Raw genomic sequence first — 112,545 nt, 5'->3', positions numbered from 1 at the left:
TACTCAGTCACAACACCATCACTGGTACTCAGTCACAACACCATTCACTGTTACTCAGTCACCCACCCATTCACTGTTACTCACAACAACACCAGCACTTTACTCAGTCACAACACCATTCACTGGTTACTCAGTCACAACACCATTCACTGTGTACTCAGTCACAACACCATTCACGGTACACTAGTCACAACACCATCACTGTTACTCAGCACAGCACCAAAGTCACAAACATCAGGTACTCCAGTCACAACACCATTCACTGTTACTCAGTCACAACACCATTCACTGTTACTCAGTCACAACACCAGTCACAACACCATTCACTGGTACTCAGTCACAACACCATTCACTGTTACTCAGTCACAACACCAGTCACAACACCATTCACTGTTACTCAGTCACAACACCATTCACTGTCACTCAGTCACAACACCATTCACTGTCACTCAGTCACAACACCATTCACTGTCACTCAGTCACAACACCATTCACTGGTACTCAGTCACAACACCATTCACTGGTACTCAGTCACAACACCATTCACTGTCACAACACCATTCAGTCACAACACCAGTCACTGGTACTCAGTCACAACACCATTCACTGTTACTCAGTCACAACACCATTCACAGTCACAACACCATTCACTGGTACACAGTCACAACACCATTCACTGGTACTCAGTCACAACACCATTCACTGGTACTCAGTCACAACACCATTCACTGTTACTCAGTCACAACACCATTCACTGTTACTCAGTCACAACACCATTCACTGGTACTCAGTCACAACACCATTCACTGTCACTCAGTCACAACACCATTCACTGTCACAACACCATTCACTGTCACAACACCATTCACTGGTACTCAGTCACAACACCATTCACTGTCACTCAGTCACAACACCATTCACAGTCACAACACCATTCACTGTTACTCAGTCACAACACCATTCACTGGTACTCAGTCACAACACCATTCACTGGTACTCAGTCACAACACCATTCACTGTTACTCAGTCACAACACCATGGTGTTGAATGGTGTTGTTACACAGTCAAAACACCATTCACTGTTACTCAGTCACAACACCAGTCACTGGTACTCAGTCACAACACCATTCACTGGTACTCAGTCACAACACCATTCACTGTTACTCAGTCACAACACCATTCACTGTTACTCAGTCACAACACCAGTCACAACACCATTCACTGTTACTCAGTCACAACACCATTCACTGTCACAACACCATTCACTGTTACTCAGTCACAACACCATTCACTGGTACACAGTCACAACACCAGTCACAACACCATTCACTGTACTCAGTCACAACACCATTCACTGTTACTCAGTCACAACACCATTCACTGGTACACAGTCACAACACCATTCACTGGTACTCAGTCACAACACCATTCACTGGTACTCAGTCACAACACCATTCACTGGTACTCAGTCATTCATTCCATCACTCTACAAGGCATGTTTAAAACCTAGCTGGAGGGTGTATTGTGTTTAAGACACTAATCATTGCATAAGCAAGACTATATAAGGCTGCTAAACTGTTTGTCTCAATCATATCATACTAATTCCATTATTATATTGTCATGACTGTCCTGTAAGGATATAAATAGATCAGATTAGCTTTGCAATAAATCACTTCATCCTCTGAGAGGGGGGAGGGAAGGTGTCTCACCCTGATCTGTTTCACCATCAAGAACAGAACATTCTGCTATCTCCCTCCAAATTCACTTAAGGAATGTGCCTTTGTTTCAACAGAACTTTTCCAGCTGAAACTCTAACGCGAACACTGGAACAATCTTTCTAACAAAGAACGTGGAGAACGGGCAGAGGCGATCTGGAGAGAACACTGGTGACGTTTCGCTTCTTACTTTGTGACGTCATTAAAAAATGTTATAAAGGACATACTGTAACTTGGAAACCAAACTATATGTGTGAAGTGTCCATCCGATGCGTTGTGCATGAAATATTAAAAAAATGATGAAAGTGTTTTTGTTAAGATGTGATCTTAGAACCTATAAGAGGGAATTGTAAGTCACCGCCCCCTTGAGTGAGGTCAGAGAGCGTGTCAGCCTGACGGAACTGCCCCTTTTGAACCAACGGTATAAAATGATGGGTTAAGAATTAACATATCAGACCAGAAAGACAGTGAGCTGCAGCTCACATTTAAAGTGGTTTAAACGTTGAATCTCAACACGAGGTGGAGATGATAAAGTTACCTCCCAGACAATCACTGGTACAGCTAGTATCTCGAAAAGTGAATTTAAGTGGGATCTTTCTACTTCAAACCATTGGGAACCATCGATGCGGCTGGCTAGCCTATCTTCAAAGGAGCATCTTCTAGAGCGAATGGAAGGAAAATAAACTCTGTAGTTGTGTTCAGGACGACACGACAGGTCACCGGATACCGGACAACAGTAGAGGAGAACAACAATAGGAGACGGGTGGGGATCCCTTTGGGACAATCGGAGCCTTACAAGTGTGCTGCAAAAAGGCCCAACACCCTTTTCCAAGAAGGCCTGGTCCCGATAGAAATACATGAAGAAGCAAGACACTTACACGTAAATACATTCATGATTTCTTACTCCAAATGGGCAAAGTATATGATTACTGTGAGAGTAGTTTCTAAATGTACCAAATTATGTCTCTGTCGCTCCCCCTCATCTCTTTCGTAACAAGCCGCCATATTGTGTCAGTCCGCTAGGGACCTGTTTCTAATGTATTAAGTGTGTATGTTTATCCTGTTTTACCATTTAGTTAGCTAGTAAATAATTAATTAAACCAATGTGTAGTACTGAATCATAAGTAAGGCTGGGGTTTTTGCAGATGCAAGGAGGTTACGACTGGTCAGAATGATATCATACGAGGTTCTGATTAATACGTTGACTGTTAATAGATGTGATAGGTTAAGACCTTTAGAGTTTAATTAGGGAGATGATAACTCTTTAAAGAACCGCTCTCGTGGTGCCCCAAATCCTAATGAGTTAATTGTTACATGATAAATTTAAAATCGGGTCACAATTAAACATAGTTAATTGATTAGATAAATAACAATCATCAGAATAATGAAAGTAAAATCACAGCGCCATTTAGCAGCTTTTATCCAAAACGACTTACATTCATGTGTGTATACATTTTACGTATGGGTGGCCCTAGCGGGAATAGAACCCACAATCCATAGCATTGCAAGCACCATGCTCTACAGACAACCACACGGGCCATGAATATCATACGATCATGTGATCGTTTATTAGGTCATAATCCAGGTGGGGGGTCAATGACAACACTAATGACAACTTATTCACACTAGATAGTATTTTATTGAAAAAAATCTAATTGAGATGGTTACATTCTCCACATGTTCTGTGAACAAACCTAAACCGCTAACTACTCCATTTAAAGCACAACGCACAGAATCCATTATGGTTCTATGAAGGCAGTGATCTGCTAAATCAAGTCATCATAGTTGATGATCATCCCGTTGCTAACCCAATACCAGAACAATACCAGGTCATACAAGCATTGCATCCTATTCTGCCTCCATAGGGGTGCGTTCATCAGGACACAATGTTTGGGAACATTCGGATAGAAATATGCCATGTAGAACAAACATGCCTCTGACAGGTAGAATAAGGTTATTTTGGGTAACAGACATACGCAACAAAATGTACACTGTGGAACCAGAGGATATCACTTGAAAGTATTAATTAAGACGCTTGTTTCTAAAGTGGTTCTCCAAACAATAAACACATATAATGATTAAAAAGGCATAAAAAAAAATTACAAAAACAACCATAAATACATTAATTTATATTGAAATCCTAAAAAGTGTCACTATTCACTGCACTTCTCCCTAACCTTAAAAATCAACCGTATTAATTTCACATTAAAACAATCTATTAATTACACATAATACCGATCCTTCAGATAAATACACCTGACCAGCAGTAGGGGGCACAAGGAGCAGTGGAGTGGTTTCTCCTACTTAGACAACCTTGTCCAAATTAAAACCTTTGCTGGCTTTTTTAAAAAGCTATTTCTACTTTTTCTTTGCTTGATCTCTAAGGGAAGGCTATTCCATAGACAAATGCCTGTTCGGAAAAAAACGTGCTCCTCGCAGTCCTGTTTACTCTTGGGATTTTACAAGACATAAAAGACATAAAATTATCTCTGGTATTGTAACTGACTTGGTTATAGACCATATCAATGTGGTTTTTCATATAACATGGGGAACAATCATTTAAAATGTCAAATATATGATTACATTTAAGTTGACTCCACTCTGGACTCCAAAGGCAACAAGCCCACCTCCCGGACCCACCTCCCGGACAAACCTCCCGGACCCACCTCCCGGACCAACCTCCCGGATCCACCTCCCGGACCCACCTCCCGGACCCACCTCCCGGACCCACCTCCCGGACCAACCTTCCGGACCCACCTCCCGGACCCACCTCCCGGACCCTACGTGGGTCCTAGAGGGATATTCAGCATATTTACATTTACATTTACATTTTAGTCATTTAGCAGACGCTCTTATCCAGAGCAACTTACAGTAGAGTGCATACATTTTATTACATTTTACATACATTTTACATACTGAGACAAGGATATCCCTACCGGCCAAACCCTCCCTAACCCGGACGACGCTATGCCAATTGTGCGTCGCCCCACGGACCTCCCGGTTGCGGCCGGCTGCGACAGAGCCTGGGCGCGAACCCAGCCCAGCCTGGGCGCGAACCCAGAGACTCTGGTGGCGCAGCTAGCACTGCGATGCAGTGCCCTAGACCACTGTGCCACCCGGCAGTACATTTAGAACTGTCCCCCCCCCACCCCAGTACATTTAGAACTGTCCCCCCCCCACCCCAGTACATTTAGAACTGTCCCCCCCCCCACCCCAGTACATTTAGAACTGTCCCCCCCCCACCCCAGTACATTTAGAACTGTCCCCCCACCCCAGTACATTAGAACTGTCCCCCCACCCCAGTACATTTAGAACTGTCCCCCCACCCCAGTACATTTAGAACTGTCCCCCCACCCCAGTACATTTATAACTGTCCCCCCACCCCAGTACATTTATAACTGTCCCCCCACCCCAGTACATTTAGAACTGTCCCCCCACCCCAGTACATTTAGAACTGTCCCCCCACCCCAGTACATTTAGAACTGTCCCCCACCCCAGTACATTTAGAACTGTCCCCCACCCCAGTACATTTAGAACTGTCCCCCCACCCCAGTACATTTAGAACTGTCCCCCCACCCCAGTACATTTAGAACTGTCCCCCACCCCAGTACATTTAGAACTGTCCCCCCACCCCAGTACATTTAGAACTGTCCCCCACCCCAGTACATTTAGAACTGTCCCCCCACCCCAGTACATTTAGAACTGTCCCCCCACCCCAGTACATTTAGAACTGTCCCCCCACCCCAGTACATTTAGAACTGTCCCCCCACCCCAGTACATTTAGAACTGTCCCCCCACCCCAGTACATTTAGAACTGTCCCCCCACCCCAGTACATTTAGAACTGTCCCCCCACCCCAGTACATTTAGAACCGTCCCCCCACCCCAGTACATTTAGAACTGTCCCCCCACCCCAGTACATTTAGAACTGTCCCCCCACCCCAGTACATTTAGAACTGTCCCCCCACCCCAGTACATTTAGAACTGTCCCCCCACCCCAGTACATTTAGAACTGTCCCCCCACCCCAGTACATTTAGAACTGTCCCCCCACCCCAGTACATTTAGAACTGTCCCCCCCACCCCAGTACATTTAGAACTGTCCCCCCCACCCCAGTACATTTAGAACTGTCCCCCCACCAGTAATGTCCCCCCCACCCAATTAACTGTCCCCCACCCCAGTACATTTAGAACTGTCCCCCCACCCCAGTACATTTAGAACTGTCCCCCCACCCCAGTACATTTAGAACTGTCCCCCCGACCCAGTACATTTAGAACCGTCCCCCCACCCCAGTACATTTAGAACTGTCCCCCCCACCCCAGTACATTTAGAACTGTCCCCCCACCCCAGTACATTTAGAACTGTCCCCCCACCCCAGTACATTTAGAACTGTCCCCCCACCCCAGTACATTTAGAACTGTCCCCCCACCCCAATACATTTAGAACTGTCCCCCCACCCCAGTACATTTAGAACTGTCCCCCCACCCCAGTACATTTAGAACTGTCCCCCCACCCCAGTACATTTAGAACTGTCCCCCACCCCAGTACATTTAGAACTGTCCCCCCACCCCAGTACATTTAGAACTGTCCCCCCACCCCAGTACATTTAGAACTGTCCCCCCACCCCAGTACATTTAGAACCGTCCCCCACCCCAGTACATTTAGAACTGTCCCCCCCACCCCAATACATTTAGAACTGTCCCCCCCACCCCAGTACATTTAGAACTGTCCCCCCACCCCAGTACATTTAGAACTGTCCCCCCACCCCAGTACATTTAGAACTGTCCCCCACCCCAGTACATTTAGAACTGTCCCCCCACCCCAGTACATTTAGAACTGTCCCCCCACCCCAGTACATTTAGAACTGTCCCCCCACCCCAGTACATTTAGAACTGTCCCCCCCACCCCAGTACATTTAGAACTGTCCCCCCACCCCAATACATTTAGAACTGTCCCCCCACCCCAGTACATTTAGAACTGTCCCCCACCCCAGTACATTTAGAACTGTCCCCCCACCCCAGTACATTTAGAACTGTCCCCCACCCCAGTACATTTAGAACTGTCCCCCCACCCCAGTACATTTAGAACTGTCCCCCCACCCCAGTACATTTAGAACTGTCCCCCCACCCCAGTACATTTAGAACTGTCCCCCCACCCCAATACATTTAGAACTGTCCCCCCCACCCCAGTACATTTAGAACTGTCCCCCCACCCCAGTACATTTAGAACTGTCCCCCCACCCCAGTACATTTAGAACTGTCCCCCCACCCCAGTACATTTAGAACTGTCCCCCCACCCCAGTACATTTAGAACTGTCCCCCACCCCAGTACATTTAGAACTGTCCCCCCACCCCAGTACATTTAGAACTGTCCCCCACCCCAGTACATTTAGAACTGTCCCCCACCCCAGTACATTTAGAACTGTCCCCCACCCCAGTACATTTATAACTGTCCCCCCACCCCAGTACATTTAGAACTGTCCCCCCACCCCAGTACATTTAGAACTGTCCCCCCACCCCAGTACATTTAGAACTGCCCCCCCCACCCCAGTACATTTAGAACTGTCCCCTCACCCCAATACATTTAGAACTGCCCCCCCACCCCAGTACATTTAGAACTGCCCCCCCACCCCAGTACATTTAGAACTGTCCCCCCACCCCAATACATTTAGAACTGTCCCCCACCCCAGTACATTTAGAACTGTCCCCCCACCCCAGTACATTTAGAACTGTCCCCCCACCCCAATACATTTAGAACTGTCCCCCACCCCAATACATTTAGAACTGTCCCCCCACCCCAGTACATTTAGAACTGTCCCCCCCACCCCAATACATTTAGAACTGTCCCCCCACCCCAGTACATTTAGAACTGTCCCCCCACCCCAGTACATTTAGAACTGTCCCCCCACCCCAGTACATTTAGAACTGTCCCCCAACCCAATACATTTAGAACTGTCCCCCAACCCAGTACATTTAGAACTGTCCCCCCACCCCAATACATTTAGAACTGTCCCCCCACCCCAGTACATTTAGAACTGTCCCCCCCACCCCAATACATTTAGAACTGTCCCCCACCCCAATACATTTAGAACTGTCCCCCCACCCCAGTACATTTAGAACTGTCCCCCCACCCCAGTACATTTAGAACTGTCCCCCACCCCAGTACATTTAGAACTGTCCCCCCACCCCAGTACATTTAGAACTGTCCCCCCACCCCAGTACATTTAGAACTGTCCCCCCACCCCAGTACATTTAGAACTGTCCCCCCACCCCAGTACATTTAGAACTGTCCCCCCACCCCAGTACATTTAGAACTGTCCCCCCACCCCAGTACATTTAGAACTGTCCCCCCACCCCAGTACATTTAGAACTGTCCCCCCACCCCAGTACATTTAGAACTGTCCCCCCACCCCAGTACATTTAGAACTGTCCCCCCACCCCAGTACATTTAGAACTGTCCCCCCACCCCAGTACATTTAGAACTGTCCCCCACCCCAGTACATTTAGAACTGTCCCCCACCCCAGTACATTTAGAACTGTCCCCCACCCCAGTACATTTAGAACTGTCCCCCCACCCCAGTACATTTAGAACTGTCCCCCCACCCAGTACATTTAGAACCGTCCCCCCACCCCAGTACATTTAGAACTGTCCCCCCACCTCAGTACATTTAGAACTGTCCCCCCACCCCAGTACATTTAGAACTGTCCCCCCACCTCAGTACATTTAGAACTGTCCCCCCACCTCAGTACATTTAGAACTGTCCCCCCACCCCAGTACATTTAGAACTGTCCCCCCCACCCCAGTACATTTAGAACTGTCCCCCACCCCAGTACATTTAGAACTGTCCCCCCACCCCAGTACATTTAGAACTGTCCCCCACCCCAGTACATTTAGAACTGTCCCCCACCCCAATACATTTAGAACTGTCCCCCCACCCCAGTACATTTAGAACTGTCCCCCCACCCCAGTACATTTAGAACTGTCCCCCCACCCCAGTACATTTAGAACTGTCCCCCACCCCAATACATTTAGAACTGTCCCCCCACCCCAGTACATTTAGAACTGTCCCCCCACCCCAGTACATTTAGAACTGTCCCCCCACCCCAATACATTTAGAACTGTCCCCCCACCTCAGTACATTTAGAACTGTCCCCCACCCCAGTACATTTAGAACTGTCCCCCACCCCAGTACATTTAGAACTGTCCCCCCACCCCAGTACATTTAGAACTGTCCCCCCACCCCAGTACATTTAGAACTGTCCCCCCACCTCAGTACATTTAGAACTGTCCCCCACCCCAGTACATTTAGAACTGTCCCCCCACCCCAGTACATTTAGAACTGTCCCCCCACCCCAGTACATTTAGAACTGTCCCCCCACCCCAGTACATTTAGAACTGTCCCCCACCCCAGTACATTTAGAACTGTCCCCCCACCCCAGTACATTTAGAACTGTCCCCCCACCCCAGTACATTTAGAACTGTCCCCCACCCCAGTACATTTAGAACTGTCCCCCACCCCAGTACATTTAGAACTGTCCCCCCACCCCAGTACATTTAGAACTGTCCCCCCACCCCAGTACATTTAGAACTGCCCCCCCACCCCAGTACATTTAGAACTGTCCCCTCACCCCAATACATTTAGAACTGCCCCCCCACCCCAGTACATTTAGAACTGCCCCCCCACCCCAGTACATTTAGAACTGCCCCCCCACCCCAGTACATTTAGAACTGTCCCCCCACCCCAATACATTTAGAACTGTCCCCCACCCCAGTACATTTAGAACTGTCCCCCCACCCCAGTACATTTAGAACTGTCCCCCCACCCCAATACATTTAGAACTGTCCCCCACCCCAATACATTTAGAACTGTCCCCCCACCCCAGTACATTTAGAACTGTCCCCCCCACCCCAATACATTTAGAACTGTCCCCCCACCCCAGTACATTTAGAACTGTCCCCCCACCCCAGTACATTTAGAACTGTCCCCCCACCCCAGTACATTTAGAACTGTCCCCCAACCCAATACATTTAGAACTGTCCCCCAACCCAGTACATTTAGAACTGTCCCCCCACCCCAATACATTTAGAACTGTCCCCCCACCCCAGTACATTTAGAACTGTCCCCCCCACCCCAATACATTTAGAACTGTCCCCCACCCCAATACATTTAGAACTGTCCCCCCACCCCAGTACATTTATAACTGTCCCCCCACCCCAGTACATTTAGAACTGTCCCCCCACCCCAGTACATTTAGAACTGTCCCCCCACCCCAGTACATTTAGAACTGTCCCCCCACCCCAGTACATTTAGAACTGTCCCCCCACCCCAGTACATTTAGAACTGTCCCCCCACCCCAGTACATTTAGAACTGTCCCCCCACCCCAGTACATTTAGAACTGTCCCCCCACCCCAGTACATTTAGAACTGTCCCCCCACCCCAGTACATTTAGAACTGTCCCCCCACCCCAGTACATTTAGAACTGTCCCCCCACCCCAGTACATTTAGAACTGTCCCCCACCCCAGTACATTTAGAACTGTCCCCCCACCCCAGTACATTTAGAACTGTCCCCCACCCCAGTACATTTAGAACTGTCCCCCCACCCCAGTACATTTAGAACTGTCCCCCCACCCCAGTACATTTAGAACCGTCCCCCCACCCCAGTACATTTAGAACTGTCCCCCCACCTCAGTACATTTAGAACTGTCCCCCCACCCCAGTACATTTAGAACTGTCCCCCCACCTCAGTACATTTAGAACTGTCCCCCCACCTCAGTACATTTAGAACTGTCCCCCCACCCCAGTACATTTAGAACTGTCCCCCCCACCCCAGTACATTTAGAACTGTCCCCCACCCCAGTACATTTAGAACTGTCCCCCCACCCCAGTACATTTAGAACTGTCCCCCACCCCAGTACATTTAGAACTGTCCCCCACCCCAATACATTTAGAACTGTCCCCCCACCCCAGTACATTTAGAACTGTCCCCCCACCCCAGTACATTTAGAACTGTCCCCCCACCCCAGTACATTTAGAACTGTCCCCCACCCCAATACATTTAGAACTGTCCCCCCACCCCAGTACATTTAGAACTGTCCCCCCACCCCAGTACATTTAGAACTGTCCCCCCACCCCAATACATTTAGAACTGTCCCCCCACCTCAGTACATTTAGAACTGTCCCCCACCCCAGTACATTTAGAACTGTCCCCCACCCCAGTACATTTAGAACTGTCCCCCCACCCCAGTACATTTAGAACTGTCCCCCCACCCCAGTACATTTAGAACTGTCCCCCCACCTCAGTACATTTAGAACTGTCCCCCACCCCAGTACATTTAGAACTGTCCCCCCACCCCAGTACATTTAGAACTGTCCCCCCACCCCAGTACATTTAGAACTGTCCCCCCACCCCAGTACATTTAGAACTGTCCCCCCACCCCAGTACATTTAGAACTGTCCCCCACCCCAGTACATTTAGAACTGTCCCCCCACCCCAGTACATTTAGAACTGTCCCCCCACCCCAGTACATTTAGAACCGTCCCCCCACCCCAGTACATTTAGAACTGTCCCCCCACCTCAGTACATTTAGAACTGTCCCCCCACCCCAGTACATTTAGAACTGTCCCCCCACCTCAGTACATTTAGAACTGTCCCCCCACCTCAGTACATTTAGAACTGTCCCCCCACCCCAGTACATTTAGAACTGTCCCCCCCACCCCAGTACATTTAGAACTGTCCCCCACCCCAGTACATTTAGAACTGTCCCCCCACCCCAGTACATTTAGAACTGTCCCCCACCCCAGTACATTTAGAACTGTCCCCCACCCCAATACATTTAGAACTGTCCCCCCACCCCAGTACATTTAGAACTGTCCCCCCACCCCAGTACATTTAGAACTGTCCCCCCACCCCAGTACATTTAGAACTGTCCCCCACCCCAATACATTTAGAACTGTCCCCCCACCCCAGTACATTTAGAACTGTCCCCCCACCCCAGTACATTTAGAACTGTCCCCCCCACCCCAATACATTTAGAACTGTCCCCCCACCTCAGTACATTTAGAACTGTCCCCCACCCCAGTACATTTAGAACTGTCCCCCACCCCAGTACATTTAGAACTGTCCCCCCACCCCAGTACATTTAGAACTGTCCCCCCACCCCAGTACATTTAGAACTGTCCCCCCACCTCAGTACATTTAGAACTGTCCCCCACCCCAGTACATTTAGAACTGTCCCCCCACCCCAGTACATTTAGAACTGTCCCCCCACCCCAGTACATTTAGAACTGTCCCCCCACCCCAGTACATTTAGAACTGTCCCCCACCCCAGTACATATACCTGATAACATTATTTTGCATGACCTGCGTTCACCTTTTCAGCGAGCAACGCTATACCAAGCAGATCAGGCATAATCAAAATGACACTGAGTTGAGAAAAGCAGTTTTCTTAATTTTGATGTTAAAATATCAAGTGTTACGATATAAACATTTCAATTTGTTCACCATTTTACAAATAATTTTACCGGCAATTTTGGTTGTCAGTCAACCAATCTCGAACAAAATACAATTGCTTACTCAGGGTCTCCTCTATGTAAACTGTATCCTTCCCTGATACCAGTATGTCTGAGTCATCAGCATAAAGCAGGAGTTTGCACTTTACTGTATCTGGCATATCATTAACGTATATTAGAAATTAGAAAGGCCCTAAAATGGATCCCTGTGGTACTCCACGGGATATTTATTTGGCCTCTGACAGAACATAATCAACATTACATACTTGTGTTCTATTGGTCAGATAAGATCGAAACCAATTCACTGCTACATCATTTAGAAACATGCATTTCAGTTTCATCCGGAGAATATCATTGGTCGACAGTGTCAAAATCTTTCTGGAAGTCTAACATAACCATTCCTGCTTAGTTCCCCCTTCTGACTTTCCTGCTTGATGTGGTCAAAAAAGGGCAGATAAGGCAAGTATTAGTGGAATGAGCTGTTCTAAAGCCACACTGGAGTACATAAAAGAAGATTGTTCTCGAAAAGGTATCCCTCATGTTGATTAAAATAAACAAATCTCTCAACGACTTTGGATAAGGTGCTGAGGATTGACAGGCCTGTAGTTTCCTACATTTGTTTTACTGCTCTTCTTGTAGAGAGGAACCACCACGGGCTGTTTCGAGATCATTGGGAAATGTACAACTACTAAAAGTTACGACATCGGCTCAATCCATGGCATTTCTACCTGCGACTTTCCACAACGTTTGCTGGCTGAATGTGGCCCAGCCGAGCATTAGAAGATACATGAGTTACATATGTCCAAGTGCAGAATATTCAGACACTTCGTAATGGAAGTTAGGTAACTTTTATGATATGCATAGGAGTTGCAGCGTATACAGATGCTAGTGGTTCTGAGTTGCAGCGTATACAGAGGCTAGTGGTTCTGAGTTGCAGTGTATACAGATGCTAGTGGTTCTGAGTTGCAGCATATACAGATGCTAGTGGTTCTGAGTTGCAGCATATACAGAGGCTAGTGGTTCTGAGTTGCAGTGTATACAGATGCTAGTGGTTCTGAGTTGTAGCATATACAGAGGCTAGTGGTTCTGAGTTGTAGTGTATACAGATGCTAGTGGTTCTGAGTTGTACTGTATACAGATGCTAGTGGTTCTGAGTTGTAGTGTATACAGATGCTAGTGGTTCTGAGTTGTACTGTATACAGATGCTAGTGGTTCTGAGTTGTACTGTATACAGATGCTAGTGGTTCTGAGTTGTAGTGTATACAGATGCTAGTGGTTCTGAGTTGTAGTGTATACAGATGCTAGTGGTTCTGAGTTGTACTGTATACAGATGCTAGTGGTTCTGAGTTGCAGCATATACAGATGCTAGTGGTTCTGAGTTGTAGTGTATACAGATGCTAGTGGTTCTGAGTTGCAGCATATACAGATGCTAGTGGTTCTGAGTTGCAGTGTATACAGATGCTAGTGGTTCTGAGTTGTAGCATATACAGATGCTAGTGGTTCTGAGTTGCAGCATATACAGATGCTAGTGGTTCTGAGTTGTACTGTATACAGATGCTAGTGGTTCTGAGTTGCAGTGTATACAGATGCTAGTGGTTCTGAGTTGTAGCGTATACAGAGGCTAGTGGTTCTGAGTTGCAGTGTATACAGATGCTAGTGGTTCTGAGTTGTAGCGTATACAGATGCTAGTGGTTCTGAGTTGTACTGTATACAGATGCTAGTGGTTCTGAGTTGTAGTGTATACAGATGCTAGTGGTTCTGAGTTGCAGTGTATACAGATGCTAGTGGTTCTGAGTTGCAGTGTATACAGATGCTAGTGGTTCTGAGTTGCAGCGTATACAGATGCTAGTGGTTCTGAGTTGTAGCGTATAAAGATGCTAGTGGTTCTGAGTTGTAGCGTATACAGATGCTAGTGGTTCTGAGTTGTAGCGTATACAGAGGCTAGTGGTTCTGAGTTGCAGCATATACAGATGCTAGTGGTTCTGAGTTGCAGCATATACAGATGCTAGTGGTTCTGAGTTGTACTGTATACAGATGCTAGTGGTTCTGAGTTGCAGCATATACAGATGCTAGTGGTTCTGAGTTGTAGCGTATACAGAGGCTAGTGGTTCTGAGTTGTAGCATATACAGATGCTAGTGGTTCTGAGTTGTAGCGTATACAGAGGCTAGTGGTTCTGAGTTGTACTGTATACAGATGCTAGTGGTTCTGAGTTGTAGCGTATACAGATGCTAGTGGTTCTGAGTTGCAGCATATACAGAGGCTAGTGGTTCTGAGTTGCAGCGTATACAGATGCTAGTGGTTCTGAGTTGCAGCATATACAGATGCTAGTGGTTCTGAGTTGCAGCGTATACAGATGCTAGTGGTTCTGAGTTGTAGCATATACAGATGCTAGTGGTTCTGAGTTGTAGCATATACAGATGCTAGTGGTTCTGAGTTGTAGTGTATACAGATGCTAGTGGTTCTGAGTTGTACTGTATACAGAGGCTAGTGGTTCTGAGTTGCAGCATATACAGATGCTAGTGGTTCTGAGTTGCAGCGTATACAGATGCTAGTGGTTCTGAGTTGTAGCATATACAGATGCTAGTGGTTCTGAGTTGTAGCGTATACAGATGCTAGTGGTTCTGAGTTGTAGCATATACAGATGCTAGTGGTTCTGAGTTGTAGCGTATACAGATGCTAGTGGTTCTGAGTTGTAGCATATACAGATGCTAGTGGTTCTGAGTTGTAGCGTATACAGATGCTAGTGGTTCTGAGTTGCAGCATATACAGAGGCTAGTGGTTCTGAGTTGCAGCATATACAGATGCTAGTGGTTCTGAGTTGCAGCATATACAGATGCTAGTGGTTCTGAGTTGTACTGTATACAGATGCTAGTGCATCCCAGATGCAAATTTAACACTAAGAGAACTAACGGGACTTTCCCTGGCAGAGCTCCCGACCGGCATGCACTATGGTGCATTAAGTTTGTTGTAACCTCTCCAGCTTCCTGGTAATAATGATTCATTCAATATTGACTTCAGGTGTCCCTGGTGGTAATATCCACGACACTATGTACAGAGAACAGGTTGTAATTTGAGACATAGCCAATAGCTTCAACTCAAAAGGAGCAGACAACCCTAGTAATAATTTTATTTTATCATAACAACCAACATAGGAAGTCACTGGTCCCGATCACGATTATCAGTCTCAGTTTTAAGGGTTTTCTAATCATCCATTAAGAATTTGAATGTTGAACTTCAGTCTGAGCATCTTTAACACATGTTAAGGAGTACATGAATATATGTTAATATATATTTTTAGTCTACTTTACCTTCTTCATCTGTGACATTCATTTGGCAGTAGTCGATTGTGGAGGACATTCGTACAGAAAACGTAGAGCTAACTTTACGGAGTGGACAAAGACATCACGTAAACCTTTTTAATGTGCAGTTTTTGTTATGTTTTTTACAACTTTGTAAATATATATTTCTTAAATTTACAAACCAAAATCATACAGTATACCTATCTGAACAGAAACATTGGTAGGCACTTAAGGTATGTCTGAAAGTACCGTCTTATATTTCATATTCATAGACACTTATCACCCATGTACGTACATACATACACATATACAGTACCAGTCAGAAGTTTGGACACACCTACTCATTCCAGGGTTTTTCTTTATTTTTAGTATTTTCTACATTGTAGAATAATAGTGAAGACATCAAAACTATGAAATAACACTTATGGAATCATTTAGTAACCAAAAAAGTGTTAAACAAATCAAAATATATTTTATATTTGAGATTCTTCAAAGTAGCCACCCTTTGCCGTGATGACAGCTTTGCACACTCTTGGCATTCTCTCAACCACCTTCATGAGGTAGTCACCTGGAATCCATTTCAATTAACATGTGTGCCTTGTTAATTTGTGGAATTTATTTTCTTCTTAATGTGTTTGAGCCAATCAGTTGGGTTGTTACAAGGTAGGGGTGGTATACAGAAGATAGCCCTATTTGGTAAAAGACCAAGTCCATATTATGGCAAGAACAGCTCAAATAAGCAAAGAGAAATGACAGTCCATCATTACTTTAAGACATGACGGTCAGTCAATCTGGAAAAGAACTTTGAAAGTGTCTTCAAGTGCTATGATGAAACTGGCTCTCATGAGGACCGCCACAGGAAAGGAAGACCCAGAGTTACCTCTGCTGCAGAGGATAAGTTCATCAGAGTTAACTGCACCTCAGATTGCAGCCCAAATAAATCCTTCACAGAGTTAAAGTAACAGACTCATCTCAACATCAACTCTTCAGAGGAGACTGCATGAATCAGGCCTTCATGGTCAAATTGCTGCAAAGAAACCACTACTAAAGGACACCAATAAGAAGAAGAGACTTGCTTGGGCCAAGAAACACGAGCAAAGGACATTAGACCATTGGAAATCTGTCCTTTGGTCTGATGAGTCCAAATGTGAGATTTTTGGTTCCAACCGCCATGTCTTTGTGAGACGCAGAGTAGGTGAACGGATGATCTCCGCATGTGTGGTTCCCACTGTGAAGCATGGAGGAGGAGGTGTGATGGGAGTGCTTTGCTGGTGACACTGTCTCTAATTTATTTAGAAGTCAAGGCACACTTAACCAGCATGGCTACCACAGCATTCTGCAGCGATACGCCATCCCATCTGGTTTGCGCTTAGTGGGAATATAATTTGTTTTTCAACAGGACAATGACTCAACACACCTCCAGGCTGTTTAAGAGCTATTTTACCAAGGAGAGTGATGAGTGCTGCATCAGATGACCTCCACAATTACCCGACCTCAATCCAATCGAGATGGTTTAGGATGAGTTGGACCGCAGAGTCAAGGAAAAGCAGCCAACAAGTGCTCATCATATGTGGGAACTCCTTCAAGACGGTTGGAAAAGCATTCCAGGTGAAGTTGGTTGACAGAACGCCAAGAGTGTGCCAAGCTGTCATCAAGGCAAAGGGTGGCTACTTTGAAGAATCTAAAATGTAACATATATTTTGATTTGTTTAACACTTTTTTTGGTTACCACATGATTCCATATGTGTTATTTCATCGTTTTCATGTCTTTCACTTTCATTCTACAATGTAGAAAAAAGTAAAAATAAAGAGGAACCCTTGAATGAGTAGGTGTTCTAAAACTTTTGACTGGTACTGTACACACTCACACATATAATTGCACTGTATGTTTATAAGCAATAAGGTGCTATTTGGAACGGAACCATAGTCAAGCGATCTGATCAAACCACAGCCTGTTATTACCAGTTTTACCACAGTAACGCCGTGTGGCTGATCACCATTTCTCTGTCTGGAAAACAGAAGATTAAGCACAAACGTCTGGATGGTTTCACCAGATGCATAGAGCAAGTCTCACATTAAAATCTCTACAGCATTGCTGTTGCCAGGAAGCATCAGGCAAGCCTTGCATCAGATCAGACAGTCCAAATGGTACCCTGTTCCCTACATAGTCCACTACCTTTGACCAGGCACCGTAAGGCTCAGGTCAAAAGTAGGGATTAGAGTGCTATTTGGGCCAGAACCAGAGTTTAGGCCTACGGCTAAAATTCAATTAAAATAATACAAAACTTATCTTCAAATTGTCCAAACAGTGATGATGTTCTCCATCACGTTAATATTGTACAGCTAGAAAACAGGAGGCGTACACTTCCCTCTTTGTTCAATGCATCAACTCTCTGTCTGTCTAACAATGCCCTGGCAGAACAGGTTACACACACTGAGTGAATGGGACACTCAGCGCATTGAGTCCTGATCGTCTTCCTTAATATAGCCAACGGAATGGATCCTTCTTTAGTAAATAAAAAAACAAAAATACTATTTCAACCCAACAAACTGCCCGTGAATCAGAGAGGGTGACATGTCCTGCTGTGTGGAAGTTAGTGACATCACTGAGTGACAGTTGGACGAAAGGAGCACAGTAATAACGGTCTATTGTAGTGTCTACGTTCCTCCTGATTGGACGAGGAGCTCTGATTGACAGGCCGTGGCTCCAATCACTGCTTGAGTAAGTCTTTGAGCACCTGCCCTCCGCTCTCGGGAGAGACAGGCACAGGCGTGAAGGTGGGAAGGTTGTCTGAGATAGGTTTCATCAGGAGGTGGTGTCCTCCCGACCCACTGGAGCTACCACTCCCATGATGCATCAGTGGCACGACCGCAGAGCGGGGAGCTAGGAAAGGGTTGGACTCCCCTGCTGCCCTCTGTCCCCTGCCGGCTGCCGCCCCTCCTAGGAGAAAACAGAGGTCAGAGGTTAGAGGTCGGATGAAGCTGGAGGTGACAGGTTGAGGTGGCAGTAGAGCTCTGCTACCTGACCCAAGCCTGACGGGCTGGCCCTAACATCGGGTTAGGGCCAGGTAGGGCCTGTTTTCTCATCAATAACTAGGGTACAGGTAGGGCTCGGGTATCACTAAATTGATCAGTAACATTTTGAAGCTGAGCCATTTGCTCGTGCTCTGCTGTGCAGTACAGTCATATCTGACTAAGATCATAACATGAAGTCAGAAGTACTTCAACCTCGTCCAATAGAAGACAGGAGAGATTATTTCACAGAAAATAATAACGTTCCTTGAGTTGTCGGAGTTTAGAGTGACGAAAAGTAGCCAACAACTAACTGCTCTCTCATGTCTCTTCCTTGAGCAGAGCAGGCCAAACGAAGACGTTGCTATGGATACTCACAGACCGAGCCGCCATGAATAGAGTGCATGCAGAGTGAGCTGCACTCAGGGACCGAGTGACAGACAGAGAGGAACAGCTAATGGATTTACTAATGGTTTCAAGCAGGGTCGGGCCTTACGTTTGGCAGAAGCAATCGGGCCTGGCTAGGGTAGGGCCTGAACGTATGCCGTGTGCAGGGCTGTAGATCGCAAGACCTTATGCTCAATGTTTGCTTGTTTACTTAAGAATTAAACAAAATAAGTCTCTACGGAGGTTCTGGCTGAGGGTGAAACTGAGGGTTGGTATTCCAACAGCAGAAGATAAAGAACGATCCTTCTGGGAGGTGTCTGCCACTGGAAATCACCCCACACACGGGTGATATTGCTCTGTCTCAACCCTAGCCAGAACCACTGCTACACAGCCCTCTAAACTACTGCCCTCAGACTCAGCCAGAACCTAAACTTCACCCCAGAACAATATTACCATGACAGCATTACCTCACCCCAGAACAATATAACCATGACAGCATTACCTCACCCCAGAACAATATAACCATGACAGCATTACCTCACCCCAGAACAATATAACCATGACAGCATTACCTCACCCCAGAACAATATAACCATGACAGCATTACCTCACCCCAGAACAATATAACCATGACAGCATTACCTCACCCCAGAACAATATTACCATGACAGCATTACCTCACCCCAGAACAATATAACCATGACAGCATTACCTCACCCCAGAACAATATTACCATGACAGCATTACCTCACCCCAGAACAATATTACCATGACAGCATTACCTCACCCCAGAACAATATTACCATGACAGCATTACCTCACCCCGGAACAATATTACCATGACAGCAATACTTCACCCCGGAACAATATAACCGTGACAACATTACCTCACCCCGGAACAATATAACCATGACAGCATTACTTCACCCCGGAACAATATAACCGTGACAACATTACTTCACCCCGGAACAATATAACCATGACAACATTACCTCACCCCGGAACAATATAACCATGACAACATTACCTCACCCCGGAACAATATAACCATGACAACATTACTTCACCCCGGAACAATATAACCATGACAACATTACTTCACCCCGGAACAATATTACCATGACAACATTACTTCACCCCGGAACAATATAACCATGACAGCAATACTTCACCCCGGAACAATATTACCATGACAACATTACCTCACCCCGGAACAATATAACCATGACAACATTACCTCACCCCGGAACAATATTACCATGACAACATTACTTCACCCCGGAACAAATTTACCATCACAGCATGATCTCACCCCGGAACAATATTACCATGACAGCATTACCTCACCACGGAACAATATTACCATGACAGCATTACCTCACCACGGAACAATATTACCATGACAGCATTACCTCACCCCGGAACAATATAACCATGACAACATTACCTCACCCCGGAACAATATAACCATGACAACATTACCTCACCCCGGAACAATATAACCATGACAACATTACTTCACCCCGGAACAATATAACCATGACAACATTACTTCACCCCGGAACAATATTACCATGACAACATTACTTCACCCCGGAACAATATAACCATGACAGCAATACTTCACCCCGGAACAATATTACCATGACAACATTACCTCACCACGGAACAATATTACCATGACAGCATTACCTCACCCCGGAACAATATAACCATGACAACATTACCTCACCCCGGAACAATATAACCATGACAACATTACCTCACCCCGGAACAATATAACCATGACAACATTACTTCACCCCGGAACAATATAACCATGACAACATTACTTCACCCCGGAACAATATTACCATGACAACATTACTTCACCCCGGAACAATATAACCATGACAGCAATACTTCACCCCGGAACAATATTACCATGACAACATTACCTCACCCCGGAACAATATTACCATGACAACATTACCTCACCCCGGAACAATATTACCATGACAACATTACTTCACCCCGGAACAATATAACCATGACAGCAATACTTCACCCCGGAACAATATAACCATGACAGCATTACCTCACCCCAGAACAATATTACCATGACAACATTACTTCACCCCGGAACAATATAACCATGACAACATTACCTCACCCCGGAACAATATAACCATGACAACATTACTTCACCCCGGAACAAATTTACCATCACAGCATTATCTCACCCCGGAACAATATTACCATGACAGCATTACCTCACCACGGAACAATATTACCATGACAGCATTACCTCACCACGGAACAATATTACCATGACAGCATTACCTCACCCCGGAACAATATTACCATGACAACATTACTTCACCCCGGAACAATATAACCATGACAGCAATACTTCACCCCGGAACAATATTACCATGACAACATTACCTCACCCCGGAACAATATTACCATGACAACATTACCTCACCCCGGAACAATATTACCATGACAACATTACTTCACCCCGGAACAATATAACCATGACAGCAATACTTCACCCCGGAACAATATAACCATGACAGCATTACCTCACCCCAGAACAATATTACCATGACAACATTACTTCACCCCGGAACAATATAACCATGACAACATTACCTCACCCCGGAACAATATAACCATGACAACATTACTTCACCCCGGAACAAATTTACCATCACAGCATTATCTCACCCCGGAACAATATTACCATGACAGCATTACCTCACCACGGAACAATATTACCATGACAGCATTACCTCACCACGGAACAATATTACCATGACAGCATTACCTCACCCCGGAACAATATTACCATGACAACATTACTTCACCCCAGAACAATTTTACCATGACAGCATTACCTTCTGATTGTTGAGCCCAGGCTGAGCTGGTAGTCCTCCCAGGGGGCGGGGCACTAAGGGGGTTGATGTCATAGACAGGAAGTCTGGGGGCAGGAACCACCGGGCTAGACTCCACCTCCAGGAACTTCACAAACATCTCAGAGAAAGACTGGAGAAGAAATTAAGTCAAATTGTATTTGTCACATGCTTCGTAAACAACAGGTGTAGACTAACATGCTGACTTGAAAGGGAAAGGGGGATATCTAGTCAGTTGTATAGGGGGATACCTAGTCAGTTGGAAAGGGGGATACCTAGTCAGTTGGAAAGGGAAAGGGGGATACCTAGTCAGTTGGAAAGGGAAAGGGGGATATCTAGTCAGTTGTATAGGGAAAGGGGGATATCTAGTCAGTTGTATAGGGAAAGGGGGATACCTAGTCAGTTGGAAAGGGGGATACCTAGTCAGTTGGAAAGGGAGATACCTAGTCAGTTGGAAAGGGGGATACCTAGTCAGTTGGAAAGGGGGATACCTAGTCAGTTGGAAAGGGGGATACCTAGTCAGTTGGAAAGGGGGATACCTAGTCAGTTGGAAAGGGAAAGGGGGATACCTAGTCAGTTGTATAGGGAAAGGGGGATATCTAGTCAGTTGTATAGGGAAAGGGGGATACCTAGTCAGTTGGAAAGGGTGATATCTAGTCAGTTGTATAGGGAAAGGGGGATATCTAGTCAGTTGTATAGGGAAAGGGGGATACCTAGTCAGTTGGAAAGGGGGATACCTAGTCAGTTGGAAAGGGAGATACCTAGTCAGTTGGAAAGGGGGATACCTAGTCAGTTGGAAAGGGGGATACCTAGTCAGTTGGAAAGGGGGATACCTAGTCAGTTGGAAAGGGGGATACCTAGTCAGTTGGAAGGGGAAAGGGGGATACCTAGTCAGTTGGAAGGGGAAAGGGGGATACCTAGTCAGTTGGAAAGGGAAAGGGGGATACCTAGTCAGTTGGAAAGGGGGATACCTAGTCAGTTGGAAAGGGGGATACCTAGTCAGTTGGAAAGGGGGATACCTAGTCAGTTGGAAAGGGAAAGGGGGATACCTAGTCAGTTGGAAAGGGGGATACCTAGTCAGTTGGAAAGGGGGATACCTAGTCAGTTGGAAAGGGGATACCTAGTCAGTTGGAAAGGGGGATACCTAGTCAGTTGGAAAGGGGGATACCTAGTCAGTTGGAAAGGGGGATACCTAGTCAGTTGGAAAGGGGGATACCTAGTCAGTTGGAAAGGGGGATACCTAGTCAGTTGGAAAGGGGGATACCTAGTCAGTTGGAAAGGGAAAGGGGGATACCTAGTCAGTTGTAAAGGGAAAGGGTGATAGCTAGTCAGTTGTAAAGGGAAAGGGTGATAGCTAGTCAGTTGTAAAGGGAAAGGGTGATACCTAGTCAGTTGTAAAGGGAAAGGGTGATAGCTAGTCAGTTGGAAAGGGAAAGGGTGATACCTAGTCAGTTGTAAAGGGAAAGGGGGATACCTAGTCAGTTGGAAAGGGAAAGGGGGATACCTAGTCAGTTGGAAAGGGAAAGGGTGATACCTAGTCAGTTGTAAAGGGAAAGGGTGATAGCTAGTCAGTTGTAAAGGGAAAGGGTGATAGCTAGTCAGTTGGAAAGGGGGATACCTAGTCAGTTGGAAAGGGAAAGGGGTATATCTAGTCAGTTGGAAAGGGAAAGAGGGATACCTAGTCAGTTGGAAAGGGAAAGGGTGATACCTAGTCAGTTGTAAAGGGAAAGGGGGATACCTAGTCAGTTGGAAAGGGAAAGGGGGATACCTAGTCAGTTGGAAAGGGAAAGGGTGATACCTAGTCAGTTGTAAAGGGAAAGGGTGATAGCTAGTCAGTTGTAAAGGGAAAGGGTGATAGCTAGTCAGTTGGAAAGGGGGATACCTAGTCAGTTGGAAAGGGAAAGGGGTATATCTAGTCAGTTGGAAAGGGAAAGGGGGATACCTAGTCAGTTGTAAAGGGAAAGGGGGATAGCTAGTCAGTTGGAAAGGGGGATACCTAGTCAGTTGGAAAAGGGGGATACCTAGTCAGTTGGAAAGGGAAAGGGGGATACCTAGTCAGTTGTAAAGGGAAAGGGGGATACCTAGTCAGTTGGAAAGGGGGATACCTAGTCAGTTGGAAAGGGAAAGGGGGATACCTAGTCAGTTGTAAAGGGAAAGGGTGATAGCTAGTCAGTTGGAAAGGGGGATACCTAGTCAGTTGGAAAGGGAAAGGGGGATACCTAGTCAGTTGGAAAGGGAAAGGGGGATACCTAGTCAGTTGGAAAGGGGGATACCTAGTCAGTTGGAAAGGGGGATACCTAGTCAGTTGGAAAGGGGAAGGGTGATAGCTAGTCAGTTGTTCAACTGAATGCCTTCAATTGAAATGTGTCTTCCACATTTAACCCAACCCCTCTGAATCAGAGAGGTGGGGGGGCTTTAACCCCTCTGAATCAGAGAGGTGGGGGGGCTTTAACCCCTCTGAATCAGAGAGGTGGGGGGGCTTTAACCCCTCTGAATCAGAGAGGTGCGTGGGGCTGCCTTAATCGACATCCACGTCTTCAGACCGGGCGCGCGTGTTGATTTTGTCCATCCACTAGGCGCGATCAGGACACGCAGGTGTAAATATCAAAACGAACTCTGAAACAACTATATTATTTTGGGGACCGGTCGAAACGCATGAAACATTTATGGAAATGTAATTGAATTTGTCTTGAGATATAAACATTGGGTTGTTATTTTACCTGAAATGCACAAGGTCCTCTACTTGACAATTAATCCACAGATAAAAGGTAAACCGAGTTAGTTTCTAGTCATCTCTCCCCCTTCAGGCTTCTTCTTCTGTGGTCTTTATATGGCGGTTGGCAACCAACTTTAAGGTGCGTTACCACCACCAACTGGACTGGAGTGTGGACCTCAGTTCATCTTTCAATCAGCCACGTGGGTATATGCTCTTAAAAACCAATGAGATGGAAGAGGCGGGACTTGCAGCGCATCAAGGGTCACAAATAGAACCAAGTTCTATATTAGCGCCTGGCTACGCAGACGCTCGTTTGACGCTCGTGAGCAGTGTGGATGAAATGGTTGAATAACAAGTATGTGTACATTTATTTTGCAACGCTCGCACACGTAACGCGAGCAGTGTGGTCAGCATGTAACAGTGAAATGCTTACTTTACAGGCCCTTTCCCACAACGCAGAGAGAAAGAAAATGGAGAAATAATAGAAAAGTAAAACACGTCATAACAAAAGTAATAATAAATACACAATGAATAACAATAACTTGGCTCTATACATGTGGTACCAGTACTGAGTCGATGTGCAGGGGTACGAGGTAATTGAGGATATGTACATTGAACTAGGAATAAAATTACAGATAATAAACAGTAGCAGCAGCGTATGTGACGAGTCAAAAACAAGTTAGTGCAAAAAGGTTCAATGCAGAGAGTTAAATAGTATATATACCAAATACTACCTGTACTAACTATGTAGTAGTCTTACGGCTTAGGTGTAGAAGCTGTTCAGGGTCCTGTTGGTTTCAGACTTGGTATATATATATATATAAAATCGGTACTGCTTGCCGTGGGATAGCAGACAGAACACTCTACAACTTGGGGTGGCTGGAGTCTCCGAAAATGTTTAGGGCCTCTGACACTGCCTGGTATAGAGGTCCTGGATGGCAGGGAGCTCGGGTCCCAGTGTTGTACTGAGTTGTACGTACTACCCTCTGACACCGCCTGGTATAGAGGTCCTGGATGGCAGGGAGCTCGGGTCCCAGTGTTGTACTGAGTTGTACGTACTACCCTCTGACACCGCCTGGTATAGAGGTCCTGGATGGCAGGGAGCTCGGGTCCCAGTGTTGTACTGAGTTGTACGTACTACCCTCTGACACCGCCTGGTATAGAGGTCCTGGATGGCAGGGAGCTCGGGTCCCAGTGTTGTACTGAGTTGTACGTACTACCCTCTGACACCGCCTGGTATAGAGGTCCTGGATGGCAGGGAGCTCGGGTCCCAGTGTTGTACTGAGTTGTACGTACTACCCTCTGTTGTTGCCCCGCAGTTGGATGCCAAGAAGTTGTCATACCAGGCTGTGATGCAACCAGTCAAGATGCTCTCAATGGTGCAGCTGTAGAACTTTTTGAGGATCTTAGTGATGCGCTTGTAGGGCGCAATTGTATTGAACGCTGCGTTGTATGAACAGCATTCTCACATAGGTGTTCCTCTTGTCCAGGTGGGAAAGGGGCCGTGTGGAGCGCAAAAGAGATTGCGTCATCTGTAGATATGCGAATTGGAGTGGGTCCAGGGTTTCTGGGATAATAGCGTTTATGAGAACCATGACCAGCATTTCAAAGCATTTTAATAGCTACAGATGTAAGTGCCACAGGGCGATAGTCATTTAGACAGGTTACCTCGCCGTTCTTGGGCACAATGGACTACGGTGGTCTGCTTGAAACATGTTGGTATTACAGACTGGGTCAGGGAGAGGTTGAAAATGCCAGTGTAGACACTTGACAGCTGGTCAGCGAATGCTCCAAGTACGTGTCCTGGTAATCTGTCTGGCCCTGCGGCCTTGTGAATGTTAACCTGTTTAAAGGTCTTACTCACATTGGCTACAGAGAGCGTGATCACACAGTTATCCGGAACATCTGGTGCTCTCATACATGGTTCAGTGTTTCTTGCCTCGAAGTGAGCATAGAGGGCCTTTAACTCGTCTGGTAGGATCGCATCACTGGGCAGCTTGTGGCTGGGTTTCCCTTTGTAATCCGTGATAGTTTGTAAACCCTGCCACATCCGACGAGCGTCAGAGCTGGTGTAGTAAGATCTTAATCCTGTATTGGTGCTTTGGTCTACAGAGGTATTCAAACGCAGGCGAGTAAAACCTTAATACTCGTTGAAGTAGAAATCTTAATCCAAACCGACGTTAGTCATCGCTGTTCTGATGTCCAGAAGCTCTTTTCGGTCGTAGGAAAAGATGGCGGAAACATTATGTACAAAAAACAGATCAGTGCAAAATAGCAGAATTGGTCAGGAGCCCGTAAAACGTCTGTAAAACGTCTGTAAAACGTCCGTAAAACGTCTGTAAAACGTCCGTAAAACGTCTGTAAAACAGCTGCTCTCTACGGCGTGCGTACAGTGCCTTCAGAAAGAATACACAACACTTGACTTTTTCCACAGCCTTTAAATTTAAAATTAATTAAATTTTGATTTTTTTTGGTCACTGGCTACACACAATACCCCATAATGTCAAAGTGGAATTATATTTTACAGAATATTTAAAAAAAATTATAAAAAATTAAAAGCTGAAATGTATGGAATCAATCAAAGTATTCACCCCCTTTGTTATGGCCTAAATAAGGTCAGGAATAAAACATTTTGCTAAAACAAGTCACATAAATTGCATGGACTCTGTGTACAATAATAGTGGTCGACGTGATGGTTGAATGACTACCTCATACAACTATCTGTAAGGTCCCTCAGTCGAGCAGTGAATTTCAAACACAGATTCAACCACAAAGACCAGGGAGGTTTTCCAATGCCTCGCAACGAAGGGCACCTATTGGCAGATGGGTAAAAATAAAAAAGCAGACATTGAATATCCCTTTGAGCATGGTGAAGTTATTAATTACACTTAGGATGGTGTATCAATACACCCAGTCACTACAAAGATACAGGCGTCCTTCCTAACTCAGTTGCCGGAGAGGAAGGAAACCGCTCAGGGATTTCACCATGAGGCCAATGGTGACTTTAAAACAGTTACAGAGTCCCCTGTAACTATTCCCCAGGTCGTTGCTGTAAATGAGAATGTGTTCTCAGTCAATTTACCTGGTAAAATATGGGTTAAAAAACTATATTTAAAAAATATAGAATTTTGAAAAGAATAATGTGCAAATATTGCACAATCCAGGTGTGCAAAGCTCTTAGAAACGTACCCAGAAAGACTCACAGCTATAATCTCTACCAAAAGGTGCTTCTACAAAGTATTGACTCAGGGGTATGAATACTTATGGAAGAAAGTAATACGTCTGTCATTGCGGACAGTCTGTCTGTCTGTCTGTCTGTCTGTATGGGTCTGTCTGTCTGTCTGTCTGTCTGTCTGTCTGTCTGTCTGTCTGTCTGTCTGTCTGTCTGTCTGTCTGTCTGTCTGTCTGTATGGGTCTGTCGGACGGACGGACAGCGCAATGACAGCGCAATACGTCCGTCCGTCCGACCCATGTCTGTGTATGGGTCTGTCCGTCCGTCCGTCCGTCTGTGCGTCTGTGTGTGTGTGTGTGTGTGTAGGTCTGTCTGTCTGTCTGTCTGTCTGTCTGTCTGTCTGTCTGTCTGTGTATGGGTCTGTCTGTCTGTCTCTGTGTGTGTGTGTGTGTATGGGTCTGTCTGTGTGTATGTCTGTGTATGTGTATGGGTGCGTGTGTGTGTGTGTGTATGGGTCTGTCTGCGTGTATGTCTGTGTATGTGTATGGGTGCGTGTGTGTGTGTGTATGGGTCTGTCTGTCTGTCTGTCTGTCTGTCTGTCTGTCTGTCTGTCTGTCTGTCTGTCTGTGTAGGTCTGTTTTTCTGTGTGTGTGTGTGTGTGTGTGTGTGTGTGTGTGTGTGTGTGTGTGTGTGTGTGTGTGTGTGTGTGTGTGTGTGTGTGTGTGTGTGTGTAGGTCTGTCTGTCTGTGTGTAGGTCTGTCTGTCTGTCTGTTTGTGTATGTGTGTGTAGGTCTGTGAGTGTACTCACGTTGTTGAATCCACCCTGTCCTGCTCCAGGTCTCTGTGGTGTGTTGGGGCCACTCTGTACGGTTCTACCCCCCAACCAGCTGGACACCCAGCCTCCACGACCCCCCTCCTCCTCCAACATCTACAGGGACACAGGTTAGAGGTCAGAGGTGACAATTAGTCAGGGCCAGAGAGAGAGATGCCAACCGCTCTACACCGAGTTAGAATTACATATTGACACTTGTAAAGTCTTAGGGGTGCTCACTGTTGATATCTTTGTAAGGGCTCACATTGATATTTTAAATTGTACAATTCAAACCCTCACATCTGCAGGGACAGAGAGAGTTGGAGAAGAGCAGTTCGCACTGGACTCTCAGGGGACAGAAACACATTATCATTAGGCCGTGCCTAAAGGGGTCTATTTGTCTGGGAGGTGGATGGGGGGGGGGGGGGGGGGGGGGGGGCTGGACTCTGACCAGGTCAAAAGGTCACTCATCAATAGGCTCAGTGGTAAATGTAAACCAGGGAAGAATATATTTTTCTTCAGGGAATCTAAAGACACCTACACAGACATGGGTGTTGAGTCACAGACATCCTGTGTAAAACTCAATGAGTGATTGGTCCAAAACACTGTTAACAAACAATGGCAAGAGGCGAGGAAACTAAGAATCCTAGGATTACTCTACACTGACGACCTGAACTACAAAACAAAACAAATGAAGAAATGCTGGGAAGCTGCAATGGAAGGAGGAGAGGGATTGTAGGGGGGAGGGGACTTCCCCACTGAGGCCCATTCTGAAAACAGGGTCGGTTTTGTGGAACATTTAAAGTTGTAAACACAACTCAAGTGGAACATTTCAATCGTATGAAGGAGACATGAGATCCAAGGCCAAAGGAGAGATGAGAGCCAATGGGAAAGGAGAGATGAGAGAGATGAGAGCCAAGGGGAAAAGGAGATGGAGAGATGAGAGCCAATGGGAAAAAGGAGAGATGAGAGCCAATGGGAAAAAGGAGAGATGAGAGCCAATGGGAAAAAGGAGAGATGAGAGCCAATGGGAAAAAGGAGAGATGAGAGCCAATGGGAAAAAGGAGAGATGAGAGCCAATGGGAAAAAGGAGAGATGAGAGCCAATGGGAAAAAGGAGAGTTGAGAGCCAATGGGAAAAAGGAGAGATGAGAGAGATGAGAGCCAAGGGGAAAAAGGAGAGATGAGAGAGATGAGAGCCAAGGGGAAAAAGGAGAGATGAGAGCCAATGGGAAAAAGGAGAGATGAGAGCCAAGGGGAAAAAGGAGAGATGAGAGCCAAGGGGAAAAATGAGAGATGAGAGCCAAGGGGAAAAAGGAGAGATGAGAGCCAATGGGAAAAAGGAGAGATGAGAGCCAAGGGGAAAAAGGAGAGATGAGAGCCAAGGAGAAAAGGAGAGATGAGAGCCAAGGGGAAAAGGAGAGATGAGAGCCAAGGAGAAAAGGAGAGATGAGAGCCAAGGAGAAAAGGAGAGATGAGAGCCAAGGGGAAAAGGAGAGATGAGAGCCAATGGGAAAGGAGAGATGAGAGCCAAGGGGAAAAGGAGAGATGAGAGCCAAGGAGAAAAGGAGAGATGGAGAGATGAGAGCCAATGGGAAAAGGAGAGATGAGAGCCAAGGAGAGAAGGAGAGATGAGAGCCAAGGGGAAAAAGGAGAGATGAGAGCCAAGGGGAAAAGGAGAGATGGAGAGATGAGAGCCAATGGGAAAAGGAGAGATGAGAGCCAATGGGAAAAGGAGAGATGAGAGCCAAGGGGGAAAGGAGAGATGAGAGTCAAGGGGAAAAGGAGAGATGAGAGTCAAGGGGAAAAGGAGAGATGAGAGCCAAGGAGAGATGAGAGTCAAGGGGAAAAGGAGAGATGAGAGCCAAGGGGAAAAGGAGAGATGAGAGTCAAGGGGAAAAGGAGAGATGAGAGCCAAGGAGAAAAGGAGAGATGGAGAGATGAGAGCCAAGGAGAAAGGAGAGATGAGAGCCAAGGAGAAAAGGAGAGATGAGAGCCAAGGAGAGAAGGAGAGATGAGAGCCAAGGGGAAAAAGGAGAGATGAGAGCCAAGGGGAAAGGAGAGATGAGAGCCAAGGAGAAAAGGAGAGATGAGAGCCAAGGGGAAAAGGAGAGATGAGGGCCAAGGGGAAAAGGAGAGATGAGAGCCAAGGGGAAAAGGAGAGATGAGAGCCAAGGGGAAAAGGAGAGATGAAAGCCAAGGGGAAAAGGAGAGATGAGAGCCAAGGGGAAAAGGAGAGATGAGAGCCAAGGGGAAAAGGAGAGATGGAGAGATGAGAGCCAAGGGGAAAAGGAGAGATGAGAGCCAAGGGCAAAAAGGAGAGATGAGAGCCAAGGGCAAAAAGGAGAGATGAGAGCCAAGGGGAAAAGGAGAGATGAGAGCCAAGGGGAAAAGGAGAGATGAGAGCCAATGGGAAAAGGAGAGATGAGAGCCAAGGGGAAAAGGAGAGATGAGAGCCAAGGGGAAAAGGAGAGATGAGAGCCAAGGGGAAAAGGAGAGATGAGAGCCAATGGGAAAAGGAGAGATGAGAGCCAAGGGGAAAAGTGGGATTTTTTTTTTTTAAATAGAGATGAAGGAATCTCAGGAGTTAATACGAGTCTTCAGAGAGGTAGGAATCACATTTACTCCTCATCCTCCTCCTCCTTCAATCTGGTTTCCTTTAAGGCTGCAGCTAGTATTGGGAAATAGACTGTGTCTGTCTGTCTGTCTGTCTGTGTGTGTGTGTGTGTGTGTGTGTGTGTGTGTGTGTGTGTGTGTGTGTGTGTGTGTGTGTGTGTGTGTGTGTGTGTGTGTGTGTGTGTGTGTGTGTGTGTGTGTGTGTGTGTGTGTGTATTGGGTAATACAGTTTAAATAGTTGGCTGTGGTCCCACGGGGTCCAGCCAGCGGCAGCTCTCTGGAGGAAGAAATGCTTTCTAAGCGGTTGGTTGGACTCAGTGTGTGTGTGTGTGTGTGTGTGTGTGTGTGTGTGTGTGTGTGTGTGTGTGTGTGTGTGTGTGTGTGTGTGTGTGTGTGTGTGTGTGGTTGGGATCAGATCAAATCAGATTAGTCGGGGGGGGGGGGGGGGGGGGGATCATCTACTTAGGACAGTATTGTTCATTGACTTGGAAGTTGGAACAACAGAAAATATGTTCTGCTGTACAATCCTGGATAGCATTAAGAGCACAGACGAGCTGTACACCGACGTAACTAGAAAAAGGGGACACACTTGCATCAGTAGGTGATAGTAGAGCTAAAATAGGAGCATCTTCAATTCCTGAGAGAGCATTTCAATAAATTCCTCTAGTTATTGTAGAGCGCTTGATGTCCCAGCAGTAACGTTGGGATAATGTGTCATAAAACACCATCTTTAATCTCATCACCTCGGGGAAACTAGACATTTCTCTGTTGTGAATAAGCCGAGCTATCTCTTATAAAAACAGAAATGTCACTCGCATATCTCCATAACACCACTGCCAGAGAATCTCTTTGTTTTCAATAATAAAGGAATGAATATTCTCTACACAGCATTGGAAGGAGCTAGGTTATAGTAATGAATATGTCTATATCATTAGAGAGAGGACAAGCCAACCAAAACATATGACTTGATAGTTGGCCATCAGAATGTACCATAATAATCAGTCCCAAATGGCACCCTATATAGTGCACTACTATAGACCAGAGCCCTATTCCCTATATAGTGCACTACTTTAGACCAGGGCCCTATTCCCTATATAGTGCACTACTTTTGACTTATTTCAAATTTGGACACAGCCTTCGAGAGGTCAGGGGTTAACTAGTCATTTGGACACAGCCTTCGAGAGGTCAGGGGTTAACTAGTCATTTGGACACAGCCTTCGAGAGGTCAGGGGTTAACTAGTCATTTGGACACAGTCTTCGAGAAGTCAGTGGTTAACTAGTCATTTGGATACAGCCTTCGAGAGGTCAGGGGTTAAATAGTCATTTGGACACAGCCTTCGAGACGTCAGGGGTTAAATAGTCATTTGGACACAGCCTTCGAGAGGTCAGGGGTTAAACAGTTATTTGGACACAGCCTTCGAGAGGTCAGGGGTTAACTAGTCATTTGGACACAGCCTTCGAGAGGTCAGGGGTTAAACAGTTATTTGGACACAGCCTTCGAGAGGTCAGGGGTTAACTAGTCATTTGGTCCCGTGTGGCTCAGTTGGTAGAGCATGGCGCTTGCAACGCCAGGGTTGTGGGTTCAATTCCCACGGGGGGACCAGGATGAATATGTATGAACTTTCCAATTTGTAAGTCGCTCTGGATAAGAGCGTCTGCTAAATGACTTAAATGTAAATGTAATGTAAATGACACAGCCTTCGAGAGGTCAGGGGTTAACTAGTCATTTGGACACAGCCTTCGAGAAGTCAGGGGTTAAATAGTAAATGACAACGACCACAAGAGAAAGCACAGACTGATTTGGGACCAGGCTAGAGATTCACAGCAACAGAGAATGAACAGAGAGGAAGTATAGACGAGGAGGGTAGTAAAGAGGAGAAGAAGAGCAGAGAGAGTAAAGAGGAGAAGAAGAACAGAGAGAGTAAAGAGGAGAAGAAGAATGGAGGGTGTAAAGAGGAGAAGAAGAACAGAGAGAGTAAAGAGGAGAAGAAGAACGGAGGGTGTAAAGAGGAGAAGAAGAACAGAGAGAGTAAAGAGGAGAAGAAGAGCAGAGAGAGTAAAGAGGAGAAGAAGAACGTAGGGTGTAAAGAGGAGAAGAAGAGCAGAGAGAGTAAAGAGGAGAAGAAGAACAGAGAGAGTAAAGAGGAGAAGAAGAACAGAGAGAGTAAAGAGAAGAAGAAGAGCAGAGAGTAAAGAGGAGAAGAAGAGCAGAGAGAGTAAAGAGGAGAAGAAGAACAGAGAGTAAAGAGGAGAAGAAGAGCAGAGAGAGTAAAGAGGAGAAGAAGAGCAGAGGGTGTAAAGAGGAGAAGAACAGAGAGAGTAAAGAGGAGAAGAAGAACAGAGAGAGTAAAGAGGAGAAGAAGAACAGAGAGAGTAAAGAGGAGAAGAAGAACAGAGAGAGTAAAGAGGAGAAGAAGAACAGAGAGAGTAAAGAGAAGAAGAAGAGCAGAGAGAGTAAAGAGAAGAAGAAGAGCAGAGAGAGTAAAGAGGAGAAGAAGAGCAGAGAGAGTAAAGAGAAGGAGAAGAACAGAGAGAGTAAAGAGGAGAAGAAGAACAGAGAGAGTAAAGAGGAGAAGAAGAACAGAGGGAGTAAAGAGGAGCAGAGAGAGTAAAGAGGAGCAGAGAGAGTAAAGAGGAGAAGAAGAGCAGAGAGAGTAAAGAGAAGGAGAAGAACAGAGAGAGTAAAGAGGAGAAGAAGAACAGAGAGAGTAAAGAGGAGAAGAAGAACAGAGGGAGTAAAGAGGAGCAGAGAGAGTAAAGAGGAGCAGAGAGAGTAAAGAGGAGAAGAAGAACAGAGAGAGTAAAGAGGAGAAGAAGAACAGAGGGAGTAAAGAGGAGAAGAAGAACAGAGAGAGTAAAGAGGAGAAGAAGAGTAGAGAGAGTAAAGAGGAGAAGAAGAGCAGAGAGAGTAAAGAGGAGAAGAAGAACAGAGAGAGTAAAGAGGAGAAGAAGAGCAGAGAGAGTAAAGAGGAGAAGAAGAGCAGAGGGTGTAAAGAGGAGAAGAACAGAGAGAGTAAAGAGGAGAAGAAGAGCAGAGAGAGTAAAGAGGAGAAGAAGAACGGAGGGTGTAAAGAGGAGAAGAAGAGCAGAGAGAGTAAAGAGGAGAAGAAGAACAGAGAGAGTAAAGAGGAGAAGAAGAACAGAGAGAGTAAAGAGAAGAAGAAGAGCAGAGAGAGTAAAGAGGAGAAGAAGAGCAGAGAGAGTAAAGAGGAGAAGAAGAGCAGAGAGAGTAAAGAGGAGAAGAAGAACAGAGAGAGTAAAGAGGAGAAGAAGAACAGAGGGTGTAAAGAGGAGAAGAAGAGCAGAGAGAGTAAAGAGGAGAAGAAGAACAGAGAGAGTAAAGAGGAGAAGAAGAGCAGAGAGAGTAAAGAGGAGAAGAAGAGCAGAGGGTGTAAAGAGGAGAAGAACAGAGAGAGTAAAGAGGAGAAGAACAGAGAGAGTAAAGAGGAGAAGAAGAGCAGAGAGAGTAAAGAGGAGAAGAAGAACGGAGGGTGTAAAGAGGAGAAGAAGAGCAGAGAGAGTAAAGAGGAGAAGAAGAACAGAGAGAGTAAAGAGGAGAAGAAGAACAGAGAGAGTAAAGAGGAGAAGAAGAACAGAGAGAGTAAAGAGAAGAAGAGCAGAGAGAGTAAAGAGGAGAAGAAGAGCAGAGAGAGTAAAGAGGAGAAGAAGAGTAGAGAGAGTAAAGAGAAGGAGAAGAACAGAGAGAGTAAAGAGGAGAAGAAGAGCAGAGAGAGTAAAGAGGAGAAGAAGAGCAGAGAGAGTAAAGAGGAGAAGAAGAGCAGAGAGAGTAAAGAGGAGAAGAAGAGCAGAGAGAGTAAAGAGGAGAAGAAGAGCAGAGAGAGTAAAGAGGAGAAGAAGAACAGAGAGAGTAAAGAGGAGAAGAAGAGCAGAGAGAGTAAAGAGGAGAAGAAGAGCAGAGAGTAAAGAAGAGAAGAAGAGCAGAGAGAGTAAAGAGGAGAAGAAGAGCAGAGAGTAAAGAGGAGAAGAAGAGCAGAGAGAGTAAAGAGGAGAAGAAGAATAGAGAGAGTAAAGAGGAGAAGAAGAACAGAGGGTGTAAAGAGGAGAAGAAGAGCAGAGAGAGTAAAGAGGAGAAGAAGAGCAGAGAGAGTAAAGAGGAGAAGAAGAGCAGAGAGAGTAAAGAGGAGAAGAAGAGCAGAGAGAGTAAAGAGGAGAAGAAGAGCAGAGAGAGTAAAGAGGAGATGAAGAGCAGAGAGAGTAAAGAGGAGAAGAAGAGCAGAGAGAGTAAAGAGGAGAAGAAGAGTAGAGAGAGTAAAGAGGAGAAGAAGAACAGAGAGAGTAAAGAGGAGAAGAAGAGCAGAGAGAGTAAAGAGGAGAAGAAGAGCAGAGAGAGTAAAGAGGAGAAGAAGAACAGAGAGAGTAAAGAGGAGAAGAAGAACAGAGAGAGTAAAGAGGAGAAGAAGAACAGAGAGAGTAGAGGAGAAGAAGAGTAGAGAGAGTAAAGAGAAGGAGAAGAACAGAGAGAGTAAAGAGGAGAAGAAGAGCAGAGAGAGTAAAGAGGAGAAGAAGAGCAGAGAGAGTAAAGAGGAGAAGAAGAGCAGAGAGAGTAAAGAGGAGAAGAAGAGTAGAGAGAGTAAAGAGGAGAAGAAGAGCAGAGAGAGTAAAGAGGAGATGAAGAGCAGAGAGAGTAAAGAGGAGAAGAAGAGTAGAGAGAGTAAAGAGGAGAAGAAGAGCAGAGAGAGTAAAGAGGAGAAGAAGAACAGAGAGAGTAAAGAGGAGAAGAAGAACAGAGAGAGTAAAGAGGAGAAGAAGAACAGAGAGAGTAAAGAGGAGAAGAAGAGTAGAGAGAGTAAAGAGGAGAAGAAGAGTAGAGAGAGTAAAGAGAAGGAGAAGAACAGAGAGAGTAAAGAGGAGAAGAAGAGCAGAGAGAGTAAAGAGGAGAAGAAGAGCAGAGAGTAAAGAGGAGAAGAAGAGCAGAGAGAGTAAAGAGGAGAAGAAGAGCAGAGAGAGTAAAGAGGAGAAGAAGAGCAGAGAGAGTAAAGAGGAGAAGAAGAGCAGAGAGAGTAAAGAGGAGAAGAAGAGCAGAGAGAGTAAAGAGGAGAAGAAGAGCAGAGAGAGTAAAGAGGAGAAGAAGAGCAGAGAGAGTAAAGAGGAGAAGAAGAGTAGAGAGAGTAAAGAGGAGAAGAAGAACAGAGAGAGTAAAGAGGAGAAGAAGAGCAGAGAGAGTAAAGAGGAGAAGAAGAGCAGAGAGAGTAAAGAGGAGAAGAAGAACAGAGAGAGTAAAGAGGAGAAGAAGAACAGAGAGAGTAAAGAGGAGAAGAAGAACAGAGAGAGTAGAGGAGAAGAAGAGTAGAGAGAGTAAAGAGAAGGAGAAGAACAGAGAGAGTAAAGAGGAGAAGAAGAGCAGAGAGAGTAAAGAGGAGAAGAAGAGCAGAGAGAGTAAAGAGGAGAAGAAGAGCAGAGAGAGTAAAGAGGAGAAGAAGAGCAGAGAGAGTAAAGAGGAGAAGAAGAGCAGAGAGAGTAAAGAGGAGATGAAGAACAGAGAGAGTAAAGAGGAGAAGAAGAGCAGAGAGAGTAAAGAGGAGAAGAAGAGCAGAGAGAGTAAAGAGGAGATGAAGAGCAGAGAGAGTAAAGAGGAGAAGAAGAGCAGAGAGAGTAAAGAGGAGAAGAAGAGTAGAGAGAGTAAAGAGGAGAAGAAGAACAGAGAGAGTAAAGAGGAGAAGAAGAGCAGAGAGAGTAAAGAGGAGAAGAAGAGCAGAGAGAGTAAAGAGGAGAAGAAGAACAGAGAGAGTAAAGAGGAGAAGAAGAACAGAGAGAGTAAAGAGGAGAAGAAGAACAGAGAGAGTAAAGAGGAGAAGAAGAACAGAGAGAGTAGAGGAGAAGAAGAGTAGAGAGAGTAAAGAGAAGGAGAAGAACAGAGAGAGTAAAGAGGAGAAGAAGAGCAGAGAGAGTAAAGAGGAGAAGAAGAGCAGAGAGAGTAAAGAGGAGAAGAAGAGCAGAGAGAGTAAAGAGGAGAAGAAGAGCAGAGAGAGTAAAGAGGAGAAGAAGAGTAGAGAGAGTAAAGAGGAGAAGAAGAGTAGAGAGAGTAAAGAGGAGAAGAAGAGTAGAGAGAGTAAAGAGGAGATGAAGAGCAGAGAGAGTAAAGAGGAGAAGAAGAGTAGAGAGAGTAAAGAGGAGAAGAAGAGCAGAGAGAGTAAAGAGGAGATGAAGAGCAGAGAGAGTAAAGAGGAGAAGAAGAGCAGAGAGAGTAAAGAGGAGAAGAAGAGTAGAGAGAGTAAAGAGGAGAAGAAGAACAGAGAGAGTAAAGAGGAGAAGAAGAGCAGAGAGAGTAAAGAGGAGAAGAAGAGCAGAGAGAGTAAAGAGGAGAAGAAGAACAGAGAGAGTAAAGAGGAGAAGAAGAACAGAGAGAGTAAAGAGGAGAAGAAGAACAGAGAGAGTAGAGGAGAAGAAGAGTAGAGAGAGTAAAGAGAAGGAAGAACAGAGAGAGTAAAGAGGAGAAGAAGAGCAGAGAGAGTAAAGAGGAGAAGAAGAGCAGAGAGAGTAAAGAGGAGAAGAAGAGCAGAGAGAGTAAAGAGGAGAAGAAGAGTAGAGAGAGTAAAGAGGAGAAGAAGAGCAGAGAGAGTAAAGAGGAGATGAAGAGCAGAGAGAGTAAAGAGGAGAAGAAGAGCAGAGAGAGTAAAGAGGAGAAGAAGAGTAGAGAGAGTAAAGAGGAGAAGAAGAACAGAGAGAGTAAAGAGGAGAAGAAGAGTAGAGAGTAAAGAGGAGAAGAAGAGCAGAGAGAGTAAAGAGGAGAAGAAGAGCAGAGAGAGTAAAGAGGAGAAGAAGAGCAGAGAGAGTAAAGAGGAGAAGAAGAGCAGAGAGAGTAAAGAGGAGAAGAAGAGCAGAGAGAGTAAAGAGGAGAAGAAGAGTAGAGAGAGTAAAGAGGAGAAGAAGAGCAGAGAGAGTAAAGAGGAGATGAAGAGCAGAGAGAGTAAAGAGGAGAAGAAGAGCAGAGAGAGTAAAGAGGAGAAGAAGAGTAGAGAGAGTAAAGAGGAGAAGAAGAACAGAGAGAGTAAAGAGGAGAAGAAGAGCAGAGAGAGTAAAGAGGAGAAGAAGAGCAGAGAGAGTAAAGAGGAGAAGAAGAACAGAGAGAGTAAAGAGGAGAAGAAGAACAGAGAGAGTAAAGAGGAGAAGAAGAACAGAGAGAGTAGAGGAGAAGAAGAGTAGAGAGAGTAAAGAGAAGGAGAAGAACAGAGAGAGTAAAGAGGAGAAGAAGAGCAGAGAGAGTAAAGAGGAGAAGAAGAGCAGAGAGAGTAAAGAGGAGAAGAAGAGCAGAGAGAGTAAAGAGGAGAAGAAGAGTAGAGAGAGTAAAGAGGAGAAGAAGAGTAGAGAGAGTAAAGAGGAGAAGAAGAGCAGAGAGAGTAAAGAGGAGAAGAAGAGCAGAGAGAGTAAAGAGGAGAAGAAGAGCAGAGAGAGTAAAGAGGAGAAGAAGAGTAGAGAGAGTAAAGAGGAGAAGAAGAGTAGAGAGAGTAAAGAGGAGAAGAAGAACAGAGAGAGTAAAGAGGAGAAGAAGAGTAGAGAGTAAAGAGGAGAAGAAGAGCAGAGAGAGTAAAGAGGAGAAGAAGAGCAGAGAGAGTAAAGAGGAGAAGAAGAGCAGAGAGAGTAAAGAGGAGAAGAAGAGCAGAGAGAGTAAAGAGGAGAAGAAGAGCAGAGAGAGTAAAGAGGAGAAGAAGAGCAGAGAGAGTAAAGAGGAGAAGAAGAACAGAGAGAGTAAAGAGGAGAAGAAGAACAGAGAGAGTAAAGAGGAGAAGAAGAACAGAGAGAGTAAAGAGGAGAAGAAGAGCAGAGAGAGTAAAGAGGAGAAGAAGAGCAGAGGGAGTAAAAAGGAGAAGAAGAACAGAGAGAGTAAAGAGGAGAAGAAGAGCAGAGGGTGTAAAGAGGAGAAGAACAGAGAGAGTAAAGAGGAGAAGAACAGAGAGAGTAAAGAGGAGAAGAAGAACAGAGAGAGTAAAGAGGAGAAGAAGAACAGAGAGAGTAAAGAGGAGAAGAAGAGTAGAGAGAGTAAAGAGGAGAAGAAGAGCAGAGAGAGTAAAGAGGAGAAGAAGAGTGTTTCACCTGGTTGACCTCATCCTTGTCCAGTCCCAGGACACTACCCATGAGCCTCAGCACCTCGGAGCGTTTGGGTTTCGGGGTGTGGAAGTACCCCGTGAACAGGTTCCGCATCAGAGCCCTGAGCAGACAGAATAAAAAGTAAGTAAGCCTCGTCCGAGCCAGAAACGCTCATAGGGGCAGGAGGATCTCTGTTTATGTAGCGTGAGGCAGCTTGAAGTTCAACCCCCTGTCTAGGCAGACAAAATAACATGGACCACAAAGAGTCATTACACTGGCAAGATGGGAACATAATACGACCTACCCTCTAGTACATACAGCTCTATTAGTACGACCTACCCTCTAGTACATATAGCTCTATTAATACGACCTACCCTCTAGTACATACAGCTCTATTAATACGACCTACCCTCTAGTACATATAGCTCTATTAATACGACCTACCCTCTAGTACATATAGCTCTATTAATACGACCTACCCTCTAGTACATACAGCTCTATTAATACGACCTACCCTCTAATACATACAGCTCTATTAATACGACCTACCCTCTAGTACATATAGCTCTATTAATACGACCTACCCTCTAGTACATACAGCTCTATTAATACGACCTACCCTCTAGTACATACAGCTCTATTAATACGACCTACCCTCTAGTACATACAGCTCTATTAGTACGACCTACCCTCTAGTACATACAGCTCTATTAATACGACCTACCCTCTAGTACATACAGCTCTATTAATACGACCTACCCTCTAGTACATACAGCTCTATTAGTACGACCTACCCTCTAGTACATACAGCTCTATTAATACGACCTACCCTCTAATACATACAGCTCTATTAATACGACCTACCCTCTAGTACATACAGCTCTATTAGTACGACCTACCCTCTAGTACATACAGCTCTATTAATACGACCTACCCTCTAGTACATACAGCTCTATTAATACGACCTACCCTCTAGTACATATAGCTCTATTAATACGACCTACCCTCTAGTACATACAGCTCTATTAGTACGACCTACCCTCTAGTACATACAGCTCTATTAATACAACCTACACTCTAGTACATACAGCTCTATTAATACGACCTACCCTCTAGTACATACAGCTCTATTAATACGACCTACCCTCTAATACATACAGCTCTATTAATACGACCTACCCTCTAGTACATACAGCTCTATTAATACGACCTACCCTCTAGTACATATAGCTCTATTAATACGACCTACCCTCTAATACATACAGCTCTATTAATACGACCTACCCTCTAGTACATATAGCTCTATTAATACGACCTACCCTCTAATACATACAGCTCTATTAATACGACCTACCCTCTAGTACATACAGCTCTATTAATACGACCTACCCTCTAGTACATACAGCTCTATTAATACGACCTACCCTCTAGTACATATAGCTCTATTAATACGACCTACCCTCTAATACATACAGCTCTATTAATACGACCTACCCTCTAGTACATATAGCTCTATTAATACGACCTACCCTCTAATACATACAGCTCTATTAATACGACCTACCCTCTAGTACATATAGCTCTATTAATACGACCTACCCTCTAATACATACAGCTCTATTAATACGACCTACCCTCTAGTACATACAGCTCTATTAATACGACCTACCCTCTAGTACATACAGCTCTATTAATACGACCTACCCTCTAGTACATACAGCTCTATTAATACGACCTACCCTCTAGTACATATAGCTCTATTAATACGACCTACCCTCTAGTACATACAGCTCTATTAATACGACCTACCTTCTAGTACATACAGCTTTATTAATACGACCTACCCTCTAGTACATACAGCTCTATTAATACGACCTACCCTCTAATACATACAGCTCTATTAATACGACCTACCCTCTAGTACATACAGCTCTATTAATACGACCTACCCTCTAATACATACAGCTCTATTAATACGACCTACCCTCTAGTACATACAGCTCTATTAATACGACCTACCCTCTAGTACATACAGCTCTATTAATACGACCTACCTTCTAGTACATACAGCTCTATTAATACGACCTACCCTCTAGTACATACAGCTCTATTAATACGACCTACCCTCTAGTACATACAGCTCTATTAATACGACCTACCCTCTAGTACATATAGCTCTATTAATACGACCTACCCTCTAATACATACAGCTCTATTAATACGACCTACCCTCTAGTACATATAGCTCTATTAATACGACCTACCCTCTAATACATACAGCTCTATTAATACGACCTACCCTCTAGTACATATAGCTCTATTAATACGACCTACCCTCTAATACATACAGCTCTATTAATACGACCTACCCTCTAGTACATACAGCTCTATTAATACGACCTACCCTCTAGTACATACAGCTCTATTAATACGACCTACCCTCTAGTACATACAGCTCTATTAATACGACCTACCCTCTAGTACATATAGCTCTATTAATACGACCTACCCTCTAGTACATACAGCTCTATTAATACGACCTACCTTCTAGTACATACAGCTTTATTAATACGACCTACCCTCTAGTACATACAGCTCTATTAATACGACCTACCCTCTAATACATACAGCTCTATTAATACGACCTACCCTCTAGTACATACAGCTCTATTAATACGACCTACCCTCTAATACATACAGCTCTATTAATACGACCTACCCTCTAGTACATACAGCTCTATTAATACGACCTACCCTCTAGTACATACAGCTCTATTAATACGACCTACCTTCTAGTACATACAGCTCTATTAATACGACCTACCCTCTAGTACAGGGGTGTCAAACTCATTCCACGGAGGGCCTAGTGTCTGCAGGTTTTTGGTTTTTCCTTTCAATAAAGCCCTAGACAACCAGGTGTGGGGAGTTCCTAACTAATTAGTGATGTTAATTCATCAATCAAGTACAAGGGAGGAGCGAAAACCCGCAGACACTCGGCCCCCCGTGGAATGAGTTTGACACCTGTGCTCTAGTACATACAGCTCTATTAATACGACCTACCCTCTAGTACATACAGCTCTATACGGTGGATGATATCAAATGCCATTTTCTTCAACATGTGGTTCATTTCACTAACATGTAATTGCAATTTAAGATGTCGTCGACACTAATCACCGGTATGAGTGCTTCCTAATCACGACCTCTGATCAACTTACATGAGAGAAGAACGAGATTTCTAAAAAAGGTTAGTAAAACAACATTATCTGTCCGTTTTCCCTTAACAACTAAGAGCATTGAGGCGCCAGGTTAAACTTCGCCACAGTTTTGTTCCCGTAGCCTCCACGTTGTAGCATGCGTGAAGCAACGCTCTCTGTGTGTGTGACGGTGTGAGAAGCCACAGTTTTGTTCCCGTAGCCTCCACGTTGTAGCGTGAAGCAACGCTCTCTGTGTGTGTGACGGTGTGAGAAGCCACAGTTTTGCATCTCGCTCATCTCAAAATCTGCGGTGAACGCTTGTGATAACGCTGAGTCTACCTCTTTCAAATCTTCTCGAGTCAGTGTAGTGTTGGGACTTACTGGTCTACTTTACCCTCGGTGCTATTCAGCACGGTCATCAACTTGTCCTGAGCTTCTTCCAACATCTCCTGCCTCACGTCAACTGTAACACACACACACTTCATTTCAATGCTCTGCAGCTTCCCAGAAGTCTGAAGCATGACTAGCGTGGCTACATTAAACAGTTTAAGTCTGACATATATTTGTGTAACAGACAGAGCCACGCCAAAAGAAAGATTCAAGTCAGAGGTGCAGATCAGAGTATGTTGGCCTTCCGACGTTTCACAAACCAGATGGCCCCTTTTAACCGTTTCACAGCCTTTATCAGTTCAACTAAACGGATAGCGCTCACAGCTCACACGTCTGGATTCCTGTAGTGAATGAAAAACAGACAAGAGGTGGTGTATGTGTGTGAGAATGTATTATGACGCAATAACCATGTCTGCAACTGATAGTGAAATCAGTAGACCATTGCAGCTTACTGTGTAGTGTGTGTGTGTGTGTGTGTGTGTGTGTGTGTGTGTGTGTGTGTGTGTGTGTGTGTGTGTGTGTGTGTGTGTGTCTGAGAATGCAGACTGACGTGGGAAACTCTATTGCTGGGGGACTGATTCCTGTAGTGTTAGCACAGTTACTATAATAACGTGATTTACTCTATTTGTGTTATTTGAGCGGTTGGCTGATAACAACATGTGAAATGGGCCTGTAGAACATTCTGGGATGGAATGCCAGATGTCTACTGGGTAACGTAGTTGGACTCCAGACCAGGGGTTTTCAGACCTCTCCTCAGGGACCCACAGCCATCCCATGTATTTGAATAATTCAACAGACATGATTCTAGTTGTCAACTAATCATCAAGTCCTTTTCTTCGTTTCGTCAGGAATTGATTCCTTTTTCTCCCAATGTCGCGGTATTCGACGTTAAGGCCTTGTGTCATCGCAGCGACTCCCAGCGAGCTTGGGAGTGTTGAAGATCGAGACATGCTTCCTCCGAAACATGCCCCGCTGCTTCCTCCGAAACATGCCCCGCTGCTTCCTCCGAAACCTGCCCCGCTGCTTCCTCCGAAACATGCCCCGCTGCTTCCTCCGAAACATGCCCCGCTGCTTCCTCCGAAACCTGCCCCGCTGCTTCCTCCGAAACCTGCCCCGCTGCTTCCTCCGAAACATGCCCCGTTGCTTCCTCCGAAACATGCCCCGTTGCTTCCTCTGAAACATGCCCCGCTGCTTCCTCTGAAACATGCCCCGCTGCTTCCTCCGAAACATGCCCAGCTGCTTCCTCTGAAACATGCCCCGCTGCTTCCTCCGAAACATGCCCCGCTGCTTCCTCCGAAACATGCCCCGTTGCTTCCTCCGAAACATGCCCCGTTGCTTCCTCTGAAACATGCCCCGTTGCTTCCTCTGAAACATGCCCCGTTGCTTCCTCCGAAACCTGCCCCGCTGCTTCCTCCGAAACATGCCCCGTTGCTTCCTCTGAAACATGCCCCGTTGCTTCCTCTGAAACATGCCCCGCTGCTTCCTCCGAAACATGCCCCGTTGCTTCCTCTGAAACATGCCCCGTTGCTTCCTCTGAAACATGCCCCGTTGCTTCCTCCGAAACATGCCCCGCTGCTTCCTCTGAAACATGCCCCGTTGCTTCCTCCGAAACATGCCCCGTTGCTTCCTCCGAAACCTGCCCCGCTGCTTCCTCCGAAACATGCCCCGCTGCTTCCTCCGAAACATGCCCCGCTGCTTCCTCCGAAACATGCCCCGTTGCTTCCTCCGAAACATGCCCCGTTGCTTCCTCTGAAACATGCCCCGTTGCTTCCTCCGAAACCTGCCCCGCTGCTTCCTCCGAAACATGCCCCGTTGCTTCCTCTGAAACATGCCCCGTTGCTTCCTCTGAAACATGCCCCGCTGCTTCCTCCGAAACATGCCCCGTTGCTTCCTCTGAAACATGCCCCGTTGCTTCCTCTGAAACATGCCCCGTTGCTTCCTCCGAAACATGCCCCGCTGCTTCCTCTGAAACATGCCCCGTTGCTTCCTCCGAAACATGCCCCGTTGCTTCCTCCGAAACCTGCCCCGCTGCTTCCTCCGAAACATGCCCCGCTGCTTCCTCCGAAACCTGCCCCGCTGCTTCCTCCGAAACCTGCCCCGCTGCTTCCTCCGAAACCTGCCCCGCTGCTTCCTCCGAAACATGCCCCGCTGCTTCCTCCGAAACATGCCCCGTTGCTTCCTCCGAAACCTGCCCCGCTGCTTCCTCCGAAACATGCCCCGTTGCTTCCTCCGAAACATGCCCCGCTGCTTCCTCTGAAACATGCCCCGTTGCTTCCTCTGAAACATGCCCCGCTGCTTCCTCCGAAACATGCCCCGTTGCTTCCTCTGAAACATGCCCCGCTGCTTCCTCTGAAACATGCCCCGCTGCTTCCTCTGAAACATGCCCCGCTGCTTCCTCCGAAACATGCCCCGTTGCTTCCTCCGAAACATGCCCCGCTGCTTCCTCCGAAACATGCCCCGCTGCTTCCTCCGAAACATGCCCCGTTGCTTCCTCTGAAACATGCCCCGCTGCTTCCTCTGAAACATGCCCCGTTGCTTCCTCCGAAACATGCCCCGCTGCTTCCTCTGAAACATGCCCCGCTGCTTCCTCTGAAACATGCCCCGCTGCTTCCTCCGAAACATGCCCCGCTGCTTCCTCTGAAACATGCCCCGCTGCTTCCTCCGAAACCTGCCCCGTTGCTTCCTCCGAAACATGCCCCGCTGCTTCCTCTGAAACATGCCCCGCTGCTTCCTCTGAAACATGCCCCGCTGCTTCCTCTGAAACATGCCCCGCTGCTTCCTCCGAAACATGCCCCGTTGCTTCCTCCGAAACATGCCCCGCTGCTTCCTCCGAAACATGCCCCGCTGCTTCCTCCGAAACATGCCCCGTTGCTTCCTCTGAAACATGCCCCGCTGCTTCCTCTGAAACATGCCCCGTTGCTTCCTCCGAAACATGCCCCGCTGCTTCCTCTGAAACATGCCCCGCTGCTTCCTCTGAAACATGCCCCGCTGCTTCCTCCGAAACATGCCCCGCTGCTTCCTCTGAAACATGCCCCGCTGCTTCCTCCGAAACCTGCCCCGTTGCTTCCTCCGAAACATGCCCCGTTGCTTCCTCTGAAACATGCCCCGTTGCTTCCTCTGAAACATGCCCCGTTGCTTCCTCCGAAACATGCCCCGCTGCTTCTTATCGCAGTGCTTGGTTAGCCAGGAAGTCAGTCGAACTGATCGAGTCTTTTGATTGGTGAATCAGGAGAGGAAGTGAGCCGAACCAGGCCAAAACCCGAACAGCGCTGGGCCAATTGTGCACCACCTTATAGGACTCCCGGTCACGGCCGGGTTGTGACACAGCCTGGGCTCAAACCAGGGTCTGTAGTGATGCCTCAAGCACTGAGATGCAGTGCCTTAGGCCGCTGTGCCACTTGGGAGGCCTGCAGGTCCTATTTCACAGACATCTGGAAACACTGGACAGTTACTTTAAGTTCCATCACTGGCTGCATCACAAATGAAATGGCACTCCATTTCCTACACAGGGCACAGTATTTGACTAAACCACACTGGCTAGGCCTTGAGCTTAGACTGGGGAACCTGGCACAAAAGACTTGGGACAGCATGCCAAATGACGCCCTATTCCCTATGGGGACTGGTCAAAAGTAGTGCACTGTATAGGGAATAGGGCCCTGATCTAAAGTAGTGCACTATATAGGGAATAGAGCTCTGGTCTAAAGTAGTGCACTGTATAGGGAATAGAGCTCTGGTCTAAAGTAGTGCACTATATAGGGAATAGGGCCCTGGTCTAAAGTAGTGCACTATATAGGGAATAGGGCTCTGGTCTAAAGTAGTGCACTATATAGGGAATAGGGCCCTGGTCTAAAGTAGTGCACTATATAGGGAATAGGGTGCCATTTGGGACTCAGGAAAGCCTAGTTACTGTAGAGAGAATGGGAAAAAGCAGACCGGTTTTCAAAGAGGAACTTGGCGATTAAAACAGGTCTGAAATGTACAGACAGGAGACAGCAGGGCATAGACCAGGAATGCATATCCCCCAGAACAGCTCTAGCTACAGCAGCAGGTGAGGAGGACAGGTGTTTGATCCAGACAGAAATCAGCTGATTACAGACACATGTAGGGTTGGGAGCCAATGACTGTTTCATTATAACATAGTGGAGTCAATGACTGTTTCATTATAACATAGTGGAGACAATGACTGTTTCATTATAACATAGTGGAGCTAATGACTGTTTCATTATAACATAGTGGAGACAATGACTGTTTCATTATAACATAGTGGAGACAATGACTGTTTCATTATAACATAGTGGAGCTAATGACTGTTTCATTATAACATAGAGGAGTCAATGACTGTTTCAATGACTGTTTCATTATAACATAGTGGAGCCAATGACTGTTTCATTATAACATAGTGGAGCCAATGACTGTTTCATTATAACATAGTGGAGCCAATGACTGTTTCATTATAACATAGTGGAGCCAATGACTGTTTCATTATAACATAGTGGAGTCAATGACTGTTTCATTATAACATAGTGGAGCCAATGACTGTTTCATTATAACATAGTGGAGACAATGACTGTTTCATTATAACATAGTGGAGCCAATGACTGTTTCATTATAACATAGTGGAGCCAATGACTGTTTCATTATAACATAGTGGAGCCAATGACTGTTTCATTATAACATAGTGGAGCCAATGACTGTTTCATTATAACATAGTGGAGTCAATGACTGTTTCATTATAACATAGTGGAGCCAATGACTGTTTCATTATAACATAGTGGAGACAATGACTGTTTCATTATAACATAGTGGAGCCAATGACTGTTTCATTATAACATAGTGGAGTCAATGACTGTTTCATTGTAACATAGTGGAGCCAATGACTGTTTCATTATAACATAGTGGAGCTAATGACTGTTTCATTATAACATAGTGGAGCCAATGACTGTTTCATTATAACATAGTGGAGCCAATGACTGTTTCATTATAACATAGTGGAGCCAATGACTGTTTCATTATAACATAGTGGAGACAATGACTGTTTCATTATAACATAGTGGAGCCAATGACTGTTTCATTATAACATAGTGGAGTCAATGACTGTTTCATTATAACATAGTGGAGTCAATGACTGTTTCATTGTAACATAGTGGAGCCAATGACTGTTTCATTATAACATAGTGGAGCTAATGACTGTTTCATTATAACATAGTGGAGCCAATGACTGTTTCATTATAACATAGTGGAGCCAATGACTGTTTCATTATAACATAGTGGAGTCAATGACTGTTTCATTATAACATAGTGGAGCCAATGACTGTTTCATTGTAACATAGTGGAGCCAATGACTGTTTCAATGACTGTTTCGTTATAACATAGTGGAGCCAATGACTCTTTCATTATAACATAGTGGAGCTAATGACTGTTTCATTGTAACATAGTGGAGCTAATGACTGTTTCATTATAACATAGTGGAGCCAATGACTGTTTCATTATAACATAGTGGAGTCAATGACTGTTTCATTATAACATAGTGGAGTCAATGACTGTTTCATTATAACATAGTGGAGCCAATGACTGTTTCATTATAACATAGTGGAGACAATGACTGTTTCATTATAACATAGTGGAGACAATGACTGTTTCATTATAACATAGTGGAGACAATGACTGTTTCATTATAACATAGTGGAGTCAATGACTGTTTCATTATAACATAGTGGAGCCAATGACTGTTTCATTATAACATAGTGGAGTCAATGACTGTTTCATTATAACATAGTGGAGTCAATGACTGTTTCATTATAACATAGTGGAGTCAATGACTGTTTCATTATAACATAGTGGAGTCAATGACTGTTTCATTGTAACATAGTGGAGACAATGACTGTTTCATTATAACATAGTGGAGCCATTTGCAAGCAATGCAGGTGTAGAAGCACGGTGGCTTGGAACCTAGGAAGACACCCAGAGAGGAACCTAGGAAGAAACCTAGAGAGGATCCTAAGAAGAAACCCAGAGAGGAACCTAGGAAGAAACCTAGAGAGGATCCTAAGAAGAAACCCAGAGAGGAACCTAGGAAGAAACCTAGAGAGGATCCTAAGAAGAAACCCAGAGAGGAACCTAGGAAGAAACCCAGAGAGGAACCTAGGAAGAAACCCAGAGAGGAACCTAGGAAGAAACCTAGGAAGACACCCAGAGAGGATCCTAGGAAGAAACCCAGAGAGGAACCTAGGAAGAAACCCAGAGAGGAACCTAGGAAGAAACCTAGAGAGGAACCTAGGAAGAAACCCAGAGAGGAACCTAGGAAGAAACCCAGAGAGGAACCTAGGAAGAAACCCAGAGAGGAACCTAGGAAGAAACCCAGAGAGGAACCTAGTCAACCTGACTTTTCTATCTAGATAAAGTCAACCTGACTTTTGTACTATTGATATTGAATACTGCATTGTTTGGGAAAGATACATGCCAGAAAGGCATTTCACTGTACTTGTGAACATGACAATAACACTTAAAATCTCTCTCCAGGAGCAGCTGAGTGGATCGGTGAGGCCTTGACCCCCCCCCCCTCACCTTGTTTCTTAAGCTCCTCTAACTGCTCCTCCATCAGGTCCAGCTGGTCAGTGAGTCTGGTGGCGGAGTCCAGAGCAGCGTTAGCCTCATCTAGGTTGATCTGAGAGAGATCGAGAGAGAGAGTGATTAGAGAGCGAGAGATAGAGCTGGATATGGATATGTGCAACAAAAAAAAATGAAGTATGAAAAATGTATGAACTCACTATAGCTGTAAATCTCTCTGGATAAGAGCGTCTGCTAAATGACTAACATGAGAAATGTAATATAAAGGAATGTGTTGCTAGGAAGTGTCCTACCTGAAGAGCAGAGGCTCTGTCCTCCAGGTTAACTGCTTTTCTTCTCCACTCGTCCTTCTCCCTCTTGTACTTATCAAGCTCTGAGGAATACATGGCTTTCTCCTCTACAAGGATGACAGAGGAGAAGATGGATACATTATTCATATTTTGCATGAAGGTCAGAACTAGCCTGGTGCCAGATCTATTTGAGATGTACAGGGATAGCTATCTCCTGACTACAACAGCATAGGGATAGCTATCTCCTGACTACAACAGCATAGGGATAGCTATCTCCTGACTACAACATCATAGGGATAGCTATCTCCTGACTACTACATCATAGGGATAACCATCTCCTGACTACAACATCATAGGGATAGCCATCTCCTGACTACAACATCATAGGGATAGCCATCTCCTGACTACAACATCATAGGGATAGCTATCTCCTGACTACTAAAACATAGGGATAGCTATCTCCTGACTACAACCATACAACAGACCTGAGCGGTGCCCCCGCACATTGACATCATAGGGATAGTCATCTCCTGACTACAACATCATAGGGATAGCTATCTCCTGACTACAACATCATAGGGATAGCTATCTCCTGACTACAACATCATAGGGATAGCCATCTCCTGACTACAACATCATAGGGATAGCTATCTCCTGACTACTACAACATCATAGGGATAGCTATCTCCTGACTACAACATCATATGGATAGCTATCTCCTGACTACTACAACATCATAGGGATAACTATCTCCTGACTACAACATCATAGGGATAGCCATCTCCTGACTACAACATCATAGGGATAGCTATCTCCTGACTACAACATCATAGGGATAGCTATCTCCTGACTACAACATCATAGGGATAGCTATCTCCTGACTACAACATCATAGGGATAGCTATCTCCTGACTACAACAACATAGGGATAGCTATCTCCTGACTACAACATCATAGGGATAGCTATCTCCTGACTACAACAACACAGGGATAGCTATCTCCTGACTACAACATCATAGGGATAGCTATCTCCTGACTACAACATCCTAGGGATAGTCATCTCCTGACTACAACATCATAGGGATAGCTATCTCCTGACTACAACATCATAGGGATAGCTATCTCCTGACTACAACAACACAGGGATAGCTATCTCCTGACTACAACATCATAGGGATAGCTATCTCCTGACTACAACATCATAGGGATAGCTATCTCCTGACTACAACATCATAGGGATAGCTATCTCCTGACTACAACATCATAGGGATAGCTATCTCCTGACTACAACATCATAGGGATAGCCATCTCCTGACTACAACATCATAGGGATAGCCATCTCCTGACTACAACATCATAGGGATAGCTATCTCCTGACTACAACATCATAGGGATAGCTATCTCCTGACTACAACAACACAGGGGTAGCTATCTCCTGACTACAACATCATAGGGATAGCTATCTCCTGACTACTACAACATCATAGGGATAACTATCTCCTGACTACAACATCATAGGGATAGCCATCTCCTGACTACAACAGCATAGGGATAGCTATCTCCTGACTACAACATCATAGGGATAACTATCTCCTGACTACAACAACATCATAGGGATAGCCATCTCCTGACTACAACATCATAGAGATAGCCATCTCCTGACTACAACATCATAGGGATAGCTATCTCCTGACTACAACAACATAGGGATAGCTATCTCCTGACTACAACATCATAGGGATAGCTATCTACTGACTACCACAATATAGGGATAGCCATCTCCTGACTACAACATCATAGGGATAGCTATCTCCTGACTACAACAACATAGGGATAGCTATCTCCTGACTACAACATCATAGGGATAGCTATCTCCTGACTACCACAACATAGGGATAGCTATCTCCTGACTACCACAACATAGGGATAGCTATCTCCTGACTACAACATCATAGGGATAGCTATCTCCTGACTACAACATCATAGGGATAGCTATCTCCTGACTACAACATCATAGGGATAGCTATCTCCTGACTACAACATCATAGGGATAGCCATCTCCTGACTACAACATCATAGGGATAGCTATCTCCTGACTACAACATCATAGGGATAGCTATCTCATGACTACTACAACATAGGGATAGCTATCTCATGACTACAACAACATAGGGATAGCTGTATATATATATATACACTGCTCAAAAAAATAAAGGGAACACTAAAATAACACATCCTAGATCTGAATGAATGAAATATTCTTATTAAATACTTTTTTCTTTACATAGTTGAATGTGCTGACAACAAAATCACACAAAAATTATCAATGGAAATCAAATTTATCAACCCATGGAGGTCTGGATTTGGAGTCACACTCAAAATTAAAGTGGAAAACCACACTACAGGCTGATCCAACTTTGATATAATGTCCTTAAAACAAGTCAAAATGAGGCTCAGTAGTGTGTGTGGCCTCCACGTGCCTGTATGACCTCCCTACAACGCCTGGGCATGCTCCTGATGAGGTGGCGGATGGTCTCCTGAGGGATCTCCTCCCAGACCTGGACTAAAGCATCCGCCAACTCCTGGACAGTCTGTGGTGCAACGTGGCGTTGGTGGATGGAGCGAGACATGATGTCCCAGATGTGCTCAATTGGATTCAGGTCTGGGGAACGGGCGGGCCAGTCCATAGCATCAATGCCTTCCTCTTGCAGGAACTGCTGACACACTCCAGCCACATGAGGTCTAGCATCGTCTTGCATTAGGAGGAACCCAGGGCCAACCGCACCAGCATATGGTCTCACAAGGGGTCTGAGGATCTCATCTCGTTACCTAATGGCAGTCAGGCTACCTCTGGCGAGCACATGGAGGGCTGTGCGGCCCCCCAAAGAAATGCCACCCCACACCATGACTGACCCACCGCCAAACCGGTCATTCTGGAGGATGTTGCAGGCAGCAGAACGTTCTCCACGGCGTCTCCAGACTCTGTCACGTCTGTCACATGTGCTCATGTGCTCAGTGTGAACCTGCTTTCATCTGTGAAGAGCACAGGGCGCCAGTGGCGAATTTGCCAATCTTGGTGTTCTCTGGCAAATGCCAAACGTCCTGCACGGTGTTGGGCTGTAAGCACAACCCCCACCTGTGGACGTCGGGCCCTCATACCACCCTCATGGAGTCTGTTTCTGACCGTTTGAGCAGACACATGCACATTTGTGGCCTGCTGGAGGTCATTTTGCAGGGCTCTGGCAGTGCTCCTCCTGCTCCTCCTTGCACAAAGGCGGAGGTAGCGGTCCTGCTGCTGGGTTGTTGCCCTCCTACGGCCTCCTCCACATCTCCTGATGTACTGGCCTGTCTCATGGTAGCGCCTCCATGCTCTGGACACTACGCTGACAGACACAGCAAACCTTCTTGCCACAGCTCGCATTGATGTGCCATCCTGGATGAGCTGCACTACCTGAGCCACTTGTGTGGGTTGTAGACTCCGTCTCATGCTACCACTAGAGTGAAAGCACCGCCAGCATTCAAAAGTGACCAAAACATCAGCCAGGAAGCATAGGAACTGAGAAGTAGTCTGTGGTCACCACCTGCAGAACCACTCCTTTATTGGGGGTGTCTTGCTAATTGCCTATAATTTCCACCTTTTGTCTATTCCATTTGCACAACAGCATGTGAAATTTATTGTCAATCAGTGTTGCTTCCTAAGTGGACAGTTTGATTTCACAGAAGTGTGATTGACTTGGAGTTACATTGTGTTGTTTAAGTGTTCCCTTTATTTTTTTGAGCAGTGTATATATAGTCAATATATTTAGTTGATTCCCTACTAAGTTCAATATATTTAGTTGATTCTCTACTAAAGGTCAATATATTTAGTTGATTCCCTACTAAAAGTCAATACATTTAGTTGATTCCTTACTAAGTTCAATACATTTAGTTGATTCCCTATGAAGTTCAATAAAAAAATATATATTGTTGAATTCTGTTTTAATTCTGTGATTCCGTCCGGATTCTCCTCAACGCAGATTTCATAGGGCCCTACTTTAGGAATAATCAACGTCCATTACAGCACGAGGTTCATAAGGTGTCCGATGTAAAACGAAAGGAGTCCCCTTGCTGTAACTGCTCTATACAAGAATAATCCACACTCATTCCAGCACATGGAGCTGGAGAGAAGGAGAGGAGGCCAGAAGTCTTGCCTTGCTGGAACTGCTCTATCACCACCTGGAGGTTGGACAGGGACACGGCGTACTGGTTGACCTGGTCCCGTGCTGCTCTGAGCTGGGTCAGGGCCTTGTCTCTCTGCCTCACCGTTCCACTCAGCTGCTCCTGGAGAGACTCCACCTGGAGAGACGCCTGGTGGCTACACGGAGAAGAAAGAAGAAGAGAGGAGGAAGATGAAGAAGAATTACTTTGTTGGCCTAGTGGCTACACACGTCGGAAAGGAGGAACGGTATTAGGTAATAAATATATAATTATTGTAGGAAACCCTTACAGTTGCCCATGACTACCACTCAGAACCCTCTTTCTGACCCTGAGAAATAAGAGACAAACTTTGTGACTTCTTACAGCTAAGGTAGGTTATCAACCCCTGACCTCAGCCAGTCTCTTGTCCTACTGCAGAAGGCTACTAAACACATGTGTGTTAGGAACCAGGTTGCTAGGGAACAGTCAGCTGACCCCATCACTCACTTCTCAGCCTGTCTCCACTTGCACTACCGAATAGCTTACGTTTCGGTGGCGTGAATAGCTTGCTTTTTTTTCAGTGGCGTGACTGCGTAAGACGCTTCAGGAGACCGGTGCTGTGTGTTTGCGAGGCAGAGGTCCTGTGTGTTTGCGAGGCAGAGGTCCTGTGTGTTTGCGAGGCAGAGGTCCTGTGTGTTTGCGAGGCAGAGGTCCTGTGTGTTTGCGAGGCAGAGGTCCTGTGTGTTTGCGAGGCAGAGGTCCTGTGTGTTTGCGAGGCAGAGGTCCTGTGTGTTTGCGAGGCAGAGGTCCTGTGTGTTTGCGAGGCAGAGGCCCTGAGTTCGAGCCTCGTTATAAAGCTGAATCAGGAGGAAGAAGAAAAATCGCTAAGCAAGTAACTCAATGTCCTTTACACCTACCTGGTGCTCTCCACCTGACTGGAGGATGTAGCCAGTCTGTCGTCCAATAGCGTGACCCTCCTACGTAGCTCCGCCTCCCTGTCCTCGGCGGCGAGGGCCTCCCGTGTGTAGGTGTCCTCTATCTCCAGCAGGTGGTTACGTAGCCGGTCCAGCTCCAACTTCAACCGCTGCTCTCTGTCCTTCACATGCTGCAGCTGAGAGAGAAAGAGAGAGAGAGAGCGAGAGAGAGAGAGAGAGAGAGAGAGAGAGAGAGAGCGAGAGAGAGAGAGAGAGAGAGAGAGAGAGAGAGAGAGAGAGAGAGAGGGGGACGAGTCAGACAGGTGTTAGATCTTTACCAATAATCAGTGGTTGATCTGAGTACTGGTTTTACTGCTGGAGCTCTAGCTCCTCTTATAAAATATCATCTCAAAAGTATTGTGGAGCTCCCGACATCAAGGTCTGGCACTTCTGGACAGGAAAATGGTACAATTCACACACTTATCAACAGAACATCCCTACTGACTGACGTGCCCAAAGTAAACTGCCTGTTACTCAGGCCCAGAAGCCAGGATAAGCATATAATTGGTACCATTGGATAGAAAACACTTTGAAGTTTGTAGAAATGTTAAAATAATGTATGAGACTATAACACAATTCATATGGTAGGAGAAAATCCAAAGAAAAACCAACCTGATTTTTTTTTGACAGAGAGCCCATGCTCTTATAATGGAAAGCTATGGGGCATATGCAATTCCAGCTCCCAGATTGCAATTCCTATGGCTTCCACTAGATGTCAACAGTATATGTTCAAGGTTTCAGGCTTGTTTCTTCCCAAACGAGAAAGAATTCTGAGTTTTAGTACTTGGAGTCAGAGTTGGAAATCAGTCTGTGTGCGTACGACGAAGAGGACGCGCACCTGCTAATTTTGCTTTTCTATTGAACATACTTCTTTCCGTATGAAATATTATAGTTTAATTACATTTTAGGGTACCTGATGATTAAAATAGAAACATAGTTTGACTTGTTTTAACACAGTTTAGCAGTAGCTTTTTTGGATTCCTTTGTCTGCATGTTGAATGAGTGGATTACTGAAATCGATGGCGCCAACTAAACTGACTTTTTGGGATATAAAGAAGGACTTTATCTGACAAAACGACCATGCACGTTGTAGCTGGGACCCTTTGGATTGCAAATCAGACAAAGATTATCAAAATGTAAGTGAATATTTCAATCGCTATTTGTGATTTTATGAAGCCTGTGCTGGTTGAAAAATATGTTGATGTGGGGCGCCGTCCTCAAACAATCGCATGGCATGCTTTCGCTGTAATGGCTACTGTAAATCGGACAGTGCAGTTAGATGAACAAGACTTTAAGCTTTTAACCGATATAAGACACTTGTATGTTCCTAAATTTTTAATATCCATCATATTTATGATTATTTATTTGAATTGCGCACCCTCCAATTTCACAGGAAGTTGTCAACAGGTGTCCCGCCGGTGGGACGCCTAACCCTAATTAACAAGCAACGACTCATTTTCACCTAATTCTCTCATTCTGAAAATTAACCACATACTGTAGAGGGAAAACATTAGCTCACAGATAGTAGTTAGTTCGTTAGCTAGTTAACATTTCACACAGATTGCCAGGGTCCAGTGAGCAACTAACGCGTTATAACTTGAGGAACGGCAAGGAGTCGTATACCAGTTAATACTGTAGCGAATTGGTTAGGTTACACTAACGTTAGCTCATCTGATGTTGTAACGTTAGCTAGCTAGCTGTCATGTCTGACTTCATTAGCCAGCTAATTTTCAAACAATAAACTCAATTATTTGATCAGTTAAGTTGGCTAATGTTGCTAAACTTTTTTTTTCTGGCTAGCTAACAGAGAATTCGATCCAGCTAGCACTACTATAGCAAGATACCTAACAATGCTAACAATACTTGTTCCACCACACTTTCTCCCTCACCTCAAACGCCAGTTGTTTTTTCGGTTACAGCTCATGAAGTACGCTTCATCACCCCGGTCTCCGTGGTCAGGCGTCTCACCTAACCTTACCGCTTCGTTATCGTTCAGGGGGACGCGCTGCTGTAACTGACAAACTGCCTTCCCACTCTCCCGCTCTTTCCAGAGAACGTGCTGCTGTAACTGACAAACTGCCTTCCCACTCTCCTGCTCTTTCCAGAGAACATGCTGCTGTAACTGACAAACTGCCTTCCCACTCTCCCGCTCTTTCCAGAGAGCGAGCTGCTGTAACTGACAAACTGCCTTCCCACTCTCCCGCTCTTTCCAGAGAGCGAGCTGCTGTAACTGACAAACTGCCTTCCCACTCTCCCGCTCTTTCCAGAGAACGTGCTGCTGTAACTGACAAACTGCCTTCCCACTCTCCCGCTCTTTCCAGAGAACGTGCTGCTGTAACTGACAAACTGCCTTCCCACTCTCCCGCTCTTTCCAGAGAACGTGCTGCTGTAACTGACAAACTGCCTTCCCACTCTCCTGCTCTTTCCAGAGAACATGCTGCTGTAACTGACAAACTGCCTTCCCACTCTCCCGCTCTTTCCAGAGAGCGAGCTGCTGTAACTGACAAACTGCCTTCCCACTCTCCCGCTCTTTCCAGAGAGCGAGCTGCTGTAACTGACAAACTGCCTTCCCACTCTCCCGCTCTTTCCAGAGAACGTGCTGCTGTAACTGACAAACTGCCTTCCCACTCTCCCGCTCTTTCCAGAGAACGTGCTGCTGTAACTGACAAACTGCCTTCCCACTCTCCCGCTCTTTCCAGAGAACGTGCTGCTGTAACTGACAAACTGCCTTCCCACTCTCCCGCTCTTTCCAGAGAACGTGCTGCTGTAACTGACAAACTGCCTTCCCACTCTCCCGCTCTTTCCAGAGAACGTGCTGCTGTAACTGACAAACTGCCTTCCCACTCTCCCGCTCTTTCCAGAGAACGTGCTGCTGTAACTGACAAACTGCCTTCCCACTCTCCCGCTCTTTCCAGAGCGCGCACTGATGCTGTAACTAGGAAGTTGGTCGTCTCCTCTCTCTTCAGTCGGGTGATGCATTCTGTTGTTATGTGAACGATTGGCTGAGCCTTGGATACAGACAGTATTGCTCCAAACGCGCATCACTTGTTCGCTTACAGCCAGTAGTCATCTCCCCCCCACCCCCCCCACCAAAAAAAACTTTTCTCATCGGATCAACACGAATCACATAGGTCACCTATTTTGGATTCAAAACAGCGAATTTCACCAAAAGGTAACTAGTTTGTATTCATGGTCTGTACGTGTGTGTCCAGCCAATCCTACCTCTGTCTGTGTGTGTGTCCAGCCAATCCTACCTCTGTCTGTGTGGCTGTGTGTCCAGCCAATCCTACCTCTGTCTGTACGTGTGTCCAGCCATCCTACCTCAGTCTGTGTGGCTGTGTGTCCAGCCATCCTACCTCAGTCTGTGTGGCTGTGTGTCCAGCCATCCTACCTCAGTCTGTACGTGTGTCCAGCCATCCTACCTCAGTCTGTACGTGTGTCCAGCCATCCTACCTCAGTCTGTGTGTGTGTCCAGCCATCCTACCTCTGTCTGTACGTGTGTCCAGCCATCCTACCTCTGTCTGTACGTGTGTCCAGCCATCCTACCTCAGTCTGTACGTGTGTCCAGCCATCCTCACTCAGTCTGTACGTGTGTCCAGCCATCCTACCTCAGTCTGTACGGCTGTGGTGTCCATCTGTTTCTGTTTGAGAGCCAGCATGACCTGGTCTCTCTCCTGCTGGAAGGCCACAGCTTTCTCCTGCATGGACCTCAGCTCGTTCAGGAGCTGGTTCAGCTCCCCTGACCTCTGACTGTTGCCCTGGGAAACAGATCAATGGAAGGGGTCAGGGAAAAAAACAAAATCATAATCTGTTAGTGAAACTATTTAACCAATAATGTATTTAAACTATTTAATAGTCTATTTGACTTTGCATTTCTCTGTCATTCTTTACTAGATATGTTATCATTTACTAAAAGCTAAATATGGGGAACAGACGTCATTCATTAAAATGAAAAATTATTTAAAAAAATATATATTGTAGTTATTAGTAGTATACATTAAATGATTTTGTGGTTTTCACCAAAATGATCTCCAAACATCCTAACCTGTTGTCTGTCCTTCAGCATGTCAGTTATGACATTTTAAAAAGTGACATTTTCCCATATTTTTGCAAGTGGATAAATCGATCAAAAATTGATATGTATAAGATCTGTAAATGATGAATAACCTGTTCTCTGTCCTTGAGCATCTTCTCCATGGCGGCAGCTTTCTCCGACACGGCGCTCCTCTCAAACTCCTTCTCCCTCATGAGGAGGGACACCTGCATGTTGGTCTCCTGCAGAGCTCTGAACTCTGACTCCTTCTCCCGGCTCCGCTGGGCCACAGCCTCGTTCTCATCCTTCAATACAACACAACTTTATTGTCCAGGTTTCAGCCGACAAGGGAAATGTGTCTTCTGCTCCTTCTCACCCCCCCCCCCCACCCCAGACAGCACACATCACACACAGTTGATACGAGCAGATGTTAAGGGCCTTGCTCAAGGGCCCAACGGTAGGGGAATGTCTTGAGGAAGTGAACCCAGCCTACCTTCAGCTTCCTAGTATCCATCTCCAGGATAAGAGCTCTCTCCTTCAGGTTGGTCACGGCCTGTTTTAACAGCTCGTTGTCGCTCTCTCGGTTCCTCAGGTTCTCACTCACCTGGAGAAGTGAAGATCAGAGTTACTTGGTTAAATTAGAGACATGATCCTATGGCAACCAAGGGTTTAAATCGGACACTTTATTGAGATTAAATGTTCACACACACCGTGTGTATGTACCGCTAACGCCTTCCTCAGTGTGTGAGTGTGTACATGCGTGTGAGTGTGTGTGCACATGCGTGTGTGTGTGTGTACATGCGTGTGTGTGTGTGTGTGTGTGTGTACATGCCAGTATCATATGCGTGTATGTTGGTGAATGCATGCCTCTCTCTAACCTGATTGAGCTGGTCTCCTTTAGTCTTAATGAGCAGGTCTTTCTCCCTGACAGAGAGCTGCAGGGCGTCCAGTCTCTCTCTGACCTGTCTGGCCTCGTCGACCTGGCCGCGCTGCTCGCTCTCTGACACCTGGGCTGAGTTAGACAAGCGGTGGTTGTTCTCCTGCAAGGTCCTGATTATAGTCTCCCTCTCAGACAGGAGGGCTCTCAGAGACTCCAGCTCCTGTCTCAGTCCTTCCTGGTTCCCCGGTGTTGCAGGTGCTGCCACCTGGTGTCTGGGAGGTTCCACTGCAGCAGGAGGCTGGGCAGAAGACGTCAGAGCAGCAGACAGTGGGGTGATTTGGGGACTCTGCGCCACACTGTCCAGTTTCCCCAGGAGGACATCTTTAGTACTGCTCAGCTGGCTGATGGTCTGTTGGACGTGGGCTAGTTCGTGACTGAGACTGCCTAGCTTCCTCTCCTTCCGCTCATAGCTGTGGATCAGACGGCTGTAGTCCACGGAGAGATCGGAGGTGCAGTCTTTGTCAGCATCCACCTATAGGATCAGAGCCAAAACAGTCCGTTATTCATCCCAATAAGACTGCTGAATGACAACCAGTAGTAGGATCAGCGGGCTGGACGACACTTCATGTGGGGTTGATGTGCTGATGTGTATAGTGTTCAGTCGAATCATTATGGATCAGCCATCATATTGTGTGTGTGTGTGTTGGAGTGTCAGTGTACACTTCCGTTCAAAAGTTTGTGGTCACTTAGAAATGTCCTTGTTTTTGAAAGAAAAGCTAATTTTTTAGTCCATTAAAATAACATGAAATTGATCAGAATTACAGTGTAGATATTGTTAATGTTGTAAATGACTATTGTAGCTGGAAACGGCAGATTTTTGATGGAATATCTACATAGGCGTACAGAGGCCCATTATCAGCAACCATCACTCCTGTGTTCCAATGGCACGTTATGTTAGCTAATCCAAGTTTATCATTTTAAAAGGCTAATTGATCATTAGAAAACCCTTTGCATTTATGTTAGCACAGCTGAAAACTGTTGTTCTGATTAAAGAAGCAATAAAACTGGCCTTCTTTAGACTAGTTGAGTATCTGGAGCATCAGCATTTTCTTCTGAAACTCGTCAGTCTATTCTTGTTCTGAGAAATAAAGGCTATTCCATGCGAGAAATTGCCAAGAAACTGAAGATCTGGTACAACGCTGTGTACTACTCCTTTCACAGAACAGCACACACTGGCTCTAACCAGAATAGAAAGAGGAGTGGGAGGCCCCGGTGCACAACTGAGCAAGAGGACAAGTATATTAGAGTGTCTAGTTTGAGAAACAGACGCCTCACAAGTCCTCAACTGGCAGCTTCATTAAATAGTACCTGCCAAAACACCAGTCTCAACGTCAACAGTGAAGAGGCGACTCCGGGATGCTGGCCTTCTAGGCAGAGTTGCAAAGAAAAAGGCATATCTCAGACTGGCCAATAAAAATAAAAGATTAAGATGGGCAAAAGAACACAGACACTGGACAGAGAAACTCTGCCTAGAAGGCCAGCATCCCAGAGTTGCCTCTTCACTGTTGACGTTGAGACTGGTGTTTTGCGGGCATTATGGCTTGGGGATAGAAGCTGTTCAGGAGCCTTTTGGTCCCAGACTTGGTGCTCCGGTACCGCTTACCGTGCGGTAGCAGAGACAACCGTAATCACCATAGTTACCTGTAGATCCTCTACCAGCTGGCTAGACTCATTATATTACATATTTATTATAATATATTATGACGGTTACCTGTCCCTGTAGCTTGTGGAGCTCCTCTACCAGCTGGCTAGACTCATTATATTACATATTTATTATAATATATTATGATGGTTACCTGTCCCTGTAGCTTGTGGAGCTCCTCTACCAGCTGGCTAGACTCATTATATTACATATTTATTATAATATATTATGACGGTTACCTGTCCCTGTAGCTTGTGGAGCTCCTCTGCCAGCTGGCTAGACTCATTATATTACATATTTATTATAATATATTATGATGGTTACCTGTCCCTGTAGCTTGTGGAGCTCCTCTACCAGCTGGCTAGACTCATTATATTACATATTTATTATAATATATTATGACGGTTACCTGTCCCTGTAGCTTGTGGAGCTCCTCTACCAGCTGGCCAGACTCATTATATTACATATTTATTATAATATATTATGATGGTTACCTGTCCCTGTAGCTTGTGGAGCTCCTCTACCAGCTGGCTAGACTCATTATATTACATATTTATTATAATATATTATGACGGTTACCTGTCCCTGTAGCTTGTGGAGCTCCTCTACCAGCTGGCTAGACTCATTATATTACATATTTATTATAATATATTATGATGGTTACCTGTCCCTGTAGCTTGTGGAGCTCCTCTGCCAGCTGGCCAGACTCATTATATTACATATGATTTATTATGACGGTTACCTGTCCCTGTAGCTTGTGGAGCTCCTCTACCAGCTGGCCAGACTCATTATATTACATATGATTTACTATGACGGTTACCTGTCCCTGTAGCTTGTGGAGCTCCTCTGCCAGCTGGCCAGACTCATTATATTACATATGATTTACTATGACGGTTACCTGTCCCTGTAGCTTGTGGAGCTCCTCTACCAGCTGGCCAGACTCATTATATTACATATGATTTACTATGACGGTTACCTGTCCCTGTAGCTTGTGGAGCTCCTCTGCCAGCTGGCCAGACTCATTATGTTACATATGATTTACTATGACGGTTACCTGTCCCTGTAGCTTGTGGAGCTCCTCTACCAGCTGGCCAGACTCATTATATTACATATGATTTACTATGACGGTTACCTGTCCCTGTAGCTTGTGGAGCTCCTCTGCCAGCTGGCCAGACTCATTATGTTACATATTTATTATAATAATATATTATCATGGTTACCTGTCCCTGTAGCTTGTGGAGCTCCTCTGCCAGCTGGCCAGACTCATTATGTTACATATGATTTATTATAATATATTATGACGGTTACCTGTCCCTGTAGCTTGTGGAGCTCCTCTACCAGCTGGCCAGACTCATTATATTACATATTTATTATAATAATATATTATCATGGTTACCTGTCCCTGTAGCTTGTGGAGCTCCTCTGCCAGCTGGCCAGACTCATTATGTTACATATGATTTATTATAATATATTATGACGGTTACCTGTCCCTGTAGCTTGTGGAGCTCCTCTACCAGCTGGCCAGACTCATTATATTACATATTTATTATAATAATATATTATCATGGTTACCTGTCCCTGTAGCTTGTGGAGCTCCTCTGCCAGCTGGCCAGACTCATTATGTTACATATGATTTATTATAATATATTATGACGGTTACCTGTCCCTGTAGCTTGTGGAGCTCCTCTACCAGCTGGCCAGACTCATTATATTACATATTTATTATAATAATATATTATCATGGTTACCTGTCCCTGTAGCTTGTGGAGCTCCTCTACCAGCTGGCTAGACTCATTATATTACATATTTATTATAATATATTATCATGGTTACCTGTCCCTGTAGCTTGTGGAGCTCCTCTACCAGCTGGCCAGACTCATTATATTACATATGATTTATTATGATGGTTACCTGTCCCTGTAGCTTGTGGAGCTCCTCTACCAGCTGGCCAGATTCATGCTGCATGTTCTTTACTGTGGTGATCACCTGCATCTTCCATTCCTCCATCTTTTTCACCTGGATACATTACAATACACACACAGTCACACCTCGCAATTACAATACCTACACACACACACACACACCTTGGTTCACACACTGTTCACCTGGATACATTACAATACACACACAGTCACACACCTCAAAATTACAATACCTACACACACACACACACACACCTCGGTTCACACACTGTTCACCTGGATGCATTACAATACACACACAGTCACACACCTTGCAATTACAATACCTACACACACACCTCGGTTCACACACTGTTCACCTGGACAATGGCAATACATACAGTACAATACTACACATTCTACACTACACATTCTACACTGCACATTCTACACTACACATTCTACACTGTACATTCTACACTGCACATTCTACACTGCACATTCTACACTACACATTCTACACTGCACATTCTACACTGCACATTCTACACTGCACATTCTACACTACACATTCTACACTACACATTCTACACTACACATTCTACACTGCACATTCTACACTACACATTCTACACTACACATTCTACACTGCACATTCTACACTACACATTCTACACTACACATTCTACACTGCACATTCTACACTGCACATTCTACACTGCACATTCTACACTACACATTCTACACTACACATTACAGTGGTCATCTGTAAAAGAGACCTTGTGTCTTAGCATGACTCGAAAGGTTAAATACAATATACACACATTACAATACACACACTACAATACACACACTACAATACACACACTACAATACACACACTACAATACACACACACTACAATACACACACTACAATACATACTGTGTGATTCCTGATCTGTGATGTGAATAATGTTTTGACTCATGTCATGCTTTTCTGTATTGTCTGTTGTTGTGTTTATGTCCTGTAAGGAGTTTGTCTAGTTTTGTGAAACAAGGCAAATTTCTATAAAAACAGACAATAAAATGCTAAAAATCTTATCTTGCCTGTTGTTTCAGTGTGTCCCTCTCCTGCAGCAGCTCTTCAAACTGGTTGGAGCTGACGCCTCCAGAGTCTCCTGCCTGCAGCACCGACACCAATGTCTGGCACTTCTGGGTCAGCGCGTCGATCTCAATGTCCTTCTCTCTGATAATAATAATAACAACAAAATACAATAATATTTTAATTATATTTGCACCTATCAAGATACCCAAAGACACTGACAGAATAAACAGCAAATAGAACATGACAATTACTAATTGTGTCCAAGTCCGCAATCAAAATGAACAATACCTGGTCGCCACGGCAGCAAAATACACCCTGACAATACCTGGTCACCACGGCAGCAAAATACACCCTGACAATACCTGGTCACCACGGCAGCAAAATACACCCTGACAATACCTGGTCACCACGGCAGCAAAATACACCCTGACAATACCTGGTCGCCACGGCAGCAAAATACACCCTGACAATACCTGGTCACCACGGCAGCAAAATACACCCTGACAATACCTGGTCACCATGGCAGCAAAATACACCCTGACAATACATGATCACCATGGCAGCAGAAGCATACTTATTTGAGCTGTTCTTGCCATAATACGGACTTGGTCTTTCACCAAATAGGGCTATCTTCTCTATTCCAGGTGACTACCTCATGAAGCTGGTTGAGAGAATGTCAAGAGTGTGCAAAGCTCTCATCAAGGCAAAGGGAGGCTACTTAATAGAATCTAAAATATATTGAAATTTTCAGTTACTACATGATTCCATATGTGTTATTTCATAGTTTTGATGTCTTCACTATTATTAAGTAGAAAATAGTCAAAATAAAGAAAAATCCTTGAGTAAGTGTGTCCAAACTGTTGACTGGGTGCTGTATATATTACAAAACAATACCTGATGATCCGAGACAGGTTCTGAATGGTCTCTCTGAACATCTCTCGACTCCCTGAGGGGTCAGACATGGTAGACAGCCTCATGTTCTCCTGCTGGACCTTGAGGAGCACAGCCTCCTTCCCTGCTACGATGTCCATGATGTGCTGGTAGTCCCCCCTCAGCTGGCTGTTCTCCCTCGTCTTCTCATTCAGCACGGCCAGGACCTATAGTAAATAGGTCAAGTACATTCATTTTATTGGGGTTGTAAAATTACAATAACTTTAACAAAATTCCTGGTTGGAAGATTCCTGGAATCAAGAGGGAATAGGCAGGAAATCCTTCAACTTGGATTTCTGGAAAAATCTGGGCATTTTAGGAAAATTACCACGGATTTTGCAACTCTAATAAGTTGAATAAAGTTGATTGTGATTTTGACCTGCTCTCTCTCCACGGCGTAGGCCTGCAGCTGCTGCTGGAGGGACAACACGTCTTGGCTGTGGCCTCCTCCCCCCAGGGAGACGTGGGAGTGCAGCGCCTGGATCTCTACGTCTTTCTGCTGGACCATCTGGCTGAGCTTCCCCATTTCCTCTCTGGAGACCACCAGCTGATCCAGCCGTCTGGTCAGGTTCTGGTTCTTCTCATTCAGCTGGTTGATCTCCGTCTCCTTCTCCTTAATGCCCTTCAAATTGAGAGATCAGATATGCTTTATTATCCTGAATGGCAATTCATCCCAAATCATCAGCTGCTGCTGAGTACAACGTACAGGAAGTGGTATTCAGGAAATACCTTCACGAGACTCTCTACCTCCACCTTGGACAGGTCGTGTTTCTCGTTGCCGTTCTCCCTGTTATTCAGGGACGACTTGGTCTCGTCTTCCCGTTGGAGAATGACCACTTCCTGTTCCTGGGAGTATTGGGTAGGGCCGAGGTGATCTACTTCCTGCTGCAGGCGTCTAATCTCCTCGTCCTTGGCGTGGATCAGCCTATCGTAGTTCTCTCTGCTCTGCTCGTGGCGTTGGTGGGCCTGCTCCAACTCGTTCTGCTGCGCCAGGAGAGACTGCTGGGAGGAGAGGAGATGTCCCTGCTGCTCCTCTACGGTCCTCCTCGAGGCATCTCCTGAGGTCTTCAGCTGGGTGATCTCATTCTCCAGTTCTGTGGTTCATGTTAATGTCCTCAATAAGACTGTCCATTTAGCAGCAAATACAATACATAGATTTGTTTTTTAAAAACAACAAGAGATATGACAGGATGTGTTACCGGTGATGATGTCCGGGGCGCGTGGCTCGGCCAGGCCGGGAGGCTGGGGTCTACTTAGCTGGTCCGTCAGACGCTCCATCTCCTCCTTTTTAGGATAGGATTAATGTTAATGTCCCAAGGGACAAATTGTCTCCCAACACACAGTACCCCACTGTATACAAAATAGACACTGTACATTACACATACAGTACATTGCATATTACCCATGTCATACATGTTGTGGACGTACCTTCAGGTGGCTGTTGTCTTCCTTCATGCATCCCAGCTGCGTGTCCTTCTCCTCCAGAGCTCCTCTCAGGGTCTCAGCCTCCTGGGTGGCTGCCTGGACCACGGCCTCCAGCTCCCTCTGGGTGGCGGCCATGTTGGCTCTCAGGCTCTCCGTGAAGGAGTCCTTCTCCTGGAGATTCACATTCAGAACATTTTTAAAAGTCCTCAATGAGGCAATTCATTTAGCAGCAAACACAATTCATAAAAAAAAAACGAAATCCCAATTTTAAAAAACAACAAAAATAGAAAAAGGATATTTCCAAGCAGAGTGGACAGGATAAAATAAGGATGTTCGAGAAGTCCGTCACATAGAGTTAGATAGAGGACTCTAGATGGATATGACCCCGTTCCAACACACGAGTCCTCCATCTAGCTCTATGGTCTGTGAGCTGACCTGGAGGAGGTCTATCAGCTGTTTTTTCTCCTCGGCCACGGTGACGGATAGCATCTCATCGGTGTCTCTGTGTTCGGAGGCCATCTGTTCCACGTCTCTCCTCAGCTGGGAAATCTTCAGGTCCTTCTCCTGGTTCAGCTTCACCGTCCTCTCATGCGCCGTCTGAAAAAAAATCAAGCTATTGGCACAACACATTCCTTACAAAAAATACAGTTCATTGGTCAAAGTGCTAATGAAATAAGACAAAAGTGAAAAGATAAAACAATACATTCTGAGACATACGAAATGATTGTAGATACATGAAGATATTGAAACAGTAGAGAAACAACAGTGGACCTGCAGTGCCGAGGCGTCCATGGAGCGGGCAGCGGTCAGCTCCTCGATGGTCTGCTGGTACTGCCTGACCTGCTCCTGTAGGCCTCTCTCTGCCTGGACCAGCTCCCCTTCCAGCTGGCTCTTCTCCAGCTTCAGAGCCTCGATGCGGGTGTCCTTCTCCAGGACCGTCCTGTTGAGAGCATCCTGGAACTCCCTGACCTGCCTGGCCAGCTCCTCTATCCTCCCCTGAGCATGCTCAGCCTCTGTCTTCAGCCTCTGCTTCTCCATCTTCATCTCGTAGTCTTCTGACATCACCTTCTCCTGGGAGCTCCTCATCTCAGCCAGTTCTCTCCTAAGATCCTCCAGCTCCTCACTGGACCCCCCGGATTCTCTCCCTCTCTCCCCAGCCTCACACAACTCTGCCCGGGCAGCAGACAGCTGCTCCTCCCTCTCCTGTACGGTTCTCTGGAGCATCTGGGTCTCTTTGCCCATCGTTGTTGCCCATCCAAGTTTCTCCCTCAACTCTTTGACGGTGGCCTCCAGCTGCTGCTTGCCCATGTGGAGATCGTTCAGGATGTAAGCACTCTGGCTCAGTTTCCCCTGCTGGGCTTGTAGTTCTTCCTGTAGCGCCACCCTCTGGTCGGTGGTGGTACTGAGCTCTGACTGCAACCTGGACACCTCTGTCTCAGACTCCTTCAGCTGAACAGAGAGCTTCTCCTTCACTGAGATCACATGCTGCATGGAGACACAAGAACAGAATAATAGCATCTCAATAACCATTTTATAGGTAGTCTTACTTTGCTAAGTCTAAATTCTGTAAAGGGGGTTAAATCATTTTTTTAAAATTAGGTTATCCTTGATGGACTTTCTTTTTCAACATGGTCTAAGACGTGGTGTATATCCCAATATCAACACATTCCATCCTATACACGGCCAATATATTCAAATCCACACATTCCTTCCTATACATGGCCAATATATTAATATCCACACATTCCTTCCTATACACGGCCAATATATTAATATCAACACATTCCTTCCTATACATGGCCAATATATTAATATCAACACATTCCTTCCTATACACGGCCAATATATTAATATCCACACATTCCTTCCTATACACGGCCAATATATTAATATCAACACATTCCTTCCTATACACGGCCAATATATTAATATCCACACATTCCTTCCTATACATGGCCAATATATTAATATCCACACATTCCTTCCTATACATGGCCAATATATTAATATCAACACATTCCTTCCTATACACGGCCAATATATTAATATCCACACATTCCTTCCTATACATGGCCAATATATTAATATCAACACATTCCTTCCTATACACGGCCAATATATGTATATCAACACATTCCTTCCTATACACGGCCAATATATTAATATCAACACATTCCTTCCTATACATGGCCAATATATTAATATCCACACATTCCTTCCTATACACGGCCAATATATTAATATCAACACATTCCTTCCTATACACGGCCAATATATGTATATCAACACATTCCTTCCTATACACGGCCAATATATGTATATCAACACATTCCTTCCTATACACGGCCAATATATTAATATCCACACATTCCTTCCTATACACGGCCAATATATTCATATTAACACATTCCTTCCTATACACGGCCAATATATTAATATCAACACATTCCTTCCTATACACGGCCAATATATTCATATTAACACATTCCTTCCTATACATGGCCAATATATTAATATCAACACATTCCTTCCTATACACGGCCAATATATCAGTGCATGGTGCACTACTTCAGGCATTGGGCGGGACACTGTTCCAGATCCAGGAAGTGTTACATTGCTGTGTGTCTAAATAATATAAATGTTTCATAGACTTTAGTTTGATATCGTCAGACTAAAAGTGAGTGTCACAACCACAACCTGATCAACCTTTAAATATATTCTAGATGAACATCCATTTCCTATCTAGGTGATCATCCATTTCCTCTCTAGGTGATCATCCATTTTCTTTCTAGGTGAACATCCATTTTCTATCTAGGGGATCATCCATTTTCTTTCTAGGGGGATCATCCATTTCCTCTCTAGGTGATCATCCATTTCCTCTAGGTGATCAACCATTTCCTTTCTAGGTGATCAACCATTTCCTATCTAGAGGATCATCCATTTCCTTTCTAGGTGACCATCCATTTCCTTTCTAGGTGATCATCCATTTCCTATCTAGGGGATCATCCATTTCCTTTCTAGGTGATCATCCATTTCCTTTCTAGGTGACCATCCATTTCCTTTCTAGGGGATCATCCATTTCCTCTCTAGGGGATCATCCATTTCCTCTCTAGGGGATCATCCATTTCCTCTCTAGGTGATCATCCATTTCCTCTCTAGGTGATCATCCATTTCCTCTCTAGGTGATCATCCATTTCCTCTCTAGGTGATCATCCATTTCCTCTCTAGGTGATCATCCATTTCCTATCTAGGGGATCATCCATTTCCTTTCTAGGTGACCATCCATTTCCTTTCTAGGTGATCATCCAATTCCTATCTAGGGGATCATCCATTTCTTATCTTGGGGATCATCCATTTCCTCTCTAGGGGATCATCAATTTCCTCTCTAGGGGATCATCCATTTCTTATCTAGGGGATCATCCATTTCCTCTCTAGGGGATCATCCATATCCTATCTATCCATTTCCTATCTAGGGGATCATCCATTTCCTTTCTACTTTGAAATGTTCTGAACCCAGTTCTAAACCCAATAGTGGTTGGGACTACTGCTGCTGTAAAAAAAAAAGGGCTTTAGAAATAGATTTGATTGGTGGATTAAAACACAGTGCGGACCGCACAAGTTCAACCCAGACCTGTGTAGCTTCCGTGTTGTGTCGGTCCAGTTCTTCCAGCGTGATGAGGAGTGTGTCTCGTTCCTCTCGGTTGTCTTTCAGGGCCTGCTCTCTCTTCTCCAGCTCGGCCCTCAGCTCTGCTATCTGCTCTGAGGCGGCTGGGGAGAACTCTCGTCTGTCTAGGACGTCTGACTCCACTCTGTCCTCGGCACACGCAAGTCTCTCCAGTAGATTCATCTGGAAAAAAATCAAAATGTTTTAAAAAATGTAATTTAAAAAATGTAAAAGTCTAAATTTGAACACACAATCATTATCCATGGACTCAGGAAGAGTTGCTGCTGCATGAGCAACAGCTAATGGGATCCTAATCAACTAAACTAACTAAATAATCAACTTTTGAATAAATCAAATGATCCATCTGACACTCATCAACAACAGAACGACATTATAGTTCAAGACATCTAGATTCTCAAAGTTACGATGTTAAGTCAACACAGTGTAATGTACACTGAACTAAAATATAAACGCAACATGAAAAGTGTTGGTCTCATGTTTCATGAGCTGAAATAAAAGATCCCAGAAATGTTCCATACGCACAAAAAAACTTATTTCTCTCAAATTTTGTGCACAACTGGTGGTTTACATCCCTGTTAGTGAGTATTTATCCTTTGCCAAGATAATCCATCCACCTGACAGGTGTGGCATATCAAGATGTCGATTAAACAGCATGATCATTACACAGGTGCACCTTGTGCTGGGGGACAATAAAGGGCCACTAAAATGTGCAGTTTTTTCACACAACACAATGCCACAGATGTCTCAAGTTTTTAGGGAGTGTGCAATTGGCATGCTGACTGAAGGAATGTCCACCAGAGCTGTTGTCAGGGAATCGAATGTTCATTTTTCTATCATAAGCCACCTCCAACGTTGTTTTAGAGAATTTGGCAGTATGTCCAACCGGCGTCAAAACCGCAGACCACGCCGGCCCAGGACTTCCACATCCGGCTTCTTCACCTGCAGGATCGTCTGAGACCAGACACCCGGACAGCTGATGAAACTGAGGAGTATTTCTGTCTGTAATAAAGCCTTTTTGTGGGGAAAAACAAATTCTGACTGGCTGGGCCTGGCTCCACAGTGGGTGGGCCTATGCCCTCCCAGACCCACCCATGGCTGCGCCCCTGCCCATTCATGTGAAATCCATAGATTGGGGCCTAATGAATTTATTTAAATTGACTGATTTCATTATATAAACTGTAACTGTAAAATTGTTGCATATTTCATTTATATTTTTGTTCAGTGTAAGTGGAGTGTACATATTGAGGGAAAATCTTACTGTTAGTTCAATGTGTCAAGAGTTTATATAAAGTCATATATACCGTATGGGAGTTTGTTTAAGAATTAGCATTGTGACGTGCAAAAACACTGACAGTGTTGAGGCCCATTAATAGCAAGCAGAAATCACCTCAGACTAACTCTTAAATGAAGTTTCCATTTGAGAACAGAAACCCACCTTTTCCTGTTCCGTCATAACCTTCTCTTTCCTCAGGGTTCCAATGATGGCGTTGAGTTCTAGAACGTCTGCACGTTCCACCTGGCTCTTCGGTTCCCTCTGGTTCGTGGAGAACAATCATTATCATAAAGGACGATCGTAGAAAGACTACTACCACAACTACTACTACTACACACTGCAACACTATTTCAAGAGATACTATGTGATCAGGATAAATACCTCAAGAGTCTTCATTCTCAACATCTCCCGCTCCGCCCCTTGAAAATATGACAATAGTTTGAGTCGGCATATCAAAATCGGACGAATAACTAACACCCTCAGTATGTCCGAGATGATATCTGAATGTGTATGTTGTGAGTGAGTACCTGCGAGAGCATTCGTCAGCCCCTGTATCTCCTGGTCTAGCTGGGCCTTATTCCAGGCCTTCTCTTCCTGGACGCGTGTCTGGAGCGCTGTGACTGACGACTGCAGCTGTGTGTTGTTCTGCAGCAGCTCAGCGTTCTCAGCCTGCGCCTCCATCTTTTCCCGCTGCAGTGTAGCCTGCCTCCTCCCTGCCTCCTCCAGGCTGGCTGTGAGCTCCTTCAGTCTCTCCTCTGCTGCCTCCTCCAGGCTGGCTGTGAGCTCCTTCAGTCTCTCCTCTGCTGCCTCCTCCAGGCTGGCTGTGAGCTCCTTCAGTCTCTCCTCTGCTGCCTCCTGCAAGGAGGTGCTGTGGAGGGATGAGGCCTTAGAGGAGGAGTCGTGAGTAACGCTGGCTGGACTGTTACCTGGAAGGGTTAGGATACAGTGAGGAACATGTAAGGGGAACGTGAGAGACAGTAACCTGAGGTAAGGATGGATTATGTAAGGGGAATGTGAGAGACAGTAACCTGAGGTAATGATGGATTATGCAAGGGGAATATGAGAGACAGTAACCTGAGGTAAGGATGGATTATGTAAGGGGAATGTGAGAGACAGTAACCTGAGGTAATGATGGATTATGCAAGGGGAATATGAGAGACAGTAACCTGAGGTAAGGATGGATTATGTAAGGGGAATATGAGAGACAGTAACCTGAGGTAAGGACGGATTATGTAAGGGGAATGTGAGAGACAGTAACCTGAGGTAAGGATGGATTATGTAAGGGGAATGTGAGAGACAGTAACCTGAGGTAATGATGGATTATGCAAGGGGAATATGAGAGACAGTAACCTGAGGTAATGATGGATTATGCAAGGGGAATATGAGAGACAGTAACCTGAGGTAAGGATGGATTATGTAAGGGGAATGTGAGAGACAGTAACCTGAGGTAAGCATGGATTATGTAAGGGGAATGTGAGAGAGAGAAACCGTCTTTGAACGGAGTATGGTAGTAGGTGTGTATCAAGAATGGTCAACCACCCCAAGAACACCCAGCCAACTTGACACACAACTGTAGGAAGCATTGGAGTCACCATGGACCAGCATCCCTGTGGAACGCTTTTGATGCCATGTAGAGTCCATTTGCCCTGACGAATTGAGGCTGTTCTGAAGGCAAAATGTGGTGGGGATGCAACTCAATATTAGGAAGGTGTTCTTAATGTTTTGTACACCCAGTGTAATTAGCTATACCATTACATGTAACTGAATACACTCCAATCGCTAAAGACATACAGGCTGTTGTCCCCTACGGTCTAAAGTAAAAAGTAGTGCACTAGTCCCTATGGACCCTGGTCTAAAGTAGTGCACTAGTCCCTATGGACCCTGGTCTAAAGTAGTGCACTAGTCCCTATGGACCCTGGTCTAAAGTAGTGCACTAGTCCCTATGGGCCCTGGTCTAAAGTAGTGCACTAGTCCCTATGGACCCTGGTCTAAAGTAGTGCACTAGTCCCTATGGGCCCTGGTCTAAAGTAGTGCACTAGTCCCTATGGGCCCTGATCTAAAGTAGTGTACTAGTCCCTATGGGCCCTGATCTAAAGTAGTGCACTAGTCCCTATGTCCCCTGGTCTAAAGTAGTGCACTAGTCCCTATGGGCCCTGATCTAAAGTAGTGTACTAGTCCCTATGGGCCCTGATCTAAAGTAGTGCACTAGTCCCTATGGGCCCTGGTCTAAAGTAGTGCACTAGTCCCTATGGACCCTGGTCTAAAGTAGTGCACTAGTCCCTATGGGCCCTGGTCTAAAGTAGTGCACTAGTCCCTATGGGCCCTGATCTAAAGTAGTGTACTAGTCCCTATGGGCCCTGATCTAAAGTAGTGCACTAGTCCCTATGTCCCCTGGTCTAAAGTAGTGCACTAGTCCCTATGAACCCTGGTCTAAAGTAGTGCACTAGTCCCTATGGGCCCTGGTCTAAAGTAGTGCACTAGTCCCTATGTCCCCTGGTCTAAAGTAGTGCACTAGTCCCTATGTCCCCTGGTCTAAAGTAGTGCACTAGTCCCTATGTCCCCTGGTCTAAAGTAGTGCACTAGTCCCTACGGACCCTGGTCTAAAGTAGTGCACTAGTCCCTACGGGCCCTGGTCTAAAGTAGTGCACTAGTCCCTATGTCCCCTGGTCTAAAGTAGTGCACTAGTCCCTATGTCCCCTGGTCTAAAGTAGTGCACTAGTCCCTATGTCCCCTACGGTCTAAAGTAGTGCACTAGTCCCTATGTCCCCTACGGTCTAAAGTAGTGCACTAGTCCCTATGGGCCCTGATCTAAAGTAGTGCACTAGTCCCTATGTCCCCTACGGTCTAAAGTAGTGCACTAGTCCCTATGAACCCTGGTCTAAAGTAGTGCACTAGTCCCTATGTCCCCTGGTCTAATGTAGTGCACTAGTCCCGATGAACCCTGGTCTAAAGTAGTGCACTAGTCCCTATGAACCCTGGTCTAAAGTAGTGCACTAGTCCCTATGAACCCTGGTCTAAAGTAGTGCACTAGTCCCTATGAACCCTGGTCTAAAGTAGTGCACTAGTCCCTATGAACCCTGTTCTAAAGTAGTGCACTAGTCCCTACGGACCCTGGTCTAAAGTAGTGCACTAGTCCCTATGAACCCTGGTCTAAAGTAGTGCACTAGTCCCTATGGACCCTGGTCTAAAGTAGTGCACTAGTCCCTATGGACCCTGGTCTAAAGTAGTGCACTAGTCCCTATGGACCCTGGTCTAAAGTAGTGCACTAGTCCCTATGTCCCCTGGTCTAATGTAGTGCACTAGTCCCTATGAACCCTGGTCTAAAGTAGTGCACTAGTCCCTATGAACCCTGGTCTAAAGTAGTGCACTAGTCCCTATGGACCCTGGTCTAAAGTAGTGCACTAGTCCCTATGGGCCCTGGTCTAAAGTAGTGCACTAGTCCCTATGGACCCTGGTCTAAAGTAGTGCACTAGTCCCTATGGGCCCTGGTCTAAAGTAGTGCACTAGTCCCTATGTCCCCTGGTCTAAAGTAGTGCACTAGTCCCTATGTCCCCTGGTCTAAAGTAGTGCACTAGTCCCTATGTCCCCTGGTCTAAAGTAGTGCACTAGTCCCTATGTCCCCTGGTCTAAAGTAGTGCACTAGTCCCTACGGACCCTGGTCTAAAGTAGTGCACTAGTCCCTACGGGCCCTGGTCTAAAGTAGTGCACTAGTCCCTATGTCCCCTACGGTCTAAAGTAGTGCACTAGTCCCTATGTCCCCTACGGTCTAAAGTAGTGCACTAGTCCCTATGAACCCTGGTCTAAAGTAGTGCACTAGTCCCTATGGACCCCGGTCTAAAGTAGTGCACTAGTCCCTACGGACCCTGGTCTAAAGTAGTGCACTAGTCCCTACGGACCCTGGTCTAAAGTAGTGCACTAGTCCCTACGGACCCTGGTCTAAAGTAGTGCACTAGTCCCTATGAACCCTGGTCTAAAGTAGTGCACTAGTCCCTATGAACTCTGGTCTAAAGTAGTGCACTAGTCCCTATGGACCCCAGTCTAAAGTAGTGCACTAGTCCTTATGGGCCCTGGTCTAAAGTAGTGCACTAGTCCCTATGGGCCCTGGTCTAAAGTAGTGCACTAGTCCCTATGTCCCCTGGTCTAAAGTAGTGCACTAGTCCCTATGGGCCCTGGTCTAAAGTAGTGCACTAGTCCCTATGGGCCCTGGTCTAAAGTAGTGCACTAGTCCCTATGAACTCTGGTCTAAAGTAGTGCACAAGTCCCTACGGACCCTGGTCTAAAGTAGTGCACTAGTCCCTACGGACCCTGGTCTAAAGTAGTGCACTAGTCCCTACGGACCCTGGTCTAAAGTAGTGCACTAGTCCCTACGGACCCTGGTCTAAAGTAGTGCACTAGTCCCTACGGACCCTGGTCTAAAGTAGTGCACTAGTCCCTATGAACCCTGGTCTAAAGTAGTGCACTAGTCCCTATGGGTCCTGGTCTAAAGTAGTGCACTAGTCCCTATGTCCCCTGGTCTAAAGTAGTGCACTAGTCCCTACGGGTCCTGGTCTACAGTAGTGCCCTATTCCTTATGGGCCCTGGTCAAAAGTAGTGCCCTATTCCCTATGGACCCTGGTCAAAAGTAGTGCCCTATTCCCTATGGACCCTGGTCTAAAGTAGTGCCCTATTCCCTATGGGCCCTGGTCTAAAGTAGTGCCCTATTCCCTATGGACCCTGGTCTAAAGTAGTGCCCTATTCCCTATGGACCCTGGTCTAAAGTAGTGCACTAGAGCCCTGAGGAATAGGGAACCATTTCGGGTGCAAGCCAATACGATAGTAAACTTGTTCTCCTCTCCTTCTCACCTCCAGTCTGTTTCTGTCCCTCCAGCTCCTCCTCCCCCCCAGTCTGTTTCTGTCCCTCCAGCTCCTCCTCACCTCCAGTCTGTTTCTGTTCCTCCAGCTCCTCTATCCTCTCCTCGTACTCTGCCAGCTCGTCCCGGTGGCGCCGGATGACGTCGGCCATCTTCTGTCTCTGTGCGTCCTGCAGCGCTGCCAACTCATGCTGGTGTTCATCTACCTCACGACCCATCTCCTCACGCAACTCCTGTTCCGCAGACAGAGGAATAGAGAGTCACTGTCTGAGTCTCTCTTACACCAAGCTGGGTTTCTGTTAAATCAATCAAATTTAAAAGCCCTTTTTACAGAAACAGTCATCACAAGGTGCTTTACAGTAGCTGGACTAGACACCCAGATAGCGGGCACCAAGAGAGCGGGCACCCAGATAGCGGGCACCAAGAGAGCGGCACCCAGAGAGCGGGCACCCAGAGAGCGGGCACCCAGAGAGCGGGCACCCAGAGAGCGGGCACCCAGAGAGCGGGCACCCAGAGAGCGGGCACCCAGAGAGCGGCACCCAGAGAGCGGACACCCAGAGAGCGGGCACCCAGAGAGCGGCACCCAGAGAGCGGACACCCAGAGAGCGGACACCCAGAGAGCGGGCACCAGAGAGCGGGCACCAGAGAGCGGACACCAGAGAGCGGGCACCAGAGAGCGGGCACCAGAGAGCGGGCACCAGAGAGCGGACACCCAGAGAGCGGGCACCCAGAGAGCGGGCACCAGAGAGCGGGCCGTAACATTTCTGACCTTAATGATCCTCTGCAGCTTCAGAACCTCTCCCTGGTCACCGTTTCCTGCTCCTGGGGCTTCGGATGCCTGAAACAAATAAACATTTAGAGACCTTTCCAACCTTCACATGACCCTTTATCGACCTTACAGTAATAAAATGGTCTAGTAATTGATGTCGTGAAGGGACCGACCTGAGACACGCGTCTCCAGTGGGAGACCTCGGCCTCCAGCCTCATCACCTCCGTAGACAGACGGTTAATCTCCTGCTGGGACCAGATCACGTCACTGAAGTCCATCTCGTCGCTGCCATGGAAACCTTGATGGACGGCGCTCCCCCGGGGACGGGTAGTGGTGGTGGAGTCGGAGGTGACAGGAAGTACAGCTGAGCCGGAGGAAACTGATTGGGCAGAGTGTTGTAACTTCTGGACCTCTTCCTGTAGTCCAGTTTGACGGGCCTTCAGGTGGCTGATCTCTACCTGGACAGGTCAGAGCACGGCATCGTGTTATTGTTTTATATAAAAAAGGAGAGCTGTGATACGGAGGAAGACAGGTGAGAAGAGATTAAAATGGCTGACGGGCCTTCAGTTGACTGATCTCTACCTGGACAGGTAACAAAAAGAATGACATCAAATACGTTTTTTTTAGATGTGTTATTGTTTTATATAGAGATGGAGACAGGTGAGAAGGAACAGACCTGAGCAGGTTAGATGTGTTATTGTTTTATATAGAGATGGAGACAGGTGAGAAGGAAGAGACCTGAGCAGGTTAGATGTTATTGTTTTATATAGAGATGGAGACAGGTGAGAAGGAACAGACCTGAGCAGGTTAGATGTGTTATTGTTTTATATAGAGATGGACACAGGTGAGAAGGAAGAGACCTGAGCAGGTTAGATGTTATTGTTTTATATAGAGATGGAGACAGGTGAGAAGGAACAGACCTGAGCAGGTTAGATGTGTTATTGTTTTATATAGAGATGGACACAGGTGAGAAGGAAGAGACCTGAGCAGGTTAGATGTTATTGTTTTATATAGAGATGGAGACAGGTGAGAAGGAAGAGACCTGAGCAGGTTAGATGTTATTGTTTTATATAGAGATGGAGACAGGTGAGAAGGAACAGACCTGAGCAGGTTAGATGTGTTATTGTTTTATATAGAGATGGAGACAGGTGAGAAGGAACAGACCTGAGCAGGTTAGATGTGTTATTGTTTTATATAGAGATGGAGACAGGTGAGAAGGAACAGACCTGAGCAGGTTAGATGTGTTATTGTTTTATATAGAGATGGAGACAGGTGAGAAGGAACAGACCTGAGCAGGTTAGATGTTATTGTTTTATATAGAGATGGAGACAGGTGAGAAGGAACAGACCTGAGCAGGTTAGATGTTATTGTTTTATATAGAGATGGAGACAGGTGAGAAGGAACAGACCTGAGCAGGTTAGATGTGTTATTGTTTTATATAGAGATGGAGACAGGTGAGAAGGAACAGACCTGAGCAGGTTAGATGTGTTATTGTTTTATATAGAGATGGAGACAGGTGAGAAGGAACAGACCTGAGCAGGTTAGATGTGTTATTGTTTTATATAGAGATGGAGACAGGTGAGAAGGAACAGACCTGAGCAGGTGAGATGTTACTGTTTTATATAGAGATGGAGACAGGTGAGAAGGAACAGACCTGAGCAGGTTAGATGTTATTGTTTTATATAGAGATGGAGACAGGTGAGAAGGAACAGACCTGAGCAGGTTAGATGTGTTATTGTTTTATATAGAGATGGAGACAGGTGAGAAGGAACAGACCTGAGCAGGTTAGATGTGTTATTGTTTTATATAGAGATGGAGACAGGTGAGAAGGAACAGACCTGAGCAGGTTAGATGTTATTGTTTTATATAGAGATGGAGACAGGTGAGAAGGAACAGACCTGAGAAGGTTAGATGTGTTATTGTTTTATATAGAGATGGAGACAGGTGAGAAGGAACAGACCTGAGCAGGTTAGATGTGTTATTGTTTTATATAGAGATGGAGACAGGTGAGAAGGAACAGACCTGAGAAGGTTAGATGTGTTATTGTTTTATATAGAGATGGAGACAGGTGAGAAGGAACAGACCTGAGCAGGTTAGATGTTATTGTTTTATATAGAGATGGAGACAGGTGAGAAGGAACAGACCTGAGAAGGTTAGATGTGTTATTGTTTTATATATAGGTGGACAGATGGGGTATAGAGAGGGAGGGAGACAGATGAGAGGGGATAGAAGTGGTTCGGAGTCATGGAACGGAGTCAACTGGGGGAATCAAACCCTGGTCTCCAGAGGCTTTATGATAGAAGTGGTTATGAGTCATAGAACAATACCCTGGTCTTCAGAGGCTTTATGATAGAAGTGTTTAAGAGTCATAGAACAAAACCCTGGTCTCCAGAGGCTTTATGATAGAAGTGGTTAGGAGTCATAGAACAAAACCCTGGTCTCCAGAGGCTTTATGATAGAAGTGGTTAGGAGTCATAGAACGATACCCTGGTCTCCAGAGGCTTTATGATAGAAGTGGTTAGGAGTCATAGAACAAAACCCTGGTCTCCAGAGGCTTTATGATAGAAGTGGTTAGGAGTCATAGAACAAAACCCTGGTCTCCAGAGGCTTTATGATAGAAGTGGTTAGGAGTCATAGAACAAAACCCTGGTCTCCAGAGGCTTTATGATAGAAGTGGTTAGGAGTCATAGAACAATACCCTGGTCTCCAGAGGCTTTATGATAGAAGTGGTTAGGAGTCATAGAACGATACCCTGGTCTCCAGAGGCTTTATGATAGAAGTGGTTAGGAGTCATAGAACAAAACCCTGGTCTCCAGAGGCTTTATGATAGAAGTGGTTAGGAGTCATAGAACAAAACCCTGGTCTCCAGAGGCTTTATGATAGAAGTGGTTAGGAGTCATAGAACAAAACCCTGGTCTCCAGAGGCTTTATGATAGAAGTGGTTAGGAGTCATAGAACAAAACCCTGGTCTCCAGAGGCTTTATGATAGAAGTGGTTAGGAGTCATAGAACAAAACCCTGGTCTCCAGAGGCTTTATGATAGAAGTGGTTAGGAGTCATAGAATGATACCCTGGTCTCCAGAGGCTTTATGATAGAAGTGGTTAGGAGTCATAGAACAATACCCTGGTCTCCAGAGGCTTTATGATAGAAGTGGTTAGGAGTCATAGAACGATACCCTGGTCTCCAGAGGCTTTATGATAGAAGTGGTTAGGAGTCATAGAACAAAACCCTGGTCTCCAGAGGCTTTATGATAGAAGTGGTTAGGAGTCATAGAACAAAACCCTGGTCTCCAGAGGCTTTATGATAGAAGTGGTTAGGAGTCATAGAACGATACCCTGGTCTCCAGAGGCTTTATGATAGAAGTGGTTAGGAGTCATAGAATGATACCCTGGTCTCCAGAGGCTTTATGATAGAAGTGGTTAGGAGTCATAGAACGATACCCTGGTCTCCAGAGGCTTTATGATAGAAGTGGTTAGGAGTCATAGAACGAAACCCTGGTCTCCAGAGGCTTTATGATAGAAGTGGTTAGGAGTCATAGAACAAAACCCTGGTCTCCAGAGGCTTTATGATAGAAGTGGTTAGGAGTCATAGAACGATACCCTGGTCTCCAGAGGCTTTATGATAGAAGTGGTTAGGAGTCATAGAATGATACCCTGGTCTCCAGAGGCTTTATGATAGAAGTGGTTAGGAGTCATAGAACGATACCCTGGTCTCCAGAGGCTTTATGATAGAAGTGGTTAGGAGTCATAGAACGAAACCCTGGTCTCCAGAGGCTTTATGATAGAAGTGGTTAGGAGTCATAGAACGAAACCCTGGTCTCCAGAGGCTTTATGATAGAAGTGGTTAGGAGTCATAGAACGATACCCTGGTCTCCAGAGGCTTTATGATAGAAGTGGTTAGGAGTCATAGAACAAAACCCTGGTCTCCAGAGGCTTTATGATAGAAGTGGTTAGGAGTCATAGAACGATACCCTGGTCTCCAGAGGCTTTATGATAGAAGTGGTTAGGAGTCATAGAACGATACCCTGGTCTCCAGAGGCTTTATGATAGAAGTGGTTAGGAGTCATAGAACAAAACCCTGGTCTCCAGAGGCTTTATGATAGAAGTGGTTAGGAGTCATAGAACAAAACCCTGGTCTCCAGAGGCTTTATGATAGAAGTGGTTAGGAGTCATAGAACGATACCCTGGTCTCCAGAGGCTTTATGATAGAAGTGGTTAGGAGTCATAGAACGAAACCCTGGTCTCCAGAGGCTTTATGATAGAAGTGGTTAGGAGTCATAGAACGAAACCCTGGTCTCCAGAGGCTTTATGATAGAAGTGGTTAGGAGTCATAGAACGATACCCTGGTCTTCAGAGGCTTTATGATAGAAGTGTTTAAGAGTCATAGAACGATACCCTGGTCTCCAGAGGCTTTATGATAGAAGTGGTTAGGAGTCATAGAACAAAACCCTGGTCTCCAGAGGCTTTATGATAGAAGTGGTTAGGAGTCATAGAACGATACCCTGGTCTCCAGAGGCTTTATGATAGAAGTGGTTAGGAGTCATAGAACAAAACCCTGGTCTCCAGAGGCTTTATGATAGAAGTGGTTAGGAGTCATAGAACAAAACCCTGGTCTCCAGAGGCTTTATGATAGAAGTGGTTAGGAGTCATAGAACGATACCCTGGTCTCCAGAGGCTTTATGATAGAAGTGGTTAGGAGTCATAGAACAAAACCCTGGTCTCCAGAGGCTTTATGATAGAAGTGGTTAAGAGTCATAGAACAAAACCCTGGTCTCCAGAGGCTTTATGATAGAAGTGGTTAGGAGTCATAGAACGAAACCCTGGTCTCCAGAGGCTTTATGATAGAAGTGGTTAGGAGTCATAGAACAAAACCCTGGTCTCCAGAGGCTTTATGATAGAAGTGGTTAGGAGTCATAGAACAAAACCCTGGTCTCCAGAGGCTTTATGATAGAAGTGGTTAGGAGTCATAGAACGATACCCTGGTCTCCAGAGGCTTTATGATAGAAGTGGTTAGGAGTCATAGAACAATACCCTGGTCTCCAGAGGCTTTATGATAGAAGTGGTTAGGAGTCATAGAACGATACCCTGGTCTCCAGAGGCTTTATGATAGAAGTGGTTAGGAGTCATAGAATGATACCCTGGTCTCCAGAGGCTTTATGATAGAAGTGGTTAGGAGTCATAGAACAATACCCTGGTCTCCAGAGGCTTTATGATAGAAGTGGTTAGGAGTCATAGAACGATACCCTGGTCTCCAGAGGCTTTATGATAGAAGTGGTTAGGAGTCATAGAACGAAACCCTGGTCTTCAGAGGCTTTATGATAGAAGTGGTTAGGAGTCATAGAACGAAACCCTGGTCTTCAGAGGCTTTATGATAGAAGTGGTTAGGAGTCATAGAACGATACCCTGGTCTCCAGAGGCTTTATGATAGAAGTGGTTAGGAGTCATAGAACAAAACCCTGGTCTCCAGAGGCTTTATGATAGAAGTGGTTAGGAGTCATAGAACGATACCCTGGTCTCCAGAGGCTTTATGATAGAAGTGGTTAGGAGTCATAGAACAAAACCCTGGTCTCCAGAGGCTTTATGATAGAAGTGGTTAGGAGTCATAGAACAAAACCCTGGTCTCCAGAGGCTTTATGATAGAAGTGGTTAGGAGTCATAGAACAAAACCCTGGTCTCCAGAGGCTTTATGATAGAAGTGGTTAAGAGTCATAGAATGATACCCTGGTCTCCAGAGGCGGTATGTGGTCCAGAGGAAGGCTGTACTACCATTAGACTAGACCCCTCATATACATCTAGCTAGGCCTATAATATTCTAGATGACATATTATTTCAATTCAAATCTGGACCTGGAAGCCAGATCCACTGATTTTTACCCCATTCTTCCCCTGTAATCCGAGACTGATTTACACCTGGGACACCAAGTGGGTCAGTTCTGTCATTTTACATTCTTCCCCTGTAATCAGGGTCTGATTTACACCTGGGACACCAAGTGGGTCAGTTCTGTCATTTTACATTCTTCCCCTTTAATCCGGGACTGATTTACACCTGGGACACCAAGTGGGTACAATAAATGATCAGGTAGGAAAGAATAGCAGCAGTACTCTAGACCTCCAGGGTAGGATTTGAATACCCCTGGACTAGGCCAACCTCTGTCGCTGATATGATGATTTATAAGACTGCCTTCTTCATTGTCATATAGTTCCAGTATCAGACCGTACATCTCTCTGTTGCATCAGGATCCTGTACTCAGCAGACTGCTGTTTATTCTGGATCTCTGAGGCCTCCAGCTTCTCCTCCAGCTCTGCATGGATCCTCTTTAAACGCTCATTCTGAAACAAGAGGAAATATAGAGAGAAACGCTCGTACTGCAACATAGACAGAAGAAGAAACAGTGAATCTCCATTAAAAACAGCCTTTAAGTCCAGGACGAGGCTTAATGTGTGTCTGGGAAACCAGCTCCGTTACCGTGAGAACCAGCTCCGTTACCGTGAGAACCAGCTCCGTTACCGTGAGAACCAGCTCCGTTACCGTGAGAACCAGCTCCGTTACCGTGAGAACCAGCTCCGTTACCGTGAGAACCAGCTCCGTTACCGTGAGAACCCCTCTGTCTGTTACGGTTCTATTACGGTGAGAACCCCTCTGTTACGGTGAGAACCCCTCTGTTACGGTGAGAACCCCTCTGTTACGGTGAGAACCCCTCTGTTACGGTGAGAACCCCTCTGTTACGGTTCTATTACGGTGAGAACCCCTCTGTTACGGTGAGAACCCCTCTGTTACGGTGAGAACCCCTCTGTTACGGTGAGAACCCCTCTGTTACGGTGAGAACCCCTCTGTTACGGTGAGAACCCCTCTGTTACGGTGAGAACCCCTCTGTTACGGTTCTATTACCGTGAGAACCCTCTGTTACCGTGAGAACCCTCTGTTACCGTGAGAACCCTCTGTTACCGTGAGAACCCTCTGTTACCGTGAGAACCCTCTGTTACCGTGAGAACCCTCTGTTACCGTGAGAACCCTCTGTTACCGTGAGAACCCCTCTGTTACCGTGAGAACCCCTCTGTCTGTTACGGTTCTATTACGGTGAGAACCCCTCTGTTACGGTGAGAACCCCTCTGTTACGGTGAGAACCCCTCTGTTACGGTGAGAACCCCTCTGTTACGGTGAGAACCCCTCTGTTACGGTGAGAACCCCTCTGTTACGGTTCTATTACGGTGAGAACCCCTCTGTTACGGTGAGAACCCCTCTGTTACGGTGAGAACCCCTCTGTTACGGTGAGAACCCCTCTGTTACGGTGAGAACCCCTCTGTTACGGTTCTATTACGGTGAGAACCCTCTGTTACCGTGAAAACCCTCTGTTACCGTGAGAACCCTCTGTTACCGTGAGAACCCTCTGTTACCGTGAGAACCCTCTGTTACCGTGAGAACCCTCTGTTACCGTGAGAACCCTCTGTTACCGTGAGAACCCCTCTGTTACCGTGAGAACCCCTCTGTCTGTTACGGTTCTATTACGGTGAGAACCCCTCTGTTACGGTGAGAACCCCTCTGTTACGGTGAGAACCCCTCTGTTACGGTGAGAACCCCTCTGTTACGGTGAGAACCCCTCTGTTACGGTTCTATTACGGTGAGAACCCTCTGTTACCGTGAGAACCCTCTGTTACCGTGAGAACCCTCTGTTACCGTGAGAACCAGCTCCGTTACCGTGAGAACCAGCTCCGTTACCGTGAGAACCAGCTCCGTTACCGTGAGAACCCCTCTGTTACCGTGAGAACCCCTCTGTTACCGTGAGAACCCTCTGTTACCGTGAGAACCCTCTGTTACCGTGAGAACCCTCTGTTACCGTGAGAACCCTCTGTTACCGTGAGAACCCTCTGTTACCGTGAGAACCCTCTGTTACCGTGAGAACCCCTCTGTTACCGTGAGAACCCCTCTGTCTGTTACGGTTCTATTACGGTGAGAACCCCTCTGTTACGGTGAGAACCCCTCTGTTACGGTGAGAACCCCTCTGTTACGGTGAGAACCCCTCTGTTACGGTGAGAACCCCTCTGTTACGGTTCTATTACGGTGAGAACCCTCTGTTACCGTGAGAACCCTCTGTTACCGTGAGAACCCTCTGTTACCGTGAGAACCCTCTGTTACCGTGAGAACCAGCTCCGTTACCGTGAGAACCAGCTCCGTTACCGTGAGAACCAGCTCCGTTACCGTGAGAACCAGCTCCGTTACCGTGAGAACCAGCTCCGTTACCGTGAGAACCAGCTCCGTTACCGTGAGAACCCCTCTGTTACCGTGAGAACCCCTCTGTTACCGTGAGAACCCCTCTGTCTGTTACGGTTCTATTACGGTGAGAACCCCTCTGTTACGGTGAGAACCCCTCTGTTACGGTGAGAACCCCTCTGTTACGGTGAGAACCCCTCTGTTACGGTGAGAACCCCTCTGTTACGGTGAGAACCCCTCTGTTACGGTTCTATTACGGTGAGAACCCTCTGTTACCGTGAGAACCCTCTGTTACCGTGAGAACCCTCTGTTACCGTGAGAACCCTCTGTTACCGTGAGAACCCTCTGTTACCGTGAGAACCCTCTGTTACCGTGAGAACCCTCTGTTACCGTGAGAACCCTCGTACCTCAGCCTCCACTTGCTCCATCTTAGAACTGGACACCTGCAGCTCAGTGGAAACACCTGAAAGAAAAGTATGAAAAACTGTGTGATAACAAGTAGACTACCATTCACAGCCATGCTACCTCCACATAATCACGTCTCATATTGGAGTAGACTACCATTCACAGCCATGCTACCTCCACATAATCACGTCTCATATTGGAGTAGACTACCATTCACAGCCATGCTACCTCCACATAATCACGTCTCATATTGGAGTAGACTACCATTCACAGCCATGCTACCTCCACATAATCACGTCTCATATTGGAGTAGACTACCATTCACAGCCATGCTACCTCCACATAATCACGTCTCATATTGGAATAGACTACATATAAAAGGTTTGCTATAACCAATCAGGTTTTAGTTTACCATGTTATGTCTAATGGGTGTGTACTGTAGCTACACTACGGATGACCCCATTTAGTCCCCTGTTCCACTGTTTGGTCAATAGGATGTTGGTCGACACAGAATTTTTTTGGTCGAGCCCGTGGAAATTATATACAAATAAATTATGGCACACGAGACACCTGTCTGATTAACACCTGTCTCAGTGGACTAATCCATTGTAGAGGCCTGTCTCAGCGGACTAATCCATTGCGGAGGCCTGTCTCAGTGGACTAATCCATTGCGGAGGTCTGTCTCAGTGGACTAATCCATTGCGGAGGTCTGTCTCAGTGGACTAATCCATTGCGGAGGCCTGTCTCAGTGGACTAATCCATGGTGGAGGTCTGTCTCAGTGGACTAATCCATTGTAGAGGTCTGTCTCAGTGGACTAATCCATTGTGGAGGCCTGTCTCAGTGGACTAATCCATTGCGGAGGTCTGTCTCAGTGGACTAATCCATTGCGGAAGCCTGTCTCAGTGGACTAATCCATTGCGGAGGCCTGTCTCAGTGGACTAATCCATTGCGGAGGCCTGTCTCAGTGGACTAATCCATTGCGGAGGCCTGTCTCAGTGGACTAATCCATTGCGGAGGCCTGTCTCAGTGGACTAATCCATTGCGGAGGCCTGTCTCAGTGGACTAATCCATTGCGGAGGCCTGTCTCAGTGGACTAATCCATTGCGGAGGCCTGTCTCAGTGGACTAATCCATTGCGGAGGCCTGTCTCAGTGGACTAATCCATTGCGGAGGCCTGTCTCAGTGGACTAATCCATTGCGGAGGCCTGTCTCAGTGGACTAATCCATTGCGGAGGCCTGTCTCAGTGGACTAATCCATTGCGGAGGCCTGTCTCAGTGGACTAATCCATTGCGGAGGCCTGTCTCAGTGGACTAATCCATTGCGGAGGCCTGTCTCAGTGGACTAATCCATTGCGGAGGCCTGTCTCAGTGGACTAATCCATTGCGGAGGCCTGTCTCAGTGGACTGATCCATTGCGGAGGCCTGTCTCAGGGGACTGATCCATTGCGGAGGCCTATCTCAGGGGACTAATCCATTGGGGAGGTCTGTCTCAGTGGACTAATCCATTGTGGAGGTCTGTCTCAGCGGACTAATCCATTGTGGAGGCCTGTCTCAGCGGACTAACCCATTGTGGAGGCCTGTCTCAGCGGACTAATCCATTGCGGAGGTCTGTCTCAGTGGACTAATCCATTGCGGAGGCCTGTCTCAGTGGACTAATCCATTGCGGAGGCCTGTCTCAGTGGACTAATCCATTGCGGAGGCCTGTCTCAGTGGACTAATCCATTGCGGAGGCCTGTCTCAGTGGACTAATCCATTGCAGAGGCCTGTCTCAGTGGACTAATCCATTGCGGAGGTCTGTCTCAGTGGACTAATCCATTGTGGAGGTCTGTCTCAGTGGACTAATCCATTGTGGAGGCCTGTCTCAGTGGACTAATCCATGGTGGAGGCCTGTCTCAGTGGACTAATCCACGGTGGAGGCCTGTCTCAGCGGACTAATCCATGGTGGAGGCCTGTCTCAGTGGACTAATCCATTATAGTGGCCTGTCTCAGTGGACTAATCCATTGTGGAGGTCTGTCTCAGTGGACTAATCCATTGTGGAGGTCTGTCTCAGCGGACTAATCCATTGCAGAGGCCGTGGTGATGACACAACAGTATCACCAGTAGTACATTTACTGTTAATTACAGTTGAATAATACCAGCGTATTATTCAACTGTATGCACGATAGGTGAAGTCCTTTGTCTCTTCTCCCGCTCTTTCTTACATGCCCCTCCCTTTTCATTTTGTAACGAGCCATCATATCGGGTTAGTCCACTAGGGACTTTTCATTGCATTATGTAGTAATCAACCTGTAATCTATCCTGTTTGTGTGTTTATGTAATTCTGTGTGATTATTTAGTTAGTTCCTAAGTAAAGAATTAAACCAATTTGTATATTGCCGATTCATCATTTATGCTAGGGTTCGTGCAGATATCCAAGAATTTTGCGACATTCAGAATGAGACTGATAAGGTAAATAAGAATGAATGAATTGACTGATGTAAGAGATATTTATATCTTTAGAGAGTTTAGTCGGGAGATAGTAACTCGTTAACTTTTCCCGTGGTGCCCCCAGATTACTACTTAATGAATTGTTATATGATTCATTTAATTGCGTAATAATTGAACGTGGTATGTAATTATCTTATAAAATAACAGTCAAACACATTAATGATAGTCAAGACACGAAAACACACACCTGATTACGTATATAGAAGTAGGACTAGTCTACCTGGCCTGTGTGCAAACGGAGACCTATAAATGTTCCCATTTGGGGATCTGATAGTCTTTCTGATTGAGAACTTCCACAGTGATGAGTTAAGACAAAGTAATCTTTTCATCGCCTCAAACAGCAAGTAAACAAAGTGTGTTTTTTTTTTTTACATCCATTGAGAATGACAATAGTTCTTCCAACGTAGCCGATTTGAAAGATATTTCCATCTCTCTCCCTTTCCATAACCACTCAGCATGAAAGGGGAAACAAAGTCATGCTCTCATCCGGTGGAAACGTCATGAAATAGGCCTTCATGATTACTTCTTATTCTGTGGGCAAATAGCCTACCCAGAATGCACTGGTCCAAATAGCCTACAGCCTACAGCCGTGTCTGTCTGTCCAGAACTCACTGGCCCAAATAGCCTACAGCCACGTCTGTCTGCCCAGAACTCACTGGTCCAAATAGCCTACAGCCTTGTCTGTCTGTCCAGAACTCACTGGTCCAAATAGCCTACAGCCGTGTCTGTCTGCCCAGAACTCACTGGTCCAAATAGCCTACAGCCTTGTCTGTCTGTCCAGAACTCACTGGTCCAAATAGCCTACAGCTGTGTCTGTCTGTCCAGAACTCACTGGCCCAAATAGCCTACAGCCGTGTCTGTCTGCCCAGAACTCACTGGTCCAAATAGCCTACAGCCTTGTCTGTCTGTCCAGAACTCACTGGTCCAAATAGCCTACAGCCGTGTCTGTCTGCCCAGAACTCACTGGTCCAAATAGCCTACAGCGGTGTCTGTCTGCCCAGAACTCACTGGTCCAAATAGCCTACAGCTGTGTCTGTCTGCCCAGAACTCACTGGCCCAAATAGCCTACAGCCGTGTCTGTCTGTCCAGAACTCACTGGTCCAAATAGGCTACAGCCTACAGCCGTGTCTGTCTGCCCAGAACTCACTCGGCCAAATAGCCTACAGCCGTGTCTGTCTGCCCAGAACTCACTGGCCCAGGAAACTCTGAGGGCCCAGAACATTTGATACAATGTTTCCAGTTTGCTAGCATGAGCTTTGGCTGGACTAAGTGGATACAATGTTTCAAGTTTGCTAGCATGAGCTTTGGCTGGACTAAGTTGATAGTGGATACAATGTTTCCAGTTCCTTGCAGACAGGCCATGCATAGCCAATGTGATTTATAAGATAATTATTTTCAGCAGGAGATTTTCTACCTGCAGGCTGCAATGGTTTTATTTGTTGGCTTTTATGTCGACTATTTTTACATAGTTGTTAACGGAAGTTACTTTTAGATTTGTATAATTTTGATTTAATATTGACTAACCACATGACATTGATTTTGAGATATGAAGAATAGAGATATGAAGACTTGAGATATGAAGACTAGAGATATGAAGACTGGAGATATGAAGACTGGAGATATGAAGACTGGAGATATGAAGACTGGAGATATGAAGACTTTATTGTAAATGAAATTAAACTGTTCCATGAAAATGTGCAGATGAAAATCCTAACTGACAGGCAGATCAGTAGAAATGGTAGGATGACTTGGCGCTCCAAATGGAAAAGGTTGCTGACTGCTGGTGGAGCCTCTTACTGGCAACTTCAGGAACAAAATGGCAGAATCTGCAAAGGCCAGCAGCAGCAGGAGGAGGAGGAGGGAACAGGTTTTTTTCTTCTGGTCAGGCTATATTGATCTCTGGCTCCCTCTTTTATATATGTGCTTAAAGCATCAGACAAGCTCAGTAGCCCTACATATAGTTGATTTTATTCAAACATATGGTGTGTCTATACATGTTAAGAATAGACAACTCTCGGTCGACCGGGGACAGCCATAAGATACATATATTAGTTTGGTTGTCTTTACATCTGATAGTTAGTCATTTAGCAGACGCTCTTATCCAGAGAGACTTACATGTTAGTCATTTAGCAGACGCGCTTATCCAGAGAGACTTACATGTTAGTCATTTAGCAGACGCTCTGATCCAGAGCCACTTAAATGAAATGCATTCATCAGCTAGGTGAGCTGACAGCTAGGTGAGACTGAGGAGCTAGGTGAGACAACCACATCTCAGTCGTAGTAAGTACGGGGGGAGGTCGGTATTTTATCTCTTCCGGCTATGAAGCACTTCCTGAGTTGGCCACTAGTGACACATACTGTATACAGTGAGACATCTGCTTAAACGTGTTTCACATGACAAACCAACATGCCAAGGCAAACAGACCTTCACCAGCTCTCTCTACATATAATAGCAAACCTCACAGGGCTAACAATCGCAGAAATAAAATATAGGGTCGTTTCAGAACTCTTGCTAAATTCAATAAATATTTCTGACCCAATTACTGTAACTGCATCCAGAATATCATGCCTGGCCCCTCTACTAGCCTATAATGTTCTGAAACAATGTCAGAATGTTAATAAAGTTATGAATGGGCATGTCATGTTATGAAATTAGCTGATTTAATTGAAAAATAATGATGCGCTCATTTCAGCATTGAACCAGCAGCCATCGCTGAATAAGTGATATAAATCGCTTATTAAAAATAAAAACACGACATGTAAAGTGTTGGTCCCATGTTTCATGAGCTGAAAAAAGATCTTGCTGGTCAGCAACACACACTAGAAGCGGCTCAGTGTTATGTCATTTACAACTGCTGTGCCAACTCTATCTATGATAATTATTATTTTGGTTAGTCCTAGCTTCACCAAACAAAATAAAGTACAACTCTCATGGAACGTATTTTATTCAGCACTAGACACACAAATACATCCTAGAAATGTAATGCTATTCGCGTCGGGAATATGTAAGACGAATGGGTTGCATTTGTTCCATTGCTAGTTGTTTTGGTTGGTGCTGATGACCCATCTGATCAAATCTCTCTTAAAAAGAAAACTATTTTGATCGGGAATACTCTAGTCCAGTTATAGAGTCACCAGCTAGCAACCGGTGATGTAGAGAATTGGTTTAACAGCTCAGTTACATAGCTTGTAGCGATGACTTTCTTACAGACTTAAACCCTGCTGAGTGCTGGTTGTTGTTGTGGTAGCTGGCTAATGTCTTTTCTGACATATGTTCACTCACCTTCAACTTCTTCAACTCCTTCCAGCAGCATATCTTTTGTGAAGGTGGATATTTGTCCGGTGAATGAGGACAGGCTTCCCCCGACCTGGCCTAGCGACTGGCCCAAGCCGGAGCCCAGTCCACCCAGCCACGATGACATCTTGGAGACTAGATAGCTAGCTAGTTAGTCCTCAGCGGTTTATCTAGCTACGTTAGATAAACATAAACAACAACAAACAGGCCGAACACTGGCTAGCTGGAGCTAGGCGAGCGACACTACCTACAATTCAGCTTTCTGTCAAAATCATAGAAACGTTCTACGTGAATCGTTTCAGTTTGTTCAAACGTTGAATTTTTCACATTTGTTAAGTTATCAATTTGTAACTGACTAGCTACAGCTAGTTTGTCAGCTACTATAGCTAGCTAATATGCTAACGTTAAGTCATTCACTGCAGTCAGACTGGTCCCTTGGCTGTGGTTTACGAACCTGAGACAAGCTCGATAACGGATGATCCGCATAACATTAACGAAACGATTGTCTGGTATATCGGTCGTCTTTATCCTATATGATTTCACCGGTTCAGACAACTGAGTGAGGCTGCCATCTCAGCTTGGTGCTGAGCTGTCACATAGTTTGACGTGGCCAGCCCAGCCGCACCATGGAATCATGGGACGTTGGAGGAACAATATACTTGGGCTGTATTCAAGAAAGCAATACTTTCCACACTGTTATAAAATACTTTAAATGGGATTTATAATGCACTTTTCTCCATAATGTGGATTTCATATCACATATATAGTTTTCAGTCAATAGTAAACACCGACAATAAATTCATATGACGTGTTTTGTATAGCAATGTTAACTGGACATGTTATACATGTTTATTGACAGGGAGTCTTATAGGACACCAGACATTTGCATTCAAAGAAAGGTGCACTACACACACCTGTTTCATGGGGAATTAAGAATCTCCCAACTTAGATGTGGGTCAGCATCTTTTATTTAGAAGAAGCAGGAGTCAAAGGGGAGGGCAGGTACAGCAGGCAAGGTGGTGGGTTTTCTCTGACATAATCAGCAGGTAGGTTATGTAGTGGGCCAGACCAGTGCTAGCAGAGGTTCCTCTCTAGTTGTTCAACAGCGTCTAGTGGGCATACAATCGTTTCTAAAGTGGTTGTATTGCATGAGGAGGAATCTGTTATTCATATTCAGCATTAGCACTTTCCTGTAAAGCAAGTATGCACTACTAAGCAAAGCTATGGTGTACTACTGTCTGACATGGAAAATAGGTGTCGCCCCATTGACAAATATAACCAGAAATCACAGGAAGGGTTTAAATCTTCAGAGTTGATGTTTATTAAAATAATTTATTTAACATTGACATAAGTATGTGTTTAAATACAATCTCTGTAATAGCTCACCTGAACCGCTCGATGGTGCTAACAGCCTTGCAGAACCTGGGCATACACTCCTGGACGGTCATGGTCATTGAAGAGGATTGGTGCGTTCCTCTATCGTGTCCCTGTGTGAGGTCAACATAAAGGCCTTCAGCCCTGCCATCCAAGGGGTTATGGTGAAATCATAAACAACTCTCACATCTTTTACTAATAACATTTCAGCTTCCCAAATCTGCTCAATCTCATATTTTTATGTTGCACGCAAATGCATTCTCTTGAACTGAATAAGAGTCCAGCCACCAACCATAAATCAGTGGCATTGTGAGATCTTTAAGGTGTTGCCACTGGAGAAAAACGAGTGCCATATTTTGGAACAAGAAAGTGGACTTTGATACAATATGGGACCCCTTTTTGCTATGACTTCTCAATAAAAATACATTTTAAATTAAAATCCCTTCCTAAATTGACGACCTTCAATTCAAAATTCAAATTTGCAGGGGTTTGTATTGATGGGTTTTAATGAGAGATCAGCTATATAAATAAATGTGATTTGATTTGATCAGCTGGCAATAATCTAGTGGCCTTCAGTGGTTGCACTAAGCCCAATAGAACCATTGATTCTTGTTTTGTATTGCAGAAACAGTACATGTACATATTTACAATTTGTTTATGATGTTGACCTGAAACAAGGAAAACATTTTATAATAGAAATATATATATATATATATATATACAGTGGGGAGAACAAGTATTTGATACACTGCCGATTTTGCAGGTTTTCCTACTTACAAAGCATGTAGAGGTCTGTAATTTTTATCATAGGTACACTTCAACTGTGAGACGGAATCTAAAACAAACAAATCCAGAAAATCACATTGTATGATTTTTAAGTAATTAATTTGCACAAATCTGAACATCTAAATGAAACAGGGACTGAGGTCCTGTTGTTAAGTGAGAAGGATGTGAGTGTCACACACTAAAAGTACAAATGTCACCCCAATGACAGAGAGGAAGATCCTAAACGCACAGAAGATCTGAGCAAAACATAAACATGTTCCCTAAACGCATGGAGGTGATCTAAACAAGAGAACATCGCTGCACTGAATGTGGGAGTAAGACTTGAAAATCTTTAAACAAGCGCCAGCGGATTTACAGTAGAAAGACCCGTCTCCTGTACAGCGTGGAAAGAGTTTGTCAGCCACGCTCCACACCGGAGAGAAACCCTACCTCTGCTCTCAATGTGGGAAAAGCTTTTCCAAATGGGCATAGTTTGAGAAGCCATCAGAACCCACAAAAATAATCAAGGAAAGAGCTTGAGCTGAACAACAAAAATAACAACTTTAAACTGATAATTCGCCTGGACCCAGAGCAATGCCTGTAGGAGTTGGCTACACATCGTTGATTATTATGTTGTACGCCATACAAGGAAGACTTTAAACTGATAATTCGCCTGGACCCAGAGCAATGCCTGTAGGAGTTGGCTACACATCGTTGATTATTATGTTGTATGCCATACAAGGAAGACTTTAAACTGATAATTCGCCTGGACCCAGAGCAATGCCTGTAGGAGTTGGCTACACACCGTTGATTATTATGTTGTACGCCATACAAGGAAGACTTAAAACTATCGACCAAACATTGAGGTACATGTGTCTAGACATGATCAGTTTAGTACAGGTGTCAGCACCTTGACTTTCTTTGGCAGAGCCATCCTCTGACCCTCCTGTTTTAACACCGAGTGCTGGTGGAGAGAGAGCTATAGCTGGAGGTACAAGACATAACCCGTAGGGAGGGGGGCGTGGAGGGGTAGGAGGGGACCGTCAAGGGGGTAGCAGCAAGTGGAGGTGGTGGCTGGGGGAGCCTGACTTTTCAGGAGACACTCAGAGGGTCTCTGGGTCTGACCTCCCTTCTCTCACTGGCTGGTCTGAGCTGTTCAGGAAGTCAAAGAACAGGTCATCGTCCACATCCTGTTCACTCAGTCTTCTTACTGGGCCTCATGATGCCGGAGGAGGGCTTGATGGAGCTGCTGCTGGAAGAGCACAGTGGAAAGGTGGTGGTTGAGACATTGGCTGAGCCAAACAACAGGTCTTTGGATTTCATGATGATGCAAGGAGCTGCAGTGATGAAACCAGTTCCTGATGTTGTATCTGGTGGTGGTGTATCTGGTGGTGGTGGTGTATCTGGTGGTGGTGGTGGTGTATCTGGTGGTGGTGGTGTATCTGGTGGTGGTGGTGTATCTGGTGGTGGTGGTGGTGGATCTGGTGGTGGTGGTGTATCTGGTTTGTGGTGGTGGTGTATCTGGTGGTGGTATTGTATCTGGTGGTGGATCTGGTGGTGGTGGTGTATCTGGTGGTGGTGGTGTATCTGGTGGTGGTGTATCTGGTGGTGGTGTTGTATCTGGTGGTGGTGGTGGTGTTGTATCTGGTGGTGGTGGTGGTGTATCTGGTGGTGGTGGTGTATCTGTTGGTGGTGGTGTATCTGGTGGTGGTGGTGGTGTATCTGGTGGTGGTGGTGGTGGTGGTGGTGTATCTGGTGGTGGTAGTGCATCTGGTGGTGTATCTGGCGGTGGTGGTGTATCTGGTGGTGGTGGTGGTGGTGGTGGTGTATCTGGTGGTGGTAGTGTATCTGGTGGTGGTGGTGGATCTGGTGGTGGTGCTCCCAAGTTTCCCCATCATTCTGTATGTCATTGATCTTTGCTTCATAATACAGTTTCTTCTTCCTTTTGTTGAGTCTAGTCACAGAATTTGCTCAGTGATGAAAAAAATTGAGGCTGTGACTCTTATGTGGAGGATGTTATCAGAGTCACAGCCCTCGCTGTGGAGGATGTTATCAGAGTCACAGCCCTCGCTGTGGAGGATGTTATCAGAGTCACAGCCCTCGCTGTGGAGGATGTTATCAGAGTCACAGCCCTCGCTGTGGAGGATGTTATCAGAGTCACAGCCCTCGCTGTGGAGGATGTTATCAGAGTCACAGCCCTCGCTGTGGAGGATGTTATCAGAGTCACAGCCCTCGCTGTGGAGGATGTTATCAGAGTCACAGCCCTCGCTGTGGAGGATGTTATCAGAGTCACAGCCCTCGCTGTGGAGGATGTTATCAGAGTCACAGCCCTCGCTGTGGAGGATGTTATCAGAGTCACAGCCCTCGCTGTGGAGGATGTTATCAGAGTCACAGCCCTCGCTGTGGAGGATGTTATCAGAGTCACAGCCCTCGCTGTGGAGGATGTTATCAGAGTCACAGCCCTCGCTGTGGAGGATGTTATCAGAGTCACAGCCCTCGCTGTGGAGGATGTTATCAGAGTCACAGCCCTCGCATGTTTTTCATCACTGAGCAAATTCCAGGTCTTCTGAGCGCAAACTTGAACGTTATGAGAATTCTGTGCAACATCCGGTGTGCGTTTACAGTGAACACAAAGCGGGTACATCCTTTGTCAGTTTTAACAGCGGTCAAGTAGGCTACTATGGCTATTTGATCATAAATTAAATGTAAGTCCTACCAGAGTGCCCTACCAACAATGGAGAAAATGTTACCAATAGCATTTCAACATGGAAATAGCTGTTCTATCATTCAGCCTACAGTAGCAGCCAATGTGTGGTGTTCAGTGTAGACCTACATTACATGAGACTTTTGAAAAAAAACATGCAGGGCTTGATATTAACCTGTTTATCCACTTGTCCTTCAGACAAGGAGGTGACTGGACATGTTGTTTGATGCAAGAAACCACTTTACAAAATAAAATGCATTATTATTCCCATACCATTATTACAGAGAATCAGACAAATTATGTTACCCTCTGCCTATTGGCTACTGAGCTTATTCAAGCTTGTCTCAAAATACAACACTGCCCCTTTAAGCAGCTCTGCATGGTTATGGCGCACCGGTCTGTGTGTCCAAACCGCTCTGGAGCAGGTTTTCATCAAGGATGTCTCTGTACTTTGCTCTGTTCATATTCCCCTCGATCCTGACTAGTTTGTTGCTACCTGCCAACTTTTGTTTACAGGCCTCCTGGGCCGTATACAGCGTTCCTCACTGAATTCCTATCGGACCTTGTAGTCATGGCAGATAATATTCAAATTTTTGGTGACTTCAATATTTACATGGAAAAGTCCACAGACCCACTCCAAAAGGCTTTTGGAGCCATCATCGACTCAGTGGGTTTTGTCCAACATGTCTCTGGACCTACTCACTGCCACAGTCATACTCTGGACCTAGTTTTGTCCCATGGAATAATTGTTGTGGATCTTAAACTTTTTCCTCATAATCCTGGACTATCGGACCACCATTTAATTATGTTTGTAATCGCAACAAATAATCTGCTCAGACCCCAGACCCCAACCAAGGATCATCAAAAGCCGTGCTATAAATTCTCAGACAACCCAAAGATTCCTAGATGCCCTTCCAGACTCCCTCCACCTGCCCAAGGACGTCAGAGTACAGAAATCAGTTAACAACCTAACTGAGGAACTAAATTTAACCTTGCGTAATACCCTAGATGCAGTCGCACCCCTAAAAACATTTTTCATAAGAAACTAGCTCCCTGGTATACAGAAAATACCCGAGCTCTGAAGCAAGCTTCCAGAAAATTGGAATGGAAATGGCGCTACATCAAACTGGAAGTCTTCCGATTAGCTCGGAAAGACAGTAACGTGCAATATCGAAGAGCCCTCACTGCTGCTCGATCATCCTATTTTTCCAACTTAATTGAGGAGAATAAAAACAATTCCAAATTAATTTTTGATATTGTCGCAAAGCTAACTAAAAAGCAGTATTCCCCAAGAGAGGATGGCTTTCACTTCAGCATGAACTTCTTTGACAAAAAGATCATGATCATTAGAAAGCAAATTACGGACTCCTCTTTGAATCTGCGTATTCCTCCAAAGCTCAGTTGTCCTGAGTCTGCACAACTCTGCCAGGACCTAGGATCAAGAGAGACACTTAAGTGTTTTAGTACTATATCTCTTGACACATTGATGAAAATAGTCTTGGCCTCTAAACCTTCAAGCTGCATACTGGACCCTATTCCAACTAAACTACTGAAAGAGCTGCTTCCTGTGCTTGGCCCTCCTATGTTGAACATAATAAACAGCTCTCTATCCACCGGATGTTTACCTAACTCACTAAAAGTGGCAGTAACAAAGCCTCTCTTGAAAAAGCCAAACCTTGACCGAGAAAATATTTTTAAAAACTAAAAATCGGCCTATATTGAATCTCCCATTCCTCTCAATTTTTTTTAGACAAAGCTATTGCGCAGCAACTCACTGCCTTCCTGAAGACAAACAATGTATACGAAATGCTTCAGTCTGGTTTTAGACCCCATCATAGCACTGAGACTGCACTTGTGAAGGTGGTAAATGACCTATTAATGGCGTCAGACCGAGGCTCTGCATCTGTCCTCGTGCTCCTAGACCTTAGTGCTGCTTTTGACCATCGATCACCACATTCTTTTGGAGAGATTGGAAACCCAAATTGGTCAATACGGACAAGTTCTGGCCTGGTTTAGATCTTATCTGTCTGAAAGATATCAGTTTGTCTCTGTGGATGGTTTGTCCCCTGACAAATCAACTGTACATTTCGATGTTCCTCAAGGTTCCGTTTTAGGACCACTATTGTTTTCACTATATATTTTACCTCTTGGTGATGTCATTCGGAAACATAATGTTAACTTTCACTGCTATGCGGACGACACACAGCTGCACATTTCGATGAAACATGGTGAAGCCCCAAAATTGCCCTCGCTAGAAGCCTGTGTTTCAGACATAAGGAAGTGGATGGCTGAAAACGTTCTACTTTTAAACTCAGACAAAACAGAGATGCTAGTTCTAGGTCCCAAAGAAACAGAGATCTTCTGTTGAATCTGACAATTAATCTTGATGATTGTACAGTAGTCTCAAATAAAACTGAAGGACATCGGCGTTACTCTGGACCCTGATCTCTCTTTTGACGAACATATCAAGACCGTTTCAAGGACAGCTTTTTTCCATCTACGTAACATTGCAAAAATCAGAAACTTTCTGTCCAAAAATGATGCAGAAAAATGTATCCATGCTTTTGTTACTTCTAGATTAGACTACTGCAATGCTCAACTTTCCGGCTACCCGGATAAAGCACAAAATAAAACTACAGTTAGTGCTAAACACGGCTGCTAGAATCTTGACTAGAACCAACAAATTTGATCATATTACTCCAGTGCTAGCCTCTCTACACTGGCTTCCTGTTAAGGCTAGGGCTGATTTCAAGGTTTTACTGCTAAACTACAAAGCATTACATGGGCTTGCTCCTACCTATCTTTCCGATTTGGTCCTGCCGTACATACCTACACGTACGCTACGGTCACAAGACGCAGGCCTCCTAATTGTCCCTAGAATTTCTAAGCAAACAGCTGGAGGCAGGGCTTTCTCCTATAGAGCTCCATTTTTATGGAATGGTCTGCCTATCCATGTGAGACGCAGACTCGGCCTCAACCTTTAAGTAGGTCCTATGATTGAGTTGGCGCCCCCTCGGGTTCGTGCCGTGGGGGAGATCTTTGTGGGCTATACTCGGCCTTGTCTCAGGGTAGTAGGTTGGTGGTTGAAGATATCCCTCTAGTGGTGTATCCCTCTGTGCCTTGGCCAAGTGGTTGGGGTTATATCCTGCCTGTTTGGCCCTGTCCGGGGGTATCGTCGAACAGGGTCAGTGTCTCCCGACCCCTCCTGTCTCAGCCTCCAGTATTTATGCTGCAGTAGTTTATTTGTCGGGGGGCTAGGGTCAGTCTGTTATATCTGGAGTATTTCTCCTGTCTTATCCGGTGGCCTGTGTGAATTTAAGTATGCTCTCTCTAATTCTCGGAGAACTTGAGCCCTAGGACCATGCCTCAGGACTACCTGGCCTAATGACTCCTTGCTGTCCCCAGTCCACCTGGCCGTGCTGCTGCTCCAGTTTCAACTGTTCTGCCTGCGGCTATGGAACCCTGACCTGTTCACTGGACGTGCTACCTTGTCCCGGACCTGCTGTTTAAGACTCTCTCTACCGCACATGCTGTCTCTAACTCTGAATGATCGGCTATGAAAAGCCAACTGACATTTACTCCTGAGGTGCTGACCTGTTGCACCCTCGACAACTACTGTGATTATTATTATTATCATCGGACTCTGCTGGTCATCTATGAACGTTTGAACATCTTGGCCATGTTCTGCATAGGCTAACTAGCTACGCCACATAGCTCCTCAGACCCGGCCTTGGTCAGCAGTCCCAGCAACTGATGCTAACCACTTCGCGGGATCGAAACTCAGAAAAAAAGCTAAACTAGCTAGTAGTCAAACTTTCCAATAGACTTTCAACATTTTTCCAAAAACAACAAACTTTGTCCCAAACAAACCGAGCGCTGCTATTTTTCTTCCAACAGGGTAGATATTTGTTGGGACTTTTGTCAGGTGATTAACTTGAAAGATGTTTAAATTTTCACTATTGGAACCCTGTTACAAATAAGGGAATAGGGAGACTTTTGAAGACACACTCGTTGGGATAGCTCAAAACACAAAACGGAAACCAACGATACGAAACACTGCCCCTCTTTATTCTGCCTCACTCCAAACTGTAATATATACACATGGCATGCCACATCAATACAGGGACTGACTAAGTACACAATCGATAACACTTAGAATCTGCTCTGAAAAATGGGAGGTAAACGATAGCAACAACAAACAAAAAAAACTAGAGATTGAAAGAAAAGATCCATGTAAATTGATAGATTAATCAGTTTCTTTTTTTGATAGACTTGAAAAAAAAAGTGACATGTACTGTCCAGTAAGTAGATAATGGGCTATGCAGTCTAAAAAAGGGACAGGGAAGGAGACCGAGAGACAGGGAACGAGAGGGTGAGAAGAGAGAACAGGGAAAGGTAGAGGGCTCAGGGGTTCTTCCTAGGTTTTGGCCTTTCTAGGGAGTTTTTCCTAGCCACCGTGCTTCTACACCTGCATTGCTTGCTGTTTGGGGTTTTAGGCTGGGTTTCTGTACAGCACTTTGAGATATTAGCTGATGTACGAAGGGCTATATAAATACATTTGATTTGAGCTCTGCAGTCTAAGAGGCTCAGGGGTGAAGTTTCCCACTTAGCTACAGATCTAGAATCAGTTTCTCCTCCCCCAAAATCCTAACCTCAACCGTTAGTGGTTGACCCAAGATCAGCGTCTAGAGGCAACTTCACCCTATAACCTCTAGTGAACCGTGCAGGTGGAACTGCTCTGAAATCAGGTACGAAAGAAATCCAGTCTGTTGTTGATGGGGAAATCAGATACAGTATTTCAACAATCTAAGTCTTACAAGACGGTGTCCTTTCACAAGCATTGTGCCCTGGACACCAAAGGAGTGAACTTCAGATCCATATGAGGGAGAACCAACGTAAGATTTATTTATAAAAACATAGAAATAACTAATAATAAAAAATAAAAACATTTGAAGTACAACTTTGCACATAATAACGCAAAAATAAAAGGTGGACAACTTTCTTCTAAGAGAGAAACTTGGAGAGAAAAAAAGTAGTCTTCTCTTAATATATCCTATCAGTTTTAAAATGGACAGTCTCTAGTGTACACACACTCTGTCCCCTCTCACACTTACCTCTCACACACCTCACCTCTCTCTCACACACACACTTACCTCTCTCTCACACACACACTTACCTCTCTCACACACACACACTTACCTCTCTCTCACACACACTTACCTCTCTCTCACACACACACTTACCTCTCTCTCACACACACTTACCTCTCTCACACACACACACACACACCTCTCTCACACACACACCTCTCTCACACACACACTTACCTCTCTCACACACACACACTTACCTCTCTCACACACACACACTTACCTCTCTCACACACACACACACACACCTCTCTCACACACACACACCTCTCTCACACACACACTTACCTCTCTCACACACACACACTTACCTCTCTCACACACACACACTTACCTCTCTCACACACACACACTTACCTCTCTCTCACACACACTTACCTCTCTCTCACACACACACTTACCTCTCTCACACACACACACACCTCTCTCACACACACACACCCCTCTCTCTCACACACACTTACCTCTCTCTCACACACACTTACCTCTCTCACACACACACTTACCTCTCTCACACACACACTTACCTCTCTCACACACACACTTACCTCTCTCACACACACACACCTCTCTCACACACACACTTACCTCTCTCTCACACACACACTTACCTCTCTCTCACACACACACTTACCTCTCTCACACACACACTTACCTCTCTCTCACACACACACTTACCTCTCTCTCACACACACACTTACCTCTCTCTCACACACACACTTACCTCTCTCTCACACACACACTTACCTCTCTCTCACACACACTTACCTCTCTCTCACACACACACTTACCTCTCTCTCACACACACACTTACCTCTCTCACACACACACTTACCTCTCTCACACACACACTTACCTCTCTCACACACACACTTACCTCTCTCACACACACACTTACCTCTCTCACACACACACTTACCTCTCTCTCACACACACACTTACCTCTCTCACACACACACACTTACCTCTCTCACACACACACACTTACCTCTCTCACACACACACACACCTCTCTCACACACCTCTCTCACACACACACTTACCTCTCTCACACACACACTTACCTCTCTCACACACACACTTACCTCTCTCACACACACACTTACCTCTCTCACACACACACTTACCTCTCTCACACACACACACACCTCTCTCACACACCTCTCTCACACACACACACACCTCTCTCACACACACTTACCTCTCTCACACACACACACACACCTCTCTCACACACACACACCTCTCTCACACACACACTTACCTCTCTCTCTCACACACTTACCTCTCTCTCTCACACACACACCTCTCTCACACACACACTTACCTCTCTCTCTCACACACACACCTCTCTCACACACACACTTACCTCTCTCTCACACACACACTTACCTCTCTCACACACACACACACACACACCTCTCTCACACACACACTTACCTCTCTCACACACACACTTACCTCTCTCACACACACACTTACCTCTCTCACACACACACTTACCTCTCTCACACACACACTTACCTCTCACACACACTACCTCTCACACACACACTTACCTCTCTCACACACACACTTACCTCTCTCACACACACACCTCTCTCACACACACACTTACCTCTCTCTCTCACACACACACCTCTCTCACACACACACTTACCTCTCTCTCACACACACACACCTCTCTCACACACACTTACCTCTCTCACACACACACACACCTCTCTCACACACACACCTCTCTCACACACACACTTACCTCTCTCACACACACACCTCTCTCACACACACACTTACCTCTCTCTCTCACACACACACCTCTCTCACACACACACTTACCTCTCTCTCACACACACACACCTCTCTCACACACACACTTACCTCTCTCTCTCACACACACACACCTCTCTCACACACACACTTACCTCTCTCTCTCACACACACACCTCTCTCACACACACACTTACCTCTCTCTCACACACACACACCTCTCTCACACACACACACACCTCTCTCACACACACACTTACCTCTCTCTCTCACACACACACCTCTCTCACACACACACTTACCTCTCTCTCTCACACACACACCTCTCTCACACACACACTTACCTCTCTCACACACACACCTCTCTCACACACACACTTACCTCTCTCTCTCACACACACACCTCTCTCACACACACACACCTCTCTCACACACACTTACCTCTCTCACACACACTTACCTCTCTCACACACACACACACACACCTCTCTCACACACACACCTCTCTCACACACACACTTACCTCTCTCACACACACACCTCTCTCACACACCTCTCTCACACACACACACACCTCTCTCACACACCTCTCTCACACACACACACACCTCTCTCACACACACTTACCTCTCTCACACACACACACACACCTCTCTCACACACACACCTCTCTCACACACACACTTACCTCTCTCTCTCACACACACACCTCTCTCACACACACACCTCTCTCACACACACACTTACCTCTCTCTCTCACACACACACCTCTCTCACACACACACTTACCTCTCTCTCACACACACTTACCTCTCTCACACACACTTACCTCTCTCACACACACACACACACACCTCTCTCACACACACTTACCTCTCTCACACACACACACACACCTCTCTCACACACACACCTCTCTCACACACACACACACACCTCTCTCACACACACACACACCTCTCTCACACACACACACACACCTCTCACACACACACACCTCTCTCACACACCTCTCACACCTCTCTCACACACACACCTCTCTCACACACACACCTCTCTCACACACTCACACACCTCTCACACACGCACACCTCTCTCACACACACACACACACACACCTCTCTCACACACCTCTCTCACACACCTCTCACACACACCTCTCACACACACACACCTCTCACACACCTCTCACACACACACACCTCTCTCACACACACAGGGGTAGATTTGCCAACCAACACATGCAGGTGGTTCTGACTGAGGGGTTAGGCTATTAGATCATTAGACCAAGCCCCCCTTCCTCTTCCTGTAGTTCATTAGACCATGGCCCCTCTTCCTGTAGTTCATTAGACCACGCCCATATTCCTGTAGTTCATTAGATCAAGCCCCTCCTCTTCTTGTAGTCCTCCAGGTTGAGAGATCTGCGTGGAGCACCGTCCTTTACTGCCAAGGTGTTAGCGCTCACTGACAGAGACTTGGCTTCTGAAAGACACCGGAAAAACAACATTAGTATGACATATCCTGTTGTTACAGTTCAGGTGAAGTTGTCCCTAGACGCTGACCTTGAATCAGTGTAGCTTTCCCCCCCACTAATGGTTAACGTTGGGATTCGGGGAGAGGAAACTGATCCCAGATCTGTACCCCTGGAAAACTTCACGATGGAGGAGCATACTCAAAAGCAGGATCAAGACAGCTAACTTGCCTAAATATTCTGAAATAACTTTAGATTTTAAAAAAAAAGACAAGCTTGTAATTGGCGGCATGGCCTAATGGACTCAAAACACATAACTAGCTTTCTTATTAAAAAAATAAAATCTGTTAATTCTGGTTGTTTATCGAAGTTAGCTGGCTAACTAAAGATGAGAATCTTTCCATTTCAAGACGATTCGATAAATATCTTTATATCTATACATGGGCTCCGATGCAATCCAGGAACCATACATTTAGTTTCAAATGATTCGATAAATATCTTTATACAGTTGAAGTCGGCAGTTTACATACAGTCGTGGCCAAACGTTTTGAGAATGACACAAATACTAATTTCCACAAAGTATGCTGTCTTTAGATATTTGTCAGATGTTACTATGGAATACTGAAGTATAATTACAAGCATTTCATAAGTGTCAAAGGCTTTTATTGACAATTACATGAAGTTGATGCAAAGAGTCAATATTTGCAGTGTTGACCCTTCTTTTTCAAGACCTCTGCAATCCGCTCTGGCATGCTGTCAATTAACTTCTGGGCCACATCCTGACTGATGGCAGCCCATTCTTGCATAATCAATGATTGGAGTTTGTCAGAATTTGTGGGGTTTTGTTTGTCCACCCGCCTCTTGAGGATTGACCACAAATTCTCAATGGGATTAAGGTCTGGGGAGTTTCCTGGCCATGGACCCAAAATGTCAATGTTTTGTTCCCCGAGGCACTTAGTTATCACTTTTGCCTTATGGCAAGGTGCTCCATTATGCTGGAAAAGGCATTGTTCGTCACCAAACTGTTCCTGGATGGTTGGGAGAAGTTGCTCTCGGAGGATGTGTTGGTACCATTCTTTATTCATGGCTGTGTTCTTAGGCGATGAGTTCCTCTGTCCAGTGTCTGTGTTGTTTTGCCCATCTTAATCTTTTATTGTTATTGGCCAGTCTGAGTTATGGCTTTTTCTTTGCAACTCTGCCTAGAAGGCCAGCATCCCAGAGTCACTCAGGGATTTCACCATGAGGCCAATAGTACATTTAAAACAGTTAGATTTTAATGGCTGTGATAAGAGAAAACTGAGGATGGATCAACAATATATAATTTGTGCACATTTATTACAAATAAAAACAGAAATACCTATTCAGACCCCCATTTTTCACATTTTGTTACTTATTCTAAAATTGATTAAATAATTCCCCCCCCTAAACACACAATACCCCATAATGACATCACAATACCCCATAATGACATCACAATACATCATAATAACAAAGTGAAAACAGGTTTTTAGAAATGTATGCACATTTATTGAAAATAAAAAACAGAAATACCTTATTTACATAAGTATTCAGACCTTTTACTCAGTACTTTGTTGAAGCATCTTTGGCAGTGATTTCAGCCTCGATTTCTTCTTGGGTATGACGCAACAAGCTTGGCACACCTGTATTTCGGGAGTTTCTCCCATTCTTCTCTGCAGATCCTCTCAAGCTCTGTCAGGTTGGATGGGGAGCGTCGCTGCACAACTATTTTCAGGTCTCTCCAGAGATGTTTGATCGGGTTCAAGTCCGGGCTCTGGCTCGGCCACTCAAGTACATTCAGAGACTTGTCCTGAAGCCACTCCTGTGTTGTCTTGGCTGTGTGCTTAGGGTCGTTGTCCTGTTGGAAGGGGAACCTTCGCCCCAGTCTGAGGTACAGAGCAAGCTTTCATCAAGAATCTCTCTGCACTTTCATCTTTCCCTCGATCCTGACTAGTCTCCCTGCCACTGCAAAACATCCCCACAGCATGATGCTGCCACCACCATGCTTCACCGTAGGGATGGTGCCAGGTTTCCTCCACATGTGACGCTTGGCATTCAGGCCAAAGATTTCAATCTTGGTTTCATCAGATCAGAGAATCTTTAGGTTCCCTTTGGCAAACTCCAAACGGGCTGTCATGGAAGCCACTTTTCAGTAAAAGGCACATCTGGCCAATCTACCGTTAAAGGTCTGATTGGTGGAGAGCTGCAGAGATGGTTGTCCTTCTGGATGGTTCTCCCATCTCCACAGAGGGAACTCTGGAGCTCTGTCAGTGTGGCCATCGGGTTCTTGGTCACCTCCCTGACCAAGGCCCTTCTCCCCCGATTGCTCAGTTTGGCCGGGCGGCCAGCTCTAGGAAGAGTCTTAGTGGTTCCAAACTTCTTCCATTTAAGAATGATGGAGGCCACTGTGTTCTTGGGGACCTTCAATGCTGCAATAATGTTTTGGTACCCATCCCCAGATCTGTGCCTCGACACAATCCTGTATCGGAGCTCTACGGACAATTCCTTCGATCTCATGGCTTGGTTTTTTCTGACATGCACTGTCAACTGTGGGACCTTATATAGACAGGTGTGTGCCTTTCCAAATCATGTCTAATCAATTGAATTTACCACAGGTGGACTCCAATCAAGTTGTTGAAACATCAAGGATGATCAATGGAAACAGGATGCACCTGAGCTCAATTTCGAGTCTCATAGAAAAAGGTCTGAATATTTATCTAAATAAGGTATCTTGTATACATTTTGCACAATAAAATTCGCTTTGTATTGTGTGTAGATTAATATTTATTTAACTAGACAAGTCAGTTAAGAACAAATTCTTATTTACAACGACGGCCTACCCGGACGACGCTGGGCCAATTGTGCGCAGCCCTATGGGACTCCCAATCACAGCCGGATGTGATACAGCCTGGAATCGAACCAGGGACTGTTTGACGCCTCTTGCACCGAGATGCAGTGCCTTAGACCGCTGAGCCACACGGGAACCCATGATGAGGAATTTGTTTATTTAATACATTTTTAGAATAAGGCTGTAACGTAACAAAATGTGGATAAAGTCAAGGGGGTCTGAATACTTCCCGAATGCACTGTATGTAGAATTATATCAATTAAACAAATTGTATAACATTGAAGTTCTTAAAATTACAACAACAAAAAAAATTATTGAATTTGACTGGCCAATGCCTGTATGAACCCTGCTTAAATGATATATAGTCCTAGGCCTGTTGTTGTATAGGTGAAGTTAAGGGCCAATTTTGTATATATTCACATATATTCCTCTAAGTACACATGTGAACTGCATAAAAATCATTTTAATCTTGGTTTCAAACCATAAAAAAAAAACGTTGATCCCAATGTCACACCTTGGCCCCATTATTTATTAAAAAAAGACCCTCGTATCTTAAAACATTTCAACCGGGGACCGACACGTATCGGTGAATCTTTACATTCCTCTGGCTAATGCATTGATCCTGCTGTGTAGTATAGTTAGTTTGTATAGTATAGACCCCTATGGTCTAGCAGCAGCACTACCGACCCCACACCACAAAATTTAACAATCCCCTTGGAGACGGGTGTTCGACCCGTGAACCCAGCACTTTACGCTCGTTACGTACAAACTCACCTGCATTGGGAACCTGTAGGTCGATCTTGACGTCAAAGTCGTGGACTTTAAAGAGGTCCTCTGATAGGTCGCTGGTGTTCTTAGTCAGGTCGATGACTTTCAGAGCAGCCTGTCCCGCTCCCCTGCCCATCTCAAACTCCAAGTCCATCTCTTTGCCCGACCCTTCTCCGTACTTCTCATTGAGGTGCTGGAGGATAGCTGCATGGACTGAAGGGTCTCTGGCCTGCCCAAAACACAGACAGACACACAAGTTAATCTAAACATTATACAGGCTGGCTGTATCCCAAATGGCATCCTACCCCAACAGAGACTTACGTTAGACACCATGGTGGAGAGAGAGAGAGAGACTTACGTTAGACACCATGGTGGAGAGAGAGAGACTAACATTAGACACCATGGTGGAGAGAGAGAGACTAACATTAGACACCATGGTGGAGAGAGAGAGAGAGAGACTTACGTTAGACACCATGGTGGAGAGAGAGAGAGAGAGACTTACGTTAGACACCATGGTGGAGAGAGAGAGAGAGAGACTTACGTTAGACACCATGGTGGAGAGAGAGAGAGAGACTAACGTTAGACACCATGGTGGAGAGAGAGAGAGAGACTAACGTTAGACACCATGGTGGAGAGAGAGAGAGAGAGACTAACATTAGACACCATGGTGGAGAGAGAGAGAGAGACTAACATTAGACACCATGGTGGAGAGAGAGAGAGACAAACATTAGACACCATGGTGGAGAGAGAGAGACTAACATTAGACACCATGGTGGAGAGAGAGAGACTAACATTAGACACCATGGTGGAGAGAGAGAGACTAACATTAGACACCATGGTGGAGAGAGAGAGAGACTTACGTTAGACACCATGGTGGAGAGAGAGAGAGACTTACGTTAGACACCATGGTGGAGAGAGAGAGAGACTTACGTTAGATACCATGGTGGAGAGAGAGAGACTTACGTTAGATACCATGGTGGAGAGAGAGAGAGACTTACGTTAGATACCATGGTGGAGAGAGAGAGAGACTTACGTTAGACACCATGGTGGAGAGAGAGAGACTTACGTTAGACACCATGGTGGAGAGAGAGAGAGAGACTTACGTTAGACACCATGGTGGAGAGAGAGAGAGAGACTTACGTTAGACACCATGGTGGAGAGAGAGAGACTAACATTAGACACCATGGTGGAGAGAGAGAGACTAACATTAGACACCATGGTGGAGAGAGAGAGACTAACATTAGACACCATGGTGGAGAGAGAGAGAGACTAACATTAGACACCATGGTGGAGAGAGAGAGAGAGACTAACATTAGACACCATGGTGGAGAGAGAGAGAGAGACTAACATTAGACACCATGGTGGAGAGAGAGAGAGAGACTAACATTAGACACCATGGTGGAGAGAGAGAGAGAGACTAACATTAGACACCATGGTGGAGAGAGAGAGAGAGACGTACGTTAGACACCATGGTGGAGAGAGAGAGAGACTAACATTAGACACCATGGTGGAGAGAGAGAGAGACTTACGTTAGACACCATGGTGGAGAGAGAGAGAGAGACTTACGTTAGACACCATGGTGGAGAGAGAGAGAGACTTACGTTAGACACCATGGTGGAGAGAGAGAGAGAGAGAGACTAACATTAGACACCATGGTGGAGAGAGAGAGAGACTTACATTAGACACCATGGTGGAGAGAGAGAGACTTACGTTAGACACCATGGTGGAGAGAGAGAGAGAGACTTACGTTAGACACCATGGTGGAGAGAGAGAGAGACTAACATTAGACACCATGGTGGAGAGAGAGAGAGACTTACGTTAGACACCATGGTGGAGAGAGAGAGAGAGAGACTTACATTAGACACCATGGTGGAGAGAGAGAGACTTACGTTAGACACCATGGTGGAGAGAGAGAGAGAGACTTACGTTAGACACCATGGTGGAGAGAGAGAGAGACTTACGTTAGACACCATGGTGGAGAGAGAGAGAGACTTACGTTAGACACCATGGTGGAGAGAGAGAGACTTACGTTAGACACCATGGTGGAGAGAGAGAGACTTACGTTAGACACCATGGTGGAGGAGAGAGAGACTTACGTTAGACACCATGGTGGAGAGAGAGAGACTAACATTAGACACCATGGTGGAGAGAGAGAGAGACTTACGTTAGACACCATGGTGGAGAGAGAGAGAGAGAGACTAACATTAGACACCATGGTGGAGAGAGAGAGAGAGAGACTAACGTTAGACACCATGGTGGAGAGAGAGAGAGACTAACATTAGACACCATGGTGGAGAGAGAGAGAGAGAGACTAACATTAGACACCATGGTGGAGAGAGAGAGAGAGACAAACATTAGACACCATGGTGGAGAGAGAGAGACTAACATTAGACACCATGGTGGAGAGAGAGAGACTAACATTAGACACCATGGTGGAGAGAGAGAGACTAACATTAGACACCATGGTGGAGAGAGAGAGACTAACATTAGACACCATGGTGGAGAGAGAGAGACTAACATTAGACACCATGGTGGAGAGAGAGAGACTAACATTAGACACCATGGTGGAGAGAGAGAGACTAACATTAGACACCATGGTGGAGAGAGAGAGACTAACATTAGACACCATGGTGGAGAGAGAGAGACTAACATTAGACACCATGGTGGAGAGAGAGAGACTAACATTAGACAACCATGGTGGAGAGAGAGAGAGACTTACGTTAGACACCATGGTGGAGAGAGAGAGAGACTTACGTTAGATACCATGGTGGAGAGAGAGAGACTTACGTTAGATACCATGGTGGAGAGAGAGAGAGACTTACGTTAGATACCATGGTGGAGAGAGAGAGAGACTTACGTTAGATACCATGGTGGAGAGAGAGAGAGACTAACATTAGACACCATGGTGGAGAGAGAGAGAGAGACTAACATTAGACACCATGGTGGAGAGAGAGAGACTAACATTAGACACCATGGTGGAGAGAGAGAGACTAACATTAGACACCATGGTGGAGAGAGAGAGAGACTTACGTTAGACACCATGGTGGAGAGAGAGAGAGACTTACGTTAGACACCATGGTGGAGAGAGAGAGAGACTTACGTTAGATACCATGGTGGAGAGAGAGAGACTTACGTTAGATACCATGGTGGAGAGAGAGAGAGACTTACGTTAGATACCATGGTGGAGAGAGAGAGAGACTTACGTTAGACACCATGGTGGAGAGAGAGAGACTTACGTTAGACACCATGGTGGAGAGAGAGAGAGAGACTTACGTTAGACACCATGGTGGAGAGAGAGAGACTAACATTAGACACCATGGTGGAGAGAGAGAGACTAACATTAGACACCATGGTGGAGAGAGAGAGACTAACATTAGACACCATGGTGGAGAGAGAGAGAGACTAACATTAGACACCATGGTGGAGAGAGAGAGAGAGACTAACATTAGACACCATGGTGGAGAGAGAGAGACTAACATTAGACACCATGGTGGAGAGAGAGAGAGAGACTAACATTAGACACCATGGTGGAGAGAGAGAGAGAGACGTACGTTAGACACCATGGTGGAGAGAGAGAGAGAGACGTACGTTAGACACCATGGTGGAGAGAGAGAGAGACTAACATTAGACACCATGGTGGAGAGAGAGAGAGACTTACGTTAGACACCATGGTGGAGAGAGAGAGAGAGACTTACGTTAGACACCATGGTGGAGAGAGAGAGAGACTTACGTTAGACACCATGGTGGAGAGAGAGAGAGAGAGACTAACATTAGACACCATGGTGGAGAGAGAGAGAGACTTACATTAGACACCATGGTGGAGAGAGAGAGAGAGACTTACGTTAGACACCATGGTGGAGAGAGAGAGAGAGACTTACGTTAGACACCATGGTGGAGAGAGAGAGAGACTAACATTAGACACCATGGTGGAGAGAGAGAGAGACTTACGTTAGACACCATGGTGGAGAGAGAGAGAG

General features: G+C 45.6%; 2 protein-coding genes across 4 annotated transcripts; both read right to left on the bottom strand.

Moving 5' to 3' along the window:
* Nucleotides 1–17,306: 17,306 nt before the first annotated feature.
* Nucleotides 17,307–92,283, bottom strand: LOC120060152 (thyroid receptor-interacting protein 11-like). Of its 3 annotated transcripts, XM_039009261.1 has the most exons (32): nt 91,689–92,283; nt 85,920–85,975; nt 83,523–83,633; nt 77,479–77,763; nt 77,306–77,374; nt 76,601–76,769; nt 72,214–72,612; nt 72,068–72,105; nt 71,849–71,947; nt 70,360–70,575; nt 67,500–68,213; nt 67,164–67,325; nt 66,732–66,899; nt 66,503–66,587; nt 66,033–66,397; nt 65,683–65,925; nt 65,268–65,470; nt 64,376–64,514; nt 63,298–63,402; nt 59,683–60,216; nt 59,298–59,408; nt 58,939–59,109; nt 58,380–58,529; nt 54,715–54,908; nt 53,812–53,975; nt 49,625–49,728; nt 49,329–49,428; nt 42,756–42,837; nt 39,187–39,301; nt 28,517–28,636; nt 21,806–21,953; nt 17,307–18,465 (listed from the first exon to the last, which is right to left on the bottom strand). In XM_039009261.1, exons 1-32 carry the CDS (start codon nt 91,825–91,827, stop codon nt 18,236–18,238), a joined length of 5,988 nt encoding a protein of 1,995 aa, XP_038865189.1. In that variant the 5' UTR covers nt 91,828–92,283; the 3' UTR covers nt 17,307–18,235. The 3 variants fall into 3 exon arrangements, with proteins under 3 accessions (XP_038865189.1, XP_038865190.1, XP_038865191.1); XM_039009262.1 differs by lacking the exons at nt 17,307–18,465; nt 21,806–21,953 and adding an exon at nt 27,536–27,585; XM_039009263.1 differs by lacking the exons at nt 17,307–18,465; nt 21,806–21,953; nt 28,517–28,636; nt 42,756–42,837 and having other exon boundaries at nt 39,193–39,301.
* Nucleotides 92,284–104,588: 12,305 nt separating this feature from the next.
* Nucleotides 104,589–109,720, bottom strand: LOC120059810 (RNA polymerase-associated protein RTF1 homolog). The gene is made up of 3 exons (XM_039008861.1): nt 109,709–109,720; nt 108,575–108,797; nt 104,589–104,945 (listed from the first exon to the last, which is right to left on the bottom strand). The coding sequence occupies exons 1-3, from the start codon at nt 109,718–109,720 to the stop codon at nt 104,839–104,841; spliced, it is 342 nt and encodes a 113-aa protein (XP_038864789.1). The 3' UTR covers nt 104,589–104,838.
* Nucleotides 109,721–112,545: the final 2,825 nt, after the last annotated feature.

Source organism: Salvelinus namaycush, chromosome 15 (assembly GCF_016432855.1).
Source record: "Salvelinus namaycush isolate Seneca chromosome 15, SaNama_1.0, whole genome shotgun sequence".
Classification (NCBI taxonomy): Eukaryota; Metazoa; Chordata; class Actinopteri; order Salmoniformes; family Salmonidae; genus Salvelinus; species Salvelinus namaycush.
Note: the sequence above shows the minus strand (reverse complement) of the source record. Positions and strands in the feature narration are given on the sequence as shown.

Excerpts from the sequence above, each read along its gene's own strand:
- LOC120060152 (XM_039009261.1), bottom strand. The coding sequence starts at position 91,827 with ATGTCATCGTGGCTGGGTGGACTGGGCTCCGGCTTGGGCCAGTCGCTA. Across the intron at positions 66,588-66,731 it reads AAGACAACAGCCACCTGAAG|GAGGAGATGGAGCGTCTGAC; the intron begins GTACGTCCACAA and ends TATCCTAAAAAG. Across the intron at positions 59,110-59,297 it reads TGGATACTAGGAAGCTGAAG|GATGAGAACGAGGCTGTGGC; the intron begins GTAGGCTGGGTT and ends GTTGTATTGAAG.
- LOC120059810 (XM_039008861.1), bottom strand. Across the intron at positions 104,946-108,574 it reads CCTACAGGTTCCCAATGCAG|AAGCCAAGTCTCTGTCAGTG; the intron begins GTGAGTTTGTAC and ends GGTGTCTTTCAG.